Genomic DNA, 144,179 nt, shown 5'->3' on the forward strand with positions numbered 1-144,179 from the left:
ATTTTTTTAAAAGTGTTTTTCTATCGTATACTATGGTTGGTACACTCACTTTTCCAAGCTTCGATCTCTTCTTTGTTCAGAGGTCAGTTTAACTTCCTACAGGTTGATTTTTTCCCCCAATTTTGCAAAGAAAATTCAAAACTCTTCTGGGAGTTTTAGTAAAAAAAAAAAAAACTAAATGATTTTTTCCACACTCTATTTCTCTGGTTTCCCAGTGCTATTCTATCTGGGGTGAAAAGGAGGTAACGGAAGAAAAATTTTAATTTTTATTAAAGTTCTTGCTCATTTTTTTTTTTTTTTACAAAAATGACATTGGTGTGAACAAAATCTAAGTAGGTTTAGATAAGATTGGTCACGGAAATGGGTCATCGGTTTTAAAGTTGAGTGACATGTTCAATTGCAAAACTAAAGAGGCAGGACTTCGCCGTGATAAAAACCACGGAAGTGAAGGGGTGATTTGCAGTACAGAAGGTGCTGATGTGATCCCGGGTTAGGATGGCTAATGTCTGGGCTGGGGATTTGCCTGCAGGGACAAAGAATCCATCATGATCTTTGATCTGTAATAGAAAAAAAATAGAGAGGGATTGTATGTATAGAGAAAATTCCAGTCACCTTGAGAATGCCACTTTCCATAGAATACTAAATTCCATTTAAACTCTGAAATCTCAACTCCGTGTAAAGGAAGTTGTTGCTAGGTTATGTAGTCTGCAATTAACTGGCCTTTACCTTCTTTTGTTAGAAATTATAGATTCTTGCTTAATAGCCAATATGCCAACATTCAAAATCCATCACTTGTACAGAATAAGTGCAATTTAAGCATTTAAGGGGAACAATATCCGCCAAGTGCTGATAACAGATTAAAGCATTTACCCATAAGTAACGTCAGCAGAAATGAAATGTCTTGACTGAGGGGACGAAACCCTGCAGTGACACGAGAATTACCTAAGACACACTCACCTTCAACAACCGTGTGAACTCAAAGGCAAACGTGCCGGGCACTCCTCAGAGGGGTGAAAGCCTTCTTCTCTCATTTATCTACAAATTCTTCTCCCTGTGATTGTCTAAAGATTAAGAAACTTTCTATTTTGGGGAAATACAAGGCATAATTTCAGCACGGTCTACAATTATAAATGTCTTAAAGGTGAACAATCCTGAGATAAATCCTACTTGCGTTGATCTTTTATTGTAATTCTGGAATTAATTTGCAAATATTTAATTGGATGATTTTTGCTTCTGAGTTTCTAAGTTAGATAGCTCGTAATGAATTGGGAAAATTGGCTCTTTCTTTAAACATGTTACGGACTGAATGTTTGTGTCTCCCTAGAATTCATATGTTGGAGCCCTAATGCCCCAGTGAGGCTGCATTTGGAGGTGGGTCCCTTATGGAAGTAATGGAGGGTCACAGATGTCATAAAGGTGGTGCCTTCAACCAATAGGATTAGTGTCCTGCCTCTGTTTCTCTCTCCGTGTGTGTGTGTGTGTGTGTGTGTGTGCATTCACAAGCATTTAGTTTCGAAAGGCCACGTGAGAACATAATGAAAAGCCAGGAAGAACAACTTTACCAGAAATCAAATCAGCTGGCAGGCACCTTGACCTCCAACTTCCCAGCCTCCATAACTCTGAGAAAATAACCTTCTGTTGTTTCAACCACCCAGTCCATGGTATTTGTCACGGCAGCCAGAGCAGAGCAAATTACTAATGATATTGAATATTTAGGTAACGTAGGAATTATTTTTTTCCTGAAAGGTTTGGCAGACCTGCAAGGAAAAGAAAAAGACTTTGTCATGCTTTTAAGGGAAATTTGTAAAAATTAAAAATTATGTTTTAAATTTATTTTATGAAAATTGGTCTAATCGAGTTTTCCAACTTAAAGCAATTTTTGTAATGTATACTCTTCTAGAAAACCATCAACCTTCTTTGGAATTTTTTAATGAAGGGTTTTTTTTTCTTTAAAAAACTCCTCTGCATTTTCAGTTCTGGTTTCTTTTCATCCTTTTTATTTTTGTTCTTGCCTTCCTCTAATCAGAATTAACAAATCTTAATTGTTGGCTTCAAAGACCAGTTTTCAATAAACAGTGATGTTTCCAAAATTGCCATTATTTTATATCATAATCTTTCCTAACTCCACCCTTCTTTATAACTGATTATTTTTGGTTCTTTTAATAAAAGAAATCCAGGAATAAATGCCTGACAATATTACTTTCAATGTTTCTTGTTTTCAGATAAAATCAAGCTCAAAGTTATAAATCTTCTAAATCCTGCTCTGAATGCAGAACGTAAATTTTGTCATCATTGTTATTTATTTCTAAATAGATGGATATTTCCATTTTGATTTTAATTCAAGAATTATTTCAAAAGGTGTTTTAAAATTTCATCTCTATTCCACATAGCAATCACAGAATATGAACTATGAATATGATTGATTTAATTTCTACTATTTGGAATTTAATAATTTTTTCATGCCATGAATATTTGAAATTTCATGAATATTTGAAAACCATGGGCGCTTTCAGTTTAGCGTGGATAGTTTTGTGAATGTATTTACTAAAGCAAGGTAGTTTATTCAAGCCTTTATGTTTTTCCCTATTGTTTCTAGTTGCAATTTTCTAGTTGAGGAGTGTTTGTTACAATTTTGCATTGTTAAGTATGAATTATATTTATATAGCTATATATATAGCTATACATAACTATATAGGTATATATATATATATATAACTATATATAACTATATGTAACTATATATATAACTATATAACTATAACTATATATATAACTATATACTTCTAACTTCTATGTATATATATAAACATATATATAATTACTTCTAACATTTTGTGCTACATTTTCCTTATTAGGAAAATTAGTCTGTACCCAGACTAATACATCTCCTTTAACTAAAAAAGTATTTATTTGCTGTACATAAAAAGCCCAGTGGAAATCTAGCTTTTGGGGTGAGCACGTTGCTACCCCAGAATCAAATCTGCGCGTCTGAGGAAGAAGGAAAATGAATATTAGCAGTCTCTGCCACGCTTTTTTGTTTGTCTGTGGGTGTGTGCGCTTGTGTGTATTTATCACCTTGACAGTTTTCTTCTTTTATTTAAATTAATTATATTATTTAAATATTTATTAAGTATATTATGCATAATTAACATACTTATTATAAGTAACAAAGATTTTATTTTACACTGTGTTTTATATTTTCTATTGCTATGCATTTCTTGCTCCTTTCTCTCCACCCCCTTCTCTCTAATTTTATTAAATCATGTTGGGTTTCTTCTTTTGTTCCCCTGTTACCAACCATCAGCTCCCCTCCCCTTAGCTTTAACGTAAAGCTTCATTAGACTCCTACATACTTGGGTGACAGTTTGGCTGAGAGCTAAAACTGTGGGCTTTAAAATTTTTTGTTGCTCATGGCGATTGTAATTCCCTTATTATGGAAAAACGCTCTATTTATGGGATTACGCTTCTCATACTTGGTGAGCTTTTACTCTGTTCCCATTCACTGTATACATAAGTTAGGGGTGCTTTTGTCTTCAAGTAAGAGAAAACTTAACTAGAGGGTTTTAATCAAACATGAGCTTATTTCTTACTGAAGTTAATCTACTGGTAGTGGTTAAATAATAGCTCAATGATGCCAGATTGAACATCTCTGTGATTGTGTTGGTCTTTCCTTATGACTGCAAGATGGCTGCTGCATATCTACCATCACATTCTCATTCCAGTAGGAAGAAATTCACTCAGGGCGTTCCTCAGTTCATATATTTCAGGGCAAATCATATAGCTTCACAAACAAATCAGGGATATATTATTAGACAAAAATCGGCAGTGGATCTTAGGTTTGTATTTTGCCATAAGCATCATACTTGATATCTTCAGGCATTAAATCCTATGCTGCAAGATTTCCAGTGCTATTATATATTTATTTGAATTTTTATATTTTTTTGCCATGGTGTCAGGATTAGGGAGGGCAGAACTGTTTCCATTTGGCTTAAAAATCTGTGTGTTTTTTAAATTTCTTAGAGTCCATCTTTTTCCCACTCCAGTTCCATTTTCTTAATTGCTCTTGAATTGCTTTTCTTTCTTTTTGAATTTCAGATAAACTCAGTTCTATGTATTATCCTTTTCTTTGAGTGGAGCTGACACTCAATGCTACGTCAGTTTCAGGTGCACAGCCTAGTGATTCGACGTCTCTGTCTGTTACGCTGTGCTCACTACAGTGCGACTCCTCTCCGCCACCGTAAATCTCTGTGACAGTATTATCGACGGCATTCCCTATGCTGTGCCCTTTATCCTTGTGACCTGGCCATCCCGTGACTGGAAGCCTGTGCCTCCCGCTCCCCATCACTCATTTTGCTCCTTTCCCCACCCCCTTTCCCACTGGCCACCATCAATTTGTTCTCTGTATTTATAGGTCTGATTCTATTTTTTACTTGTTTGTTTGGAACCTGTTTTCTCAATAAGAAATTTGAGGCAGTTAAGTCTCTTTGGCCTCTTCATCTGCCCTTGTCTCCGTTGCTTTCTAGGCTGGGATCCCGCTTCTCTCAGAGGGCCGTGCTTATCTCCACTCTCACCCTTTCCTGATATCGGGTTCCTGAATAGAGCACATCTCTTCTCACCTCCCTGAAAAACTCCTATTCATTGTTCAAGAACCAACTCAAGGTCCTTTTCCTATGAACCTTAAGTTCTTCAGATGTCCTGGGTCACTGCTTCTTGGGCGGTTACATTCCCCCCACCCCCAGTTATCCTCAATGGGGCTCATCTCTCTGCTCCCCAGTTGGCACTGATGGATCAGAATAGTTTGTGCATATTTTCATCCCTGGGACTTAGCAAAGTGTATATAACTGGTAAGAACTCAAATGTACTAAATGAATAAACAAATGAGCAAAGAAAAGCTCATCAAGAAAAGTACTTTTTCTAGATTACTAAAGAATGATTTTTTTTTTTGAAAACACGAAATATATCTTTTTAAATAAGACAATAATATTCTGGAAAAATCGTGCCAGCACTACCTACTTTAAGAACTAATCTGTAAGCAGAGTTTTGGGATCATTTGTGAAAGTCCATCTAATCTCTTTCTCTGGCTCCATCTCTGACTCTCTCTCTGTCTCTGTCTCTCTCTCTCTCTCACACACACACACACACACTCACACACACACACACACCCCATACACACAGACAAACTCAGGCAAAACCATGCCTGAACTCTTAAACCTATATATGTTGATTCTAAGTTTCTATTTTTCTAATAATTTATTTAAAATTATTTATTAGTCTTAAAGTGTTATTTTATTTATCTCTGATGTAGAATTCAAGAAATAAAAAAAAAACCCTTTAGTTGCTACTTTTGAAAGATGTGGGTTCTTAAATATGTTTTTAAGATAAAAATGCAAAGAAATGTGGGCAGTGACATGTCAGTGGGTGTAAACTGTGGTGTGCCAGAGAGTTTAAAGGCTTATTAAAAATGTGAAGAAAAGCTTGATTCCAAAATTCAGTTTTTATTTTCTCTGCTGTTTTATTTTGTATTTTTTTTTTGACTTGAAGATATTTCCTATTTAAAATGACAGGAGCCTCCTGATCCAATATTTCCAATCTGAGAAGAAATTCCATGAAATGTTGACAGACTCCCCTTTGTATTCCCCTCACTCATGGTAACAGAATGGCCTTAACAAACCTGACCGAATAATTTGACTGTCAGAGAACTGGGTTTTATTTTGGGCAACACATCTGCCTGAAATGTCAGCCTTTACCTGATTCTCAGACTTCCTTTAAGGTGGAGGGAGAAAATAGATGTGACTGTATTAATAATAGCTAAATGTTAATACGCCACTGGGATTAGAGCATAACAGCGTGTACTGTATAGCTGTCACTGAACAACAGCTCTCCCATAGGTGCATAATAAGGGAAAAAACTCGGTCAGATAATCTAGCCCATGATGGAAAGAAAAGAAAGATAAAGCGAGAAATTGCATTTCTTACATCAAAAACTTTAGTCTAAATACGACCAACTGTCTTTATTCACAGTGTGTCACTTCTTGCTTTTTAGCTGTTTTCATGGTGGAGCAGACATTAGACAGAGTTAAAGCCTTTAATTGGCCCTCCGCACTCCCACTTGTTTCTTCTTCCTTCCTCGTGTCTTCAGATCGGTTGAAGTCTTTGGAATTCCATTGCTAACAACCTGTCAGATCAGAAGGCAGATGAGCTTAGAGAATTATTCCAAGAGGTAACACTGTCTATGTTCAGCATGGATTACAGGATGTAACGATCAACCTGTGTCTATAATTCATGGCATCAGAAGAGTCTTAGTCAAATAAACTGTCCTACTCCTTTCTGGGCCCCATACCTCACTGGTTGTGAACATGCATGCTCTGTTTCTGTTTCTGCAATCACACCATGCCAACTGATGGTGGATTAACAATACCTCCCCCGTGAAACATAAAACAAAAATGATCTAGCTTCCTGTAATTCCTGTAAACAAGAAGAAATGAATGATGCATGTTATTTTATTTTACTCCAACATTCTCACTATGGTCACTTATCTTCAGCCGGTTCCCCTGGTTTTCTAGAAGATCAAGGAATAATCAGGGCTAATGAATGATGAAGGACCTCTAGTCTATGAGAGACATTAGCTCTTGCCCCTGTACACTCCCCATTCTTCCTTTTACATATGTCAGCTTCCTTCCGGCTTTGACTCATGAGGGCTACCTAGTCTCTCCTTTTATTTGATTGGAACCAAACTTCGTATGTGACCTAAAATATTTGTCTGGTTCTTGCTTTTCATCTTTCCTTCTCCCTCCTCTCTTTCTCTTCTTATTTTCCTTCTTCTCTTCTACTCCTAAAATATTCCTGGGCACTGTGTACCAGGAACAGTGTGCTGGGATGTGAGAAAAACACATGCATTCCTGATAGTCCAATAGGAGAGACAAACACGTAATCACACAGATGGGAGATAATAAGAGAAAGAATAAAGGAAGGATCTCGTTGAAATAATCCATGTTATAAAGGACAACTGTTGAGGAGGAAAACTTGAGCTGAGAGCTGCAGCTTACACAGGAGTGAGCCAGGCAAGCAGAGAGAAGAGACTCTCTGGCAGAAGGGTCAGGTGTATAAAGGCTCTGAGGTGGTAAATATAAGGGTACAGACCCATGTGGACAAACAATAGTGGGGATGGTGGCTATTTCTGTGAGATGAGGCTGGGAAGGTGGTGTTGGCAGAGATGCAGGATGATGCGGGGTGAGTAACTGATTTGGGATTTTATACTTACTGGAAAGCCAAGTATGTTTGTTTCCCATCTAGCAGAGGAGCAACATGGTTTGATTAGAACGAGACAAGTCAGGAAGGCCATTCAGAAAGGTTTTCATGAAACTGTAGCTTCCAGAGAATTGCAGGAGGAGTAGGGTGGTAGCTGTAGAAATGGACGAAATGGATGGGTAATGATATGTTTTGAAATTCAGATAGATAATATCTGAATTGACTGGGAAGGGAAGGAGATAAGGAAGTCAAGGGTAACTATGAGCTTTTTAGCATTTACCAACAGGATGGAATTCAAATGGACAGAGATACAGAAGATGGGGAGAGAATCAGTTGTGAGAAAAGATACCAAGGGCACACGTATTATTTGAGACCCTTGTGAGCACTCCCAAGGGAGATGTCACTAGGTCATTGGATAAGTGGGTCTAGAGTTCCAGGGACACACACATTTAGGGTCATCAGCATTTGGGCGGAATAGAAAGCTGCTGCAGTGCATGGAATCTTATGGGGACAAGAGGGGCTTTAAAAAGCTACCAGTACCACATTCTAATGAACTTTGACATTTTGGAGGTTGTGCACAGAGTAGCATATTGAGGAGGAGTGGACAGTGAGATAAGAGAGCACGGTTTCATGGAAAAAAGATGAATTTCAAAAAAGAAGGAGCAGTTAGCAATGTTGAATGCTACTGGCAAGAAAGGGATTGAAACATATCCATTGGATAGAGCAAAGTGGGCATCTCTGATACCTTCCTTTGAGCAGTCTGGTTTCATATTTTATTCTCTAACATGAGGTGACCTCCCAGGACTTCTCAGTTACCTCATATCAAATGGATTTGCCTTTTTCAGCTGCTCCCAGAGTCACTTTCTGTACATTTATTCCTTCTACTAGTCTCCTGCTTCCAACCACTTCCCTCCCCCGTGACTGTTCTCAATGCCCTCTTCTCAGAAGACATAGAAAAGAACAGCATAAACTCCCTCCCCTCCCCTCCTCTCTCTCTGCGAGCTTCTGGATTCCTGTATGATGTACATTTATGTATTCCTCATGCATTCCCTTGTTCTCATCTTGACCCTTCTTCTCGGGGACATCACTTCAGCAATCACTGCCCTTTCTTTTATGCATGCAGGTTCTTGTCCTTTACTTACTTCTCTGTCTGGAACTATGCTGAGCTACTCCACCCCCAAGGTTCTTCTTGAATCTCCTGATTCTTAGGAGGCCACCCTCACTTTCCTTTCAGTGACTGACAAAATTCTAAGGGAATAAGTATCATACGCCACTGGGATTGGAGTGCAACAGCATGTACTGTATACAACAGCTCTCCCATAGGTGCATAATAAGGAAAAAAAAATATGGCGGAATTCAGTCCAAGATGGGAAGAAAAGAAGGATGAAGTGAGAAATTGCATGTTTTATCTTATATTAAAAACTTTATGGGGCTCCTGTGTGTCTCAGCCGGTTAAGCATCCAACTTCGGTTCAGGTCATCATCTCATGGTTTATGGGTTTGAGCCCCGCATCAGGCTCTGTGCTGACAGCTCAGAGCCTGGAGCCTATTTGGAATCTGTGTCTCCCTCTTTCTCTGCCCCTCCCCTGATCACACCCTGTCTCTTTTTCTCTCTCTCAATATTAACATAAACATTAAAAACATAAAAATTTTAGATTAAATATATATATCATATATTTCTTACATAAATATATATTTATATATATTTCTTAAATCTCCCATATAAACAGCTCTCTTCTCTGAGTTCTGTGACACTTGGATTCTATCACAGCTGTGGTGTTACTCACTCAGTGTCTGTCATGCGGCTAAATTCTGTTCCCTGAGGGCAAGTGGCCACATCTTATTCATCTCTGCATGCCATTCACCAGGCCGTGCATGACATAGGGAAGTCGCTCAATAATTACACGCTGAATGAATAAGTGATGCCTTAGAACGTTATTATAACTTGGAAAATGCTATTCTTTTTTAAACAAATTTTAAATGTTTTATTTATTCTTGAGAGAGAGAAAGAGCATGAGTGAGGGAGGGACACAGAATCCGAAGCAGGCTCCAGGCTTCTGAGCTGTCAGCACAGAGCCCGATGTGGGGCTGGAACTCAGAAGTGCAAGATCATGACCTGAGCCAAAGTCAGACAGTCAACCGACTGAGCCACCCAGGCGCCCCAGGAAAATATTATTATTAATATAAAATACTGACTTTAATAACATCCTGAGGATTATATGCCTCCACTATATCCCCATTTCCATTGGTGGACTTATTTGAACATAGACTCTACATGCTAAACCTACGACAAAATCCCTTAGAGAAAGTGCATACATACCCTTGCTTCCATGTTAAGCCAATGTGTTCAAAATACCAGAAGACCTTGGCTGATCCCACAGTGAGAGCCGACCTACCAATATATACACTGTTAACTTTCTAGACCCTGTCTTTGAGGAGCTGTTGCAAATTCAGGTTTTGCCAAGTAGACAGCATTCTGCGTGTCTCATCCCCTGGGATGTTTTAAAACCAGCCGTTTCAACGACAGTTTAAATGAAGCTGAGTGTATTTGAAGTTGTTGTTTTTACATAATTCTTCATGCATGAAGGCTTATTCGGTGTTTATTTTTCAAAACTCATGTCACATCTCTCTTGCACACCGTATTTCTGATGACACCTTTTTCTAAATCTTAAATCTAAATATTTAGGCGCATTCAGTGTTGTTCCCTGCTCACTTGCTCAGAAGATCAACAGAATTCTGTAGAAAAGGAGGACCCTCTATCTGCGTCCATAGGTGACACCTTGTGGCTTAGTTAAAAGGAAGACTCTTGTGGGAAAAGAGATGATCTGGCCATAAATCTGCTCTTTCCCGGTGGCCCTGGGTTGAGTGCTAAGTGTCAGAGTTAGCAGAGGGTGATAGAAATAAGAGTAATCAATCTGGTTGCTGCATTTCTACAGGAAATGGGATGATGTTACCGGGTTTCGATGTTTGCTCATATAGTCAGCTATTTTGCAACACCTTGTGGCGGAAACAGATTGATACGTTATGCTGAAAAAAAAAAAAGGAAGTGTTTTCTCTGGTTTAAAATGAGATTTTTTAAAAACAGTGATCAGCTCTGAAACTGGAAGTTATATAAGGCTAAATAAAAAGAAAGTCACAACGTTCCTTTTTTTATGTTATTTGATTATCAGACATTATACTGATTTTTTCCATGGATCTATCTAAAGAAAATATCAAACGCCATTTTGAACATATACATATCTTATTTATATATATATGCACAAAATGTATGCAAAGGAGGGAAGCTGTGTTTCTTTCCCCTACATCAAAACAGAGGTTTACAAAAGTACCATATGATTTACATTGGGTTTGTTGTTAGCATTAAAACATCACACATGTTTTTTCCTAAATAATAACAATTTTCTAACAGAACTTGGAAGGCACACCCACCAGAGCTGATTGTCATTTGGAATAAAACATAACTTCCCCCACTTACGAGAAAGTTCTTCTGTTACATGTGGGCCCAGATCACCTCATTCTGTGTCTTGGGGAGGGTATTGAACAAGGGTGGGGATTTGTACTGGTGTATTAGTAACATTTCTGCCACTAAATGGTTTTGGCAAATTACTTCTTTTTCAGTCTCAGTTTCTTCAGCTCTAACACAAAGACGTTGACTAAAAAACAGCATCCTCTTCCTTTGGTAAAGAAATACTAGTCAACGAGTGTAGAGTTTCCGACACACAAGAGGAGAAAGCTCGGGAGTTGTGCAGGGCAACGCCGTGTCCACGGTCAACGGTCCACAATACCGTGTTGCACACGGAAACATTTAGTAAGAGGGCAGATCTCATGTCACGGTCTTTCCACAAGAGAATACGAGTTTTAAAAAGAGAACTTGAGAGGTACGTGTGGCAAGAATGCCCTGAGTGAATTTCACCTTGACTTTGGCACGTGCCCCTTTCCACGGTCAGTGGGAGCTGCCTACCACCTGGCGTTTCTTCCCTACGAACCCACCGGCTTTACTCTGCGCCTTGGCCGTTCACGCCCTGGCCCCTGACCATCTGCACTGTGGGGGCCCAGCCAAACCCAAAGCAACAACCACCTATACGGTGATACCCTGTTTACAGAAAGGACCCTTGAGCCAACCTAAGACTCACTTGCTTCTTGTACCGAAGAGTGTGCTAAGGTTCAGCGATGACTTGAATCAAGTCGCCAATAAGGTCGTTTCAGGGAAAGAACCACAACTTGTATGTATCATTCAGGAAGTGATGGAGTAACGTGTGTCTTTTGTGAACACAAACAGAGCACATCCTGGGAGCGGTCGGGGTGGCGGCTGTACATCAAGATACCCGAAGTCCTGTCACGTGTTTGCAACCGCTTTTCAGGCTCTGGGCAAATGCCTGCCTCCGTCGTGTAATAAATAAGCGTGTTGATAATATCTGCACACCGCACATGCTTCTCCTATATGCTTGAACCCCCGGAGGTTAAGACAACAAAACACCGACAAGAACTCAGTGGGCACGATTATTCAGGAAGAGTTGGAGGAATTTTCGTCTACTTGTGGATACATCTCACAGAGAAAAAAAGTTTAAAAGCACCCTTGTGGTGGCATGAATCATTGAAGTATTGGAATGATACCCAGGGACTTTCTTTTATTATTATTATCTTTTATTTTTAAGTTGACTGATTGATAGAGTGAGACAGTGAGCAGAGGCGTGGCAGAGAGAGAGAGAGAAGGAGAGAGAGAATCCCAAGCAGGCTCCACACCGTCAGCGCAGAGCCCCATGTGGGGCTCCAACTCAGCAACCTGGTGAGCTCATGACCTGAGCAGAAATCAAGAGTCACAAGCTCAAGGGACAGAGCCCCCCAGGTGGCCCTACCTGGGGACTTTCTGATCCACATCCCTGGCAGGGACAGCAGTGAAAGCTGTGATGTGCCCAGCAGGTGCCCGACTGAGGTGCTAATAAAGAGGGAAGGCAGCAGGGGCTGCAGAGAAAAGCGCAGAGAAACTGTTAAGGAAACGGGAGACAGAACCACGAACACGTTTTAGTTCCCAAATGCCTCACGGTCGGAGCAGCACAGCTAGTTTGGGATGTGCGGGCGAAGGAAGACTCGAAACGACAGCGGGTCAGGGTGAGGTCTGGGTATTGGGGACGCAGCAGGGGCACCCGACATGCGTCACAGTTCAGCTTTCCTGGCGGAGCAAGAGCTGGGCCACTCATTTAGCGAAACCCAAGCTACCCAGACCGGTGGTGTTCCCGGCTGGGGGAAACGGACGCAGAGTAATTGGAGTGAAGAGGAGAATAGTCAACTACTGTCGGGCCCACAGCAATGGTTTCCTTTAGAGTAGCAATTTGAGTTTTACACGTATTTTTAGTTAATTACTGGAAGGTGTTGCTAAGCGTCTGACAGTCAATGCACTTGAGTCTTGCACACAAAGAAACACTGGTCGCAGAGATGAAGCGATGAGGTGTTGTCCGCTGGGAGGGCACCGTAGCTGCTGACTCGATGGGTCATTAGGTCCCACTCAATTGTGTGTGTGCGTGTGTGTCTGTGTGTGATTCCCTTCATTCTCCAGTTATTGGTCCACAGAGGAGTTACTAATCGTAACGCGACTTTAATTAAAGATGTATTTCCTTCTCATTCCTGTGGGGCCCCTTGTGGCACCAACACCCTGACTTCTGTCTCCACCGGCTTGAGTATAGTGAGCTGATGGTAATGGGCATTATTTATGATATAAGGATGTTTCACCACATTTTTTTTTTGGACCCAGAATGATACAAACCACTTTTAGCATCATCACAGAATATTGGCCTCTGAAATAGCAGTTCTCTTTTCGAACTAATGTTAATGCACTTTGTGAATCAGATACCTCCACGACTCATCAAGAGGCTTTCCTTAACCGTAAATAAAATATGCTTAACAAGAGACAACTATTTTAGCAGACAAATTCCATTGCTAAAAACAAGACACACAGATCTGACATGCAAGCATCAGTTAGCTATTCGCCAAATAAACTGAACTGTCTAAAAATGCACGAATTCAAACACGATATTTTTTTCCTTTTAAAAGAAGAGAAATCAATGTGACAAGTAGGTGGTTTAAATTCTAATAATCCTTGGTAGCAGCCTCCTTTTTAGACTCCAGACAAATGACTTGATATCAGAGAATCTCTTTTCTTTTTCAGTGAACAGTGACAAAGCCCTTTGGCAACAGACTTGGTAAAGACGACACAGTCCTTCTCCCCATTTGGGCCGGGTGCCTACTGTGTGAGACAATTATTGTAGGGAGATCAGCACTGGACTTTATACTGTGAACGCCACAGTAACCCTGGGAAGATCGTGTATGGAATTCCTGCCAGGGAACAGGTGAGCCCAGAAACGTGCACACAAGACTTGTGGTGATTTAGACATAGATGTGATTTTGATATCAAATTTGTGCTAGCATATTAGAGGATGTAAAATTGGTTCAGTCAAAAAATTTGCGATTTTTGCCACGACACAATAAAGCTTCATTGTTCTGGGTACTGAGAAATTGAAGAACTTTGTCTTCCTAGCACATAGTTATCACCTGTTACAATAATGTTTTCGGTCAGACCATGTGTTTTCATTATCTTCAATCCATGCAAGTTTTCAGGGCAAAGCTTCTTAATGCAATAATAATATTGCAACATGGTAATATACAAAGAATAGTTTTAAAAATAGTACAGTGTTCGAGAAACTCAAGAAATGAAGAATTTATAAGGCTTACTACTTATTTATATATTTGTAAGTTAGGAGACAGATAGTTAAACATGAAAACTATAAGAATATTCATTATGCAGTATTCCATGATTAGCACAAGGCATGTTGGGGAATAATACTCAAGCTTTCTGACTTCAAGTCAAATGAGCTTGAGAATAGATCTATAATCGACCTCTAGTATCCAAAATTATTTCAAAAAATATCACAAATAATTGATCCTTTTATGCATATGTAAAATTTTATGTGCATGTAATATTTCTGTAGGGCTTTATGTATGTGTGTATTTGAGAATATTTTTATAAACATAACCTCATTTTATCTTCACAAAAATTTTGTGGCTTGGGTGCCATTGTTATTCTCACATAAACATAAGCAAACCAAGGCCCAGTGACTTGCCAAACTCATGCAACCTTTTAGAAGCCCAGATGCAGAAAAATAATTATACAATGCAGCTGAGAGGCATAGACATTAATCTTCATGAGACGTACAGACATTAACCTATTGTAACAGCCACATTTTTATAATTCTGCATTGTTTAAATTGTCTGTGCAACTGATCCTAAATTTAGTTTTTCTAATTAGACTGATGCCATAAATATATTTTTATTTTAATTAAAAATATTTTTTTAATGTTTATTTATTTTTGACAGAGAGAGAGAGAGAGAGAGAGAGACAGAGCATGAGCGGGGGAGGGACAGAGAGAGAGGGAGACACAGAATCCGAAGCAGGCTCCAGGCTCTGAACTGTCAGCACAGAGCCCGAAGTGGGGCTCGAACCCACAAACCACAAGATCATGACCTGAGCTGAAGTCGGGTCAGAAATACATTTTTAATTTGTAAGTTCTTTCCAACTTCAACTTGAAAACCTATGGTTTCACATCACAGTCCAAAACTATTTCCATTTTGGCTGAGGCAGGGATCCAATGGGCTAGAAATCTTAGGTACCTCAGTAATGTCTCTCAATGAACTTTTTAAAAATAAGTATTGTCTTTAAAAGCTATACGTGGGATTTAAGTATTTTCTAATGCACATGAAAAGGAAGTAATTATTTTCAAAACCTCTTCCAATGGAAAGCAGCCAAAGCTGAACATGATCTTGGATTGTTTTATATGCTCAATGATGGCTCTCTATCATTTGAAAATGGCCCCTTACTTACCCATGGGATATCTTTAACCAATATTTGTAAATGGACCACAGAGCGGTTGGAATCTCCAGAAAGGTCAGCTGCTTGTGTTTATGATGAATCTTGTTTGGGTGGTTTCTCACATTACAGTCACCCTGGTTAGACCCCAGTCAGGACACCTTTCTTCACCTTGCTTGAAAAGTACTCTATTCCACTTTTAGGACTTCTGGTAGAAAAAATGGCAATAGAAACACATCTAGTGTTTTACAAACAAACATGCTGTGCAGGGACCACGCAGTAGTTTTTTCAAGGAAAAATCTTCTCAGGGTGGGATCTTCTGATGATTTGCACTAGAATTTTCTAACAGTAGGTCAGGAACGTTTAGTTTCAGCACTCCCCTTTGTCACACAAAAATGTGACAGTCATTGGTACAGGACAGCGCCTCTAAACATTATTATATGTTCCTTTTGATGTTTAGCAACGATTTGCATGTAGGGCTATAAAAATATGTTTAAAAAAAGCACTTGCAAACATTTAACATTAAGGTTCACACAATTTTGTTAACATTGCTGAAACAATTGTAGAGGTTTGTCTTTATGGTCCATGCGCTGATTGCGTGGCTCATGCAATCATAAAGTGAGGATACCTCATGGCATAATATACACACAGGGCTCTATCACTGCTAATCATCTTGCATGTAAACCCATGTTTCTAGAGGGATAATCATTTTTTGATGGGTTTGTATCGGGTCATAGATTGTCCCTTAGTTTAATCTTGCCGTGGAACTGATGAAGGTTCTCGTGAAACGTGGCGCATCAGGCTTTGCCTTTTTCGTGCTATATCATCTCTAATAATCAGTCGCCCAATGCCCAACTTTTTGGAGTGGATGCCAGACGAGTGCAAAAATTGTGTGTTTTTCTGTGAAGCCTCAGCTTTCCCATTTAGCCTTTTCTTCCGTGGCTTCTTTTCAAGAATCTTCCGTAACTAAACATTGCTTTGTAGGGATCGGTTCAGTTACAATCAGGTCACACAACCTCTTCAACCTTCCTAGGGGATTGTACCTAAAACTGTAAACTTTAAGAAAAGCCAATGGTCAGCCCCCCCTCCCCCACCCGTCCTGGGTGCTCACGTTCTTCCCTTGGCACAACTTGCGTCCTGAGTGTAGGACCCCAGCCCGGGCTTCAACCAGGGAATGTGCCGGTGCCTACCTGTGCGTCGTGCAGTAGCAAAGCCCAATGTATGTCTCCTTTTTCAGACGACACCATACCAGTAGAGGCTCCCCATTTCCCTCCTGTCCCTCCGTGGGTCACTCTGGGCTCTCCCTGAACTTCTACACATAACCTCTACACTGTGGAGACCACCATGCTTTGGAGACAGGAAAACTGTATCAGTCAAACCAATTTTTAATTTAGGTATGTCTCAAATGCTGTACATACTTTACATTAAGTGGGCAAAAGCTATTTTCAAAAGAACAGGACAGATGCTTTCTTAGAGCTGCAGACAATCCCACAAATGCTGGCTGCTCCAATCGCTGTTATCTAGATGCTCAAACAATGAGCAGATCCTGGAATATAATATCCCCATAAGAATAGCGTCGTAAGTTATATTTAAGTTTCCCTCTGGTGACAAAGACACAAAAAATAGTAAGAAAGAGTGTCTTAATGGTTAAGGTGAAATAAATAACCATCTGACCGCCTTTACGGTATTTAGTGTGTATCTGTTGATAACACAGCAGGGAAAGAGATATGCTTCCTTTGTAAAGGATAATTTATAAAGTACAAACCAATCTTTTGGGTAGATAAGCTGTTTTAAAATTGTGCAATACAGACGCATGCCTCTCTGCACTCAAATGGGATGTTTAAATAGGTAACACATTTATCAACTGGTGATACATCTAAATCCTGGTATAAAATATATTCCCATCTCCGTGCATGGCAATTTTCATGCTAATTAGTTTTTTTTGCCTTTCCACAATAGGCATAAATTAGCATGAATATCTGACTATATGTCTAGGCTGGATATGAAAATGCTTTGAAAGCAAAGAATAACTTGCAGAGTTTAGGGTGAGGTAAGAAAGACTGTTTAATATTAGTAAATATATCATTTCCATAATAAAACTTTATTATATAAATAATGGGTGTTCAATAAACTTTGCACTGCAGTTATTTGCAAATTATTAATGGTGTTTATTAACAATGCCGAGAAGCCGATCGCAAAATAAAACTGGAAAATCTCCACAATTTTGGCTCTTGTGTGAAATCATACGCTGGGCATGCCTCTAGAATTCTGGTCCCATGTAAGACAACCTAACGAACCCAGACCTTCCCATTTGCTTTTCTATGCAAAATTTCTAGATTTGAAAATGAGTGCAAGATGTTTGACATACTCGTTGACACCCTGTCTGGGCATACAGAGCGGGCTGTCAAGGAAAGCAGCTTTGCATTATTCCGACTTGAGGGGCACCTGCTTCCTGAGGGCTTGGTGTTTGCTCTGAAGAGCTCATCTTCAACACAGGGGCTCGTGTATTTTTCATAAGGAGATACCTAAGGAATCCTTGAGATGCGGCAGGAAGTAACTGTAAGAACACAAATCAGCAGCATTGATCTATCAGGTGGTCTAGAACCTTCTGCTTGTTCTGTGGGACTTTTGTACCTCTCTCCCTGTCGTCTTGTGTTGCTCAAAGGGAAGATGAGATCAGTTTGCCCAATTCCCATGGTGGCTTGACCAGTTCTGGGAACATCAAACTGTAGCTATCCCAGCTGACGCTCCTGAGCTATTGTTAACCTAAAAAAATTTTCTTATTATAACATTTTTATGTTTCCTGTGACACTGCTACAAACGTGCAATCTATATTACGCCATGGATTTTTATGTTTACACGTTTGTTTTTCACGTATGCACATTTTATATACTTTTATGTTATGTTACATATTCATTTTATAAATTTTACGTATTTTTCACCTTCTTACTTCATCTTTGAAGGTTGTACTTATAATGGACTGCACAGAGAGGGCTTCCAGTATTCAGCACTGCCAATGAACAGCTGGGCCAGGAAAGGCGACTACTGTTTGCCGTGGGTGATACAATGCCAGCACATTCTATAGACCTCATCGTCAGATCTCCTTTTAACTCTTGGAAGTATGTATATTTATCTTCATTTTTGCAGACGAGGGGGCAGAGATATTAAGTTGCAAACCTAGAAGAAGCAAGCTCTCAGAGCCAGCAAATGGTAATGCTGGAGTTGAAGCTAGACTAACCTCAAAGCCTGTTCATTACACCAGCTTATTCCCTTTAACATATCTGCTTTGAAAGTATTTGGTTCATTTTAAAGATAATTTTACCACAACCCGGATGTTTTTTTTTTTTCCTAAGCCTATTGCTTGTAGCTATACAGTTCTGATACCTGAGTTCCTAAGTTTCGAGTCTAAACTAAGGGATGCTGCTTACACATTAGGAGGATGAATCACTGGTAAATTCCAGGTTATTGCTGTTGCTGCTGTTGCTGGTGGTGGTGCTGTGTGTGTGTGTGTGTGTGTGTGTAATTATTGGTTTGGTCAAGTTTCATTTAAGATCACAAACAGGGGCGCCTGGGTGGCTCAGTCGGTTGAGCCTCCGACTTCAGCTCAGGTCACGATCTCACGGTCCGTGAGTTCGAGCCCCGCGTCGGGCTCTGGGCTGATGGCTCAGAGCCTGGAGCCTGCTTCCGATTCTGTGTCTCCCTCTCTCTCTCTGCCCCTCCCCCGTTCATGCTCTGTCTCTCTCTGTCTCAAAAATAAATAAACGTTAAAAAAAAAAATTAAGATCCCAAACAGTCTTCTGGATGTTTGAAACATTTTACAAACACTTTCGCACTGATATTGTGAAATATATCATAGTAGTTATCTACATCGATGGGACAGACTACTCCAAAACCTGACTTAAAACCACCATCATTTTGTCAATCATGACCCTGAGCGGACAAACGTGGTCTGGGGTCAGCGGGGTGTGTTTCCTGCTCCCTGTGGCGTTGAGCAGACCCATGCATGCATTTGCAGTCAGTTAGGGTATAACGCTGGTCTCAGAGGATGTTATGGGGGCCTAACGTTGTTGACATGTGGGGTGGCCGGGGCTGCTGGACCTCTCTCCTGGAAGGTCTTTCTCTCCACTTGGTGCGTCATCCTCACTGAGACCAGCCCAGACTTGCTACAGAGGGGCAGGCAGGGTTACAAGAGGGTGAGAACGTAAGCTGAGGCCAATGCCTGAACTCACACAACGTCACTGGTGCCACGTGCTCTTCCTCAAAGCATATCACGGGGCCAGCCCCCATCCAAGGGATAGAGGAAGAGACAGACCTCACTTCTTCGCAGGAGGAGATGAAAAGAATTTGTTGTCATTTTTAATCCACCACGAACATGGGAATTTAGAACGCAGTTATCTTCAGGAAGCTTTCAATCCCAAACAACCCCAAGGAATCAAAGTATTCTCTGAAATAAAAATGGGCCCTGCATTTTCCCCTTCCAGATACAATATGTACATGTTTACTAGTTCTAGCACTTATTTATTTGTTCAGATAACCTCTTCTAATATAAACATTCAGTGATATGACTTATCTGATATTGAGTGTTCAGCTGGAGGCAGAACAGATCAAGTTCTGACATTGACTGTTGAAAGCAGTCTACTTGATTTCCTCTCCGCGTGTGAATAAAGACATGGATGTGTCAGCTGGAGTCCTGGAGTCCTGGCACCTTTTCAGCCTAGCCTGCTACCTGATAAATAAGAAGGGGCTCACGAAAAAGAAATATTATTTATTCACACGAATCCAGAATGCATGAATCCTAGCAAGGGTTATTTTCACTTAAATCAGATACAGGATGATGTCTGATTCTAGGTACAATTCTACCATGAACATTCAGATACTTCCAAGCAGATTATGACGATACTGTCAGCACCTAATGCAACACGTGAAGCCTGCAGTTGAAGAACTAGAAAAAAAAAAATGACATCGAGAAATCAATATTCTTTTTGCAATACAGACTGTCCAGAGCAGAGTACTGAATTAGGTTATAAGTGCTTCATAGGCTTTTCCTATATGTTTATTTTTTTAAAAAGTTACCCTTGTCACTTGATAAGCCTCTTCAAATTTTAATATTTTGTTAATAATTGGCTTCTAGATCAGAAATTTGCTATGGTGAAGCTGCTAATTATCTTACCGGTAAGTAACTGAGAGACCTACCAGTGAGACTCTGACCATGTGATACAGAAGGTGATGTCGTATTCGGATGGAAAGAATCCATTAGCTGGACATCCCATTCCTCAGCCCTGCTAGGTTCACAAAGATGTTACCAAACTAAAAGCGTTTTATAAACACGAACATGAAGTAGATGACTTTCAAAATTGTTTAGGTAGGCTCGGATGGGGCTGTAGACAAAAGAACGCCAGGTTGGAAAAAGTCGGTAAATTTGAAAATATCACTGTAACTGACACCGATTCAATTTGATAATCACATCACTGTCCATTCAGTAATGAAGCAATAGCTCCTATAAGCAAAATCGGTCCTTTACTGCAATTATTATATTGGCAGCAAAGCTTCTATCAGCAATTTCTCAAACAATCCAATCTCCAGGTCTTTCCACCGCTGTGCGTTTTTTGGAGGATTGACCCCGGAGGTGACATTTTAACCTTTATTTGCTTTGGCCACAGTTTTAGATCACTTACCTTATTACACTGATTGTATTGGTTTCAGAGTTTCGCTAAGGATCATAACATTTTAAACACGATCTGGACTCTTAGAACTTTTAACCTTTTTCCTATTTTAATTAACGGAAGGTGTAAGAGTAGAGCAGTTTGAGTTGATTGAAAATGTACAGCACACCAATGCTGTCAGTTCAAGAAGCCCCTTCACATAGTACACACTTGTTATTCTCTTGTTCACTTGTTCTCTTGTTCACTTGTTCACTTGTTCACTTGTTATTCTCTTTTCAGTGCCACAAAGCTGTGTGAGCATCATCATTTATTTTGAAAAATTCTCATATATATTCCCAGCTGTGGTTTTATAACTTTTCCCCTTTATTGGACTGCTAAATTAATTTTTTAATTTTTTAAAATGTTTATTTATTTTTGAGAGACAGAGAGAGAGAGAGAGAGAGAGAGACAGAGAGAGAGACTGAGTATGAGTGGGGGAGGGGCCACTGGGAGGGAGAGGGAGACACAGAATCTGAAACAGGCTCCAGGCTCAGAGCTGTCAGCACAGAGGCTGACGTGGGCTCCAACTCACGAACCGCGAGATCATGACCCAAGCTGAGGTCACATGCTTAACCGACTGAGCCACCCAGGTGCCCCTGAATTAACTTTAATTGGAATTCTGAAAGGGATACACAGTTTCTGAGATTGCAAATGTTACCTTTTATCTCTTACTCTCATTAAACTTTTATGTTTGATTTAACATGTTACTAAAAAGCCCTATATTCAGCATCAACATATTGCCCTTTATACCCCCGACATAGGATTATTGATTTTACCAACTTATATAATCTATACATTGCATTTGACCAAAAGGATAGAACAAAGAGAAATAATACTCCATAAGTTAATTGAAAGCCAATTTTCATCCAAAGCATAGACTTCTTTTTATTTACTTTGTGTTTGCTTCCTGACTGTAACTTCATATAAAAGAGAAGTAAAGTACATTTACATACACACATCTATAAAAAGAATAAAGACAAATGTGCAAATCATCATTTTTGTATCAGTCTACGTAGATACTTAGTACGGAGGATTTTTTTCTACATCCTTCCCCTTCTATTTAACTTCTCATATTTGGTGGTGTAATACAGATTTCATTTACATTTAATAATAGATTTTGCAATCCAAGAAAGACAATGTACAACTCATTCAAAGTGGCTGAAGAAAATGCTTCCAAATTATTTGCACCTAATTATTTATAGTAATCTCTCTGTGTCTTAAAACAATATTAATCGTTGTAATTACTATACCAAATATGAAATAGGGATATTTGAATTTCAACTAGAAAAGTATTAAGGTAAAAAAAAAAGAACACTTTCTCTTCTCAAGGATACTGATGATAATAGCTCATCACATTTAGTCAGTTAACACACATTTATCAAGTAACCAGTGAATGCTGGTATGTTGAAATCCTAGACCCCAGGACTCAGACTGGGATCTTATTTAGAAATAGAGATGACGTAGGTATAGTTAGCCAAGATGAGGCCATATTGAAAGAGTGTGGCCCCTTATATTCGATTAGGATTGGGGAAGGCCCCTCATCAGACATGATTGGTGTTCTCGTAAGAAGACGGCCCTGTGAAGGCAGGGGGCCCATGGAGACAAGGCTGTGTGACCAGTCAGACACTGGAGTGGTCCACCCACAAGTCAAGAAATGCCTGGAATTGCCAGGACCCAGGAGAAACCGGAAGAGGCAAGGAAGGAGGCTCCCCTAGAGCATTTGGAGAGAGAGCTTGGCCCTGCCACACCTCGATTTGGACTTCTAACCTCCAAAATTGTGAGACAATAGATTTCTGTTGTTTTTCGGTCACCTATTTGGTGGCACTTTATTACAACAGTCCCAGAAAACCAATATCCTGAGCAATAACCAGGGAAGTGCATCAGCCACTGAGCTAAGGGCACGGGCTGGCCTCCGCTGCCTTGAATACCCTTTAAATGGTGAGGCTACTATAGTCCTCACCTGAGCTTTGATCTTTGTCATTAAGGTCACTCCTGTGGCGGATTGAAGCCTGAAGGTCTGTGCATCAGAGAGGGGAGGAGATGGGGGTCTAACGAATGCGTTGAGTTCTGCACAAACTGGGGCAACATCTTTGTTCTCCATTGTGGCGTCACCTTTCTGTTCAGCACCTAGGCCAGTGCCCGAAATACACGGAGAGCTCGATACATGTCTTTCTTTGAATGAGAACTCCGGGAGGACCCCCAAGGTACGGTTCCTGGACTGCCAAGGAAAAGCGCATTCCCTGTCTCCATGCCTTACAAGATCACACATCCCAGCAGTCATGGTCCTCAAGGGCAACTTAGACTTGCTGAAAATTCAGCGGAGCTCTGAGCCCAGATTTACTTCTCTTTCTTCATAACTCAGTTCACGGTCCAGGGAGCATGCAGAGTTCTCTTTCCAGGACCCCCTCTGTCATCACACTCCCTTCCTTCTGTGTTTCTTTAAAACCCATCCCCCCTCAGCATGGCTTCTCAACTCTAAACCAGAGTTTTTCCACCTTCAGCAGGATGCTTAGTGGGAATTCTTTGAACCTCTATTTCCTCATCTATAAAATAAATACATTGACACCAACCACACAGCGGTGCTGTGAGAAACAAATGTTCATGTATATTAAATGAATTCAGAGGTAACTGGTTACTCAAAAAAATAGTGCAGATATGGCTATTTTTTTTTAATTTTCACACCCTATTCATGCATCACTTATTTTGTGTTTCCTGTTTCCTCCTCTTCTGTATACTTAATGTTCTGTCTATATAGCTTTTACTTTTCTTATCCCATTGTTTTGTCGTTGTTTATTGTCTGCCTTTCTTCTTATGTCAGGGGCTGCAGCAAAAACAATTCCCCACAGGAAACAGGTCTCAAGGTTGGAATTTCGAATGGGTTTAAGGTTGAGAATCTTGTGACGATCCAAAGGCAACAGAGAGATCCAGATATTTGTATGAGTGAAAAAGGTATGAATTTCTGGAGGGTCAGTGCTGAAAAGGATGGGATTCTGAAAACAGTAAAGAAATCAAAACCAAAATTGGCCGTCTTGATTTTGCCTGGGGCCAGCCCTCCTATTAAACACTTCTGTCGTCAGCCAAAATTTACACGATGATTCCTCGGTTTGCTGTAGATTTTAGATATTCTGAACGCTTCAGCTTGCCATCTGGTTTTAGCACAGGAAAAGAAGAAATTGCAATCTAACATTCCTTTAACTAGAATATGAGCATTTTAAGTCATTCTGCTTAGTCATTGCTTTCCTCTCCTTCCTTCAGGCGATTAAACATGTTGCGCGTCATGCTGCAAAAGCATTTTCCAGATCAAAAGGGCTTTTTGATGTTCAGAGTGAGCCTCATGTCTCTCTTGGGGTGATTCCATAATGGTTGATACAGAGGGTAGGGCTCTGGGTGGCTGGAGGAAAGAGAACAAAGGTCCGGACACACCTGTTGCTGGTTCTGCAGAAGACATAATTTAGACACTTCCCAGTCTTTTATAGAGGATGCAAATCTTCAGGGTACCACAGAAGAGAACAAAAATGTCTTATGAGAAATGAAGTGTAATTCCCCCACTTCCAATAAAATTGAGAAATGATCGATTTCAAGGGTTTAACTCTGTGTATCTGGATGGCTTAGGTAATGTTCCCAACTGTTAGGAAGAACTCATAAATAATAATACGATTCTGAGGAATATCTTTTTCTGGATATTAATTTTCTTATTGTTTTAAAGCTTGCCATTTTTCCTCTGCGCTCAGTGGGGAATTGAGAGCACAAATTGACCAGCAACAATAAATACCCTGCTTTCTGTTATCCCTTTGCCCCATCTGAAATTTAGAGCTATAACTTCCATCTGAAAAGCTTGATGAGGGAGGTCAAGTGGCTTTTTTGTTTTCTTTTCTTTTGTTTTCCATTTATTGTCATCATTGAGAAATGAGAACATCGACTGATTGTCTTACATCAAATAAGAAAATGACATGCTCTGTTATAGCACGGTTTATAAGCATTCACTGCCTATGGAAGTTTGGTTAGTAGCCTAAATCATGTGCTTGTTTTTTTACATTTGTTCCTCCAGATCCATTGTTCAGTCTTCTTGCCTGCTCTATGGCCTGAGATGGCGTCATCTTGTTTATACCATTGAGACCCTTTATCATCTGGCTCCAAGTTGTGTTTGGCCAATGGCAAGTAGGAGAAGAATTTGAGAAGGTGGAAAGAGAAAGATTTAAGAGTATTCATTCTTCCCACTTATTCCCTCCTTGTGGCCACAGATCGTTTTGGATCATGGCTATAATTTTCTTTGGGTTCTTCAGAAATAATGGTTTCCTATTGTTGGTAGTCCCTAAATAATTCATTATTTCTCCTCCATTCCTTTAATCCTTTTACAACTCTGCAAATAATCTCTTGTTTAGTTAACTGCCCCTCCCCAAGTTAGCCATTTATTTTTTCTTTTCTTTTCTTTTTTCTTCTTTCTTTCTTTCTTTCTTTCTTTCTTTCTTTCTTTCTTTCTTTCCTTCTTTCCCAAATATGATGCAGAATTAGATGCCAAGAGAGGACCTAGGAAACCGGGTTCCAGAATGAGATTCTGGGATTACGTTGCTCACATGTGTGATGAGTTCACAGAATAATATCCAGATTACTTAAATTTCTGTGGATGCTGACATGGGATGGAAGGAAGGATGAGACATTTCAGTGATCAATATACTGTGGTACTTGGTCACCATAGAGGTGTATTAGTTGTCCATTGTTGCATAACAAATAATCCCAAAAATGTAGTGGCTTAAAACAAGAGACACCAACTATTTCACAATTTCTGTGGGTCAGGAAATCAGTGCAGTCTTAGCTAGGTGGTTCTAATAACTCAGAAACCATAAGGAGATAGCCATCAAGATATCTATTGGAGTTGCTGAGGCTAGGGAATCTGCATGTAAGATACCTCACTTAGATGAGTTTTGGTAAGAGACCTCTTGTTCTTGCTGGTTATTGGTAGGAAGGCTTAATTCTTTATCACACAGGCCTTTTCATACTGATTGTCTGAATGATGGCATGTAAATGGCTCCTCCCTGAGTGAGTGATGCAAGAGAGAGGGCAAAGAGGGAGCCATATGCCTTTTTGTGGAATTGTGTGGTGTGAAAGCTACAAACCATCGCTCCTACCTAATTCTATCCATTAGAAATCACTAAGTTCAGCCTACACACAACAAGAAGGAAATTAGATCCTACCTTTTAAAGACAATGTGAAAAACATGTGTGGATATATTTTAAACCATCACAGGTAGCAATAGTGATAACAATGCTTTTGAAATAGCTGGCCTTTCCTGATTGTTCATGAAAATCTACATGTTTCAATGGGCAATGAACCAATGAAGACAAATTGACAACCTGGAGCTCCTGCCTCAATGCCTGGGTGATGAATCATAAAGCCTCTTTGATGACTAGTAGAATGTGTTATTTCCTGTAATCACAGGTCCTACAAGGCTGAGGAATAAATCTGAGGACAGTTTTTTGAGTGTCAAAGGGTTGCAAGGCAAAAATGTACTCAACCCCATCAGATCTCTTGTGCACTGGTTGGAAAGGGATGGCAGCTGAGTCATGAGATGAGAGCCTTGGAGAGACAGAGAAATCCCCAGCCCATAAGTCTTTCTTGTTTCTATCCAAGAAACCACATTTCTTTTGCAATATATATGGAGATATAAACTTAATAGTCATTAGCATCTGGGATGATTAGGTGTCAGATTTTCTGGAAGTGTCTGATATAAAGTGAGAGAAGGAATGGGTTGAAGACAGAGTCTACCTGGTGGAGAGTCCATGGAGAGAAGTGCTGTAGGAGACAGGAGACAGCCACTGGAATAGAACAACCCCAAAGCACAGGGAGAGGAGGGTATTACAAGGAAGAGGAGATTAATAATGTTAACACTCCAGGAAAGCCCATTGGCTTTGATAATATACTATTCATTCCACCTCCTAATTCTCTCAACTCTTGGACACTTCTCTGCAGTCCCTTTGACACTCTCATGTGCATACCATCATTGTTCCTGTGGTCAGGCCTCATAACTGGTTTTCCCATGTCCAGGCTGGGTCTGCACTCTAATGTGTTCTCTGTAAGCTATAGTGATGTGTGCTCTAAAATGAACTGTGCTGATGATTGCACAATCTGTCAGTATATTAAAAATATAGTTGTACACTTTAATTGGGTGAAGCATAGTTTGTAAACTACAATTCAATAAAGCTGTTACAAAAAAATAAATAAGGGTCATATGCCAGATATTAATGAGATTATTTCAAATGGAAAGGGGAGGTGCGAAGATTGGTTTTTGAGTGACAAGAGAACAGAACGTGAGTTCAGTCGTGTCAGGGACTTGTGTCAGTCCCACAGGGTTGCAGACACTCTTCTGTGTTAAAACAGTGACTGGAACAGAGAAGGTGCTCAGTAGACACTTCTTGAATGACTGGACGAATGAAAAAGCAAGAGATAAAAGGAAGTGAGGGGTAAGGGAGGACTTTTTGTTTTGGGGTGAGGTTGAGTGTGTTTTTAGACTGAAAAGTGATAGCTGGGAAGGAATAGCTGAAAAGAAAGGAGAGAAAAAAAAATCACTTCTTGGGACTAACTTCCCTGGTAGAAACTGGAATTGATCTATCTCTGTATTTGTACCTGCATATTTAGAAGTGGACAAAGGAACACTTTTTCCAATGAGGTTTTGTGAAAAATGAGCACCGGTAATTTATTGTGATGAGGTGGTGGTTATTTTCAGTGCCTCCCTACTGAGAAATTTTATGTTCTCATTTGATTGTCTTTCTTCCTACAGACTATTCGCTATTGAATAAGATGCTTTCTTGTTTATTGTAGCTTTGTGATTAACTTATTGGTCTCTATTGTATTTATTTCTTCTGACAGCAAGTAAAACAGTGGACAAGAGGGTTTTTTGGGCTTTTTTTTTTTAGAAAATTTTTTGTTTGTTTATTTATTTATTTATTGAGAGAGAGAGAGAGAGAGAGAGAGCGCAAGCCAGGAGGGGCAAAGAGAGAAAGGGAGAGAGAGAATCCCAAGCAGCCTTTGCACTGTATGTGCAGACCCCAGTGCAGGGCTCAAACTCACAAACCCTGAGATCATGACCTGAGCTGAAACCAAGAGTCAGATGCTCAACTGACTGAGCCACCCAGGTACCCCAGAGTTTTTTTTTAGTTGAGAAAGAGATAACAGGGGAGGGGGGAAGAGGGAGAGAGAGAAAGAAACCCAAGGAGGCTCCATGCTCAGTATGGACCCTGATATGCTCCATGCTCAGTATGGACCCTGGGATCATGACCTGAGCCAAAATCCAGATTTTGATGCTCAACCGACTGAACCACCCAGGCGCCCCATGGACAAGAGGTTTATGCAGAGTTGTGAGAGTTGCACCCCACATGCTATAGGTTAACTACTGCTATTTCTAATACAAATCATTAATATGCCCCGATCACAATCGTTCTCCGAGAAGGAATATATAATTGCAACTTCTCAACTACTAACCTTGAGTTTTCATTTGTGTTTATTCTCGTTAAGTGTTTCATGTGAAATTATATTTTTCAAGAAATATTATTTCTAAGAGAGGTCTGGCATTTGGCAATTATTGACATGTATTGTATCTCCGAGGTTACAAAAAACAGTGCAGTAATGAGAAAGGAAGTAAGGAGAAAGCCCTACAGGGAGCCTTAAACACCATCTCATTATTCCCTAGAAAACTGAAGAAAGACCATGTCTTATCTCTTTTTTTAATTTGTTTATTCATCTATTTTGTTTCTTAAGTTCCATATCAGTGAAATCACGGTATTTCTCTTTCTCTGTCTGATTTATTTCACTTAGCACCATGCTGTCTAGGTCCTTCCATGTTGTTGCAAATGGAAAGATTTCATTCTTTTTTATGCCTGAGTAGCATATTAACTATGCTTAAAAAAACATGGCTGACATTGTGATCACATAAGGATCAAGAGTATATTGTTCTACAGGCTTGTTCTGTGGGTAGATTTTTGTGAAGGAACTCATCATGAAAAATAATCCAGCATAAAAGGGAGGGGATGAGGAAAAGTAGAAGAGGTTGAAGAAAGTGGGAGTGAGGAAGGAGGGGAAGGATGAAGGACAGAAGCACCCCAGGAAGAAGAGGGTAAAGAGAGAAGAAGGACTTGGAGTCAGAAGAGAAGGAAGAGAGCAGTTGGGGCCCTAAGATATGCAATGCAAATTCGGTAAGAGGAATGCACACAGAACTTTCAGGAAGCTGCCTTAAAGTCAGTCAGGGCTGACACAACAAAGTGCACCAGGAACTGGAAGGCTTGAACAACAAGCGTTCATTTTCTCACAGTTCTGGAGGCTGGAAGTCAGAGTTCAGGGTGCCATCATGGTGGGGTCCTGGGGAGAGCTCTTTTTCTGGTTGCAGATGGTGTCTTTATGTTGTGTGTTCAAATGGTAGAGGGCAGAGTGGGAAGAATGGGGGGGGAGGCAGGGAGGAAGGGGAGAGAGAGGGAGGGGGAGGTAGGAGGAAGTGAGAGGGGAGAGAAGGGAGGAGGAGGGGGGAAAGGGGAGGTGAAGAGAGAGGGCAGGGAGAGGGGGTAGGGAGAGGTGGTGAGAGAGGGGAGGGGGAGCAGGAGACAGAGGCTGAGGGAGAGGGGACTGGGACGGGGAGGGGAGGGGAGTGGAAGGGAGTAGGGGGAAGGCGAGGAAAGGTAGGGCGAGAGGGAAAGGGATGGAAGGGAAGGGAAGAGGGAGGGGGTAAGGGGGAAGTGAGAGAGAGGGAGAGGGAGGAGCAGAAAGGGGGAGGCAGGGAGGGCGTTAGGAATAACTCTCCAGACACTTACAAGGGCACTAATCCTGTTCGTAGAGGCTCCAGTTGACCCCGTCTAATCCTAATCACCTCCCCCAAACCCCACCTCCTAAAATGATCACCTTGGAGGTTAGGTTTCAACGTGTAAACCTAGGGGGACACAAGAACGGAGTCCATAGCAGAAGACTTCTGAATTGTGTAAGGATGATGATAGTAATCTGAATGTACAAGTTATTATAGTGTGTCAGGAACAGCTTTTAAAGTCAGGGTTACTAAGGTATAATTTATGTGCAGTAAAGCCACGGCTTTGTGTGCACCGTTCCACGCATTCTGACCAAAGTGTAGTCTCCCCAGTACAATCCACATGCCAGGGCAGTTTCGACCTCACTCACTTAGCACAGTGAGTGACGAGGCAGGACCCTTTGTGATCCCCGCTGTACAGTCAGGAAACTACCGCACAGGGAGTTAGGTGCGCCAGTGACAGAGCAGGGTAAGACCTTGGAGAGTTTGATTTCAGAGGCTGTGTTTTGATGAATGCAGACCCTTGCTTCGCATTTCGTTGACAAACTTTAACAAGTTAAGTTTGTTTTCTAAACTTTTTAGACCTGGGTTTGTGTTTTTCTCGCACAAAACAATACACTGAGAATGACCAAAGAAGCAGTTTTATTATGAAGACAAATGGATAAATAGAAAATAGACATAGGTATTCATGAAGGTATAGAGATATAGGCACTGATATTCTGCTCTTTAGTTATTCCCTCTGCAATATACACTTACTTGGAATAAGCAACCCTTCCTTAATACAGGTCTCAATGTGAAATTTGGAAAGAGATGAAGGCTTCTGAGGATCTGTTTCTATAATTAAATGTACCGTAATTTGGTATGACCTTCTTAAATGTAAATGCATGTCAACAGCCACGTGATATTAGCACTGTCCAATCCCATCAGAAATTCTGGCAATAATATGACAGACAACGAGGAAGATATACCCTTGTCTCTAACACTCAGTTGCTTAAAATACACACACACACACCCAAACACACACATATGCACGCGCGCGCGCACACACACACACACACACAGGACAAAGGTTGAGTTCCAAGAGATTAGTGACAGTGTGAGTCAGTAGCACGGATTAGAAACCAAGAGACGGAAATGTCGGTATCTCACATTGATGCTGATGCTCTTAGCAGCACGGCCAGTGTGTGAGGGCTGGACCAGACCCTTCCTGCCTGCCCCACACCAGGGCCTTAGGATCCCATCATCCAAACAGGTGCTAAAGACCTGGGTCTGTCGACTGCACCCTGTGACGTCCTGTCCTACACACAAGGGTGTTCCTAGTGCAAGCCTAGTTCTCCATGAAATAGACAAAGATGAGCTTCCGATCCATTGCGAATGTAGGGCGGTTTTGGATGTGTTCTCATGCGTGGTAACCCGTTCCACAGTGTGCATCAGAGAACAGGAACCCTGGTCTCTCAAGTGTGTGACATCGTTGGGTGTGTTCTGCAATTTGGAGGAGATTTATGGATTGCAGGGATTATCTATAATCCCAAGGATATTTACTCTACGTCTATATATTTACATTTACATTTTATAGAAGTGAATGTATTATATATGTATGTATTTATGTTTGTATATTTTAAATAGGTGTGTGTGTGTGTGTGTGTGTGTGCTGTTTATTCTTTTCTTGCATTTTCTCCTGTTGAGTCGAACATTTATGATATAATTAATGAGTTAAGACTGTATCTTTATTAAACAGGTGTATGTACAAATAATCTTAAAATTATCATTTACGGAATGCCTAATGTATGGCAGACATGCCTAAAATTTTTGTCAGGTAGGCCTTATTGCTATCCCAATTGGACTAAAAGTCACTTGAGTTCAAAGGAGTTGATTTTCACAGCGCTCCAGCTAGGGAATTATGGGGTTTGAATCCAAACAATCTGACGCTTCGTATTGTGACATTGAAGTTACAGTCCACATACTCATACCACCCCCCCCCCCACTCCACACATACCACACAGTCACACACACGCACAGCGCAAGCACCAAACTAAGGAGTCGTTCTTGTCTACAGGAGTGATATCTTAAAAAGAATCCATTCCCATTATTACTTTCTAACCTTTTGTTCAATGTACTGCATTAGGCTGTAGCAGGGATACAGAAACCCTTTTCATAGCTGGCTTTGATATGTGTCCTCTCACAATTATTAGTTCTTATTTATAAATATTTAGCTCAACGCGGCATGCTTGGTTTCTAGTCATTGCTGCTCGGGAGGCATTGAAAGTTAATCAGAAGGTGTGAAAAATGTAACTTCATTTTCTTCCTGTCATCCAAGGGCTTTGCTCGGGCTGCAGCTATTTTTAAGCCACAAAGGGCACACATATATTATTTTTTCCTTTGACCAGCCGTGTGTCTTAATAACAAGTACCTATGGCTTAGCTTTCTAAAGAGCCTGAAATAATAGCTTGTGTATGTTTTATCTTGCGACTCAGAAGATTAACTGATCGATTAGTCTCAGGACGATTTCACTCGATGAAGCATTTTTTTCTTTTCGTCGACAAGTCACACTTTTCATTTATATTAATATCAGTGTTTTCCCTTCACTTACAAACTTGGTTATTTTCACTGCACCCTGGATTCCTCTAGGGATTCATGGCTCTAGGGAACAGCCAGCTCGCTAATCTAGCGGTAAATGAGACTCTCTCCCTCCCTCTTTTCTCCCTTCTCCTCCTCCCCTCCTCCCTTCCTGGCCTTCCTCCCCCTCCTCCTCCACTCTCCCTCCATTCCCTGCTTTATTGTCCTGCCTGTCACCATCTGGTTGCATGACACCACCTCCCCACTGTCATAGTTACAGTTGCTTGAATTAGTTTTCTACTCCAGGCCAGTGGTGAGAACTTTGCACCCACTGTATTGTTTAGTCTCCAGAATAATCCTGAGAATTCAGAATAATTCTAAGGGATAAGTATCGCCATCACATTTTCACAGAGGAGCGGTCCATGATTCAGGAGCCATGGGATTCCGCACTTTGAGTTTCTGATTACAGCCAACCTGAAAATTGGGAATAAATATATGTGAGCGGTGTTAAGGAAAAATAGAAATGTATTGGAGAGCTTGAAATTCATGAAGTGATTTTTAAGTCTATGTACACACATCTAACTTACGATGCAAATTGTATTCTGCCTTCGAAAACATGGCTCTTCTTTATGTAAACTATGTGCATGTGGACATCATTGCTGAAAAGGACATTACCTAATGAGCAAATAATTACATTCCGGAAGTCGTTGTGTAGAATATAACTTAAGGCTTTTTGATTAACTTTTCAGTCCTACCTATGAGTCGCCACTCAATACAATTTAGTCATGAGAAAGTCATTGTGCAAGAAATTATGGGTTTCATTTAACCTAAGTTAAAAAAAACAACTTTCAGAATCTTTTTCATTATCGTATTTTATTTCACACAAATGTGATAATTCCCATACATCTGTCTTAATTCAGTCAGTTTATTTTTGCTTTGTCTTATTCCTATTGCTAAGTACTTTGTATTTGGGCATATTTTAGCTTGGAAGTTCAGGTTTATATTTTTACCCTCTTCTGTATTTTTTAACATATATTTATGGATTCAGAAAACTTAATCAAACATAATTTCTTTATGACAGAATGTGGGATTGAATTTTAAGTGTGGAGAGATTTGGATAATGAGGCATCTGTGGTGTAAAACCTTGAAGAGATGTATTTTTAGAAAAAATATACCTGAAAATATATGTTTTGAAATGATTGCACGCAGGGATCATTAATTATAATATATCTAAACTAAAGAGAATCTGAGAGATCATTTTACTTCCATCTTCTTGTTTTATAGCTAAAGAATGACCTTTTGAATTTAAATGAACTTCCCAATTACACTAACGCCTGCTCCTTTTCTCCTAGAAGTTGATATTGAAAACCTACTTTCACAGGCAAACTAATGAAAAAATAAAGCACCAATTCCTTTAATCTTCAGTCTTCAACAAGACTTAATAACCAAGCCAATATAGGAAGCAAGAGGAAGGAAAGACTTGAGCTTGGTCCCTGGCCTCCTGACTTGGGTGACTACTCACCAAGATGAAGCTTTGGGAGGGGTGTTGATGGGGCTATTGAACTAACATTGGGATACAGTGGATTGGAGGTGGAGGTCTCAGGAGGTAGGTGTTTATGCAGGCCTTGGAAGTCAGGAGACAGGTTTAACGATGGCTTTCTCCAACGGGACACATCCCCTTTGGTGTTTGATGGGAGAAGGTGAGTCCCCTGGGCTGATGTGGGGCCTCATGCTGAGAGGTTGCTAGGAGGGCACTGAAGGTGCACCATGGCAGCCCTGGGGGCACAATGACAGGAACCCCAGAGAAAGGGATTTGGAGACAGGCAAAGAGGTAGTCTTGACAAAGTCAAACGAGAGATGTAATGGGAGCGATTTTGAGGATTCATAATTTATGCAAGTGCAGTATAATGGGGCTAAATATTCCTGAAGTGGGACTCTTGAGAGATGAAAAAGAAGCACATGTTGGCCCTGGGAGGGGTTCCTGAGGCAGTGGAGGCAGGCCAGGCTTGGATGATGTTAGGTGACCTATCATCTCCCTTGCATCCCTACTGTTCCTGTTTTAGTGCCAGCTGTTCCGTCCCTTTTCTGGATCATTCACTAGTGTCCCAGTTTCTTTCCTTTCCCTCCCATCCTTCTGTTTCAATTCGTGTGTTACACTGTGGCTGGAGAGATTCTGCCAACCTACAAAGTTCCAGGCTCACTCCATCACCCTCGGAGGGCTTTCCCCTCTTTGGTTAGATTTCATCTATTTCAGACATTCCATTACATATTTCAGATGCCATCCACTGTTAGCCTCGGGTTCTTTCACCCTCTAGAAACAACCTTTTCACTTAGTAGCCTCACTGACTCACTATAACCACGCCCTTCAACCCAGCCATCCTCCCTCAGGCCACGCCCACAACCACAGCCACGCCCCTCAAGCCACACCTTCAACTAAGGCCACGCCTCTTACCACAGCTGCACCCTAACTTCAGTCATGCCCTCACCTCAGCCAAGCCCCCTCATCACCACCCTGCCCTTCATCACGCGACTCCTTTGACTACTATGACACCCCGTGGCCACAGCCACGCCCCTCGCCACAACCACGCCCCAGACTATGGCCACGCCCCTTAACACGGCCACGCCCTCTCACCACAGCCTAACACACCTGTCGGAGCTGCCTTTAAGCACCATGCCCCTTCTTGCGTCCTCCTCCTTATTCATGCTAATTTCCTCACCAGATGTATCCTCCTTCCTGCAGCAATCTGCTCAACCTCCACAAATCTATGCATCCACGTTTGGTGTCACCTCTTCTTGGAAGCATAGCTAAGTTTCCAGAAGCTGAGTTAAGCTTCTCTATTTATATATCACCCTGAAGATGTTGTTATAACATGTAAACTGCATTTAATACATGTTCTCATTTATCCTTTTCATTCACACTAGAGATCTTCCACAGGAATGCAGGAACCGTGCATTCGATTTCACCCTCTCCACTTGTCACCGTGCTTAGCATCCAAGTGGATACCCAGTAAATGTTTGCTAACTCAAAGAACGACCTGATCGTAGGAAATAGTCAGAGGCCTCCTCAAATTCAGTATTCTTTCGCAACCACAGAGCTTCTCAGTAAGCTATTGAGCTGTAGGGGTTTTTGCTAAACGTTCTGCTCTAATTGTCCTGGGCCCATTATGATGAACTGCCCGGGGGAGCAAGGAGAAGCTACTTTTAAATATTGCCATTATTTCCTCGTTGTCTAGAACATGAGGGCTTAAGGAGACACGTCTGAATCCATCTGATGACTTTGATTTTTGTTCTTTTTTTTTTTTTTAATTTTTTTTTCAACGTTTTTTATTTATTTTTGGGACAGAGAGAGACAGAGCATGAACGGGGGAGGGGCAGAGAGAGAGGGAGACACAGAATCGGAAACAGGCTCCAGGCTCCGAGCCATCAGCCCAGAGCCTGACGCGGGGCTCGAACTCACGGACCGCGAGATCGTGACCTGGCTGAAGTCGGACGCTTAACCGACTGCGCCACCCAGGCGCCCCGATTTTTGTTCTTTAACAATCTTATGAAATGAGTGATGTGCTCTTTCTTCCTTTCAACGTTTGACCAATTTTCTAATTCATTTCCCCCTAAATTTCTCTTCACGGGTTATTTTCCACTCAAATTCTATGTGTGATACATTCTATTAGTATTCTCTCCATCTAAACCTACAGAGCACGTATCGCTCCACTGATCATCTGGAAGGAGAAGTCGCTTGAAAACAGAGCTAAATTATTTCGCAGGTGCAAGGTACAGCATGATAAGGGATTTCCCCTTTGGCAGGGCTCGTGCCCATTTCATCATATTTTGTTGAAAAATTCATAGTCCGGGTCACTAAAATTGTGCATGTATAATGTATCTCTGGGCTTTGAAAACAGTTCTTTTAGGAAAATACAGAGCATTCTTCAAGCAGAGCAGCTTGGCCACAGGCACGCTGCACTTGGTGTCTTGGTGGCACCTGCAGGAGATTGTAGCACAGCTCTGGGAAATCTCTATTTATTCAGCCATGCATTCAGTTTTACCTACTGCACACACCGGGACTGTCAAGTATTCCTCACGCGGATAATAAATCTGTTTACTTGGCCGTCACATTTCGTACACCATGTGCCTAATAACCTACTGTTGAGTCTACAAAATTTGAGATGACATAAATTCCGACTTCGAGAAATTGTAATTGGCATCGATAGTGTTACAACTAGAGCGGGATCGTCTGTGTAGGTAGATTCACGATGCCTCTTGTTTGGCGAGCTTCATGGTAAAACCTGGGGTTGCAAAGATGACTGAGTATCTTCTCCCTCGAGGGGTTCACTATCCAGTTTATCCTCTTGAATGGCTGCATGTCCTGCCAAATCGAGTCATGGGAGCTCTGCCTCTTATTGTCTGTTTGCATCCATGCCCAGATAACGTTCTCTGCCCCTGACTGTCCTGCTCTGTGCCTCCAGAGGCTGACTGCTACATTAACTCTTTGATGGTTCCTCCAGAAATGCACATTGTCCCTATGTCTCCAGTCTTAGGGGTGGCATGGTTTCTCTGTTGCCAGTGTGTCACGGGCCCTTGCTCATTCTCCTAATCTTAACTTCCTTCAGTTAAACCCTTTGAGTGTGCCATTCATTTTTTTTTCTTTGCTGGGGCCCACTGGCGAGCCGAGAGTCTAGGGCTAAGAGGCCATCAAAAATCTAGTGTAACTTCTATTAAGTTTCCTGGGTATACCATAATTAAGAATCCCAAGTTTGGTGACTTAAAACAACATATATTTATTCTTTCCTAGTTCTGGAAATCAGAAGTCCACAATCAAGGTGGTGGCAGGCCATCCTTCCTCTGAAGGATCTAGGGGGAAACGCCCCCTGGCTTCTTCCAGCTTCTGGTGGCTCCTTAGCTCATGGCAGCATCCTTCCAATCTTTGCCTCTCTCTTCACATGGCCTTTCTTTCCAGTGTATCTGTGTGGGTACATCTCCTTCTCCTTTCTCTAAGAAGGACATTAGTCTTTGGATTTAGTACCTGCCCTAAATCCAGGTTGATTTCATTGTGAGATCTTTAACTAATTATACTTGCAAATACCCTATTTCCAAATAACGTTACATTCTGAGGTTCTGAGTGGACGTGAATTTGGGGGAACACTATTCAACCCACTATATATCCACTCTTCTTTTTAATGTTTATTTACTTTTGAGAGAGAGAGAGAGAGAGAGAGAGAGACAGAGTGTGAGTGCAGGAGGGGCAGAGAGAGAGAGGGAGACAGAATCTGAAGTGGGCTCCAGGCTCTGAGCTGTCAGCACAGAGTATGACGCGGGACTTGAACTCACAGATGGGGAGATCAAACCTGAGCCGAAGTCGGATGCCCAACCGAATGAGCCACCCAGGTGCCCCCACTATATATCCACTCTTAAGAAAAATCCTCCAATTCCTGTCTTCACAGAAGATAATCAGGGTATATTTAATAGAAAGAGAAAGTAGTCATATAAGGTTGACAAACAATTTACCATCAACCCTGTTTTTAGAAGCTGTAATGATAAGCCAAAGGGCAAAGATCTATATTTAAAGCACTGATGGTGTGCATTTATATTCAGGATGTACATTTCTCTGAATATGATGGAGACCACAAATAACTATTTTGAAGAGAAAGAAAGATGGTTATTTCTCAAGCTGGTGTGGTGGCTCAGCTCTACGAAGCTGTCAGGAGTTGGGAGTCTAAGCTGTTTGCCTCTTGCTGTTCCACCCTCGTGTGTCACTCTTATCCACATGACTCAGGATGGCTCATCACATGCCCCCATTCCAGTTTTCATCGAGAAAAAAAGGGTACTGACAAAGCCACACTTCCAAGAATTCCTACACATCACTTTCCTCATAACATCCCATCAGTCAGAACTGCATCATGTGGCCCTGTACATAGAGCTGCAAAGGGAGCTAGAAAATAGAGGGTTTATTTTGAAGTCCTGTGTTCAGCTAAACATCAGGACTCACTCCCTAAGAGAGAGAAATAAAGAACAGATTTTGTGGAATAATTAGCATTCGAAATCACCCTCTGCAAAACCTTAGCTACCAAGCGCTTAAGCATATCTATCTTACACACTGGCAATGTCTGCGTAATTTTCTGTAGAACTTTCGATTAATTCCTATGAGAGATTTTTAACAGATATTTTCTGTGCTTCCATAACCTCATCCAAAAAAGACTTACCATTTATTGTGTGCCTATCATGTGCCAAACATTCCTGTGGTCAACACACATTTATTGGGCACCTACTGCGTGTCGGGCGTTGGAAATTTAGTGGTGATAAAGATCGATGAAGTCCTTGTCCTTCTGGAGAAAAATGATCTCTAGTGGGGTGGAGGGATAATCATTTAATGAGACAAATAATTGAATTCAGTAAAATCATATGTGATGAATATGATTGAGAAAATAGAGTGTTATATAGAGTGTCTTGTGATGAGTTTTTTAAGGAAGAGAGGTATGCTGCCTTGAATCTTTTCAGCAATTGTGAAGGAAAGATGGTATTTTCCCTATTTACATTTTTGAAGTAACAATGGAGTTTATCGTCCTCTCATTTTCTACATGAGCAAATTGCCCAAGGTCATACACCTGGTAAATTCAGTGTCTGAATTTAAAAGGCTGAGTCCGGACCCAGTTCTCTTCCTTCGCCACTAGCCAACGTTTCCTCAACTAATTCTCTAGAGTATTTCCATTTCAACTTATGAAATACATAGTTATGCAATAGCATTTTAAGATGAAGTGGTAAGCTAATGATTTTATCCAGCTCTGTAATTTTCACATTGCATCGAGCTGTACTTCAAAGTTGATTTACAAAGCATAGACATGAGCAGCGACAGACTAACTCAGATTAGGTCTCAGGACCATGCCACTTGAGGATCCGTTGGAAGACCATGGGTGCTGTGCTTGCAGAAGAAAAGACTCGGTGGGGTGGGGGGGGCGGGGAGCGGGTTACATGACAGCAGTCTCCAAACATGAAGGGAGGTCACACAAAAGAGGTGAGATTGTCCTTCATGCTACCACTGTACCAGAACCTCAGTCAGGGGGTAGAGGCTAAAACCTTATAGCAATTACTATACGGCAGGGACCCTATGTACATTAACTACATTGATTCTCATGACAGTAGTACAAGCAGATATTATTATTATCCAGAGTTTACCAGGGAGGTGACTGTGCATAGGTAGGTTATCTTCCCAAGATGAAAAGGTAGAGTTGGAGTTCCCACTTGTCATCTGGCATTATCATCCATATCCTGCTCTGGGTTGAAAGATTAGCTCCTTCGACAAATGTGGCTCTGATTAATTCAAGATGGGGTAGGTTATGATAAAAAAAAATCTTGCCATCCTAAGATGGGAGGGTGGAGCGTGTTAGTATGGGGTGAAAAGGTTGATTCATTTCTTTCCTATTCTCTTTAGGCAGATTACAAATCCACTCAAACTGAAGCCATGGTCAACTAAAAAGTAAAATGTGAAAATATCAGTGTGTTGGCTGCAGCTTACATCACTTAGTAAGGTGTTATTAATGACAGACAAAATCCAATCCAATATGCCGAATAAATTGTTAATCAATTAAGGGAATTTTGCCTATTCTCCCGAACATGAGGGTCCTTGGGCAATTTGGTTATGTACAATCATGCATCTTGTTTATCTGCAGAATATGGATTTTCTGGAGCCCTCCATTCTTAAAACAAAATTTGCTTTAAAATTAGGAAATATAAGAATCCAAGACATGGAACAAATGTTATTAGCAGTAACTAGAGAAATCTTGGGGCCATTGCCTCCACACCATAGGTGTCACTATACTCCTCTTGCTAGAAAACCTGACCATGTCTAACATTGTTTCCATTCATTTCCTGAGACCAAGGTTTTCAAGTGGAAAGCAAGAAGAAAGGAAGAATTTGCTAGGAAGCCAGCCCCATAGCTAGGACTGTGCTCCAAGAATGTTTTAATAAGACTTCTTTCATTAGTGGTAATACTTAAAGTCCTCACAGATGCTGTTAACAAACAGCCAAACTAAGGAGTTGTTTTCTCAGAAAATCTTCAAGGCTCTGGAACAACGTCCCCTGATTTCTTGGACCCTACTGGAGGCCCTATTGCCAAGTAGCTTCTTCCAAAAGAAACAGACAAAGGTGTGATCATACTGCCTCTCCTAAGGGTCACTCTGAATGTAACTGAACATGAAAAATCTTTCTCAAGTTTACCACCTGGAGTCGGTGGATTGGATAACCAAGACATCAAGGAAGTTAGTCAATAAATAAATGTGCATGAGATTAGCTTGTTTAGCACAGAACCCAATATACTATGATCTGGAAAACAATATATGGTGCTTTCCTTTCCCCCTTTCTTTATGTTGGAAATTTTATTACATTTATACCACTTTCCTCCTACCATTATTTACCATGTGTGTTTGAAGTGGTTACAGCATCATTTATTCTACAGAGTATAAGAACATAAAGAATCTCACCTCAATGGAGATACACCTGGGGATTTTGAAGTTATATTCCCTGCAAATAAACCAATCAAATATGCTTTTGTATTGCCTCTCTTTGAAGCTATGAGTGTGTTTGGGTAATAATTATATGGAAGCAATATTTGGGACAAAGTGTATGTGTGTGTGTGTGTGTGTGTGTGTGTGTGAGAGAGAGAGAGAGAGAGAGAGAGAATGTAGGGGGAAAATGGGGTTTTCTGATAACAGTTTCCCCAAGATCCAGATTTTTGGGGAACTTTCCCACCCTTCATTTACATGGTCTCAGAGGTATATTACTATAATAGTAAGATCTCCTTTCTATATTGGATTGGGTCTATGAGCAGATTGGATCAATGCTGGGCCAGTTAGAAATACCTCCCTGGATATTTAGAACCAGTTAGAAATACCTCCCTGGAATACATCTCTCCAGGAACTTGGACTTGCAATATGTAAATTCAGGAGGGCTAGGGAGCCATCCTTCCCACCATGGAAGCTAGATACATGAGGGCAGCCAGCATAAGTGGGTAGAGGGACAATGTGGAGATGAGATGAGGAACTGAGAATCTGTTTCTGGCTTCTTCCTGAATCCCAGCAGCTTTCCTGCCTTGGGGTTCAGTGAAACGCTTCTTCTATCTTCTTGCAATACCCCCTTTGATTTGGTGTCCATTTTAGCTTCAGCTATATTCTGTCGCAAGTAACTAAAGCAATCCTAACTGGAAGATGTTAACCTACAGATTTCTTACGATGTTAGCTCTTTGTTGGTAATGACTGTCGCATAAACCTATTAGGAAAGAGAACTCCCATGCACTTCTTTTAATGAAAACATTTGTAATTCCTCTCTTAGAAGAGTACAAGACTTTGTTTGAGGGATGGGTGTGCTGGTAAGTTGGGAACAGATCTCTTTTGCTACGTTTGAAACGTCTCTATTGCTTGGTCATAGACTCTTGTGTTTTGAAATTTATTTATTTCTTTTGGGGCATGGAGATTCGAATAACTTTTCCTTCTGTACGGGAACATATCCCTGGTCCTGTTGCCTTCCTCTCTGTTTTCCTTCTTAATAACGGAAGCAGTGCTCAGTTTCCACTGCTGACAACATTCTGATGGCCACTTCTTCTGAGCCTGTATTTTGATTACTGTTAAGTTCCATTTTTTTCTGCCTCTTGTTCTTGTACTTGTTCTGTCAGGGCATTCTAGAGCTTACCCTGTTGTTCCTTCATTTCTAGGTAATTGAGGCAAGGTCGGGTACATATTTTTACATGTCTTTTGGGGCTCACCCTGAGAATGTAACACAAAAATGAGAACATAATCAGCATTCAATGTACCTACTTGTGAGAGATTTCACTTAGAAATCAGTCTAATAAACTTACCCTGATAGAAAACTGCCAATGGACAAGGAGTTTTAAATGCAGCCAGACCCTATTAGCAGCAAATACAAAGATATAATTTAAATACAAAGGTAAAAAGATGATTCCATTTTTTTTTTTCAACGTTTTTTATTTATTTTTGGGACAGAGAGAGACAGAGCATGAACGGGGGAGGGGCAGAGAGAGAGGGAGACACAGAATCGGAAACAGGCTTCAGGCTCGGAGCCATCAGCCCAGAGCCTGACGCGGGGCTCGAACTCACGGACCGCGAGATCGTGACCTGGCTGAAGTCGGACGCTCAACCGACTGCGCCACCCAGGCACCCCAATGATTCCATTTTTTAAGTTAAAATGATAGAAAGAAATTCAAGCAAAGCCAGATATGAACACCGTTGCAACATCCAACGTGAAACTGAAGACACGTTTCCAAAGAGTAGGCAAAATAAGTCAGTTATTTAAATGTATTTGACTCAGCAAAAGAGAAACAACCTTTCATCTTTAGAAACAGCATTGGACGCTTCAAAAAACAATACCCAGACTCGGAAGACAGGTATGCTTTGAATGTCACCCTGTAGCATACTTTTTCAGCTGCTAATGGGGAGAGGTTTCAGAACTAACTCAACCCCTTCCGGTGCGATACTGACATTAAGTGCTCTACTTCCAGGGCCAGGTTGTTCAAACCACAGCAGGTCGGAATCACTGGCTAATGCGCTTGTCAAATATACAGATTCCTGAGCCCCTCTCTGGAGGTGGGACCTACGTTGAAAAAAGACCCGTGATCATTCTCGTGCACATTAAGTTTGGAGGAACGCTGTTCTACCAAAGACTACTGACATCAGCCAGGTTAGTCCACGCACAGTAGCAGAACGGCTAGAAGATATAAGAGAATCTTGTACAATTTCCTCAACTGTTTTTGGCCCCAGCCTCCTCAGATGCCAATGAGCACTGAAGGACCAAGGGGAGATGTATGGTGCCTCCATGATTCTAGATGCTCAGGGTGCAAATGTGGGGCCACACATCTGCAGAAACTCCAAAGGACTGGTGACCACCGGTTTCACTCCTGTGCAGAGAAAGCTACGCTGAGTTGTTAAAGTTATGACTGGTATACGTCTTAGTACTGTCCAATAGAGCTTAAAAATTTAATGAGAGTAAATCTCCCTAATGACTGTTCTAGCGTTTTTATGTGTGTGTTCCACTCATTTATCAGTCTGTTTCCTTAAAGAAAAAAGTGGTTTAATTACCCATAACAACACTACATCGCTTCAGAAAGTTTCGAATGTATTTCTTTCTTTATATTTTAGTATGTGCTTATGAAACTTTGGGGTTTTTTTTTCTTGTATATTAGGAAAACAAGTGGGCAAAGACGGGGAAAATGGATTGCAAGCTGTTAATTTAATCTCAAGATACTGATAATGTCATAAACACCATCACGATGTACAGATTGAATTACAACTTTGCAATCAGTCTCTCTCCCTATCTATTATCCACCACAGAACAAATGATGGTTGGGAATCTAAACCAAAGAATGCATCCAGCAACAAGACCGACAAGTGCATGTAAAGTACTTCGGGAACTTCCCGAAATGAAAGCACCACTTACTGGCAAAAATAAATGAATGTAGAACTTTTCATATTACAGTTGGGGCTAAACCCATCAGTTTTCTTTATGAAGACAAAGTAAGAACTTCAGAACGGGCCCTCCTAGAACTTCTACTTTAATGAAATAATGTCTAAACTTGACATTCTGTGAAGCTTTAAAACTAATGCTCAGTACTTTGCTTAAAGAGGGCTACACAATCTGGCCTTCTCTGCTGTCACATAAGCCTAAACCACATTAACAATAAATGTTTTGTTGTTTTATAGAGTGATTCAAAATAATATATTATCCTCGAATCATGATTTATATGCTGTTGAATGTCTTTATGGGCTTTTGCTCCTCACAAGATTTTTGAAAATATTAATTTGCAAATATTAGTACAGGCATGTTATATATCAGAATGTGGGAAGGAAGAGAATAAACTCCTATGTATAAGGACAGGTACATAGATACATGAGATCCAGGTCTAAATGTCAGTTTCTGAAGGTACCCAGGACTTTTTCTAGTGCATCATTTCTTAGTTTATAATCTCTGTAGAATTATTCCTTGAAGAACCTCTTTGCATTGTAGATTTCTAATCATAAATGTGTGCCCTTTAAAGGACATGGTCATTTCTTAAGATGCAAGTATACTTCTCAGTACTGAATAACTGGAATTGTATGCAGTTTTAAAATGACTCTGGAGGACTTTGGTGAGATGAAGTAAAATTAGACAATTGTTGAAAGCAATTACCTCTGAAGTCAACAAACCAAACCAACCAAAACTAAAAAGTGGGAAGAGAGTGTGGGATTCACATTGATTACTTTGTGCCCAAATGGCATTATGGACCAGTAAACTACTTGCGGGAAGATACAAGTACTCTTACAGAGGGTTTATCTTCTAGATGTGTATTCTTCTCCCACGAACTGGAGCATCATTTCTTTTTCTTTTTTTTTTTTTTTTAACTTACTAGACAGTATGGATCAAACATTATATAATAATCCCTGGAAATCTGCTATGTTAGGTAAATGTATTCGAATAGAGAAAAAGGTAGTTCAAAGGTCCCTACCAAGCAAATCTCATAATAAATGCTCATAATATCTAGCTACGGAGTTGTAGTGTTTTCCATGTGCCAGGCACTATGTGAAGGGCTTTATATTTGAACTCATTTAACATAACGACCACATGAAATGAGTTCTCAGGTTATCCCATTTTATAGAAGAGAATGAGGTGCAGGTAAATCAGGAAACTTGTTCAGGGTCACACAGGCGATATGTCAGAGATGTGATCTGAATGCATAAATATGTCTGTAGAGCTCGTGCCATCCGCCATGATATTCTGTGTCTCGTGAGCTGAGATTAATATCACTTCTTATATACAGATTCACACATCAAATGCATACATACCCCAGGGCCGCGGTGTTTGCTTGATACTTTCTGATCATTCCCAAAAACATGCTTTGAGACTTGAACTGTTTCTAATTTAAGGGTTGTGTTATCAGGGTTTCCCCTGCAAAACGGAGCCAAAAGATTTTTTCTTTACCATTTTTTCTAAATCTTTGGTTCTTAGTTTTTATTGATTTATTTGTGTGGGGTTTATCCTCCTTGAGCAGGTCTCTGAGCTAGTTTGGATTTGTGGCTTGACATTTTTCATTATATTTGAAATTTCTGTGCCATTGTCTTTTCAATATGTTTCCTGTACATTCTCTTTCTCTTCTCCTTCTGGGACGTAAATTTACTTATATGTTAGACCTTTTGATATTTTTGCAACACTCTTGGTTTCTCTGGTGTTTGTTGTGCTATTTTTTCCCCCTCTTTGGGTCTTGGTTTGGGTATTTTTCTTGATTTAGTTTTTTTTTTTTTTAATTTTTTTTTTCAACATTTTTTATTTATTTTTGGGACAGAGAGAGACAGAGCATGAACGGGGGAGGGGCAGAGAGAGAGGGAGACACAGAATCGGAAACAGGCTCCAGGCTCCGAGCCATCAGCCCAGAGCCTGACGCGGGGCTCGAACTCACGGACCGCGAGATCGTGACCTGGCTGAAGTCGGACGCTTAACCGACTGCGCCACCCAGGCGCCCCTTCAACGTTTTTTATTTATTTTTGGGACAGAGAGAGACAGAGCATGAACGGGGAAGGGGCAGAGAGAGAGGGAGACACACAGAATTGGAAACAGGCTCCAGGCTCCTAGCCATCAGCCCAGAGCCTGACGCAGGGCTCGAACTCATGGACCGCGAGATCGTGACCTGGCTGAAGTCGGACGCTTAACCGCCACCCAGGCGCCCCTTGATTTAGTTTTAAGTTTACTGATTCTTTTTTCAGCTGGGTCAAGTCTACCGACGAAACTGTCAAGGAAACTCTTCATCTCTGGCATTTCATTCCACATTTTCTTATAATTTCGACTTCGCTGCTGATATCCTTCATCGGTTCCTATATGTTGTCCCTCTGGTTCCACTAGATTATTTAATACACTTACAATATTCATACTTCCCAGTCTGAGACTTTCAACATCTAGGGTCATTTCCACAGCTGGGTCTGTTCACTGTTTTGTTTTGACAATCGCTTGTTTTTCCTTGCCTTTTTTTTTTTTTTTTTTTTTTTTTTGTGTATGTCTCATAATTTTTGACTGAATATTGAAAGTCACGTAAAGAACATCAGGGACTAAAGTAAACAGAAATGCCCAGAAGTGAGCGTGCTTCTTCATTTTCAAGGCTGGGGCTTTAAGGCGGTCAGGATCTGGGCTAGACATGGGGTTTAACGCCGCTGTGGTTGTGCGTGTCCAGGTTCTGCAACACTGGGCTCACACTGCGCGGTGCCGAGGGTACTGGCTGTGGCCCTGAGGGCGTTTCTAAGTGTTTCCATCACAACTGTCAGCATTTCCTGCGCATCTGCACTCCTGGGGGGTTTCTTTCCTCCGTGTTCCTACACACTGCGGCTTCTCCTCCCCTTGGGTTGCCTCGGTGGGTTCCTGCTCAGGGCCGTCCCTCCCCCCACCGCATTGCTGTGGAATCCTGGGCCCCGGAGTGTTTCTGATCCTCTTGCGAGTAGGAGGTTGGAGGGTTTTTCCCCCTTAAGTCCCACAATGGCTCAGGATCCTTTCCTGCTTCTCCCCAGGTGTAGAGAAACGCGTTCTTCATCCAGCCAGACCGTTTTACTAGTGATCTCTGGTCAAGAGGCTTTCTCTCTTTCTTTGATACAAGAGCAGTTTAGGAAGTTGGCTGGGCACTACTCCCTCCTGCTGCTAAACTTGGAACCCTGGGATTTGATCCCCGCCCCCCAGCATCTTGACTCTTTTGCTTCCTAAGAGGGGAAAGAATAGCCAGGGAAAGCAGCCATGTGCCTTTCCCACGGTGAAGCCAATTCCTGCCCCTTTCATTTTGGCTGCCCTGCCCACAGCGATTCCCCCGAGTGTCCGTGGACAGCAGGTGGGATTCCCCCAGGGTCTGGAGTTTCCATGTTTCCGAAGGTGTTTCTCTAGTTCACACTCAGCCTATAGCAGTTCTTCCAAAATTTAGGTGCGTTCTTTCCCACTCGTGTGGTGACCACTGCTTCCTCCCAAGCACTGACCTTTGCGTGAACCACTGAAAGGATCCTATCTGTCTTCACGGGGATCTGTCTTCTCTTGAATTCCAGGCTACTTGGTTTCTCTACCTCAACCTTCTAATAGGAACAAGAACGATTAAGATTTCTTATCATCAGGGTAAGAGAGATGCTCCCCCTGTCTTCGTGTGTCTTTAGCAGAAAGACAATCTCAAGGCTTTGTATTTGAAAGAGCCAAACATCAGGCAAATATTGTCAAACTCTGTCATTTTCCAAGCTTTTCCCAATCCATGGATTTTTTTTTTCAACGTTTTTTATTTATTTTTGGGACAGAGAGAGACAGAGCATGAACGGGGAAGGGGCAGAGAGAGAGGGAGACACAGAATCGGAAGCAGGCTCCAGGCTCTGAGCCATCAGCCCAGAGCCCGACGCGGGGCTCGAACTCACGGACCACGAGATCGTGACCTGGCTGAAGTCGGACGCTTAACCGACTGCGCCACCCAGGCGCCCCATCCCAATCCATGGATCTTAAGAATGGAGTTGACAAACTTTAGATTGAGAATTTTGTGTGCTATGTTAATGAGAATAAATGGAAAACACTAAGATAGATGGGTGACATAGACAAAATCCTTCTTAAAACTAAAGTGTACTTTTACTTTAAAAAAAACAAATATGTTTATCCATACACCCCAAGTTTATTGGCTCTCCATCGCATGTTTCGTCCACAGACCCGCCTAAGTGATAACCAAACAATGTGGCAATAAATCACCCAGGTCTGAGCTTAAAATATTTACTCCTAAGATTTGTGTCTCACAGTAGAAATAAATTTTGACCTGGTTAGCTGAGGAAGATAGATACATTATTATATTAAAATTTGTGTCTTCTTATTTTTGACCTTTAAATATCTTTATCTGTTTTATATGCCCATTTCTTCTTAAGTATCTACAAGATACAAAATACATTTCACACTTCATTAAACTGTACATTAGGATTTATGAAGTTCAGAATTAAGGTGACACAGGGGCGCCTGGGTGGCTCAGTCAGTTAAGCGTCTGACTTCAGCTCAGGTCATGATCTTGCAGTCCGTGAGTTCGAGCCCCGCATCGGGCTCTGTGCTGACAGCTCAGAGCCTGGATCCTGTTTCAGATTCTGTGCCTCCCTCTCTCTCTGACCCTCCCCCATTCATGCTCTGTCTCTTTCTGTCTCAAAAATAGATACCCGTTAAAAAAATTTAAAAAAAGGAATTAAGGTGACATCATTATGAACAAAAAGATGGAAGCATGATTACGGCATAATCACCACCTATTAAAACACAACCCTAACAGCTATGTAAATAAACATAACTATCGTTTCCCATTTCTGTTGAAGAGTAGCTTCATGAATATATTTTTTCTTTCAAAGAACTATTCTTTCCAGGTTTTACCTCGGTTTTATTGGAAAAATGATGATGACAATTTTAACCTTGTGGTAAGTACACATTGTAACTATAATCTGGGGATAAGAGAAAGTTTACATAAGTGATGATGTTTTATGGCATTAACGACGGGCTCCTTCATGTCTCCTCCTAATGGCTAACTCATTCTTCCCTTCTCCCCTCTTTACAAAATTAGCGAGCAACTATGGGGCCCATAGCAGGAAAGAATGGCTGTTCCTGCTCAAAACTGCTAATTTCATTCTAATCGAATCCAATATGTCCTCCGACCTTTACATTAGTAATGCCCAATTAGCAGGGCCTAGAGTAGAAAGTGGAAGAAAAATTGGCAATTCCAAGCCACTCACAGTAAAATCATTTAATCTCATTTCTTAACAGTTTTACTAACTTACACCAAAAGCAATAAATTGGAAGCTATTATGGGGGAAATAAGTGAGTCTGGGGGCCACAGTTTCTGAAGCCAGGGATGTTACTTAAGGACATATAAACTCCTTGCTGCCAAGGACAGTGCTTTGTCTGACCTCCCAAAGCAGAGCCTTGTACAAAGTTGGAATTCAACCCAAGTTCATCCAGCGAATGCATTAATAAGATGACGCCCTGAATTTTTCACGCAAAACTTAAGGGTGTTAATCTTTTGTCATATTTGTTAAGCTGCCCATTCATCATTTATAGATGTTGTCTATTGTGTGACAACGTGTAAGGTGCTGAAAAACCCTAATTAATTCTGAGTTTGATGCATATTTGTATAAAACTGCATTTCTCAATCACAGCCTCCGCCCAGGCATCTAAGGCAGCATTACCATCATGAGGAAAAGTTAGTTCTACTCTCTTATGTCCTATTTTGAGATGCCATATCCTCAGGGAGTGTGGTGGGGCACACGAAACCCTAGCTCAACAGAAAGCCGACGGTTGATTTCATTGAAAGGTGGCATATCACGCATAAATAACTTTCTCAAATTTAAAACAACAACGAAAAAGTTCTTGAAAAAAGTGAAAAAAGGAAGGAAAAAAAAAGGAAGCAGTCAAGAGGTTACCATACTACACTTCTGAATGGATTTTTTTGCTGTGAAGTTTATTGCAAACTGCTACCACGGTATATAGTTAAATCCTTTCCATTGACATGAGTCGTCAGTTGCCATGTAATCTACTAAAGCAGAGCCCTTTTCTGTGGAAATAAGAAAAAAATAAAAAAAGAAATAGTTTTTATTTAATCCTACTAACCAAGGCTGTGATAAGCTGATAAAAAAGGGGAAGAAATTGAACTTCTCCGAAAGAATCTAGTAATAAATTGGTCACAATGCGACGGGAAAGGGGAAAAAAAGACAATACCACTCTTCTTTAAAAATGGGAAGCAGACAGAAATCCAGCAGGAATTGTTGCTAATCAAAAGGTCCCCACTTTCCAGCCTTGCTGCAAATTTCAGTTTGCAATGAGTTCAAATATTGAAATTGATGCTCTGAATGAAAAGGATGAGTTCAGACAAAATTTACTAGCTGTGTTATTTCTCATGGAAAGGGACAAAATCCTTCAACTGCAATGCCGACTCCCCCATTGGATAGGAAGTGATGTCCCCTATTTATATGAGATTTTAAAAATCATACTTCCTAGTAAAGAATATTCGCCTTTCATTAGCTAGCTGTTTTTAAGACATAAAGAACATCTTTTTTCATAAAAGAATAACTAATTGAATGTATGCTACAGGTATTTTTCCATAAATATGCTGCTAAGTATTTTCTACCTCATACAATATGCATTCAAGTTATTTTGTAGACACAATTTATTTTAAAGCGGAATTCCCAGTTGGAATTCATAATTGTTTGCCAGTAAAATGAAAAGTTGTATGTCGCTAAAAATTTACCTAAGCAGTTACTTCAAAAGTCAAAGGAATAATTATCCAAAGATTAAATAGCTCATAAGTATCTCACTGTGAACGCAGGAGTGCATGAAGTGTCCTGTCCTCTGTGGTTCTACAGTTTAATTAGAATAAATAAGATGACAACAGATTATGTATTATATGCATAATATATAATATATGTATATACCAGTGTAACAAGATATAGTTTCATACTTAGTAATACATTTATGACAAAGTGCTGTCATCCCAACATTTAATGTTATTGAATTTATTTAAATTCAGATTGCACTTTAAAAATCAGTACATTTATTTTTTCCAGCTTTATTGAAATGTAATTGACAAAAATTACATATATTTAAGTTGTATAACATAATGTTTTGAAACATATATGCATTTGAAATGATAACCATCATCATCAAGCTAATTAACATATCCATCACTTCACACAACTTTTATTTTCTCCCTCCTCTCTTTCTTTCCTTCCTTCCTTCCTTTTTCTTCCTTCCTTCCTTTTTCTTCCTTCCTTCCTTCCTTTTCCTTCCTTCCTTCCTTTTCCTTCCTTCCTTCCTTCCTTCCTTCTTTCCTTCCTTCCTTCCTTCCTTCCAGGATGAGGACACTTCAGATCTACCCACTTAGCAAATTTCAAATATATAATACAGTATCATTAACTTGTTGCCAGGGTAGATTTTAGCCCTCCAGAATTCATTTATGTTGCGTAACTGAAATGTTGTACCCCTTAATCAACACCTCCCTATTTCCCCCACTCCCCTGCTCCTGGCAACCACCATTCTACTCTCTACTTCCCTGAATTTGACTACTTTAGATCCACATACAAGTGAGATTGTACATCATTTATCTCTCTGACTTATCACTTGGCTCATATTCTCTAGGTTCATCTGTTACCAATGGCAGGATTTCCTCTTTTTTCAAAGGTTGAAGAATATTCCACTATATATACATTTTCTTTATCCAGCCATCTACCTATGGACATTTAGGTTGTTTCCATATATATTCCATAGTGAATAACACTGCAATGAACAAGACAGTGCAGATATCTCATCAAGATCTTGATTTCATTTCCTTTGGATATATACCCAGGAGTAGGATTGCTGGCTTGTATGGTAGTTCTGTTTTTAATTTTTTGAGAAACTTATGTACTGTTTTCTGTAGAGGCTGCACCAATTTGTACTCCCACCAACAATGCACAAGGGTTCCTTTCTCCATATTCTTGTTATCTTTTGTCTTTCTGGTCCTAGCCATTCTAACAGGTGTGAGATGATATCTCACTTTGGTTTTGATTTGCATTTTCTAGATGATTAGTAATGTTGAGAACTTTTTAATATACCTGTTGACTATCTATATCTTCTTTGGTGAAATGCCTATTCATTTTATTTAATAAAAGTCCCAATATATTTGCTTGCAATTCAAAAAATGCTCTCATACTTTACCCTAGTGCCTGTCAGAGGATGTTAACACTGACTATCAATGGTGAAAAACTAATAAATGACTTTGTGACCAAATGACTATTTCTGTTTAACCTTTTTTTCTACCCTCAATTATATTTGTGGCAATTAATTTCCACGCTCTTTGACAATAATGATGCCGGTATTAAGACGCTCAAAACAAGAAAACTTGTACATAGAAAATACATATGTCAATATGTTTTCTCCAAATTCATATGTAGATGAATATTGGTTAGAAAACATTCTGAAAACTCATCTTAAAGATTGAGACGTAAAAATTGTGTTCATTATTGTAACTGTAAAACACCACATTTTAGGTTCTTATGCTAGATTCTTCAGGCTTTAGGAAAACAAAATTAACATGCCCCTGCTTTTCCTTTCTTCTCTAGTTCTGGCTACTTTGCCTGTCTGAGTGGGATCCTTTGATGTTGCAGGAATGGAACTTTCAGATGTGACTCTGATATGTACTTGGGACCTCTATCTTCAAGAATTCCATTAACACACACACACACACACACACACACACAAACACACACACGCACTTCAGAAACTGAAAATATTTTTAAAAAAGGAATCACAATATTGTATTTACCTCTCAGAAAGAATATTAAAGGTGATCCATTTTATAACCCACACCTTCATTTTGTAAAGTATTTTCTTTTCCTAATTTTTGTCTATGAAAGCTCCTCAGCAGGCTCATGTACAACAAATCCTGCAAACTCTGCTAGATGTCCAGCCCCAGGATCATGTAAAGTTCTGGTAAAACTGAATGAAATGTTAGGTTGCCCTAGACTGACATAATGGCACAGGTTTGCCCCGCTAACATGGTTTCAGAACTCAAGACCCTTGCCTTGGCTAGACCGAAGTGAACCTCTTGATTTATTTCTGGCTTCAAATGGGTTATTTTAGGGGTGCCTGCATGGCTCAGGCCATTAAGCATCTGACTTCAGCTTAAGTCATGATGTCATAGCTCATGAGTTCGAGCCTTACATCAGGCTCTGTGCTGACAGCTGGGAGCCTGGAGCTTTTGAATTCTGTGTCTCCCTCTCTCTGCTCCTTCCCCTGCTCTATCTCTCTCTCTCTCAAAAATAAATAAATATTAAAAATGGGTTATTTTAGGTCTCTTACAGAATAAAATTGTGCTATGAAGTCACTTTGCTATCTATACACACAGATCAATAGTCACAGAAAGACTGGGCTGGGTAGAAATCAAAAGATAATCCAAGCTCATTTTTCTCATGTCTCACCTGTCTGTCAGCCCCTCCTTTTGCCTAAGATTTCAGTAAAATTATGACTTCTTCCAGGACTGACTGAAACACCTTCTGGGCTTTTCCTCCTCTAAGATGTAGACTACTTCAAGAGTTATCAGGTTACCTACTTCCATTCTCAAAAGGACCAAAGCTGTTACAGCCAATAAATGTTCTAATGGAACATATTTAAATACAATTTAACAATAGAGACATATATTTTGGAATCACCAGGGCATCTCAGTCCTCACCAAAATGCAAAGAAGTGTAACAATAATTTGCATCATACCAATTTTCTTTGGGTAATTTTATGGTAACAACAAACACAAAATGATACCATTATTATTATTTTTATTCCCACATTAAAGACCTAACAGACCAAGACAGTTTATGTAAGTGGTCTGTATTATCTGTATAGTCAGTGGTGGAACACAGGATATAAAGCTTAAATGTCTGACTGCAATGTGCTCTCCTAAAACTGTGCTCATACGTGTCCATGTATACTTAATTTTACGTATGATTTTGCTTCCTTCTCGTGTGATCATTTGATCCAGTCTTCCAAATGTTCCTCCTTCAATGGTCTATCTGTTTCTTCGTAGAACTTCTAAGAACAAAGGAGGCCCAGTTAACTCTCAATTTCAGAATTACATACGAATCATTTTTTGGTAGAACTATGATCCTCACAATATTTTGTCACACTTCTGTGAAAAATTAACCTGCAATTCTAATGAACTAGATGTCACATGCTTGTATTTGCCCCATCTGGCCACCTTACCTGAGACACGCCAAATTCTGGAGTCCTCAGTTGTAAGTCCAACCAGTTCTTACCCTACATTCAGCCTTGTGTGGGTATGTGACATTGGTGGCAAAATGTTGTATTGCCCTGACGCGACTGCTGTGGGTACATTGGGAATTCTGTCTTTCTATGATTGTTTTCCCTAAACTGCAGCAGGGACTCTATCTTTCCCCCTTCTCAACAACAAGGAGAACCAAGTAATTGGCGAAGAGGATAGCAAAATAGAAGTCTCCGTGTAAACATCATGAGCCGCGCTGTGCACATTTCCTGGAAGCTTTGTGTTGCATCCTCCCATGGTGCCACATTCAATGCCTCTTCCTACAGCCTGTGGTGAATGGGTATGTTTGCCACCCATTACTTCTGATGGTTTTACCGCGCTTGATCAAATATTTAATACAAAGGACATTTGATTGTACATATTTTTCATCAAGCTTGTAATGTGTTTCTCTCTACTGAATGTGAGGGCAAATGGGTACGTGATAGGTGATTTTCACCAACAGGCTAATATCCCTACGGGCCTGATTCATGTAAAAAATCTGCATGGATCAGGGGCGCCTGGGTGGCTCAGCGGGTTGAGCGCGGGACTTCGGCTCTGGTCATGATCTCACAGTTGGTGGATTCCAGCCCCACAACGGGCTCTGTGCTGATGGCTCAGAACCTGGAGACTGCTTCAGATTCCGTGTCTTCCCCTTCCCCTCTCATGCTCTGTCTCTCTCTGTCTCTCAAAAATAAATAAATGTGAACCTTTTTTTTTTGAAAACATCTGCATAGATCCAAACACAAGAAGAGGTCCTCAAACTTTCTTTTGGTGTGAATAGTTTTATTTACCAGCCCAGAAATAGGAAATATAACCAAGAAATTGACATCATGCGTCATATTTATTTGTCCCCTTGTAGCCTCTAATGAATCTTCACCTGTTTCATTGAGTCCATAAACACATCGTAGTGAGGTGGGGAAGTGTCACTCCACGTACAGCAGAGTTCATTTTATTCCTTAAATTAAGAAGTTCATACCCTCGTAGGTCTGCTCAAATTCTGTGGGGGGCACTCGCTTGGAAAAGGCAAGCGTTGCTGGGCAAATAACAAGATGAGGAAAGCACCCAGTAGAGTTAAACTTGTCAGCAGCAGGACAGCTCCAGCATGTAAAGCACATATTGACTTTTACTGCCTGTTAGTACATTACAAGGAACGTGACACAGTGTTTCTTGCCTCACATTTACCTTCATTCAGGGTTTCGTGAAATTAGTCGTGGAATGTTAGAGAGTAACAGGGCGAAATTACGTGAAGACTGCATTTTTCAAGGCTTTCGTTTTTTTAGAGCAGTTTCAGGGTTTACAGAACAATCGAGAGGAAGGTATAGAGACGTCCCATATACCTCCTGTCCCAACACATGCACAGCCTCCCCATGATCAACATCCTTCACCAGATGGGAAATGTTCTATAATGGATCTTTTCGAGAATGTCATTCGGCTGAGATGACACATTATGTAGCCTTTACAAAGTGGCTTCTCGCCCTTACAAATACGCATTTAAAGATTCTTACATGTATCTAATGGCTTAACAGCTCATTTCTTTTTAGCACTGAATAATATTCCATCGTCAATACGTATGATAGTTTATTTAGCCATTCACCTATTGCTGGCTGTCCTTGTTGTTCTCTATTTTGGTGTCAACATCTACGTGCAGGTTTTAATGTGGAGGTAAATTTTCAACTCCTTAGGTAAATACCACGAAGCCTGACTGGTAGGTCATAAAAGAGTATGCTTAGTTTTGTAAGAAACCATCAAACTGCCTTCCAAAGTGGCCACACCATTTTGCATCCCCTACCAGCAACGAATGAGAATTTCTGCTGCTACTCACCAGGATTTGATGTTGTCAGTGTTCCGGATTTCGAACATTCTAATAGGTGTGTGGTAGTATGTGGTTGTTGTTTCAATCTGCATTTCTCTAAGGCCATATTATGTGGAGCATCTTTTCATAGGCTGTTTGCCATCTGTCTATCTTCCTTGGTGTGATGCTTAATTTTTGGCTCATTTTTCAGTCAGGTTGTTTATCTTCTTATTGTTGAGTTTTAAGAGTTCTTTGTATATTCCGGATAACAGTTCTTAGTAAGCTGTGTCTTTTGCAAATACTCGCTCCTCGTCTATGGCTTATGTTCTCATTCTCTTGATATCGTCTTTCCTGGTTCAGAGACAGCCATCTTCTCCACATAAACTCATATGGCAGAAGGAACAAGCTATGTCTCTGGGGTTGCTGTTATAAGGGTATGAATCCCGTTCATGATGGCTCTTCCTTTATCACCTAATCACTTCCCAAAGGATCCACCTCCCGATACCGTCACATTAAGCATTAGGATTTGAAATACCTGCAGAATGGCATGAGTATTGTCCTTCTTTCTTAAAAGGTGTTATGCACCCCAGTCTGTCATTCTCCAGTCAAACCAGCCAAAGTTCTAAAACTGGCTCTCCCGGTGTCTGCCGATAGCCGCCTTGCATTTTTTTCATTTTATGCTCAGTGTAAGTCTCTTTCTCTGTGACTGTTGCCTGGAAGGCTTTGGAATATCCTGGCAACTCAAGAAAAAATTCAGTACTGGTCATTACAGTGTGGTGGACCTGAGACCGATGGCCAGCTTAACTAGAAAAGTCCTCCCGCCCAGAGGGAAGCCAGCAACAACCAGGGCATAATTTGGGTGGCAGTCTTTAAACTCTTTTGGCACTATTTAAACTGTGAGGATCTCCTCGATTTCTCCTAATAGTGAATACACTGAAAGACCGTTTATTGCCAGGTTGGCCATCCACTTTGATCAACATGCTTCCATTGATACCAATGACCTTCCTACAAATCCCATTAATCAGCTTACAGTCACCTCAACCTGTCTTTTCCAGAAAGCTGTGTCTTTGTCACCATCCTTTCCAACGTTAGTTACGCTAGGCTAATTTGCAATTTAAATGAATTCTGTAGTAAAATTTTGCTAAAACCATCTTCCTAACCTCCCGCTCCTTTGAGAACACCTGTTTTTGTTTTTGTTTTTGCCTGTGTCAGGGCTACAAAAACTTGAAACGTATCTGTAGATCTTCTTAAAGATCATCTCCCGGGGCGCCTGAGTGGCACAGTCGGTTAAGCGTCCGACTTCAGCCAGGTCACGATCTCACGGTCCATGAGTTCGAGCCCCGCGTCAGGCTCTGGGCTGATGGCTCGGAGCCTGGAGCCTGTTTCCGATTCTGTGTCTCCCTCTCTCTCTGCCCCTCCCCCGTTCATGCTCTGTCTCTCTCTGTCCCAAAAATAAATAAAAAACGTTGAAAAAAAAATCATCTCCCTGAGTTGAAAGAATATGTTTCAAAACTTTGAGAATTGTGTCACATGAAGCACACCTTATCACATTGGCTTCTTAAAAAGAAAATGGTATAAAACTCTTGGTCTCGCCGTATGTCTGAAAAGTGAGGTACATTTGGAGCCATTATCAATATTCTCATAAGTGATGTGTTGTTCTTAACAGAACGGGTGAATATGATGACTGTTGAGGTGTCGTCCTGCGGCCAAATCAATGTCCTATTTTGTAGGTGCTGACTGCTGAAAAGAACATTGGTGAGCTCTTTCCTCAGAGTGGGGACACTTTATCAAAGATGACACAGAACAATATGAGGTGCCGAGAAGTGTTAGGAGAGGATAGAAATGCAATTTTCGACTCATGATTCGGCCACTGCTTCTTTGGGATGGAATCTGCTTCCCCCTCTTCAGCTTGCTTTGCTACGGGAGACTTGGAGTAAACTCAGGGTCTTTCAGGGTGGGGCTCATCCAAAATGAGTCAGTGCTGTTCTCTTGAAGTGGTTGTGTGCGTGAGGAAAAAGTCCAGGAACAAGATGTTCTGAAGATCATTTCCTTTCGTTGTCTTTGGCTCAGTTTGCTGTAATTCTCTGCGATTGACAGATGATTGTAGATCTGTTCTAAACGTCCGTGCTTCAGTTAAATGTGAGCTCGTGGTTCAGCGTCTCTTTTGTGAAATCACGGTGTGATCTGTGTGCCCCTCACCCCAGCTCATAACAGTCAAGAGGAGAGGGTAATAGGAACTGCCTATGTTTTCCATTTATTTTGTGAAGTTGTGTTCAAGTGAGACGTGAGACTGGCTAAAGATCTCCTTTCTGTCTTCTGTATGAACATATCGCCATTTGAAATCAAAAGGGACTGAATTATAAATATGATGCTCTAAGAATACTGACGAGTCAAGGCAGCTAGCCATCTTCACAGACAGGAAATAGCATTATCATTGTTTTGTTGGTTTCTAAAAGTGTAGTCCACCTGCAAAAAGCAGTCTGCAGCAATAGAAAAGTATGAATTCTGTTTATATCAGAAGCAAGATTGGGTGGGCTGGACATTGTAATCCTCCCCGGACCTTTTCAAACTGTGAAACCACCTATGTCGAAGGTCCCATTATTTGTGCTTGTAGCTGTGACCCACTGCTATAGATGAGGCGTATGGTTAATACATCAAATATGTTATATTTGGAAACTTTGAAGTCCTTTGTGAAGAATGTATAATTTGCACTGGGGGTTCTCAAATTGCCAGTTTGGTGGTGGGGCTGAGGGTCAGCGAGCCCATGTCAGAATCACCTGGGGATGTCTTTAAAAAATTACAAATGCCCCGTCTTGACTACAGACCTTCTGAACCAGAATACCTGAAGGTGAGCCTGGTCGTGTTTATTTTCAGATCATACCTCTCAACAGTGATTTGTGAAAGTTGAGACAAACCATGAAAATTACCTCAGAAAGTCATGTGTTGGTCATGTGTTAGAAGCTGGTTCAGCCAAGGGTGAGCTGGGAAAAATGAGAACAAATATAACTCTAGATGAAATGTATCGACCTTCTCAAAATTCCTATAAGCTGATAAGACAGGGAGGAAGCACCAAAAAAAAAAAATGTGAATAAGATGAGAGCCACAGAGTAGAATGAGAACTCAAAGCAATTTTGCTGTGTGGCATTGGCCTGTGAGTGAAGGGTTTTGGTGGCTTCATTGGCTAAAGGTGGTGAGTGAAATCTCAGGTCCAACCCAAGAGGAAAAGCTGATAAACAGCACTCCCTCTTCCATCTGACACCCAATGGTACACACTTTGGGTAAGGGCCAACTGGATTAAACCACACCCTTTTACGGGTTGTTGAGCATTATTTTGTGTGCCTTGAAAAATCTTGGAAAACCTCAAATCTTGAACAGGGCTTGGGCTTGTCCTGAAATAAAATCCCCAGGAACCAATAGTAACAAACTCATAATACAAAGTACTGTACTTTCATTGTGAGCCTTACATTGTTTGTACAAATATGTCTCTTGTGATTTTGTCCAACACAGAGTTCAAAATAGGCACATAAGCAACCTTTGAATAAAAATCTGCAAAACTAAAGAAATAGATTTTCAAAGAGTGTGTTAAGAGAAGTGAAAAGTGAGTTCAGATACATATAAAAGTGAAAATTGTAGAAGGAGATAATGCAGATTAAATACATTTCAAATCAAATTGTGACAAGTAATGCAAACCTGTAACGAAAACTCCTTATAGGTGTTTCAAAACTTACTAGACATGGTTGAAAATAGAATTCATGACTCATAAGCTAGATCAGAAGGAACTTCCAAGGGAGCAAAGGAAAAGGCAAAATAATGAAAAATTAAGGAAGTGAGAAGGGGGACACACAGACAGGAGAATATCTAATATCACTTTCATAAAAGTCCAAGGGTGAATAAAAGAGAAGGTGGGAGTTTGCTCTGAAGCCAATACAAAAGGGTCTACTTTCGACTGACAAAATTAGATTTGGTAGTATCTCTGGGTGAAAAAACAAAAAATTAAGAAGGTGGCAAACAGATAGGTAACTCTCAGTTAATTTTACCGCATGAAATAACATTTTGTGATATTTAACAAATATTGAATTAAAATACACACCACCAGGGGTGCCTGGGTGGCTCAGTCAGTTCAGTGTCCGCCTCTTGGTTTTGGCTCAGGTCATGGTCTTGTGGTTCATGAGTTCAAGTCCTGCGTGGGGCTTTGCACTAACGGTGTGCAGCCTGCTTCGGATTCTCTCTCTCCCTCTCTCTACTTATCCCCTGCTTGCATATTCTCTTTCAAAATACGTAAAGAAACTTAAAAACAATACACACCACCAGTAGTATCTAAGTTAGAAGGAGATAAATGGAATGAGTGTTCTCAGTTTCTCGTGTTGTCCTGGGAGAGTGTACAGATCTTGATTAATTTTAAATGTTGAGGAGTCAAACAGCAGTCTATTGTTTATGTAAAAGAAATGAGAATGTATAACTTTCAAACAAGAAAGTGAATAAGCGCAAATATAATAACTTTTCAAAAAGGTGTAAAAGAAGGCAAGAGAGGAGAGAAACAAGATATACATAATAAATAGTATATACTGGCTTTAAAAATCTTACTATAAATTATTTATAAGTGATTTGTCTAAAACACAAGGATACAGAGAGGCCAAAAGTAAAACAGTGAAGCAAGACATGCCAAGAAAATGCCAAGCGAGAGAGCTAGTGTAGACGGATTCCTATCTGATAAAATTGGCTTTAAGGCAAAAAGATTACTGGACATAAAAAATATGTCGCTACATAATGAAAAAGGATTCATCTTCACCAGAAATATAAAGCAGGTTTAATACTGTATTCTTCTAATCATATAGTCTCAAAATAGATAAAGTAAAAATTTAGAGAACAACAAGGGGAAAATAAACCACTCCTAAGTCATGATTGGAGATATTAACACACTTTCAAACCGAGGACACTGGTGAAGAGAAGCATTCAACGAGAACACAGGCGTTTGAAACAATAAAGTTAGCAAACATCCATGGAAAACGTGTGTGTTTCTCCAAGGCACATGAAATATGTGTAAATATCCACGCTATATGAAGTCCTGCATGACAGTACATTATTGGCTGACCCTCATAACAAGGTTGCATCTCAGGTGATAGAGAAGAGAAAGAATAATTACCGCGTGTTAAGCTTTTGCAGTGGGGCCATCACAGATGAATTGTTTAGTATCAAAACATTTGTTGTCTTGGGGAAGTCGGATATGATTATAACCTCGTTATAATCTTGAGTCGGTATGACCTGTATCTGAAGCACCCTTAGTCACTGTGTTGCTGGGGATCTTCTGGTTATCCTCTTAGCATGGAAAATTTACGCATGCGTACATGCGTGTACATACACAAATATACGTCCTCACTTGTAAACATCGCATATTATAATCTGATCTTCTTATCTCAGAGAACTGTTAAGAGAGAGCTTTTCACTAGTTTTCTCTTAACACGGTTTTAATGATTACAACATTTGATGGCTTTCTCAGGTCACTAATCAGCTAAAGAAAGATCTTGCATAATGGAGCTCTTTGCAAACAGACTCTCGACACATTTTATATTTAAATAATGCCTACTGATAATGATGCCTTTATAGCACTTCCAATGGTGTTTCTCATTTGAAACTCTGATAGCGTCTGGCCCGTGTACAAATCCTGTGTAGAAGTCAGTAAGGGCCTGCCAAAGAGGTTAGGGTGCGAATTGTGTTGACAGATGGTTGGGAGCGCATTTTCAATTACAGAAAGCAAGGAACTAATGAAGAGAGAAGGTATAAATAAAAGGTTACTGGAAACAGGTATCTTATTCAGAAACTAGTTTCTAGTCATGGAGTAAATACACGAATATGAATAACATAGAAAGATAATAATTCAAGCAAAACCCTTTTTTTTCTTTGAAACCTAGTCTCATTTGGAATTTGAAAGAGACATTTCCTCTAGGAAATTTTGAAAGAGTTGGAAGTATTTCCCTCCTGAGAGAGATTTCTTCCTTAGCACTAAGATTTTTTTTTTTTTTTTTTTTTTTTTTTCTGTTCTAGGAAATACTGGTGGTAGTTACTACTTTGAGTTAAATCTGTTTAGGCCAGTACTCTCTTCCTTCTTCCCTCCTTCTCTCCCTCTTTTTTCTTCTTCTTTCATTATGTGTCAAACTTAACCATTATAAACTTTGTAGCCACTTGATTCATATTTCCGGTTTGATCTAAATATTCCTATACTCAAGACTAACCCGTTCTTTCTATGCATTGAAACCATACTTCCGTAAAGGTAGAGAAAAGGAAAGCTGGGGAGTGAGTAACCTCTGGGTTTCAAACCTCTGTTTGAAACAGTCGGGGGAGGGAGGGATTTTCAAGGATAATGTCATGGAAAGATTCTTCCATTTGTCTCCAAGGAAATGCTTCTAGGAAGCTGACCAAGCGAGCCAATTTCTCTGAGTCAGTAATAGTCTCTTATTTTGCAAGCTTTTTATTTTCCAAGGTTTTTAAGAAACTTTACAGGTTGAGGATTTATAAAAAGGTGCCTTGGGAGAGGCCAGGGGCTAAGGAAAGAGCAGAGGTTCTATATCCGAACATCAGGGTTTGAGTTCTGGCTTCTAGATTTTATAGGTTTGGGATAACCACTAACCTCAATGCACCTCAGTTTTTAAGTCTGTAAAAATAGTGATAACCTACAGGAGCACAAATCTAAGATCGTGTATGCAGAGGCACTCTATAAAAGGTCATTGGAAGGGCCCCTGGGTGGCTCAGTGGGTTAAGTGACTTTTGCTCAGGTCATGATCTTGCAGTCCGGTGAGTTTGAGCCCCGCATCGGGCCTGCTGCTCTTAGCACATAGCTCACTTAGGATCTTCTGTCTCCCTCTCTCTCTGCTGCTCCCTCGCTCATGCCCTGTGTCTCAAAAATAAATAAAACATTAAAAAAAATAAAACATTTAAAAAAATGGTCAGTGGAAATTTTTATGAGCATGTTGTTGGTGATACATTTTTCCCCCATCCGTCAATCTTTCTTTGGTGCTCACTGCTGTCGTTGTTTGTACATACATCGAATGTGATAAAAACAGGGATAATGATATCTATCACAAGGGGCCTCTGTGATGATTAAATGGGGGAAAAAAAGGAAAGTTCTTCCCCATGAGCCGGGCACGAGGCCAGTGACCAGCAGGTTCTAGGAACGGCCACTGCTGCTGCTTCTAACAGCCCCATTATGGTCATGTTTTGGTTATTTACACGTTTCCGTTTGCGTGTCTTGCCCTTGGCAAACAAGCACTATGTGTCATTCAAATGTGACGCTTATTTTGAGCCACTGAACAAATCTCAACTCTTAACGTTATGGCTTATGGATTATTGTGTCCTAAGCAAGAATAACCTTTCCTAGGAGAAGTCAGAATCGCTGGGACGGAATGCAGAGGATATAATAATTGGCAGGTCCCAGATCTGCTGACTGCATCCGAGCCACATGGCACATCTCCAGGCACCATGCGGTTCAAGATGTTCAATATTTGAGCCACGCAGTAGAAGCTGGTGGTGGGATGATAGAGCCCAGTGCTTGATTGTTTTTGCCCTCTCATTTGAATGCAGGCTGAGTTTTCAAGGTAGACATCCTTTTATATCAACAAAGGGCAGATTTCATGGACAAAAATGAATGCCAGAACCACCACCTTAGAGAACCGTTACAGTGCTGATGTTTCCTTGATGCTTGATTCTGTTTTGGATCAGCTGTGGAACACTTACAAAAGCAAGGGGGGCATGATATAATGTTCTGGCAGAATGTTACCTGTCATCTTCTCCAGGGACGAGATGCCAGTGAACACAGTAGATTTTACTTTAAGCTACATACAGAGGCCAAATCAGTCAGACTGCTTTTTGAGGCAAGTTTTACCGAGAGTGTTCTTATTAAATGTTGATACACAGAAAGCATATAATCACAGAGATATTTCAGTGTGACTATAAATTACTCGTGTGAAGCCAACCTGACCTACAATTCTAAGATTTTACATAGCAGGCAAAGAAAAAATTAATAAAATGCTTTAATAGCAAATGTAATAAGCATATCAGTGTTAAATTTTAAGGTAGGATTATATATTTGCTTGTGTTATGAACAGAAGCTCATATGTTAGCTCACACATGCAGACGCACATCTTCATTTTTATATTACGCCAGAATGATTCCTTTTGCTACAAAAGAATTAATCTAATGATTAGAAAAAAGGAAGAAAGAAAAGAAAGAAGGAAGAGAAAAAGGAAAAAAAAATTGCTTACAGAGTAAAATCAGAAAATAGGAGATACTACTCAGGATTTAACATTATAGAGTTTTATTGTTTAATTTTTAAATGTTTATTTATTTATTTTGAGAGAGAATGAGAGGGCGAGAGGGATAATCCCAAGCAGGCCTCCCACTCAGTGTGGAGCCCAAGGTGAGGCTTGATCCCACAACCGAGATCATGACTTGATCCAAAGTCAAGAGTCAGGTGCCCAACCAACTAAGTCATCCACAGACCCCGACATTATAGAGTTTTAAATAAAGGTTATTTTTTTTAAGCTAACGTATGTACATGCCGCAGAGAGATATTCAGAAATATGCATATATCCGATAATACATAAATTGATCAAAGTATCAAGTCTCAGGTAACAGTAATTCTGTTTTGCTCCCAATGTTAAAATGTTTTCTTTTTTGTTAAGGATGAATGAACTGCTTTAGGATTATTTTAACTCTGAATAATAATGTAAAACAACTTAACATGGGCCATCATGCCCGACTGCAATAAGCAGCTGAGATCTGTTATTAAGTATTGAACAATTTCAAATCACCGAGGCGACATTGTTTGGTCATACCTAATTCTAATTGATGTATTTACTGAGGACAACAATACAATAGCTATGAGCTATTGACATGCTTTGGTAATCATGGCCCCCCAAGCCCCCCAAATGTGCCTGTGTTTTTTAAAATAAAATTTCTCTTTTCCCAATTGTCCTTAAAGATTTGCTCTAGCAGAATGGCTGTGGGACTTGTAACACACATTTTTAAAAAGCTAACAAGGTGATTATGGCCATCAACCCCAGTTGAAGGAATCATAGTTCAAATACAATGAAAATTGTTTTTTAAGTGCACCTTACATTTCTGTTAACATTGAAGTTTTATGTGGTCCCTCTGGGAACAAGAGTTCTCCAGTCACTTAGTGGAACTGGGTGTTATCCAAACCCTTTCTAAATTTCTGCAAGCTTTACCTAGAGAAAAAAATAACAACAAAGCACAGCTGATCCTCATTTCATAGATTCTGTATTTGTGAAATCACTTCCTCGAGAAAATTTCTTTGTAGGCCCCCAATCATTACTGGCGGTGCTTTTATGATCATTCTGCGGCACGTGTGGGGTGGGAAAAACGTTGAATCACCCAACGCTCACCCAACATTCGCAGCTGTGCGTACACAAAAGTCCAGCCCACTCTCCTGTTTCAGCTCTTACACTGTAAACACGTGTTCTGTTCTTTGTCTACTTAGTCTTACTTTTTCTCATTTTTGTCCTTTTGGTTGGTGATATGCACTTAAAATGGCACCCAAATGTTCTGCAGAAGTGCTGTTTAGTGTCCCTAAGGTCAAGAAGGCTGGCATTAATGAATCAATAAAATCTATTAAAAAGGCATCTTTAAGCAGAAACATATGTAAAACAAGTTTATATATTGATCTATAGAGAAAATGTGAGCAGAAGCTCACAGGAACCTAGCCCTACATTTCCCTTGGGGGTGATGATTCACTGGTCACTAATTTGGCATTCATAATGACTTGAATGAGAACTGATGGTATATATCAAATAAATTTACCTCACATCTTAAATTAACTTAAGTATAATTTAATGCCTTGTTGGTGATTCTTAAACACTCTTCAGGATTTAAAAAATCACAGTCCAATGAGAAGTTGATGTAAAACTATAATCTGCATTGAATAAATGTGTATTTTCATCTATAACAATTGTGCATATATTACTTTAAATTCATCTTATTTATGCAAGAATGGTATTTTATATGTATACATAGAGTAATAGTAGTCATTATCATGGAGTGGTAACAATGTTTCTTGAAAATTGGTAGGGTTGGGGATAGTTTATAACAGTGTAATAGATGTTTCCATTTAATCTTTGCAACAATTGTGGGCATTTTTATTAACTCCATTATACAAGTGAACACATTAAGACAAAGAGGTTTGGAGTCTTGGCTCAGGGACACTGCTAGTGAAAGACAGATCTAGAATTATATATGTGTTATTTATAAATATGCACATATACTAAGGCAAGTAGATTAAACCCAGGGCACCCAGATGGCTCAGTTGATTAAGTGACCAACTCTGGATTTTGGCCCAGGTCATGACTCATGGTTTGTGGGATTGAGCCCTGTGTTGGGCTCGATGCCGACAGTGTGGAGCCTGCTTGGGATTCTCTCTCTCCCTCTGTCTCTGCCCCTCCTCTGCTCATGGTTTCCCTCTCTCTCTCCCATTCTCTCTCTTTCTCCCTCTTTCTCAAAATAAATAAATGAACTTAAGTAAAACACACACTTTGGAATAGTTGGAATACTGACTTGTTTGATGCCTGTCACCTTAGTAGAACGGAAACCAAATGAAAGGGGATCTCTAATTTTCATCCTTATGTTGGCTTCCTTGGGACCTTGTATAAAGCCTGCCAGATGAGCACTCAGTATAGAGTCAAACTCATACTTGGGTGTTGCATGGAAAGCAGAGTTTGAGCCCATAAGTGCTCAATATTACTCCACGTTGTCACAAAGATAAACAAATGCTAGGAGTATCATACAACGAGAAAAGTATTTAATCCTCTCTCTGGCAAGAAATAATATTGTCAATGCTGGAATCAATCATTGAATCAATCAGTGATGTATTTGATCATTAAAATGGGAAACTGTTATCTGCCCCTTACCTTATCTGTATCTTATCTGTACTACTCAGGATACACTATGAAAATCAAATGACATGCTGGTTGTGAAACCAATTTCAAAGGCTTAGAAGCATGGATTTTCCTCTTCCTCTTCTTCCTCTTCCTCTTCCTCTTCACCCTTCTTGTCCTCCGTCTCCTCCAACAATGTCTGTTATTTTGTCATTACTTTGTTCAACATGTCTACCATTTTGTCATTGCTTTGTTGAACATTTAGAGTTTAATTATTCCAACACTTAGAGTTTAATGATTCCTGGGGGCACCTGGGTGGCTGGGTCGGTTGAGCGTCTGACTCTTGATTTTGGCTCAGGTCATGGTCTTGTGGTTTGTGAGTTTCAGCCCCACATTGGGCTCTGTGTTGACAGCATGGAGCCTCCTTGAGATTCTCTCCCTCCCTCTCCCCCTGTCCCTCCCCTGATCCTGCTCTCTCTCTGTCTCTCTGTCTCTCTCTCAAGAAAATAAACTAATAAAAACATTTAAAAAACTAGAGTTTAATGATTCCTTTATTGCATTAAGTTCAAATGTAATTCAGTATATGTCGGGTTTTTCTAGGGGTCTTGCCTGAATTTATAGGAGTTGAACCATTCTGAAGAAATATCATTAAAATTTAAAAAAGAGGACTTTCAGCAATTTTATTTTATATGTTTTCTCTGAGTTAATTTTAGCCTAATTTCTCATGTCGTTTCTGATTACTTATCACTCAAAGCACATCTGAATTTAGCACTAATTACCTCTTTGATCAACCATCTCAGGAAGAGATTGAGATTTTCTTAACAGAGGACCTTCCTGCATCAGAATGAAATAAATTAGCAAAGAAAAGCAGTGATATTTTATTGTTCTGTAAGTACCAATCAATGAAATAAAAATTTAAAAGAGAATTAAAATGTTTTCTTTACAAATTCAACTTGGGTTCATTAGATGACTCTTAAAATTCTGGCTTCATACTCCCCCAAAGCAGATAGTTTAGCCTTTCAAATGGCTGGTAGGAAAATTTAAGAGCTACATTTTAGATTAGAGCAATTTATTTCATTTTTATGACGTGATGCATTTTAATGCTTGATAAGCTCAATGAGAAAAGAGTCTTCTGTGAAGCATTTACTCGATAAATATTGATGTGTGTTGATTTACAACACTGTGCCCTGTCAGCTCTTTATGTTTTGGGTAAACAAATTTAAAATGCTAAAGAATTAAAGAAAACTAAGGAATTTTACCTCTAGGGGTATGCTTGTTTCAGTCCATAGACTGAGTGGCTTATAAACAACAGAAATTTATTTCTCACAGTTCTAGAGGCTAGAAGTCCAAGATCAAGGAGCCAGCAGCTCTGGTGTCTGCTGAGAGCCCAATTCCAGGTTTATATGCCTCCTTTTCTCCATGTGTCCTCAAATGGCAGAAGGAGCGAGGGAGCTCTCTGGGGTCTCTTTTAAAAGGACACGGACTCCCTCATGACCTAATCACTTCTCAAAGGCCTCACCTCCTAATATCATCACACCGGGGGTTAGTCTTGGGCACATGAATTTCGGAGGGATATAAATACTCAGTCCATAGCAACACAGGATACTTAATTGTGCTTTTAATTTTTCCGTCAGTTTGTAGATAACACCTTTCTCATTCATTATCATCATCCTGATCCTCACGTTGCTTTTCCTGTGACCAGTGAGAAGTTTACTGGGTTTGCCAATATTTTCCTGTCCCAGCCAAAAAGTCCTCATTCTTCATTATGTCACTGTTCAAACACAAATTCTAAAATGGGAATATGTAGGGGCGGGTGGAGGATGCAAATGTTCTATGCACTGGCTGGGGTGGTGATGGTGGTATTCCATCTCACAACATTGTCTTCTTACATCTAATATGAGACTTCACAGAGGTACTCACTGATTTAATTGCATATTTCCTCTTAGACCATGGCTCATCCAGTCTTCCCATTCACTGATGTGAATGTGAACCACCTGGTTGCACCTCCATTTAGCCTATCTTTTGGGGACTATCCACATTTCTGGTCACTTCTCTTCATGTAGCAGTGATGCTGTGCCTGGATCACTATAGTGTTCTCAAGCAGCACAAAGATATTCTTCCATCTAACCTTGTAGAATTCAGTGTTGACCAATTTCAATCGAGTTTGTTTGCTGAATCCATTCCCTCTATAAATTAATTCTACGAGGTAGTGACAGGTTAAGAAAACACAGTCCATGCCTTCCTTTAACTCACACTCTGTTCATTTCCTGGGTCTTGTCATCATCCAACACTCCACCTGTTATATAATATAGAACTAAAATATATGGCCTTCCAACTCCACTCTCCCATTTTTCTCATTCTCCCACTTTACTTTTGTAAGTATTAAAAAAAAAGTCATCGAGGGACACCTGGGTGGCTCACTAGTTTGATCGTCCAACTCTTGATTTCAGCTCAGGCCATGATCCTAGGTTCATGGGATCGAGCCCTGCATCTGGCTCTGTGCTGAGTGTGTAGCCTGCTTGAGATTCTCTCTCCCTCTCTCTCTCTCTCTCTTTCTCTAAAAAAAATAAAAATAGAAATCATTGAGAAACTCAAATCCTCCGTTTTCTCCTAGTCCATAACCCTTCTTATGGATGGTTAGAGAAGAACAGGGAGCCATAGCATGAAAAGTAAGTAATTTCTCTTATTGTAGAGAATACTAGTGACAAAACCAACTTGTTCAGAGAAAGGTGTACAGAGTAGAGGCGTGCATACTGATGGGGTGCACACTCTTCCGCCTGTGCTGCTGCTTTTATTTCTTTTCTTCTGCTTTTGCTTTGAGCACTTCTATTAGCTAGGTAGCATTTATTGAGGACTTACTATGAGCCTGGGATTTATCTTAGAACTAATAGGTACCTTCACATTTAATTCTCTAGAATGATCATTATCAAAGTTGTTCCCAGACCAGCCAGCCACAACACCACTTGGGAACTTATTAGAAATGCAGATTTTTGGTCCCCAACCCAGCCCCACTGTTGAAGAAACTCCAAGAGTGAGGTCCAACAGTATGCGTTTTCTCATCACTAAGGGGATTCAGAGGCACACAGTGAACCTTGAGAACCACTGGATTAAAAGATTGTTAAATTCCACTCCAATTCTGAGATACTTTGGTTCATTGCAGATGTAAATGATGGAGAGCTTAATATTTTAGTGAAGTTTCTTGAATGTTATCTCTACAATTTTCTTCATATCTCTGGAATAGCTCTTAATTACATCATAGAATGTGCAATCCCGGTGAACTCCAGCAAGAAACAGCCTCATTTTGCTTTCAGAGCTTTTGAAAACACTTAGCCTGATTGTATTTTTACTTTCGTGCAGCTGAGGTTTCATAAATACTCATGGTGCTGACCTTAAGTTGCATAACAAGGAGAGTACATACTTTATTTTAAACTCTAATATGGTCTCTTAGATTTCAGTTCAAGTTGTACTTTCGGGCCAGTGGTTTTAAGTAACTGAAAGAACTTCTCAGGTGTTTAATTAGGTTTTTAAACATGGCATCTAGTTAAGGTAATTCAAAAGGAAAATGGCCTCTAATTAAATTTTAGAATGCCCGGTTAAAATAATTTTTTGACGTGTATCTTACTTAAAGTACAGAAATTCAATCTTGACTGATCTCATTAAGATATAAAAATAAAATCTGTCTTCCTAATTTAAGAAAAAAAAATCCCAAAGTATTTTTATAAACAGATTTTTCAACCAGAATTTTACATAGGGACGTGAGTGGATTAGAAAAGATAATAAAACTTCTTGTTGTTAGACATCTTGTTTATCTATCTATCTATCTATTTATTTATTTATTTTGAGAGAGAGAGGGAGGGAGGGCATGCTTGTGTGAGAACATGGGAGGGCCAGAGAAAGAGGGAAAGAGAGAGTCCCAAGCAAGCTGTGTGCTGTAAGCACAGAGCCCTACTCGAGATTCAGTCTCATGAACCCCGTGAGATCGGGACATGAGCCAAAATCAAGAGTCAGACACTTAACCGACTGACCCACGCAGGTACCCTGTTAGACATTTTAGACTTCGAATTAAGTTTTGTTACACTCATTTTTCTGACTTTGGTCGTACCTAAAACTAAGTGAGATACGATTAGAAACATAAAGGCTATTTCCCCCCAAACCCCCCACCTTTGTCTCGGTTAGGACTGGGAAATGCTGAAAACGGGAAAAAAGTATTTTCTGAACAAAATACCAGAGCATGTAGCAACCAGTAGAAAATGTGCTGCTTATAGTTACTCTTACAATAACTGAGATCATCTCACTTTTAATAATCGGAAACATGGTAAAGAAAACAATTCCAGGAGTTTAGAAAAAACTAATTTCAACTTAAATGCATTAGCTAACTCGAATTAGTGATAATGATTTAACTAATACCTCTTAGTTATGTTGGCAGATATCTAAGAAAATATATTATGGCTTATTACAAAACTAGTAACATATCAGAAGTTTGACAAATATATAGAGTTAAAATATCCTCATGAAATAATTAGTATAAAGGTAGCATATTTTCACTTATATTTTAAGAGAACATTTAGAGACTTGGAAAAACAATGTCGCAAAGCTTGGACATCCAAATGAAGCCACATACGACTTCACAGCGAGCTGTATCTTCCTAAGATTTCATGCAGAGCTGTAAGTGGCCATGACCAATTTGAAATCTGATTAGAGCCTTTGGCAATGACACTTATCTGGTATCTCACTGGCCCTTAGCCATTTGGACTTCAGGACTTTGCCCACTCCTGAAGCTTTGTTCCATTTTGAGTGCAATTTTTGTATGTTACTCGGCCCAGGTGCAAACACTTTATCTCACCAAGCGGTAAATTGAGACCCTCAAACCTGACCTGCTCATCTCCAGTGGGTCATGATGTGGAAAAAGTTTAAGAATTCCCATTGTCTAAAGAGGACAGCACAGGACTTGAGGCCATGCCATTTCCCCCCCAAGATCTCAGCCATCTTCATGAACAGTTCACTGTCCACACAGTGGGGACTGAGAAGTCCCAACCTCTTACCCGGAAAGACACCCGACAGCTGGCAATATGGCCTCTCTCACTGATGAGACAACCTGCCATGCCCAGTGGTTCCTCTTACATTGCTACAGTCATGTGTTATAACAAGGATGCAGTTCTGAAGGCCTGTGACCTTGGCTTCCCCATCACAGGGCTTTCACCCACAGATTTACGAGAGGACATCTTTACATACAGAGGCTATTGGGTAAGATCCTTGGGGCTTTATTGTGACTTTGATTTCCTGTGGAGGTTTTTCCATTCCTTCATTTGTTTTAAGAGAATTCATGATTGTTGGTTGCAGCATTTTAGTGATGACTGCTTGAAAACCCGTGTCAGTGACTCTAACATCTGATGTCTTTCTGATGTTGGCATGAGTTCTCTTGTTTATGTTGTGCTTTTCCTGGTCTGAGTATGGCATTTGCTTTTCTATTGTATTCTGGGCATTCTGGATGCAATGTTAGGAGAATTGTGATCTGTCTAAATCTGTGATTTTAGTGCCAGTCACTCTATTCAGGGTTGGCTTATAGCTCTTGGGGTACTTTTTAGGGCTGAAATCCATCATGGATTTAGCTTTTCAAAGGCCTTGAAATATTACTCTGTTATACATCATTCCTCTGGTGCCCCTGAGACTCCCATGTCAATTTCTTTAGGTGCATTGGGTGGGTTCAAGAAAGTTGATTCTGGTTTGCTTTCTAGTGCTAGGCGCAGGTCAAGGAGATGCTGGCCTCGCATTATTTTCTTACTATTGGGTGGAGGGCCTGGGGATATTATGGTAGCTGGTGATGAGGGTGCTAGAAGATGGACCACCATGCCACTGAGTGTGGAGCCAGTAGTTATGGACGCCCGTCCAGGTCATGCTGATGTTGACCCTGCTGGTGGAGCCAGCCACCACTGGCCTAGGTGGAGTGGTACCTACCCAGTGCTGCCATGGCTGCTAGAACCTACTTGTGCCCTGGTGGAGATCAGACATTGATCACTCCACTGGATCTCTGCTGGTGTCTTTTTTCCTGGTACTTTGTCTGGGACAAAAGCCAGATGCAAATAATACGAAGTTCTAGAAATAATAAGTTCTAGTAATAGAAAACAAGAACAGTCATTGCCTTGGGGTGAGGGACTGGGGATGCTGGCTGATGAGATAAGGATTAACTATAAAGAGACATAAGGGAACTTTCTGGAATGATGGAAATGTTTTATTTCTTTTTTAAACTTTTTTTAAGTTTTATTTATTTATTTATTTTTGAGAGAGAGACAGAGAGAGTGAATGGGGGAGAGGCAGAGAGAGAGGGGGAGAGCGAGTGAGAGAGAGAATCCCAGACAGGCTCTGCACTGTCAGCACAGATCCCCAATGTGGGGCTCGAACTCACACACCGTGAGATCATGACCTGAGCTGAAACTAAGAGTCAGACTCTTAACCAACCCAGCCACCCAGGCACCCCTTATTTCTTTTTTTTTAAATTAATGTTTATTTATTTTTGATAGACAGAGAGAGACAGAGCATGAGCAAGGGAGGGGTAGAGAAAGAGGGGGAGACACAGAATCCGAAGCAGGCTCCAGACTCTGAGCTGTCAGCACAGAACCCAACATGGGGCTTGAACTCACAAACCATGAGATCATGACCTGAGTTGAAGTCAGATGCTTAACTGACTAAGCCATCCAGAGACCTCTAGGGAATGTTCTATTTCTTCATTAGGATGGTTATATGAGGATATCATTCGCAAAGACTCATAGAAATAGATCTAAAATGTGTATTTTATTTTATGTCAACTATATCATAAGTAAATAGTGATAAAAGTTTAAATAAAAGTGTACTGAAAAATTGGCCACAGTCAGACCTTGAATGGCTTAATAAATGGGTGAATAAGCCAGGTTGTTCAGATTTTGTCCTTGTGTTGGAGATGCACTGGAGTATGTGAAGCTGAGTTGTGCTCCAGTAAATTATACATTTCGGGAGGTAACTCCAGTGGAAACATGGAGAACAATTACTGAGCTCCTAGCAACACCCACAAGAGAAATGGTGAGAACCTTAGGGAAAAGAGTGACCCTGTGGCTTGCAAAGTGCAAGGTGTTTGGATGCTGTTGAATGGGCTTGGTAATTCATTGGATATTTAAGATGGAGGAAAGAAGGAGTTTGGATGGCTCCAAAGTTGCCTCCTTGGGTCAGTTGGTAGATGCTATACCACTGTAGTTGAGCGATAAGACATAGAAGACAGGGCAAGAACTTGGGTGATGAGTAAGAAATAGCATCGAGGGGCATCAAAAACTCAGTAATCAAGATAAAGGCAGGATCAGAAGGGGGTGTGTTTGTGTGTGAAGATCATGAGTTTACTATGGCTATCTTGATTTTCAAGTGTGAAGGATCAAGTCCAATGGCACAGAGAGATTTGGCTTTAAAATTCCGAACAGCATTTAATTCTTACAGATAGACAGAAGGACGGTATTTAACATTATGGGTTGACGTTATATACAAAATTTTTCTAAAGTAGTTTTTATTAGAGTCTCAAGGTGGATCATGATTCAACAGGTTAAGAATTACTAGACCATATATTAGTGAAGCAGAGAGAGGGTGAAATAAATTACATGTGAAGATTATATTTTAATAAAATAGGAAGCAAGGTCGTTTGAAAGTAAACCAGTGAAGTGCCTTAGGGAGGCAGAAGAAAATGGAAAGAGTTTAGAACAGCTACTGTGAATAAGAGAGAGAGTCAACTCAAGATAATTAAAGAGATTGGTGAGTATCACTGAGGGTTCAGTTGAGTAATTCCAAAAGCAAAAAGCAAAAAAAAATTAAGAAAAGTTTTCGTGTAGTGACACCATGATTGAGGAAGTATGCCTCTTCTTGATGTGACCTCTGTGAGGTAAATAAGTCTCATTTGTACATGCAAGTTGTTTTGTTCCCCAAAATTGAAGTCATATAATTTTATAGCCATGACTTGTATTAGAATGATAAACCCAAATGATGACTTTCTGTTAGAGTATTTTTAGTAGCCTTGAAAATGTTGACATTAGAAGTCCTTAAACACTTGATAAAGCAAACAATTTCTTTTAACTGAACGCTTCACCAATCCTACAAATGTCACTGATCAAAGCCAGCACTGTTAGGGATTTAAACTAAAAGTAAGTAGCACACTAAAGCAAGGAAGATTCAGGAGCCATAAAACCATAATCCTCTCTTAAAATATGGGACCCCATTGCTTTGTTAAGAGTTGTGAGGTATAGTTTTGCTAAGAAGTAGATAAAGGCATCAGAAGGAAGGTGACAAAGGACAACAAGTCAGGGCATTTTTCATAAGTAGAAATAAGGAATGCTCCGCTTGGTCCTAGACACTCCATCATCCAAGGAGGTTGTAAGGTAGTAAAGTAACTATATTCCACCTTCATCAAATGCAAGTGATCTTACTATCTTTTCAAATGTCAAATGATCTCCTATGAAAGTAATATATATGTTGCTAATATTTTGCAACTATTTATTGAGCCTTGGTTCTTCGTTATGTACAGTTCTATGTGATTTCCTCTTCAATTATAGCATTTATAGCATTTTGCTCTGGATTACTGATAAGTGTTCAATTCTTCACAACAACACGGAAAGCAAAGAAACGGGGCTCTCTCTTTTTCATCTGTCTTCCAATATAGAATATAATATAGTATCCAGGCTCATTGTCAATATCACACACAGAGGCTTGATAGTGGTGAAAACAGATGCTACACCATTCTCTCTTCTCTAGGCTCATTTAACTAACCCAAGGACCAAAAACCACAATCAGCAACCATATTCTCTTCCTCTTTTCCACCTCCTCTGCCTCCTTAGCTGTGTTTGGGAGAGTTGATGTCTTCTACTCTTTGAGAGACGTGTGTAAAATTACGTTAGGAAACTCCTATTTTCATCCTTTAAGTAATACACTAAATTAAAGACAGTAAACATTGGGAGCAAACAATTCCACCTCCCAAACCTTGTATAAATATGTCTTCTGGCCAGTTTGATCCCATCCCATACAATCTATCTAAGCCTCGGCTCTCCCAAGGGAAACATGTAGACATGTGGTGAGTTTAAATGAGATAATTAAGCATTTAATTCACTGGCTGCTTTCAAGTTAAACATGTAATAAATTTAGTTATTTTTACTTGTATTGTTATTCAATAATCTATGTACTCATTTTAAGGGAAACAGTGACATTGACATCCAGTGTAGCAATATTTTCGGACTACCAAATTAATTAAATGTGTTAATATAAAAAGAGAAAACTTACAGTTATACAATTATAAAACGGAATACATTTACAGAAAAAGTAAAACCAAAAAAATTAAATTAACAAAATGTATTTAATATAAGAGATGCTGAAATAAATTTTCACTTCAAAAAATGAATCCGGGCACACTGCCATGTTCTCTGTGTGATGACTGAATTCTGTGCCTTATCTCTCCACGAACTTCAGAGAAATAGGCATCCACACCCCATGCCATGACATTACTTGACTTTCAGTTGGCTTAAATCAATCATGGTACAGTTCTCTTTTCCTTACAAGATGATCCAAAGAATATTTAAGCCCAAGTGGAATCAAGACAATAACAACATCTGATAAAATATGAATGGAGAATAGTCATTCAGATGATCTAAATAGTATTATGTTCATTGTTCTTATTTGATAATTTGCTTTTTCACTAATCAATACATTGTTGAGATATATTATGTTGTTATATTACAGATTTAATTCATTTATTCCAATATGCACACATTTTTATTAATTGTTCCTTACTAATGAAAGTTTAAGTGATTCCAAAACCCTTTCCATTTAAAACGGTTCAGTGCTTGTGTATGTTTCCTTGTGTTAACAACTAGGTGTAGAACATCCCATACTTATATCCAGGCTCATAGTCATATTCTCTTTATCTCTCTTATTTATCTGTCTTTCTCTATTTCTGTCTCTAACTCTCTCTCATTACTTCTAGTTTACCCCATATGTAGTGCATATATATGCATGTACACACAACAAATGTTATTAGCCCCTTTATTTATAAGATAAAAGTCATATTATATGCACTTCTCTGCATCATATTATACTTTTATGCACTTTTTTTTTGTTATTTGTTTTGTTTTAATTTCAAATTTTGGCAACAACGCATTACAAAATGTACCACCCTAACCATTTTTAGGTGTTCAGCTTGGTAGTGTTCAGTACATTCACAGTGTTATGCAACAGATCTCCACAAAATTCTTCACCTTGCAAAAATAAAACTCATGCTCATTAAACAATAACTACTTATATCCTCCTTCTTCCAGCCCCTGGCAACCACTCTTCCACTTTCTGATTCTATAATTTTGACTACTTTAGATAGCTCATGTAATGGAACCATATAGAAAGTTGACAAATACATCCTTACTTATATGGTAAGTATGATCTTCAATAAGGATGTCAAGGCCATTCAATGGGAAAAGAACAGTCTCTTCAACAAATGGTCCTGTGAAAACTGGATATCCTCATGCAAAACAGTAAGGTTGTACCCAAGCCTTACACCATAAAAAACCTAACTAAATCAAAGACCTAAACCTAAGACCTAGATCCGTGAAACTCTTAGAAGAAACCACAGGGAAAAACTTCACGACACTGGCTTAATAATGATTTCTTGGATAGGACATCAAAAGCACAAGTAACAAAAGCAAAAATAGATGAATAAGACATCACTTAGATACTTATATGTACAAAAGGACACACTCAACAGAATGAAAAGGCAACCTACAGAATGGGAGGAAATATTTGAAAATCACATATCTGATTAAAGGTCAACATTCCAAATATATGAAGAATTACAATTCAACAACAAAAATTCCAAATAAACCTGTTCAAGAATGGGCAAAGAACTTTAACAGATATTTCTCTAAAGATGAAATACAAACGCGTCAATGATAATATGAAAAGATGTCCAACATCACTAATTATTAGGAAATGCAAATGAAAACTACAATGAGGTATCGCCTCACACTATTAGAGTGGCTACTATCTAGAAAAAGAAGCATGGGTGAAGATATGGACAACTTGGAACATTTGTGCACTGTTGGGGGGAATGTAAAATGGTACAGCTGAGATGAAAAACAATATGTTATTTCCTCAGAAAACCAAAGAGAGTATTACCATATGATTTAGCAACTCCACCTCTGGGTATATGTGAAAAATAATTGAAAACATAATCTTGGAGAGATATTTGCACATCAATGGTCACTGCAGCATCATTCACAATAGCCGAGCTGTGGAAGCAACCAAAGTGTTGATCAACAGATGAATGGATAAACCAAATGTGGTATATACATACGAGGAGTATTATTCAGCCTTAAAAAGTAAGGAAATCTTGTCACATGCTACCACATAGATAAAATTGGGGGACATTCTCAGTTTAATGTTGATGGATTGATTGATTCATTCATTCATTCATTTAGAGAGCAGAGCGGGGGACAGAGACAGAGAGAAGAGAGAGAATCCCAAGCAGGCTCCACACTGCCAGTGCAGATCCCAATGTGGGGCTCCATCCCACGAACTGTGAGATCATGACCTGAGCCAAAATCAAGAGTCGGACACTTAACCGACCGAGCCACCCAGGCACCCCTGCAGTTTAATTTTTAACTCAACAACAAATTGAGGCAATCTTTTCAAATTGGTTAATATCCATCTCACTTACTATTTTCTATAGCTGGATATTTTTATCTTTTTCATGATCTGGCTATCGCTTAGTCGATTCAAACATTTCTTAATTGATAAAGATTCATTTGTTTCCAGTTCAGTGGGAAAACCTTGCCATGAACATTCTTTTACATATATCATTATATGTTTGTCACATTTTGTTATTGATTTCTATATGTACAGAGTTGTAAGATACAGCATATAGCCAATATTGTTTTTATGGTTTAGTGTGGGGTTTATCTGGGGTGGTGTAAATGTATAAATAGTTTTCTAATTGTTCTAATTGTTCTAGTCGTGTTGTATTCTTTATTTTTTTTTTCAATGAAAATTCTCTATTTTAGGGATCCTTTACTTCATCTATTCTGTACTCTTTTTGTGTCTAATAGAGTGGATTGAGATATATTGAAATATCCCAGGATAATTGTATTTTTTCAACTTTTCTTTGAATTCTTAGTAATTTGTTTTTTTTAAATGTCATTTGCCTTCATAGTGTTTTTAATCCTGAACTAATACTCATCTTACACTTCCGCCATTTATCTCCCCCTTTTTGTTCTAGCAAGTAATTGATCATCCCTACATATTCTACTTTGTAAAATACATTTTAGTATGGTTCTTATAATAGCATTTAGCCCATCCCCATTCACAAAGTCCTGACATATTCTATTCCTCCTATCTTATGTTTGTTCACTATTTATTTGTCATTTCCTCCTTCACCTCTGCATTGTAGTTTCTGAATTTATCAAAAGTCACTCTGTTTTCTCTTGTGAGTCTTTTTGAATGACAATTATATAGATGTTTATGTGGATATACACATCTATACATACATATTTCCACAAGTTGTGAAATGCTTGAAAATAGTAATAACAAATGATAAATGATTTAAGGTAATATTGCTTTAAAAAAATAAAAAGTATGGGGTGCCTGGGTGGCTTAGTTGGTAGACAGTCTGACTTTGCCTGAGGCCATGATCTTATGTTTTCTGAGTTCAAGCTCCATGTTGGGCTTGCTGCTATCAGCATGGAGCCTGCTTTGGATTCTCTGTTCCCATCGCTCTGCCCTTCCTCCTCCCTCCTTCTCTAAAAAACTAAAAACATTGAAACATTAAAATAAAGAAAGTATGACAAGAAAATAATGAAAATTATGTGTACCTGAAAACACACTCGGCTGGTATTTGGATAAACAAGAAGCAATTTTTCATTGTTGAGATTTAGTATCGTCTGAGCTACGTCTAGTGAATGTGATATTGACAGTAGCTTGACTGTGCAATAATAGACTATTTTGGTGTCCTTTGTAAACTTTCATCAGAGACTTGTCTTTGCTGTGAATAAGCACTTGGATGGAAAGTAAGTCACTTGACGAAAGTGCCCTTTAATGAACTGTGTTTGCAATTTTCTAAATGATAGCCATGAGGCCAGAACATAATTACAACTCCTCCCTAAATGATGGGAATATTTTCGTTAATTAGGCCTGGATGCTATTATGTATTAATGGTATTACTAAGAAAAGTTTAAAATAGTGTGATTAAAAGTTAAGTGTGTTTGAAGATAGGAAGACCATCACTGAATCCAGCCATTTGTCATTCTTTGTGATCAACTTTCTTTACATTAAAAGGCAAGAGCAATGTGCTCAGATCAGAGAAATACGTTGCCAGGCACTCAGGGACGAAAAGCAGCTGCTTCCTCTTCCACATGCTACAAATATATTTTTGCAAAATCACTAAAAGTCGTAGCCCTTCAGGTCCATTTGATTATAGATTGTATACTCTAAATCAGTTATGTTGGCTGAGCCTTGCAGGCCAAGCTGACAAGTTATCACTGCTTCAACAAGATAAAGAAAATTATAAAAGTTATAGCTTTTAAAGATAGAGAGCTGTGATCAAGGATTAGACAAATTTAAATTCCAAAGGGTGAGCAGTCATTCTTAGGTGAGTGGACACCACTGACTATTTTCTCAGCTGAGGAGATTTCCTGTGTCAGGAACCTTGGCAGAATATTTTACTTGCCATAATTAGAAGGAATCCAGCAAAAGAAAATTGGCAACAGCAAAACAGTAGAGAATTTAATAGCCACATGGGCTGCCATGACAGAATCCAGAGGAACAGGGTTAAAATCAAACTGTCCTTCTTGTCAGTAACCATGCAAGCCAAAAGAGAGGATAGTGAAATATTTAACGTGTTAAAAGAAAATACAAACACCAACCTAGAATTCTATGTCCAGCGAAATTATTCTTCAGAAGGAAGGAACAATAAAGACTTTCTCTAACTTATCTGAAGGAATTCATCACCAGCAAAAATGCTCTCTAGGAAACATAAAGTTCTTCTGGATGAAGGAAGGTGATACAGGGCAGAAACTTAGGCCTACAGAAAGGAATAGTATTGGAGAAGGGGTAAATTAAGGTAAAATATACATTTTATTTTCTTGTTTTTAATGAATCTAATAACTAAGAGTGATGATATACTGGGTACTTAACACTATATGGTCAAGTGGAATGAATGAGAGTAGCATTGTAAGATATGGAAGAATTAGAATTACTCCATTATATCTGTGCTTTTTATAAATTATCATTCAAAAGTTGATTTAGATTAGTTTGATTATTTGGCTCACTGTAGTGCAACTGCTAAATATTTTCCTTAAAAAGAAATATAATTGATACACTATGAGAAGAGAGAAATGAAATCATATGAAATGTTCAACCAGGGCCAAAGGAGGCAGAACAAGAGGAGAAAAAAGAAATAAAGAACAATTACAAGAAATAGAGAACATTTACAAGCAAAGTAGATACTAATCCAACTATATTAATAATCACTTGAGATTTTTAAAAAAATGTTTATTTTCTTATTTGGAGGGAGCCAGCACAAGCAGGAAGGGCAAAGAGAGGGGATAGAAAGAGAGAATCCCAAGTAGGCTCTGCACTGTCAGTGAAGACAAGGGGCTTGACTGCACGAAATGTGAGATCATGACCTACCTGAGCCAAAACCAAGAGTCAGACACTTAACCGACTGAGCCACCCAGGTGCCCCTTAATAATCACTTTAAGTATAAATGGCTTAAACACACCAATTAAATGACTGAGATTGTCAGAATGGTTAAGAAAAATACTGAACCCCATGTTGTCTACAAGAAAGTAACTTTGCATATAAAGATACAAACAGATTAAAAGTAAAGGGATGGAGAACGAAACACTATGCCACAATTAATTGGAAGAAAGTTAAGTGGCTACATTAATTTCAACAAAGTAGATTTCAGAACAAGGAAAATATTAGGGATGAAGAAAGCATTACACAATGACCAAGGGGTCAAAACATCAAGAAGAAAAAATATTCCTTAATATGAATGTACCTAACAGTAGAGTGCCAACGTGTGCGAGGCAAAAATGGTGATTACTGAAAGGATAAACAGAAAATCCACTGATATTGTTGGAGATTTCAACATCTCTTCAGTGATTGATAGATCATGCAGGCAGAAAAAACACGGAGGAATGTTAACACATATTGTTTTCTGGAAAAAAAAAAGCCAGTTTGAAAAGGCTTCCTACTGCATGATTCCAATTATATGATTTCGCGGAAATGGCAAAACTCTAGAGACAGTAAAAAACATCAGTGGTTTCCAGAGGCTTTGGTGGGGGTGGGGGATGTGGTGGAACAGAACAGATGGGTGAGGGAAAAACAGAGATAGGGAATTTTAGGACAGTGAAACCGTTCTGTGTGGTACTATATTTTTGGACAAATGAAATTATGCATTTGTCCAAGACCAAAATTTACTTTGGAGACACAAAACTAATGTGAATGGGTTATAATGGTTGCCTTCCAAACGGGGGAAACGTAGAGGCTCTTCTGTGCAGTTGGAAGTGAAGCAAACCACGTTTCCCTCTGAGTGTTCAGTCATGACAGTGATATCAGAGTAGACGTATACAGAATTACTTTCAAAAGAGAGAACAGTTCCCAGGCTATGGAAATATCTAGAGATCAGAAAGGAAGCATTAACAAAAAGAGGAAACATTTGCCCACAGTTCAGCCTCAGAAGCCTAAGAAAACCAGGCAAGGCACTAAGAAAAGGATGGCATCTTTTGGGAGGGGAAAAAAAAGCTATCAGCAAAGACTGAGTCTTGACCGATTATTTTGAAATTTACAGTCCCACTGAAAAGACTAATTATGTGTAAATGTGTACATCTATCCTTCTTGGCATAGTGCCTTTAAATGGTGCTCTGTTAAGAATGGGATTCTGAAGTAGAGTTGTTCTTCATTCTTTCTCTTCACTAGCATTAAAATTAATTATTTAAATTCAAATTATAGGAAGCGCTGCCTTTCATTTAAAAAGGTAAGTGCATTATTAGCACTTAAATGACTTATTGATATGCATTAATTAATTAAATTTATATACTTATATATAATATTCAACTTTTTAAAATACATCTATATTTAGGGCACCTGGGTGGCTCAGTGGGTTAAGCCTCTGACTTCGGCTCAGGTCACAATCTCGCAGTTTGTGCGTTCGAGCCCCAGGTCAGGCTCTGTGCTGACAGCTCTGAGCCTGGAGCCTGCTTTGGACTCTGTGTCTCCCTCTCTCTCTGCCCCTCCCCCATTCTGTCTGTCTGTCTGTCTCTCTCTCTCTCTCACACACACACACACACACACACAAAAGAATAAATAAACATTAAAACATTTTTAAATATATCTATATTTTCCAATAAAATGAAATAAGAATTTGTGGCCTGTAAGCAGTAGTGTGCTAAAATGTTTAACAACTTCCCCCTCCGAGTAGCTCCTACATGTAACATTTGCCAATTGTCTGATGTAAGTACTCTCACCACACGTGGTTTCTGTGATGTGCACATTCTGATCTGGAGAACAGGTGCTACCTGGTGTCAGCCCGCCCCTAGACATGGCTACTTTGAATTTGTTATTTTCATTGCTTGTTATTAGTTGCCCCTGAACTTCAGTGAAATGACTCTTGAGGAGCCAGTTTTTCTATGGCAAGAAAGCAATGAGTATCTGGAGACTCTTAGTACATCTGGGATTCCTAAGAAAATCAGTGGTGAGTGAATGTTTAATTTTGTTGAAACAAGTGAAGGGCCCCATCCATTTCCCTAGAGGTAGTAGAGGTGAGAGCAAGGAGGGGGAAGTTTCTGTTTTTCTGCCCATCATTAGCTTGTGAAGTATCATAGCTGTGGATTTGAGAACCTTATCCAGATACTTCCCTTTGGATCAAAACATTAATATGTATCTAATTTCTTTCTTTCTTTCTCTTCTTTCTTTCTTTCTTTCTTTCTTTCTTTCTTTCTTTCTTTCTTTCTTTCTTTCTTTCTTTCTTTCTTTCCTCTCCCTCCCCCTCTCCATCTCCCCTTTTCCCCTCTCCCTGTTCCTCCCTCTTCCTCCTTATCTCTCTCCCCTTCCCTTCTTTCCTTCCTTCCTTCCTCCCTTCCTTTTTACCTCCCTCCCTCTCTTCCTTTCTATAATCTATTTATGTATGCATGCATCTAAAATTACATTGGAATTTTCTCCACTCTTCAAATAGTCTGTCCTAACAGCTATTTTGTGTATATTTTGTGTATCGATTTGGATCTCCATTTTCTAATGTTTTGGTACTATTTAGTTTCGGTCACTTGGAGATATCTTACACATTTGATTTGTTTCACTTATTGATATTGTATTTGTTGTTTTTATCTAACTGATTTATCAGATGTCTTTATTGGGGGGTTTATCTATTTTACTTATTCTCATTACAAATGTATTTGAATTTATTTTTGTCATCTTATATATTCCTCTTTTATTCCTCTTTATTATTTATTTATTTTTTTTCAATATATGAAGTTTATTGTCAAATTGGTTTCCATACAATATTACTCTTTATTATTATTCCTCTTTATTATTTATCATGTGTCCTGTTAGTTTTTACTTTTTCTCTTTTTTAAGCTTCAGATGGATTGATAGAGTGCTTCTATGTTTTATTTTAAATTTTTTAGCTCTTGTCATTAATTTTTTCCAGTGGTTTAGAAATTACACATTCTAATATTATTTTTGTGGTCACTCAAATATTTAATACATATTTACAATTTGAATTTTTGTGGCAAGTGCTAAAACAAACTGTCATCTCTAACCTCTTTCCAAATAAGACCAAAGTCTTACTTTTTAGCCTTCCTGGATATTTCATCTTTCACCTCCTAATATAGTTTTGTATAGAAACTTAATTCAGTTTTTTTCTAAATATATATTGATACGTAGGGTTATAGATGTGCAGACAGATCATAGATAGATAGATAGATAGATAGATATGATAGGTAGATAAATGACGGATGATAGATGAATAGATAGATGATAGATGATAGATAGAAGGACAGATAGGTAGATAGATACATAGATAGATAGATAGATAGGTAGATAGATAGATAGGTAGATACATACATACATACATACATACATATATACATAGATAAATAGAGAGAGAGATACATAGATACATAGATAGGAGATACAGATAGATAGTTAAACACAGACATCTTCAATTCTGGTGTTGCATACAAGAATTCTGATATCCATCTCACTCCAATTTCTTGCTGGTCAGCCTGCTTTTTCTGTCTAGTTGATGTAAATATTTTCTCTATCTCCTTCTTTAGATTCATTGTACCTGCTGTTATTTTTACTGTCACTATAAATCAGCATGTATGCTTGATGATTTTTCCAAAATGAAGATTTGTGACTTTCTGCTCTGAGAAACTGAGCCATTATCTCTTCAAACATTGCCTCCCCAGCCTTCTACTAGGTGTATGTTAGAGCTGGCAGATCTAGCTTCCAGAGCTTGAACTTGCTCTTGAAAACTTTTCATCTCTGGTGTGTGCTCTTTTCTTTCTTAGTTGCATTCTCAGTGAAATCTTCCTGTTAGCAGTTCACGTTTCAGTTGTGCTCGGTTCTGTATTCAACATATACTGTTGGTCTCTTTTGCCTAAGAAATATTTTTATTCCTAAGAACTGAATCATTTTCTTTTCTTAGTTTTCTTTTTTAATTCTTAACCTCTGCTCCTTGCGTTCATGCTTGGGAACCCGGTATCTTGTTTTATGGGCACTCTTGCTTCTGTTTCTCATGGAAGGTGTTAACCACACTTCCTTTAAAAGCCTATCGAATGGCCCTATTCCCTCTTTTCCTTCCTTGCGGGTCCCCAGTTTGTGGAACATGCTGCTCAGCCTTTCCCTGAGATTACTAAGAGCAAAGGGTTTTGGTGTGATTGTTCTGCAGTGGAACCCAAGAGTGAGCCTCTCTGTGGTCACTGCCCTGGCTTGCCTGGCAGAATAGCTGAGCTTCTCACAGGGCGGTGCATGGCTCCCAAACTCCAGCGTTCCAGGAGCCATGGGACACGAACAGTCAGTCCCCATTAAGGAGAGCTTGGCGCGGGCACGATGTCCCTTCTTCCCACATTTGAGTCATTCACCCAAGTAACAGGCAAGCTCAGATTCTATGTGCAAGGACGGTCCCAGTGTGTGAAAAGTGGAGGTCTTTGAAGGGATTCTTCAGAGTTCAGCTACTGAACTCTGAGTTAACTTGTCCCCGCTTGTTGGAATGCAGGTAACTGTCCCACCTACTTTATTGCAATGTCAGTTCTTGTTTCTTCAGTGAGGTCCAATGATTGTTTAAACATACTAATATACAAAAATCTGTGGCTTCGAACTTCCAAGTAGAAATAATTAATACCTGGATAACTCTCATCATGGAGAAAGAATTTTTATAATATATCTCTGAAAAGAAAAATCATGTTATTTTATATCACTTGTATTTTTACTCAAAGACAAAAGTCGAACCATGTATTTGGATCTGTGATTACAGAAATCAAAGAGGGAGGAAAGAACACCATTCTCGAAGTTAAAAAAAAATGTGGGACAGATGTCCCAGATGTGATATTATTTAGACAACTTAATCTTTGGCTTTTCACTTTTTTCCAATCATGAAATGAAGATATCAGACTTTGTTCGCTCCAAACATTTCCTTCATTGCTACTACCCCATTCAGAGGATTATTTATCTAACTGATAAATGCAAACATTTAATTAAAATATTGTATACATTTTCGTGATCATAATGCTCAAGATACTGATAGGCTTAGGAAGAAAACAAACCATATTTTTCTTTTCTCATTTGTAATAACTTCTTTAAAACCTCAATCTTTCTACAGTCTCCTGGCATAAATCCAATTACACACACACACACACACACACACACACACACACACACGCCAGGAGTTGTCAAAAGAGGTCACACCCTCACATTGTTCTTTCTTTTAACGTTCTAACTAAACATTATTTAGAATAAGCTTATATATCACTCCAGGCTTTGGCTTTGTGGTGAACATAAATTCCACCATGGACACGGTTTTCTCGTTAGAGCCTTTTAAGTTGGAAAAGTATTTGTTTGTAAATCTGGAGCATACCATGGTAAAATGATAAAACTAAAAGCTGCTATATTCAGGAAGTAAGAATGATAATATTTGACTCAGGAGATGACCCAGATTTCTTTCTTTCTGCACGAGAAGGACCTTTGTCTAAACCGTACTCAACCTATTAGCGGTGGGTTCCCTCCCGCCCTAGCACTGCATAACCATTTCTGTTGTCATTGTTGACCTCAGGAAGATAGAACATTTGGAGATGCGGCAACTGAATGGAGTGACTGAATTAGAAGCATTGGCATGTTGCCAGTACATGCTATGATAAAACCAAGAAGACATTAAATAAGAAAATTGACCATATCTGTGCAAATGGGAAAGTAGAACACTAGAAACACAGGTCAGGGAGGCTTTGAACTTAAAAATATGAAATTTGAATAATAATGGAGAAATTCAGGATTTTGCACAATGCGTGCCAACAGTCCCGGTATGTGAAAAAGATCAATTCAATACAGATGGTGCACGACACAAATAGCATCAGTCACTGAAAAGGGATCGTAATGGTATAAAGAGGAGGATGTCTTAAAACAGCTCAGCTCAGAGACTTCTCTTTTGGTTTTGTCTGGCAGGTAATCTCACTGAGTTCTTGGTTAAGAGAGAGGCTGGGTATTAAGTCAGAATAACACTAAATCCTCTCTTTAGATTACTCCATGTATAATTTTGATTCAACCTCTAAAAAGCTGCATTTGGTTCTCCTCTGTAGTGGTCATTTTATATTAGTAGGTTTATTTTTATAAAAAGGATCATTAAGGGTTGGAACCTGAGATAGCGTACCACTAATCTACAATGGATGTCAATGTTTATTCCCAGAATGAATGAGCTAGAATCCACCTGATTGTATCACATGTGACGTTCAGCTGAATGTTTCTAGACTTCTAAATGATTCACGGTGTTTCTAACCATATAACTTTGCTTATAGGTCATTGTTTCTCAAAGTGCATCTCCTGGAGTTTTTATGGCAAATACAGATGAGTCAACCAAGCTTCAGAATTTCTAGATGCAAACTAAAGATTGAAAAATAACATTGTGTGAGTTTCTTGTCATATTCATAGAGTAAGGATGTCATGAAGGTTATAAACTACCCATGTTTCTTTCATTGAAATCTTTTTTATATATCCTGTGGATGTTTAGTGAATATCACTGTTTACTGGGAATTATGCTAGACATAGCAAATGAGAGGATACGGTATCTCTCAGTTTTCTCTGCTAAACCAGTACAGTGAAAAATAAGTTACAGATTATTGGCATTATGTGACAGTAAGAGCCTCCTCATCTGCTTGAGTGTTCTCTATTTTGCCATCAATAATATTGTCAGCTCAATTTTGATTCAAAAATGGGTGACAGCGATTGTTAAAAATAATCTACACACATTGATTTCCAAACAATGGGACAGGTGAAAACATTTAGCATTAGTGTTGACTTTGGACAATGCTATGTCAGCACAGCAATTTGATGAGAATGCACTGAAGGAAAAATGACTACAGAGCTTACCATAAACTTGAAAAATGATTTATCTAGAAATCACAGTATTTTTAGAGACCTGCTTGATTTTAAGTATGAAGTTGAGAGTTGATCTTTGAATTGTAAAAAAACCTATTTTGTCAAATCAATTATTGGTTATTCAGATTTTTCTCTACTCAGTACTATGTTTCAAAATAATAGTTCTGAGACAAAATTTTGAAAATATGACAGTCTTTGATATTTTAATAGAAAAAAAACACAGGTGAAATATTAGCAATTTATAAGCTACAAAGATCTTGGACTTCCTAGGCGAGCTACAGAAAGTCCTTGGCCAGCAATGGCAATTTAAAAGAGATCTCAGAGTCCCTTCTCGTGATCAGTTTGGGTGCTGGTACATAGGGCAAAATGCTGGGGTTGGGATACGATGTAAAGGAAAATGCTATACACTTCCCTATTAGAGATGGGAACATATGATTATGTTTATATTCATCGAAGAAGGAGGTAATCTATGACAAAGTCCATGGTACATATCTAAAACTTAAAAAACGGTCACTGAATTGCTGGGTGTTAAGAGTTATTGCTAAGTTTGAACATAGAGTTTTTTATAAATAACTGCGCATAGGACTGAAAATAATTACAAAATGTTCTAAAAACTCGGGAGAAATTGCTCAAAACCAACGTACTCATAAAAAGAGAGACTTTTTGACTCTAAAATAGTTTTTTTTCTTTTTAGTTCCCAGCTAATTGTTTAGAATAGCCATGTTTCTTTTTGCCTTTTTTAAAAATTAGATCCAGGTTAAAGGACCCTGGTCAACAAGGTTATAACAAGCTTATAGATGTGAGAAAGGACGACTGTGTATTCCTCTCAATATGGTACATATCTAGATTAGTGGGATTATGTAAGATTTAGGGGTTTGTACTCAGCTGCCAATGAGTTTGGAAATGGCTAACCTGGACTGTAAAAAAATAAGAAGGAGGTCATCAGAGACATACGAATAGAATTACCTAAGGGAAAAAGGTGAAAATTGAGAAGAAAGTAGTTTTCTTTGTTTTTCTCATTCACTCCCACTCCCTCCATCTCTAATACACCCTCATAGGTATACTTTTATGCAGAGATAAGGGAAGGTGTTAGGATGGGGGAATTATTGGGGAAATTATAAGAATTTTAGATTTTATTACTCTTTTTGTGACAGCCTATATCTCTCAGAGAGATTTAGTCCAGTACTTAATTGACTCCAGTGTCGCAGGGTCGGTCACAAAGTCAATAAACTCTACAAATATTTTGTAACCAATTTCCATTTTCATTTATATTTCCCTAAACACTGGGGCCAATGTTCGAGAGAAAGTAGAGGTTGACCCAAGAACCTTAAGGGTGTGTGCTGCCTTTGGATGGACGTGTGTGGAGGAAGATAGGTTGTGCTAAGCAAAGCCCTACTGGATGGGTGTACTATTTTCTTAAATGCACCTTTACTCTCCCATGGTTCCCTATTTTATCACAGAATCCCTTGTTTAAGCTCTGTCCACGTTATTCTTGTTCGTCCATTAATTCTTTCACTCATCTGTCTATTCATTTAACAAATAACCATTTCCTTCTCACTCACCATCAAGCACCATGCTCAAAGGAGAGGAGAGATAAAGTGAGATATGATCTCTGCCCTCAAATAGATTGCATTCTAGCAGATCATGTAACCAGCAGAAAGGACATAAAGCCAGATAACTAGATGACAGAGCATGGTGTGTTCGAGTAAAAGAATGTACATGTATCCCTTTTTGATAGAGATATATTTTTATTGCTACCCCAAACCTACTTCCCATCTTTCCTGGTGACATGACTCCAAATTTCCTTCAGTAACCAACCCTCCCCACACCTGTTCATGTCATTTGGGAGAATTCTGACTCAAAACAAGCAGAATATCTTGTTTTCATGGGATTGCAATTAGTTCTACAATGGTCTTGTCAGTAAGATCACTGCGAGGCTCCAAAGAGCCTGCACCCTTCAGGAAAAGCCTGGGGCAGTGAAGGCCATTTAAATCCCCAGGGTGAACTGTGTGCAAGGAAACCAAGTCATGACAGGAATTTTGAGGGTGTCTGAGTACTGGATCAAATTGCACTTGAAAACATTGCCACCTTTCCAGTTAAGGAAAGAATAAATGACCTTTAGGTTTTAAATGAGTTTTTCTTTGGCATTTCTGCCACATGCAAATGAATGATTTCCAAACACAATTGTAGATAATTTGCTATTTTACTGTAATCAGGCTTGCCCCAAGATGTGCAGCTGCACAAGTAATAAGTACTGCCCTGGGTCAAAAAGAGTGAAGCAAGAAGTTATTTGATTTTCATACTCAATCAGCTCACCTGGGGATATTTTTCTGAATGCCATTCAAAGTCTTAAAGTCTCCCAGAACAGTTTATAGAAGCAACGTCCAGTTGCTACGTATACAATTTTAAGAGGTGCTTAGAAATATTGCAGGATTGACTCGGATCTCTTGATTTGATCTGAATAAAGAAATGCCACGCCTCCAAAAGCTTTGTTTACTCAGAGTCTATTCGAGATTTCCTCAATGGCAGGAATTCAGTGAAAGATTATGGAATGATTAGCGGGAAGTAGAAAGGACTCCAGAGGAAGTCCTAGAGAATCCGAGAAAAGCAAATGTAGAAGGAACATTTGCCCTTTATTTTTCTTCTATTCTCTACAGATTAACCCCTGACATGTGTTTTGTTAATGTAGACATAGGCACAGAGAGTTAACACATAAACCAGAAGAAAGATGGAATGTTATTAACATTTTTTTTTTTGAGAGAAGCAGAATTATCTATCTGACTGTCCTTCCATGCTGTGAATTTACTGGTCAGTAGACAACTAACATCAATTTCATTTCCTATTTTTAATATTTTAGTGACTTACAGTAAGGTCTGATTTGGATGTTTGATGCAATTTGAACAGAAACGAAATGAGTTTTGCAGCTCTCCAAGTGTATTCAATAACTTAACTTGACACATGAAATGTGTTGGAAGGTTCCATGCTCATGAGTATATTTGCCAAAATGTCCTGCTCATTGTCTGCAAAAGAGGAAGTTGTGCATGTCCGTTCACTCTTTCAGTCTGCGTCCCTCTCTTACGTGCGACACGAATACATCATATGCCACAGTGACATCACATGTTACTCATGATCTCCTTACATGCCAGGTAAATCTTTTATCAACCTACAGAATCTTTACTTTCAACACTATGAAACAACATAAAATAGGAGAAAAAAGCACCACATTATTTTTCTATGTAGATTAACATTCTATTTTTTTCCTAATATGAATTCGGTTAATTATGCAGGAAGTCCAAGATAAATTAGCCATAAGAGGCTCATTGGAAGCTGACATTCCCCTTTGGACTGACTTGCTAATTAGTTAAGAGGCAGGCTGTGTTGACAACGCACCTATTTCATGGGTCTACCCTCTTTGGTTCTCCTTTTTCACATGACCATGAGTTTGACTAATAAATATCTTATCCGACTATTTTTTCTTTCTTTTTTTTTTTTTTTTTTTTTTTTTTTAAATTTTTTTTTTCAACATTTTTTATTTATTTTTGGGACAGAGAGAGACAGAGCATGAACGGGGGAGGGGCAGAGAGAGAGGGAGACACAGAATCGGAAACAGGCTCCAGGCTCCGAGCCATCAGCCCAGAGCCTGACGCGGGGCTCGAACTCACGGACCGCGAGATCGTGACCTGGCTGAAGTCGGACGCTTAACCGACTGCGCCACCCAGGCGCCCCTATTTTTTCTTTCAAGTACAATATAACAGTGTTGTATAATTTTGATTAAATTCCTGCCAAACTCCATTTAAGAAAAGTAGTAGCTTTATTTTTGTATCAACAAATCCCACTTTTATCATTACCTTCATTGCTACTATTACCCTAAGACAAAGTAAAGGCTACGTCCAGTTGTATGCTGACTGATTTGTTCTTTTGACTAAGATGTCATTGTTCTTCCTCATTTATGGATTTGTCCTTATTATATCTGTCATATTATTTAAAAAACACAGTAATAAACATTCTAGCTTATATATGCTACTTAAGCCACCAACTTTTTAAAAAGATGTACCTTTGTCCAAACAGTTTGAAATGACCTATGCAAAGAAAGTGTTGAAGATGATAAATATCATGTGCATTGACAGTGATGGCCACTATGTCATTCAGGAGGTCCATTATGAATGACATCTGAGCATAATATGAACAGGAAGGAAGGAAGGAAGGAAGGAAGGAAGGAAGGCAGGAAGGGAGGAAGGGAGGGAGGGAGGAGAGTAGGTTTATTTTCCAACAACCATAAACTTCATATTTATTACCTTAACTTTGGGCAATTAAAAAGTTCTACAAGAGAGGGGTGGCTGGGTGGCTCAGTAAGTTGAGCATCCAACTTCAGCTCAGGTCATAATCTCGTGGTTTGTGGGTTTGAGCCCTACATTGGGCTTTCTGCTGTCATTGTAGAGCCCACTTTGGATCCTCTGTCCCCCTCTCTCTCTTCCCCTCCCTTGCTCTCACTTTCTCTCTCAGAAATAAATAAAAAAAATTGAAAAAATGTTCTACAAGAGAGACTAAAGGAAAACCAAAACCAATATGAACTCAGTACGCACAAATGTTGAGATGGGGGCTTTGGCCTTGTAGCCGGCTGGTAGAACCAGGAATAATCTCTGAGGGAAAACGTTCCAAATGCCATTGTGGGGGATACAAACACCAAGGCTAGAAATAGGTCTAGTTACAGTGTGCATGCAGCTTATAATACCAACTCCTGCCTCAGAGAACAAACGTTTGGCTCTACAGAAAATGTTTTAGATACACTTGAGACTACATCATGGACATGTTGCTTGAAGACTCTTTAAACATCTACAGGTGATTAAGCTGCACACAGATTTAAAGATCCTAAAAAGTAAATAATTATTGGGGTGCCTGGGTGGCTCGGTCGGTTGAACACCCAACTTCAGCTCAGGACATGACCTCACACTCATGAGTCTGAGCCTCACATCAGGCTCTGTGCTGACAGCTCAGAGCCTGGAGCCTGCTTCAGATTCTGTGTCTCTCTCTTTCTCTCTCTGCCCCTTGGCTGCTCTCTCTGTCTCTCTCTCAAAAACAGATAAACATTAAAAAATTAAAAAAAAAACTAAATAATTATCTTATGTGAACCCATTACGAAGAACTGTAATGTCTCGTCACATTTGGAAGGTGTCCTAAGCCTCCACTGCCTATTCCTTAGCGGGTCTAGGAATGCCATGGCAATCCCAAGATGGCCGAACAAAATATATTGGAAAAGTAACATTTTCTACAGAATGACAGAGCAGACTCTACAGCATGACTCGGCTGGAGGCAGATGGAAAAGGCAAGAGGAGAAAGTTAACTTTCGAGCATGACGGCTCAGCCAGAGCAGAAGTTGCTCTTACGTTGCCAAGTTTCACATAAAACCCTGGTCCAGCTCTACAGAACTGTAGGAGCTCCCGGGAAATTCTTGTGCACCAAGCTACTGTCATACATCTTTCCCTGTGTTTACAACCATTGTGACTTTTCTTCTCTCTGAACCCTAGCTTATTTGGGTCAATTACAGCTAAAAATCGGCAGAAATGAAGCCAATCTTTACACTGTGGTCAGTCAATCAACAAAATGCTATCAAATCGAATGCTATCAATTGCCAAGCAATGTGAGCTCACCAGAAGCAAAATATCTCTAGAAGGGGCCGTGGCCTTGTCCAATTTTGACCCAGGGAACGTATCGTTTAAACATTTGTTGACATCGCTTGTCTTCCAATTTTCCAGAATTTATGACCTGTTCTGAAGCTCCAAGGAGTTTGAATTACTTGAATGTGTGCTTTAGTGTTGCTTATGTGGTGGATAAGTTCGAAAGTGTAACCTTCGAACAGCGAGTTAGAGTAATTAAGGAACTGCTACAAAATTCTGCTTACGGAATTGTGCGCCAAAGGCACTTAATGTACACTAACGACATTTAAATTTCATTCAGTGCCCACAGTTGTGCATTTTCTCTGCTATTCCTACATTCACAATGCCACGGAGAGTTTAACAGGATTCACAATTTTTTTTTCACCCTTTTAACAATCTCAGGAAAACTTAGCACGTGCTTTTCTTTCCTTGTTTCTATCTGCCTAGATGCTTTGGGATACACCAAATGAAATTGCCCTTCGGTAATACTACAATATCAGTGCATCCAAGCCAGTTCAGTAAAACATATGTTACAACAAATTTGTCTGGTGACCTCATTTCTAGAACAGCCTTGATTCCGTAGGTCCACGATCCAAGTCATTGGCCTTTGTGTGTGTGTGTGTGTGTGTGTGTGTGTGTGTGTTTAATTCTCATAGCATATTAACATTTGTAAGTGAAAATAAGAGACATTCTTGTTTTTTGTCATACGAGTAGAAATTTCTTTGCCACTCTGGGTTTGAGGTAGCCTGGTGTTAAGAACGAAGTCATCTTGTTTAATATCCACAGTATGTGTGCCTCTGCGCATATGTTGGGACTTCAGTCTCACAGCTCTGCAGTGGTGACAGTCTCCAAATGTGGAAATGTGAATCGTAAATGGTATTCACCTTTCTCTCTATCACAGTTAAAGTGCCAGGAGAAATGCTCACTTAAAAATTATTTTGTGTTCGGGGAAACTGGGGGGCTCAGTTGGTTGAGTGTCTGGCTTCGGCTCAGGTCATGATCTCCTGGCTAGTGAGTTCAAGTCCCGCATCAGGCTCTGTGTTGACGGCTCAGAGCCTCTGTGTTGACGGCTCCCTCTCTCTCTCTACCCCTCCCCTACTCTCTCGCTCTCCATCTCCCTCAAAAATAAGTAAATATTAAAAATGTTTTTTTAAATGATTTTGTGTTAGTGCCAGCTTCTTATGTTTTCCAATCTGCTCCTTTATGCAAATAGATATATTTTCATTGAACAAAAATTCAATGATTGAGGGTTCATTCAATGATGGAGAAAATGAGCCTCAGTCATCTACCCCAGTCTCAGTCTTTGCCCGGGAAAGAGCCACCATCAACATATTGAATTATAACCTTGCAAATCTTTTCAAATACATGCAGACACAATGACGTAAATTTCTGTATCTACATATCAATCATCTATCTATCTACCTATGTAATTTGTCATATTTTAATTTTCAAAGAGAAATGGTATTGTGTTGCTTCTTGCTTACTTTCACTTAATGAATGATGTTTGCAGAGATCTTTCCTATTTCTATGTATAGAATCTCATATATTTTAGATACGTCTCCCCCTCTCTTGGTAGAGATTCAGGCAATTCACGCCTCTTTCTGCCTCAAACAATCATGCAATGTACATCATTATAAACACCTTTTGTATCTGTGCAAGTATTTTTTTCGTAAATGAATATAAAATTTTGCAATTTCAGATCTTTCAATGGTATGTGAATAATGGTTGGCTTTGAGAAATGTTTAACAGTCTAGGAAAAACTTCCCACTAAAAGATATGTAGCATTTAAAAAGTTCATCAGCATTTATCACATCTCCACAACAAATTTTGATCTTCAAGCTTCATAATGTTTCCAACCTGGTAGTTGAGAAAAATTATGTCCCATTGTTTACTTTGCATTTTACTGATTATTACTTAGACTGAGCATTTTTTTCTAGGTTTCTTAGCCATGTGTTAGTGAATCAAGTATTCAATTCTTTTGCCTATTTCTTTTACTTCATTGCTTTTGCATACAGATCTACAGGGCTTGGAAAGTATTTTGCATATGAATTCTTTGATATATATGTGTAGATAATTTCTCCCAATCTGTCATTTTACTTTTAAATTTATTTATAATATTTTTATATGCAATTTTAAAATTTAAAACCATAAACTTTTTTTCTTTTGTGGATTTTATGTTTATGTTTTGTTTTAGATCTGTTTAGCCTCAACTTATGAACATGGCAATATTTTCCCCCTATAATTTCATATTTTTGTTTTGTGATTCTTCAAATCCATCTGGAATGTTTGTGTTTTTTTTAAACATGCGTTTTCTCTAAGTTTTTTTTTTTAAGCTTATGTATTTATTTTTGAGAGAGAGGGAGAGTGGAGGAGGGGCAGAGAAAGAGGGAGAGAGTCCCAAGCAGACCCCTTGCTGTCAGTGATTTTGGGCTCCATCCTACAAACCATGAGACCATGACCTGAGCTGAAATAAAGAGTCCAAGGCTTGGGGCGCCTGGGTGGCGCAGTCGGTTAAGCGTCCGACTTCAGCCAGGTCACGATCTCGCGGTCTATGAGTTCGAGCCCCGCGTCAGGCTCTGGGCTGATGGCTCGGAGCCTGGAGCCTGTTTCCGATTCTGTGTCTCCCTCTCTCTCTGCCCCTCCCCCGTTCATGCTCTGTCTCTCTCTGTCCCAAAAGTAAATAAAAAAAAAAAACGTTGAAAAAAAAAATTTAAAAAAAGAGTCCAAGGCTTTACTGACTGGGCCACGCAGGTGCCCCCATCTGGAATGTTCTTAAATGGAGTGATGGGTGACTCTAACCTTATAGATTTAAATATGAGTAGATGACTCTGTCAATACCATAATTTCTATATCCCCCCCCATTAATTTGAATACCACACTTTGTTTTTGCCAGAGGGCTGGCCACACAAAAGCTGACCGCAATCTCCTTCGCACTTTGCTTCATTTTCTGTAGATGTTGGAAGGCTTACACACTCACTTACCTGGATTCCTCTGCTGCTAGCTGGTCACATGATTCAGTTCTTGCCAAGGAGATGTTTGCAGAAGTGACTGGAAGGGGTTTTCCACAAAAGGTTTTCTAGGGATCAAACTAGCGTGCCCCCTTGGGCTTTTGTTCCTCCAAGATCTTCCTGCTTAAAATATGAATGTGAGTTTGAAGGCGCAGACATCTCGAAGCCATGTGTGACAAAGACAAACAAGGACTAACAGTGGAACAGAAGTAAAAGAGCCTAGTCTCTGGTGGCATCACGAAACCACTGTTTTCAGTGCTGAAATATTAACCATAATCCATTTACTCTTGGGTTAGCTGGGGTTTCTGTCGAATGCAATTTCAATGATTAGAAACATAAAGCAAATTCCAACATATTTATGTAACTCTGTTTTTAGCCTGCTTTCTTTCCTATTGTGTATTCCCGTATCAACACCACAACAATTTAATTAGTATTGAATTCACTCAAATTTAAGTGTACGTAACTTTTAGTATTTGGAAAGGCATAAATTCATCTTTTGTTCTTTATTCAAATATTCATAAACTTTTATTCTTTCGTCCACTTTTAAAATTTGTTATTGTGTCATATTTCCTAAATAATCCTTCTTAGATGATCCAAATTAAATATTTTTTCATGGTTTGCTTGTTTTGTTTTTGGACCTAAAGTGACCATGGTTTTTACTGTTATCAATGTAAGAAATTACAATAACAGGTTGTCTGACTTGAACCGTCTTGGATTGCAGAGCTAAATCCTAGTTGATCACGGAATGTTTTTATTTGAGTACTTTGTATGTGTTTTGGTAAAAGATTATGTATGATGGTACATCTATGCTTATTACCAATACTGAATTGTAGTTTTCTTCCTTTTGCTGTCATTTTCTGGCACAACACCATGGTTATTTAAGTCTCAGGAAATGATTTGGGTATTTTTCCATTGTTTGCTCTCGAATACTTTGTGTAAGATGGGAATTATCTGTTCTTTGAACATTTGGCAGAACTTGTCCATACACTATTTAGGTGTTATGTTTAGGCTTTTCTTCAGCTTCAGTGGTGGAACTTTTATTTAGACTGCATCCTTCAAATACCTTATATAATAATAAAGATTTCAAAATGGTCAAATTGCTGATCCGACCATTTATGCTTTGTAATTCCCAGATAAACAGAGAAATAACATGATTAGATACACGTGAATTTTATGGATTAATAACATTCGTAAAAGGCATAGATAACACTATTTGAGTTTTTGAGTTGAACTACCAAACAGAGTCCCTTATCACCAAGTGACATTTATTGTAAGAAACTAGTCTTAGAATATGCCACTTTAATTAGGAACTTATAATTAAAAAGCAGAATCAGACCTATACATACAGAGAATAAGCAGATGGTTGCCAGAGGGGAGGGGGTTGAGAGATGGGAAAAATGGGAAAAGAAGGTGGGAGATACAGGTTTTCAGTTATGGACTGAGTAAGTCACAGGAATAGAGGCAGAGCATCGGGAATACAGTGAATGATACTGTGATAGTGATATAAGGGGCCAGATGGCAGCTATACTTGTGGTGAACACAGCATCACGGGTAAACTTGGCAAATCACTAAGTCATCCACCTGAAACTAATGTAACCTTGGGTATCAACTACACTTAAATAAAAAAGTACAGATGCTAAATATTATTTATGACAATAGCACTGATATTAAAAACAAGACTGGCTTAATGGGAATATAATTGCGAATGCCCAACAAGAGCCTTGACAAAGAAAGAAAAATGTAAAATTCTAGAGAGTGTCATATAATATCTTATAAAGCTGTTTTTTGTGATCACAGACATTTTCTATAAATGCCTTTTTGAATCAATAATACACGAAGGCAGAAGGGTCTAAGAGAAGCTACTACCATTTTTTTTGGTAAGACATAGTATTATTTGACTTTTAGAATTATGTACATATATTACTTTGATGCAAATTTAAAATGAAAGTATAAAAAAGAAAAAAGTAGGAGTACGTATGGGAGGAATTTCACTAAATGTTTGAAAAGCCTTGGAAAATGATTTTGAAAAGCTTTTCTTTAGTTTTCTGTATGTTTTTAGATTTGTTTTTATTTCACTATAGGTGACACCCAATGTTACATTAGTTTCGGGTGGACAACTTAGTGATTTGCCAAGTTTATCCACGATGCTAATGTTCCCCACAAGTGTAGCTCCCCTCTGTCCCGTTACATCACTACCGCAATATCACTGACCGTGTTCCTTCTTCTCTGCTTACTTATTATGCTCTGCTTACTGTATTCCGTATTCCCATGACGTACTCATTCCCTAACTGGAAGTCTGTGTCTCCCTCTCCTTTCCATCCATTTTGCCTATCCCCCCCCCCCCCCACCATCCTCCCCTCTGGCAACCACCAGTTTGTTTTCTATATTTATAGTTCTATTTTTTTTCTTTAGTTCTAATTTTTTTTAACGTTTTTTAACATTTATTCATTTTTTTTTTTTTGAGAGACGGAGAGAGACAGGGCATGAGCAGGGGAGGGGCAGCGAGAGAGAGGGAGACACAGAATCCAAAGCAGGTTCCAGGCTCTGAATTGTCAGCACAGAGCCCGACATGGGGCTCAAACTCATGAACTGTGAGATTATGACCTAAGCAGAAGCCGGGCGCTCAACCGACTGAGCCACCAAGATGCCCCTCTATATTTATAGTCCTGATTCTACTTTTTGTTTGTTTATTAATTTTTTAGATTCCATTTATGAGTGGAATCATATGGTATTTGTCTTCCTCAGTCTGACTAATTTTATGAAGGCAACCTACTGACTGGGAGAAGATATTTGCAAACGATATAGTGGTTAAAAGCTGAAATAGATAAACAACTTACACAACTCAACCAAAAAAAACCCCACAATCTTATTAAAAATGGGCAGAAGACATTTTTCTAAAAATAAATACAGAAAAAAAACCCTATACAGACAGTCAACAGATATGTGAAAAGATGCATGGTGCGACTCATCTTCAGGGAAATGCAAATCAAAATCACAATGAGATATCACTTTACATCTGTCAGAATAGCTAAAATCAAAAACACAAGAACTAGCAGGTATTGGCAAGAAGGTAGGAAAAAAGGAACACTCAGGCATTTTTGGATGGAATATAAATTGGTACAGCCACTGTGGACAACAGTACAGAGGTTCCTTAAAAATTAACATAAAATTACCACATGATCTAATAATTCTACTGCTGGGTATTTACCCAAAGAAAAGTAACACACTAATCTGAAAAGATATCTGCACCCCTATGTTTACTGCAGTGTTATCACAATAGCCAAAATATGGCAGCAACCCAAGTGTCATTGATAGAAGAATAGACAAAGAGAATGTGGTCTACACACACACACACACACACACACACACACACACACACACAAAATGGAATGGAATAATACACAGCCATAAAAAAAGATGAGATCTTGCCACTTGCAAACACATAGATGGACCTCGAGGGTATTATGCTAAGTGAAACAGGCTAAACTGAGAAAGGAAAATATTTTTTTTTTTGCATGGGGAATCATTTTTGAAATCATTTTTCATTTTAAACATTAAGAAGGTAAAAATATTCAAAGCACTCAGGACTGTGTGGGGAAAGTATGATAAATTGCTACAGACCTAAACAATTTCGACAGAAAAGCATTATATTTCTGGACAATAACAGCATAGCACAGATTTTGGCTAAAATAAAATGTATAATTAAAGAAAATGGACAAGGGACCTATCACTTTCTAAAAAAGTAAGCACCTATTTCTTTTTTTGAAAAATACTGAGCACAAAAACATATTTTATATTCAAGTAACAGACACATTATGGTCCCAAGGTTCAACCTGTTATAAACTTTATTAATATGATCCTTAATAGCTTTTAAATTAAGACATTTCCCATTTTGCATATACTTCATGGTAATATCTCATGTAACCTGACCCTTATGTGGGAATTATAAACCATACATTTAGACAGAATCAGCATTCATTTACCCGGGGGATGTTTTCAAATAGTAAGTCAATAGATTGCTATGGACTGAATTGTGTCCACTAAAATTCACATGTTGAAGCCTTACCCTCACAATGTGGTGGTATTTAGAGATGGAGCCTTCTGGGCGATGCTTAGGTCATGGGGGTAGGGTGCTCACCAGGGCTTCAGCTTCAGCTCTGGCCGAAGAAAATTCTTGAGCCACGATCTCTCTCTGCCCGGTGAGCACACGACAAGAAGGTGGCCACCTGCAGACCAGGAAGGGGACTCTCCCGACACAGATTCTGATCTGCCAGCACCTTGATCTTGGATTTCCCAGCCTTCAGAACTGTGAGAAATAGAGGGCACACAGTCTTTAGTATTTCGTTGTAGCAGCCTAAGCTGAAGAAGACAAAAATATCCTCACAAAATGAACCTCCCACACCTGCCAACACATACACACACACACACACACACACACCCCCCACAGTGCATGAGTGGAAAGTACCTCAAACTTAATATAAATTTAAATTAGATAAAGTTTACAGGTTATCACTCTGTTTCCATGTCTGACAAACAACTGATCTAAATAAAATTATAATCACGATTGGCAATATTTTAGGAAAGCTAATTCCAAATCTATATTTAATTTTATAATCATCTAAAATTTAAAAGTCTCAATTTTTTAAGCGTCCATACAGAAATTCAGCCAGTAATCACATAAATCACCTTCATGTCTTTAAATTGCCTAGTATGTATCCTAATCTGCATATATAACATATACATTTATAATAAATGAGATACATCATATATAAACAACAGGAGTCAACGACCTCATAAGTTTGTCCTCAAACTTTGTTTCAAGTTTGTTTGAAAATGTTTAAAAAATACCCAGTATTGTTTAAAAAGATAGCAATAGCTTCTCATACTGAAAATATTTTAGACCTTTAAAGTTAAATAGAGAGAATAAAGAGAGAAATATTTTCTTTCTTTTCAGTCTCCTGAAAAGAAAGTCTTGTTTTGTTTTTAAACTGCAGGACTACCTCCATAATACCTGAAAAAAATTAAGGACACAGAAAAATCAAGTGGTTTCATTGAACTTTCCAAGGTACCCGCCCTCACATTTTGTTACATGATCACTGACTTACTTAACCATAGATAATTAAAGGGTCCCTGGGTGGCTCAGTCAGTTAAGCATCTCACTTCGGCTCAGGTCATGATCTCGCGGTTTGTGAGTTCAAGCCCCACGTCAGGTTCTGTGCTGACAGCTCAGACATTTACCACACTTCATATTCTAGCAGATTGTCCCGCTTGAGCTCACAGCTTTGAGGTGGATATTCTTTTTCTCAGACTTATTTTAAAATGGGGAAACACGAGGCTCAGAGAGTCTTATGATTATTTATTTATTTATTTTTTAATTTTTTTTAAACGTTTTTATTTATTTTTGAGACAGAGAGAGACCGAGCATGAACGGGGGAGGGTCACAGAGAGAGGGAGACACAGAATCTGAAACAGGCTCCAGGCTCTGAGCTGTCAGCACAGAGCCCGACGCGGGGCTCGAACTCACGGACCGTGAGATCATGACCTGAGCCAAAGTCGGACACTCAACCGACCAAGCCACCCAGGCGCCCCATGATTATTTAAATAATAGATCTGAGTTTTCTAAATTAAAGCCTTATTTTAAAGTCGGATTTTTTTTTTTTTTTTAAGCACCAAATCTACAAGCATTCTCAGAAAGACTTATTACCTGCTTCAGGTCCCTGAACTGGAGGTTCCTGACACAGGGGAAGCATTTTGGGCATATTTCCTTCAGAGTTACCCATATAGAAAATTTGGCTACACAGACTCTTTTGAGAACCTTCACATGTAGGATGCTACTTAAATGAATTGGAAGGGTTTAGGCTTACACACTGAAAGAAATGTAAATTTAAATAGTTTTTTTTAAATGTAAATTTTTTTAATGTAAATTTAAAATAGTTTTTTTAGTCCATCAAAGTCTTTTGTTCCTTTGTTTTGGTTTGTTTTAAGTTTATTTGTTTATTTTGAGAGAGAGAGAGAGCGAGAGAGAGAGCACGAGCGAGCAGGGGAGGGGCAGAGAGGGAAAGAGAGAGAATCCCAAGCAGGTTACGTTCTGTCTGCACAGAATCAGACCTGGGGTTCGAACTCACACGATCTCTGGTCATGAGATCATGACCTGAGCTGAAATCAAGAGTCGGACGTTCAACGTACTGAGCCATCTAGGCGCCACATGTTTTGTTTAATTTTTTAAATTTCAGGACTAAACGCATATTGCCTGGAAAAAAATGAGAGAGTAGTAAAAAGAGATGCAGTGAGAGACAGATGGAGAGACAGACAGACACAAAGACACAGAGAGAGGGAGACTGAGACCCAGAGGGAGCTGAGTCCCTTTCAAGGTCTTTTGTGAGATTCTTATCAACTGCGTATCTGAGTCTCCAATTCCCACGCCCGCCGTTTGGATGAAACCAGACTGTGCGGTGTGAAAAGCACAACTGTATTTTTGGGAATAACAGCTAAATGTGCGAGAGCTTAGCTCCTCCACGCCGGGAAAGCAGCAGCAGAACTTTATTGCAATTTCGATAATTTGGTTGTTTCAAAGTCATATTATTTTGATTCCTGGTAAGTTTGAAGAGGGTTTCTTTCATGAATTTGCTTTTCCTTCTTTGCATTTTTCTTAAGTGTGGTTTTAGTGGTTCTGACTTATTCAAGCCGCAAAAGCCATTAATTCTTATTATTTGTCCCTTGCTGTGCCCAGTTTTGCCTGTTATGTCCTCCGGTGGAGGGGGGCAGATGCTGAGATGAGGCGGTTTGCAAGCAGCCTGTGGGTTTACTGGGGATCAGGAGGGATGCCGCAAAGCAATAAACGTGGGAGGAGGGCAACAGTAGCACAACCTTCAGATTGGTTAGGATGCTGATCTAACATCTAACGTGCCTGTGAGGGGATGCGGGGGGAACAGGATTGGTCAGGGAGGGACCCACCCCCCCCAGGAACCTGAGCTGAATCCTTGGCCAGCCCAGCAAGGAGCCCCCGGGCACAGGCTGGTAGTTGTGCTGCCCTGGGCAGAAACGGCCCATCCTGGGGTCACCACCACACTCAACCACTGGTTAAGAGTTTCCAGAGAAGGTGGATCCCAGGACCGTTGCTGAAGTGTCTGCTCTCTGCACTCACTACAGGGAGAGCTGAAGCCCTTTCTCGAAGGGAGTGTCACGTGTAGCTTCCATGCTGCCACAGAGGGGCAGGGAAGAGGGTAGGAAACAGGGAGACATAATCCTTGCAAAAGGGAGAAGGCAGCAAGGAGTGAAGGAGAACATAAACAAGATGCTTCTGGAAGTTTAGGTGCCGTAAAGGAAACAACATGTATTCCTTTGGATAGAGTGGCAGGGGAGTAAAAACCTGAGACAGTGCGTAAGGCCGCTCTGAACCACTAATGAGCCCCAAACAGTATCCCAACAGAACATCACGCTCCGTCCTGCAGAGCTCCTAACTGCTGGGACTTCTGTCTGATAGGTAGACAGGAGTCAGTCACACACCGAAATGGCTCTTGAGGGATGTCCCTAATTGAGGCACAGAGGTCCTCCTCTGAGGTCCTCCTACACCCATTTGGACCAGCCATTGGGGGTGGGCTTCCCTCACCTCAAGGATCTAACCTTGAGTAAGGCAGCTCCCATTGGCCAAGGGCGAATTCCAGAGAAGAAATCAGACATGAATCTTCAGCAGCCAAAACTCCTGACAAGTGGAAGAAGAATGACTACCTCAGTTCTGAAAAAGAATCCGCATATACGCCACAGCACCCACTGCATTGTCGAAAGTATTAAAGTGCCTGGAATTTAAAATAAATTGTAATGTGAGGCATTGTAAAAAATGTCATCCATGGAGGTAATGTATTTGGAGAGGAATTAACGAACTAATAAGTTCCTAAAGAAAAAAGAAAGAAAAAATAAGGTCGCCATCAGATGCAAGCTAGGTGCCTGTCCCAGGGAGGAAGAGGGACCTCAGGATGGAGGGAGGGATGTGGCTTCTCCACCACAGCACCTGTCAGAGCGCTCTGAGGGGGGAGGTGGAAAGAACCGGGTTATGCATCTGAAGGACGGGAAAGACCAAGCATGGTTTCTGCATTGTGCACTGGAGAGACTAATGAGTGCATGATGGGTTTCTTTATTGATCTTATAACCTCTCTTTGCCAGAATTTGTCAATTATACTTGTACAAACTGCATTTCTCCACTTTCTCTGTCCTTTTACAATATTTGGATCATTTTGATATGAAAAAGTTTAAAAAATGGTCGTCTATTTATCTTTTAAGAATTCTTGCATTGACTGATGCTTAGAAAGCCATTCCCCATCAATCGAGAATGTCTTCTGCCGTTGTTATCCTATAAACATTATTCTTTAATTTGTAGCTTTTGAATTTAGCAGAGATGTATCCTGTGGTATGACAGAAGCCTGAGTAGTCTTAGAACTGAGTTCATTCAGGACCGTGTAATCCCGGGCCCAGCAGCAAGCTGTAAGGTGGAGAGTTCTAGAGAGCTCTCTGGCTGCATCTCATGCATCATGAGCAAAGTATAGAAGGAAAAGCGGAAAGAAGAGAGGGGGGTTTCTTCCATTTTCGCTGCTCTTCAGGCAGGAAGCAGTTTTCCTTCTCCGATCTTTCATTCCCTTTTGCTGCTGTGGAGCTTCAATCAGTCCCATCATCACCACCTCACCCCATCACACGCCGGATCCTCAGCCCCGGTACCTGGTGCAGCTCCATATTCTCAGGCAGCACTGTGGTTGTGTCTCCAACCCACATGTTCTTCTGAGTCACAATAATGATTTGGTTGATTATGGTTTGAGAAGACCTGCCCATGGTCCCCTTTGATGGGGTAATGGAGACTCAGTGGAGGAATAAAAGTCAATTGCAATGGAATAATAGAGATTTCCTAAGAGCAACGTTGAAAACATAAATGCACTTAAATTTCTAAATTGTCTTTGAATGCTGGAAGGGCCTAAAACTCTCGGTAGAAGACAGATCATGAAGTATTTTGGTTTCTAATTCTTTCACACAAAGCTGAAGTTACATGTTACGTTAGTCTTTATGACGGTCAAATTCATATCCATTCACCCATTCGTTGTTTCATCTACTTGTTGTTTTTCCCAGCAGAATTTAACTAAGCCGTTACTAAGTGTCAAATTAGCATTTAGGTATCTGGGATTGGAAGATGATTGACATTCACCTTCTGCTATTAAGCATCTCTAAGCTTGGTGAAAGGCGCAGGTGTACGGAGAGATTACTTTATTGTGATCCTATGGTAAAGGTAGTGATAGAGACGTGGCTAGTTTGTCATGTGTATCTGGAGGGTCAGCTTCCCCAAATCAATGGATGTGGTCAAAAGGCTTCTTCAAAGAGATTATTATAGAGTCGGTTGGTGTGCTTACTTTATACAAGGGGAATAGAGAAGTAGCAACATGAAGGCAGAGGCCAGGATGATCTAATTCTGCGTGTCTTTAAATTCTGCACATGACACATGCCCTGAGTGTATTAGGAGTGCTCCCAAATAATGAACTCTGGTCAATGAATCAGAACCTCGTAGCTTTGCACCCCCATGTCCAGCTTCATATCAGGACTCAGTCCAAACTGTCAAGTGATGCTCACTAGCTTTTGCAGTCGGTTAAATAGAGCCACAGCTCATTCAAAGGTAAAAAGATTACTGCTCCGGGTGCCCGGGTGGCTCAATCGGTTAAATGGCTGACTCTTGATTCCACCTCAGGTCATGACCTCTCGGTTCATGAGATCGAGCCGGGTATCGGGCTCTGTGCTGGCAGTGCTGAGCCCGCTTGGGATTCTCTCACTCCCTCTCTCTTTGCCGCTCCCCCGTTCATGCTCGCTCTCCCAAAAATAAATAAATACACATCATAAAAAAGATTACTGCTCATTTTGGCTAATATATTTGTGAAAATACAAAATGTGACAAGATATTTTAAAGGTGTGTAGGCACTATACACAAATTTGCGTATTTGTATAAAAAACAGAAAACTTACTTTTCTGTAGTTACACGCAAGTTTTCCTTGCCAGAATATGAATATTTTCTCTCATTCTGAAGAAATATTTCTAGACACAATTATCATCTTTCTACCTTGAGGTTTATAATACTAATGATGGAATATTTTAATTTTTTTATGTTTTATTTTTTTATATTTGAGAGAGAAAGAGACAGAGAGTGCGAGCGAGGGAGGGGCAGAGAGAGAGGGAGGCACAGAATCCGAAGCAGGCTCCAGGCTCTGAGCTGTCAGCACAGAGCCCGACACGGGGCTCAAACCCATGAGCAGTGAGATCATGACCTGTGCCGAAGTCGGACGCTCAACGGACTGAGCCACCCAGGTGTCCCTAACGACAGAATAATTTTAAGTTAAATACTACTTAAGAGATTGGATGACATTTGAAAAAAATTTTTAAATCAGTTCACAGTTTGCTAGAAAAGAAAGCTGGTATTTTTCCTTTGGTAAATCTGGCCAATTGAGTTGTTTCTTTGTGAATTTCAGATGATTATGACACCGTGTCAAATTACTTGCAAAATGTTTAATTATTTTTATTACATTTAACCTCTTACCAGTGCACATACTAGTGCTTGGGGGATAGAAAAAAGAGGCATAAGCTCTTAGAAGAAAATTATATTCTCTGATGTTTCTAAGATTGAATATAGCCTTGTTATACTGGCTGGGAAATGACCTTTTCCATGTCCTTTCTAGCTTCAAGAGACATTTGATTCTCTAAAATTGAACAAAAGGAAGCATCAACATCTCGTTGCACTCTCTCTCCCTGGTGTCTTTCTTTGAGTTTCGTTGACTTCTTCTCAAACATGTTCTGCACGCTATTCAAATTGAAGTCAAATTACAGTCTGGCATCCCGTACAATCAGAGAGCTAAAAGTCTTCAAAGGTCCGATGGGCAGTTAGACTTTTAGTTAGACAATCTAGAAAAGTCTCATTTCTAACCTGGTTCCCTTAAAGTACACATTGAAAAGTCCCATTTTATTATAACTTTAAGATGCATCTCTATGTGTGCGTTTCAGAGAGAGAGAGAAAGAGAGAGAGAGACATAGTCTTTATAAACTCAGAACTGGTCACACAGAATTCTAGCACTTTGCCTAACAAACTTAGTTTTATTTTTTAGCATCCTTTCTACCCCCTCTCCCCTATTTCCTGAGTAAGCTTTGCCCGGATCCCTAGTTGCTCGTGGAGGTTTTCGTACTTGTGCTGACACAGCAGGGCGTCCGTTCCACCGGTAGCAGAGTGGAAATCAGAACTGGATGAAAAGCAGGAAACCTGCCTGCATGCTGGTCCCAGCTTTGTCAGAAATAGCCATGTCCTTAGGCGAAGCATTTAACTTGGGCTCATGTGCCCAGGTCATCGCATTAGCTATGAAGGTTATTTTGTTTAACTTCGCATTCAAACATGAATCAGCTTGTTCCTGTTTTTCTCATCTGCGACGTAGCTAGAATAATTGTATTTACGGAACGAGGGTGCTGCGCGGCTGGAATGACATACTGTATGCAGAGCTCTCAGAAATGCCTGGCACCTAAAAAGTGTCCCAAAAATATTAGATACTGTGTTGTGGTGAGATGGAGACGCCTGGGTGCAGGTGACCACGCCCAGGCTGTGGATGTAGGAGGGATCACCCTGGGAGACAGTGTTGAATGAGGATAGACGCCAGCCTGCCAAGGTCTGATACAGTAGCCAGAAGCCACATGTGGCTATTTCAATTTAAAGTTAATGAAGGGGTGCCTGGGTGGCTCAGGTGGGTAAACGTCAGACTCGTGATTGTGGTTCAGGTCACGATCCCACGGTTCGCGAGATCGAGCCCCGTGTGGGGCTCTGAGCTGACAATGTGAAGCCTGCTTGGAATTCTCTCTCTTCCTCTCTCTCTGCCCCTCCCCTGCTTGCCCCCACTCTCTCTAAATGAATAAGTAAATAAATAGCATTTTAAATTAATCAAATAAAAACTTTAGTTCATCAGTCACACTGGTCATGTTTCACGTGTTCAATTGCCATGGATCCAGCGGCCATTGTATTGGACAGTGTAGATACAGAGCGTTTTCAGAATCACAGAAAGTCCTATGGGAAGCAGTTACGGAGAACAAAACCCCAGGGAACATATTCCAATTAAGGAATCGTGGGAATCGTGGCTAATTCAGTGAGTATTTACCTCGTCATGTACGGTGCTAAAAACCTTAATAAGTTATTTCCACACTTTCCTCAAAAGCTCTACAAAATACTCATCGTTGTTATTTGCATTTTACGTTGGAGGAAACCAAGAAGGATGATTCAAGGATGGCTCTAGGTGACTTATCAAGAGTGAGGATCAGGGAATGCCAGGACCCAAATCTAGGCTCGACTCCAAAATGGCAGTTCCAGACCAATCTTTCAGCCAGCTGCCGTTAGCTCCGTCAGCACACGGGGGTGATCCTGAAATTTCTATAAGCAGCATCATTATATTGAGAATATGCTCCTTCTTTATGTGTAGGCTCGCGTTTCATTTTTGAAATTGCTCCATCTCCCACGGTCACAAAGAATGGTGACAATAACAAGACCAATATTTTCAAAATACTTCTGACTCTTCTAACTCCTAGGCCAAAAGGCATAAAACGCTATGATGATTTACCCGATGGTGCCTTTTCCCCGGTTTTATTGGGGTATGATTGACAGACAAAATTGTATTTACTTGTGGTGCACAACAGGAAGCTTTGATATGTGTACCCACTGTGAAATGATTAGCACAGTCAAGTTCATTAGACTTCCATAACCTCACAGAGCTGCCTTCTTTGACGGTGAGGACCTGAAGATCTCCTCTGTGAACAAATTTTGAGTATACAATACATATTATTAACTATAATCACCATGCTGTACATTAGATCCCCAGAACTTACTCATCTGATAACTGGAAGTTTCTACCCTTTGACCAACATCTCTTTTTCCCCACCCTCCAGCCCACAGTAACTACCATTATACTCTCTTTTTCTGTGGGTTCTACATTTTTAGATTCCACCTAAGCGGAAGATCATACGGTACTTGTCCTTCTATGTCTAACTTTCTCACAGCATAACATCCTTCAGATTTATTGATACTGTCACAAATTGTAGGATTTCCTTCTTTTATATGGCTGAGTAATATTCCATTATATGTACCACATTTTCTTCCATTTTTTAAGATATCATTTATTGTAAAATTGGCTAACATACAGTGTATACAGTGTGCTGTTGGCTCCGGGGGCAGATTCCATGATTCATTGCTTACTTACAACACCCAGTGCTCATCCCAACAAGTGCCCTCCTCAAAGCCCACCACCCATTTTCCGCTCTCCCCTGCCCCCCTATCAGCCCTCAGTTTGCTGTCTGTATCTAAGAGTCTTTTATAGTTTGCCTCCCTCTCTCTCTGAAACTATTTTTTCCCGTCCAGAATTCATCATCGACGGACATTTAGGATGCCTCCGTATCTCGGCTCTCGGGAATAATCCAATGATGCAAATTCTTACCATCTGGCTTGGGACACTTTGGGTGAAGACCGGAAACTACAACCAGTTCTCAGATTTTAAATCTGATACTCTTCCCACCTGTTCTCTGCTTCCCTGGTGCCTCCCTGTAGGGCACTAAGTGCACTCCCGATGCATAAGTCGCTGCTTTTCCTGTTTCTACCTGAACAGGAAGGCTCGAGGCAGCAGCGTGATGCCCCTGGCCTTTGTTTTTGCTTCGTTCTATTTTGCATTTCTCCAGTAGTCAAACTTGTTTAACTATTTTGCTTGCTGAGGTTTTGACAATGCTGTGGATCTATCATCCATCACGTTAGACGATAAAATTAACGCAATCAAACCCTATTGTAGTCACTCTGAAGTACAAAATTGCTTTTCAGGGATAATAATAGCTTTTCTCCAAGACTCTGCTTCCCCTCCAATTCTACCACTGGCTGTTGATGATTGGCAGGTGACATTCTCTTTCACTTGACATATCTCTGCATTTACGTTTTCGTAAGTGACAGTTTGGTGGTATGTGACTCATGTGATGCTAAGAATACTTTTCACATTCATCTCATGTTTACCTTTCTATACTTACATAAGCAGAAAATTACCGCATTTGTATAAAAACAGTTCTGCAGAATTATCTGTCAACTTAGAGAATTACGGCTTCATTTGATGCTGAAAATGTTATCATTCGATTATTTCTGCCATCCTGACAATCACAATCTGAGATGTTATTTCAGGGTAAGAGGGAAAAATGATGTTCTCAAAAACAAAAACAAAAACACAAAACCAAAAACAGAGCACTTGTACCTCAAGGAAACCACGGCGCTCATCCCATGTATTAAGGCTATCTAATTACAGAAGACGGATGCTATTTATTCTCACGGGGAAGCATATGTCGAGAAAATTATTGTTGAAACTATTAAAATGATGTACAACATTCTTTTCTCTACTATAGATGTTCAATAAGTGCTTTTTGATGAACCAACAAATGTCGGTTTTCATGCAGAAGTGCTTTTTTGGAGGGTGTATTTTAAGAAGTGTAAATATATGAAAATTATAGAAAACCATCTCTGTAATCTTGCTACTGTGATACATCTTATGTTCACAAGTTTTTCTGATGTCCTGCAACTGAATATGAAATTTGAAACAGAATATAACTTTCCTTTGAGATTTTACGTTGTTGAAAACAAAACGACTTTTCTAAAGCCATTCCATTTTGTGAAGTAGAATTTTTAAACATATACGCAAGATCAGATTGACCTGGTAACTTAATTAGGACATTTACGTTTATGTACCACCCTGTGCCTCCCCCTATGCAGGCATTGTAAGAAAGAAACAAAATGGAAGCCCTGATCTGTGTATTCAAAGATTTTGCATTCAAACAATACATAATATTTCAGAACAAAAAAAGGTAAAAAATAAAACATGCTTCAAAATAAATAAAATAATGTTTTAAACTATGTAAACAGGTACGCTTACTATTTTTAACATCTGTTAGTGTTGTTATGGAGGAAATGGTGGTTAATATGGACCCTAAAGAAATTGTAAGATTTGGATGAAAGTCTACAAAATGTGACAAAATAAGCTACAAATGTTGACTAGAGACAAATAATTCGTTTATGTAGAACACCTAATCACCAAACATCATGGGCCATCACCGATTGCATACTGCAAGCAAATTTATGGTTGCAAGAGTTCTTTACTGCAAACAAGCAATGGAAAATTAATTTGATTTTGACAGTGTTAATTCCAACTGAAGTAAGTTCATGCAATTCACAATGATAAAATGGCTACCACTAAAAGAAACTGTCTGGGATGAATTTATTTAGATCCCTTTGTTTATTTTACTTTGTCATAACATTTTTTCATTCATAACATAATATGAACACAAATTATTTCTATGGCATCCAATTTGCCTATGTGAAAAGTATTCTTTGCCACACTTGAATCCTTTTGAGTTCTTGTCATATTATGATCTTTTGCCAATGTCCTTGTTAAGACTAGAAATACCTGGGGAAGAAAGATTTTAGTAGAGTTCTATGCTGATACTCTCATGCAATTGTCTGTTACAACAGGGACACAGTGAAACAGAAACCAATGTAACTTTCAGGGACATCCTCACGTTGACTGACACCAGAGACAGAATTAGCTGACTTTACGGTGATTAATAAAAATTAAATAATAATAATAATAATAATAATAATAAGGGAGGACAAGTCAGAGAAGACATAACTATTTCTAATACTGGGATGAATTATTAACAACGGCAAAAGGGTATAAGAGGAAAATGTGATTGATAATAAATGAAATCAATTCTAAAAAGAACTTTGTGTTAAATGCTAAAAACTAGTAAGTGAATGTATATTTACTCTCTGAGAAGCTGTACGTGCTAAAAATATAAACAGGCGGTTTCTGCTGAGATGAGAAGAAAATGCAATCTGAGGGTGACTCCCCATTAACGCAACCCTGGGGAGGCTGCAAAAGGAAGCCGAGTTAATGGGTTCTGAAGGCTGACCCAAGAATTATGAGAAATTGCTGGGGAGAGAAGGCTGAGTCATGGTGGAGGGCAATTTGGTTCTCAAGGGCTGCCAAAACAAAGTACCACAAACAAGGCGGTTTAAACAATAGTTTATTTTCTGGCTGTTCTGGAGGCTAGAAATCCAAGATCAAGGTGGCCTCAGGGTTGATTCCTTCTAAGGTTTTTAAGACAGAATCTGCCACGACTCTCTCCTGGCTTCTGGTGGCTTGCCTGCAATCCTTGACTTGTAGACTCATCACCGTACCTCAATGCTTTCAGGTTCACATCGAGGCCTTATGTGTGTGCCTGTGTCCAGATTTCCCTTTTATAAGGACACTAGCCGTATTGGATTAGGGCCCACCTGACTCCAGGGTGACCTCATCTTAACCAATGATGTCTACAATGATCCTGTTTCCAAATAAAGTCAAACCTTGAGGTCCTAGAGTTTAGGACTTCAAGTTCTGAACATTGGAGGGCACAATTTACTGCATGACAGACGGAAACGGAAGACTAGATCCAAAAGAGGCCAGACTGCATGAAGGGGAGAATAGAATCAAGGAGAGACTCCTCGGTGTGTGGTTTTTCATTTTGCACATCACCCTGAGCCCGTCACAGCGCATCCCCAGACACTGATAGAGAACCTGTAGCACAAGGTTCCAATAAAGGAGGCAAGATATAGTCATTTATTATTGTTGCTGTAAGGAATTTCCACAAATTTTGTGGCTTAAAACAGTATACATTTGTGATTTTATGTTTGTGGAAGTCAACAGTCTTGATGGCATTTTTTGGTATTTTATATTTGCAATTTTTTTTTTCTGATTCTCTGAAATAAATATGAAATTTGAGAAGAATGTTAAAGCTCTCCTTTGGAACCTTCCAGTTCAAAACTGGAACAATTATTCTAAAGCAATTCCATTTTGTGAAGTAGCTACTTAAAAAAAAATGTCGGGGCGCCTGGGTGGCTCAGTCGGTTAAGCGGCCGACTTCGGCTCAGGTCATGATCTCGCGGTCCGTGAGTTCGAGCCCCGCGTCGGGCTCTGTGCTGACGGCTCAGAGCCTGGAGCCTGTTTCAGATTCTGTGTCTCCCTCTCTCTCTGAACCTCCCCTGTTCATGCTCTCTCTCTGTCTCAAAAATAAATAAATGTTAAAAAAAAAAATTAAAAAAAAGTCTATCTATCTAGAATAAGATTTATATGTTAAATTAATTAAGAAATTTTTATTTAAGTCTCATTAAAAGAAGAAAGATTAAATATAAAATGTGTAAGGAAATAATTTACAACCCCCCTGAAGAGATACCATTACTCTTTTCCAAGATTTGTTCAAGTCTTTTGAGAAGGGCTTCTGGAAAAGTTGGTGCTTGAGATGGGCCCTGAAGGTTTGGTAAGATTTGGTGAAAGTCTTCTAAACATGTGTGGAATGTCCAACCAAAAATGATGCCTAGAGGCAAGTACTTAGTTATTTTAGACACCTAAAAACTAAAAATTTTGTTAAAATTCAGGGTCAGCTGGGTTAGTTACTTCTGGAAGTTCTCAGGGAAAATCCACTTCTTTGCTTTTTCCAGCTTCTAGAAGCAAGTGCATTCCCTGGCTTCTGGCCCCTTCCTTCATCTTCAAAGCCAGCCATCACCTCGCTTTCACCTTTGCTTCTGTTGTCAGAATTCCTTATCTTACCCTCTTTCCCCCTTGTGAATAATTTGGACCCACCCGTGTCCTCCAAGATAATCTCCCTGGCTCAAGATCCTAGATTTAACCATATCTGCAGAATCCCTTTGGCCAGGTCAAGTAACAAGTTACTCTGGGGATTAGGACCAAGACTTACTTCCTGTGGGGGTTCGTTATTTGAGGTAGTGTCAGAGTGTTGCCAGGTACCAGCTGAGGGAGGGAGTAGATGGCACTGGCTCACTGACCAGCTAGGAGTCTTGAACATTTTCTTATGTCCACAGTGAGCTCCCCAACACACCCTTTCACACACTTCTAGAAAGGTCAATGGTTTCATATTGCATTATCCCAGCACTCTGTGCGGTGGACATTACTGGTGTTAACTAATACTTATATTCCCTTTCCTTCCTGTGACCCAGGTATTCTTGCCAAGGAGCTAAGATTGAAATTGATCTTTACTCTTCCAGATCACGACAATGAAAAACCCTAGATGTTTCTGCAGTTTCCCCTTTCCTCTGCTGATGGGGTGGACTGTAAAGGTAATAAAAGATACTATCAAAACGAGTCCCCGAGGAACAAGGTGGGGCAGAGACTTCCCACTTTCACCCTATCTTTATCTCATATATGTTTTAATACATTGTGTATGTGTAAAAAATAACCTTTTCTGGAGGATAAAGTCACTGCTATTTTGGGGTTATTTGTCCATATCATCTGGTATCCATTTTTATTTTTTTATTACATTTTTTTTTGAGAGAGAGAAAGAGAGAGAGGAAAAGGGGGAGGGGCAGAGGGGGACGCTTAAGCAGGGTCCAGGCCCAGTGTGGAGCCAAATCTAGGGCTCAATCTCAGGATCATGAGCTCACGACCTGAGCCAAAATCAGGAGTCGGATGCTTAACTGACTGAGCCACCCAGGTGTCCCCTATATCAGCTGGTATTCAGTGGAACCACAGTACGTGCATTTTTTTACTATATATGTTTTTCTTTCTGTGAGATGGTGAGCTTTGGAGAGAGAGAACAATAATTCTTTTAATTATATTCTTGGTGATAAAAGATATTCAGCTTAATGATGGTATTTCAAAGAGTAAAATAACTAATAAAAAAGTTCTTGCTTTTGTAGTGTCCTCCCGTGTTCTGTTTCTCAACTTTCTCTGCCCTCATCATAGAGGAAGTTTGAGTATATTTTGCAACCTATATTTGCAATAACTCTATACACTTCCACAATCAAATTTTATCCATGCATACTGACTATAAAACCATATTATTTCATAAAAGGGCATTTAACAAAAACAAAAGTGAACTTGTTACCGTCCTCAGCACCTTTCAAACTGCAAACCCACTGATTAGAAAAAGAAGACTTGACAGCTAATTTTCATATCACAAATGTTGTCTGAGTACTTGTGTGAAGATGAGCGGGAGAGGGAGAGAGGAGGTACAAATGTACGCTCTCCTGCTTCTGTGCTCTTAAAAGGAAATATTACATTGATGGTCTTTTGTGTGTTATAGCAAGGACAGCACTCAACTTAATTCAATGTCTAACTTGGGATAAGGTCCCATAATGTGTCAGCAGAAAAATCCAGTGAAACCCATTTTTTCAAGGGTGAATTTCTCATGTACAGGGATTCTGGACAGTTAAGTAGATAGGTAACCAAACTAGCATACATCTCTTTGAGATATAACTTTACAGAAAGCATCTTACATTGATGGACTGGGAGAAGCTATCAAACCTTCATAGCATTGATGATTTTGCTCATTTTGTTTCAAGCTCAAAGGTCTTTTCAGGGGGCACGGGGGTGGCTCAATCGGCTGAGTGGCTGACTCCTGATTTCAGCTCCGACCATGATCTCCTGATTTGTGATATTGAGCCCCACATCGGGCCCCATGCTGGTAGCTCAGGGCCTGCCTGGGATTCTCTCTCCCGCTCTCTCTGCCCCTCCTCCACTCATGATCTCTCTCTTTTTCTCAAAACAATAAATAAACTTAATATCAGTACATATATATATATATATATATATATATATATATGGTTGTGTAGTTATAAATATATAGTTTATATATAAATAGTTCTGTCCGATATAGGGGCGTGTGAGTGGCTCAGTCACTTAAGCATCCAACTCTTGATTTTGGCTCAAGTCGTGATCACATGATCATGAATACGTTAATAAATAAACTCAAAGTTGTCCTGTCTTTTCAGGACAAATGAACATGAATATTCTGGAGGATTAAAGTAAATTTACATTTAGGTTTATTCTGTATCTGTATGCCTTCTCCTGGACACAGTCATGGGATAAAAGTTTGAGGCACTGCTCTGTTCTCTGAGTCTCTAGTATAGAGTATCTCACAGTCAAGTACATGGTGGGACTGAGTTCTGGCATAGAGGTAGCAGTTTATACCTCAGTCACATCTGTTTTTACTAGCCGTGTTTTCACTGATGGTAAAAGAGCCAACATTGTTAAGGTAAGAGATTTAGGGATTAAATGATAATGGAATTCACTGCTTGTTCAAGAGATTTGGACTTTAATCAATATCTTGGACTTTAATCCATACTTAATTATTCTATACTTTCCAGTTTTCAAAAGGAATATCAGCATATACGTTGGAAATTAAAGGTCTAGAATTATAGAAAACAATATCAGGATAAAGGTTTGCTAAAGCTATCATTATAGTGGGAGCAGAGCTAAAGAGAAAGGAGGTGTTTTTTGTTTGTTTGTTGTTCCTCTTGGTAATTGTTTGGACCTTGCCTCCTATTAGTTTCACTGACGTGGGTAAGTGTATCCTACACCATTGGGTGGGCTCATAAATGTGTTTATTGTTCTTAGCATCAGATCTTCTCTTGGCCAAGAATGTCCAAATTTGCTAAGAGAGAGCAAGGGTGTGCTTTAAAGTTTGCATCTTAGCGAAGGGAACCAGTGTGAGAGCCAGTATATGCTGTTAGTGATAACCCGGAAATTAGATTTTCTGTAAGGCTCCAATGAGCTCATCAAATATTTAGAGAGCCCTATGCTAATAATCCTATCAAGGGATATGCTGCATTCAGCATTATGGGTTGTGGTACAAGTAAATGAAACCAACGAATAGCTCTTTCGTTCACCTCCGGTATTTCTTTTCGTGCTTTCATTGTGGAAACGATATTTATCAAACAGCTATTGCGTCTTTATCATCATAGCCAGTGAAAATCAAGGGCTGGTAGTTCTCCACATTTTGGACTCCTGTCTCCTAGAACATACTGCATCGAGAGCAAGGCTGCGTCTTCTGGCCACTGCGATGGACTCTTAGAGCCAGAATGCCCTTTCCCCGTCCTGAGGGAAGGATTGTTATGGCAACAAGTAAACCCCTTCTTTATTTTTTTCCTTCTCTGCAACAAGACCCCCGATTCCGACCTTTACCCCAGGAAGGAAGGACGTGAAAGTGGTTCAGAATAAACCAGCCTAAAACAGGCACTTTGGCGCAAGGATTATTTTGAGATGAAGGCAACAGAGGAAAAGCAGAGGAAGGAGGAAGTCCCTGGCCTCCCCTGTTTGCCTAAATTACTGTTGTGATGCCCCCAGCCCACACAGTACCAGGAAGGGAATTCTAACCCTGTCACTGGATACAACACTGCACTAAGAAGATTATACATCCAGTCCTTCATTTTTTTTTTAGCTTTAAATATTTATTTTGAGAGAGAGAGAGAGAGAGAGAGACAGAGTGAGATTAAATGGGGGAGGGGCAGAGAAAGAATCCCAAGCAGGATCTACATTGTGTGGAGCTTGACGTGAGGCTCAAACCCATAACTCTGAGACCATGACCTGAGCCAAAGTCAGATGTTTAGCTGACTGAGCCACCCAGGTGCCCCATCCTCTAACCTTTCTAGAAAGCCCTTATCTTCCACTGGTTTCTCTGGCATTTACTTTCCCCAGTTTATACCTGTAAAACTAATCTCCTCTCCCCTTGTCCTGTCGCTTCTCTCCTGATTGATTGCTCTTGAGTTCTAACCACCCCTTTGAGTTACTTACTCCTCACTGGGGTTCTTCCTCCTGCATGGGAGGGTGCAGGTAGGGGGGTGGGAGGGAGTGTGGGTGGGAATTAATCAACTCTGTTTTTCTCTCGTTAGTCCACCTTTGGTTGGTCTAATTTCCAAGTCCTCACGCATAGAACCCAGAGGAGGAGAGGAGAAAGTTATTTTCCCTTCCCCTATAGAAGGACCAGGGATGTGGTGGAATAGAATTAAAATATTTTCTTGGATCGATGAGTAGGAGACCGCGGAAATAAGGTGAATTTTGAAGGGAACTGGTGCTTCCTCATGTCTATAAATAAGGCTTGGGAAGCTAGCGCGATGCTGAGTTACAAAGCAGCAGGACTATTCTACGTTAATGGTGCAAAACGTCCCATGAGGAATGCTTAAGAGTGTTCTGTGACTGGAACCTCAGACTATAGGAATCCGGTGCTATTGAATCCCCTAGATAGAGATCAACTGTCCAGCTTTCTAAAAGCAACAACTGTACCAATTCATCTCCCTGTCAGGTCCTCCTCAGAGCTGGGGATGTAGCTCAGCGGTAGAGCGTGTGCTTTGCACGTATAAGGCCCCAGGTTCGATCCCTGGCATCTCCATGGCCTTTTTTTTCCCTCAACTGTACACAGCTGTTTTTTAGACTCATCCCTTCAATATCACAGCACCCTCACACCCGAACACGTCATTGGCACGACACATCGGTGTAAACGACAAGTGACATCTTACTGTAGTAAATGAACTACATGCAGACTTGTGCTGTGATAATGAGATTTTCTTTCAGTATTAACAGCATCCTTTTATCAATCCCAGATAAAAACCCAGCCTTTCCAACAAATCTTTCCTTCCCTACTTGATTCACTTATTTTACTGAAAACCTCCTCTTTCTTTTCGTAACACCGTGCCACGGGCACGACCCACTTAAGGAATAAAAACGCAACAAACGTATTGATGACATTCCTCATTTTCAAAGTATTTTCACGTGTAATAGCCCGTTCGCAGCCACAGCAAAGTGACAGAAGATAATGATAATGTCTCATTGACTTCACACACTTGGAAGCGAGGTCCTCTCTTCCAGGCCAGTTGTGCAATTTAGAGCCTCTGTATAATCCGTGGAGTGAAAGACGAGTCATTGAGATCAAGCGTTTTTTAATTATCTTTGCCATGGAGTTTCAACCTCCACGTAAAGACGCACAGGGCGAAAAGTCTGAATAGCTGCCGTCTGCCCTCGGTGGCCGGGAGTGGACTGAAACCGCACAAGCGTCATGTCACTCGCACGCGGGAAGCCTGGTGACCGCGGGCATTGCTGGCGCAGGGACCCGACGGGTCAGTGTTCTGCCCGCAGAGGAGGGCACCGCCGGTCATCTCCCGGACGCACGCATTTAGCTTGTCTTCTCTACGACGTAGTATTACTCTATTTTGAAGAGTGTTACATCTTTTTCTGGGGAAACGTTAGAGCCGTGGATTCAAGTCCGTGGGATGTGATGACAAAACAAAGCGGTGTCTTTGCTGAGTCCCCCGTCTTCTGCGTTATGGATCCGTTTGAGTCTTTGGCTGTGTACTTTGACCCTGACATCTAAGCCGTCACACCCGTTCTCAGATGAACAGAGTTCGGGTTCACTCTCATGGTACCAATCAGCCTCCCTTCTCAGATGACAGGTGAGGATATGTGACAGTCCTCCCTCCGGGTCGCGCACCACCCCTAAAGTGGGCATTGCTTTGCCTTTACTTGTTTGCATTATGAATAAAACCTAGAGATCCGATGTTCAACACTTAATTTGCTAGGATAAATCTAAGACCTTCAGATCGAAGACATTTTTAATTATGTAATACAAGGTTGTACGTGGATTCATATTTCAGAGGAATATTAAAAACTCCCTTAACTTATTCACAGCCTTTGAGAAGCCATTAAACCTGAGAAGACAACGAAGCAGTTTCTCTAATTACTAACATATATTACACATTTTACTGCTTCCTCTGAAATAGGATCTCCTCTCTGTGTGCTCTCAAGGTCAGCGTCCCCTCTCTCTGTGCACGAAGATGTTTGGAACGAGGGAGAGGCTCTCGAACTGAAGTCGAATCCTGTTTCATTTTTTATATTCTGGGTATGGAGAGAACCGTCCTCGAAGTACAACCAGAAACTGTAAAACAAATCCACGAACGTTGGGTGTTTTCCATGCCCCAGAGGACGGAAAAGAGAAAATGAGAAGTCCTCTGACAGCTAGGTTTAGCGGTGGGAGTCAAGATAGCAACAGAGCAATGCTTTTAAAGCCTCCCCTGATATGTCGTTCAGCCCTTACAACAACCTTAGGAGATAGGTTCTCCTTTCAGCCCCATTTCACAGTCGGGCAAACTCATGAACGGGGGGGGGGGGGGGGGGGGGTTTGCACAGTTGCTTTAGGTCCTGTGTCCCGGCAAAGCAGTCTAGGCCTGAGAATCAGTCTGGCCCAGACAGTACATAGCTGTGTGATGTTGAGGAATGAATTTGCCCCTCTCCATCTCCGTTCCTTCGATTGCACACAGGAGGTAGCAGGCGAGAGAAGAAACGGTCGGGGTTGTGTGGCTGGTTGGACTCCCCACTCAGGATTCTGGTTAGACCACATGTCTGGGTGGGCTGTACAGCCACGGTGGGTGGGGCCAGTAGTTTTACCTTCACAGAAAACGGAGATAACGACATTTATCCCATAGGCATTTTCAGGGCATTTGAAAAGTTGACATATTTTACATGCCTTAATTCCTGATACACTAGCAATCAATAAATAGGAGTTCCAATTTTTTCTCTCTATCAAATAACAGGAAGATGATGTTCAAGGAGTCTTATCATGCTAAAACCCTGATTCCAAGACAAGCCCATTATTTCGAGAATTGAGGAATCTAACTGATGAAAAAATATATAAATACACGGAAATATAAACAATTCCAAAGTTATGTGCAATAATTTTGTGGAAGATAATAGTAGAACTCTTCAAATTAGATTCAGAGTATGGTAAAAAAAAAATGCTTTGAGTTTGAAGAAGGGAGGAAAGTCATAAACTGTTAGTAAAGTTTGGGAATCTTCCAGCAGTAGGGGTACAGGGCAGGTTCGAAGGCTGCATAGCCTTTTCAAGAGGCAAAAAAAGTGCTCACCATCCCCAAAGCGGTGATATGTGCAGATGAGGCCAGACAGCACAAGGCTCAGGAGATCAATGTATCCACGTTTGATAGGAGGTGAGAGTTAATAATAGGGCAGAGTTCAGGGAGTGGGATATGTAGCAGGAAAGGAAACTTGCAATCAGATTGGGACGGGAGTCCTCTTGGTGCTGGTGATAAAGAGAATTAACTGCTCGAGGTTAGACTTCATTGCTTCTTGCATTTTTTCATTTCCTCTTTACATCTTGATTCCTGTAATCCTCAGTTCAGAATCACTCCCTCCTCCAAGATTCCTCAGGTCTGCTAGCCACTGTTGGGTTCGCCTCCACTGAAAGATCGATGCCCTCTGCTTCCTTTTATCACAAAACCTATCATGCTCAAACTGTAACGTACCGGGGTGCTTACCTCATCTTCGGACTGCGAGTTCCTCAAGAACAGAGATCGTCTGTTACTCATGTTTGTGTGTTTTTTTTTTTTCATGTTTGTGTTTTTTTAATGATAAACTTGACATTACAGAGTTGCAGATTTACAGAAAAATTGAGAAGATAGTACATAGTCTCCATGTACCTCTGCACGCAGTGTCCCTATTGACATCATTTATCAGTATGATGCATTTATCAAAATGAATGAAGCAATACCAGTACATAATTAACTAAAGTCCTTAGTTTATTCAGATTTTCTTAGGTTTACGTAATGTCGTATTTCCGTTCCACGATCCCCTCCAGATGCAACATTACAGTTAGTCGAGTCCCTCCTTATTTTTTTTTTTTCTTACGTGTGACTGTTTAAGACTTTCTTTGTTTCTTTCTTTCTTTTTGATGACCTTGACAGTTCTGAGGTCAGGTATACAGCAGTACTGGTCAAATATATTGGGAGATTCCCCACTATTGGAATTAGTCTGATATTTATCTCATAAGTAGATTTCTATTATGGGTTTTTGGAAAGAAAAGCACAGAGGTAAAATGCTATTTTCATTACATAATATCAAGGCTATATACTATCAAATACCTTATCATTGTTCATATTGACTTGATCACCTGGCTGAGGTTTTTCAGGTTTTTCTACTGTATAATACCCCCCCCCCCCGCCACACACACACACACACACACACACACACACACACACACACACTTTCTACCCTTTCTATTTTGTAGTCTTTTCTTTGGAAGGAAATCAATATGCACAGTCTGCACTTAATGAGTAGAAACTTAGGCTGTCCTTTCTGTAGGGTGGAGAACCCATACATTATTCCGAATTATTTGGTACAAGAATTCTCTACCCTTTATTAATTTATCCAATTCTTTAGCTATCAATAAGTACTCATGGATATTTATTTTGTACTTTGGGTTATAATCCAATACACCTTTATTTATTCTCTTGGTCCAATAGTTCCTGTTCTGGCTCTCGGGAGCTCTCTCTCAGTGTCCCTGTGACGCGCTCCCATCCGTGTGCCTTTGTGGGTGTGGTTAGCACTTCCCTACCTTCTGACACCCCAAGGTATTGTAGGCTCATCTTGCATATTTTCGGTCTCAATCCCAGAATAGGCCATTTCTCCAAAGAGCTCTGATTTTGTTTTGTTTGTTTTGTTTTTGTTTTAGAGAATGGTATTAGAGGCCAAGATTTAGGAGCTGTGCATGCCGATTGCTACCGAAGCTTTGTTGTTTTGTTTTGTTTTGTTTTTTTTGAGATCATCTCACCTGACTAAGCAAGGAAATATATGTGTGTATACTAACCTATAAATATCTGCAAATACTTCTATGTGTAATTATCTGTATCGTATTGAGTGAAACGTGAGTTCCCACTGATGTCTCCACCTCTAGTGTGTTACCATGTGGATGATTCTAGCCTCCTCACCCTGCTTATCTTTAAGTCTTCTCCCAATATTGAGAAATCTATCTGTTTACATGTTCAACAGCAATATGCACGTATCGGAATTGCTAACCTGTATGCCCCCTTGAAAAACAACTTTATCAACTAGAAGGAAGTGCTTATATGCAGTTCATTTTGCCTCTGGTCTTACAGATCCCACCCATTTCCAGAGTTACTCAGATGAGCACCTTCCCCCCCTTCCCCTCGGGTGAGGTCGTTGTGTACATTTGTAACAGAATCTCTTGTCAGAGTGTCAAATTCCTTCCTGGGATGCCCCAACTTCCTAACGATTTTCTAATTTGCCTTCTTTTTTGTCATTCGGTTCTAGAGTTTTTGACAAATGAACTATGTCCTATATCCACCATCATAGTATTGTACAGACTAGTATAAATTCCCTAAATCACCTGTGCTTCACATATTCATCTTCCCATCTCCCCACAAGCCCCTGGCAACCACTGATCTTTCCATTGTCTCTATAATTTCTAGGATGTCATATAATTGGAACCATACAGTATGTCTTTCTCAGACTCTCCTATTTAATATATCTATGTACACATAAGATTCCTCTGTGTTTGCCAAGGCATCATCGCACATGAATAATTGAAATGAGTGACAAATGTAGTATATTTATGTATAGATGGAGTATATTTGTATCTACAGTGTTTATCGTGAGAACACGAGGCACCAGGAGGTAGTTGGGGTTTTATTGTTATTATTTCCAGTTTTGGGATTTGCTTTGATTTTTGTTAGAGCAGATGTGTAGTACTGGGTCCCTGGGCATCTCTGATATACGGGCATGGATTAGGGAGTCACCAAGTCTCCTGGAAGACCACGTAGAATAGACACATCCACATACAGACGTGAATGGGAGCTGTGTCTTTATTTTAAGTTATCTTTCTCTAATATCCATATTTATGCTGATATCACACTCAAGCTATACTTGGTAGTTGTGATAACAACTTAACTGTCTCACACGATGAAAAATCTAGTGTTGGAGTAAGAATTGCTCGTAGTGATCTCTAGAACAAATAGCCACCGCTGCTTGTAGTGATTTTGATCTCTTGTTGCTTTAACTTGATAGTAAGAAAACTTGAGTCTATCCCATAAATGCTGAAATGCACTTATATAAATAAGTGTATCTTGAGTAATGACATGGAGAAGTCGCCCATAAGCATCTTTAGTAAACTGCAAATTATTGTCTATTACAATGTCCAGAAATGTAAGCTTCAGAGAGCGGCAATTCTCCTGGAAATTGGATCCTTGAAGGGTGATTCAGCTGAGTCCAAGCTTTGATCTCAGGGTGGTGAATGGTGTGCGAGATAGCAATTATAAGTGAGGAAGTAGGTCAGACTGCCACTCTGAGAATAGGATTTTTCCACTAACTTCAAATTCCTGGTGGGTGAAAAAACTATTCTGCACCAACCTGCTTATCCTAACCTTCAGGGTAATTCCTCTTCTTTTATGGAAACACCAAACTCTGTTAATTAACTATGTATCTCGCTACCAGGAAGCCCAAGGGTCATGCACGTCTATGCTCAGGTGCAGGGCTCTCTGCCGAGGACGTTGTTTGAGAACTGCAGGGGCTGCGTCCCACCAAATGCTCCAGACACCTTCCGGGAACTTGAGGCCACTGTCAATGCAATTATGGCTTCCTCCACGGGCTCTCACTTTGCAGCCCTTCCTGGACACCGCACTTCTCAAATCTGCCTGCTCTCTCTAGCCCTGGTATAAATCTCTCTTATTCTGTAACTTTGCAGTGACTTTTCTTCCTGACTACATTCAGATTGATGTCCTGGGATAAACATTTTTCTTCAAAATCGTTGAGGATTTATTTACGCATTTGAGATTGTTAAATGTGTATATGTATTTACCGAAGAACAGAAAAAAGCAAAGCTCTGGTTACAGACTGATGGATTATTTTTCATAGAATATGCACCCTTAGTTGAAAAAAAACCTTTAAAATGCCATAGATTTTACCATGGTTCATATCAATGTAAAAACTTTATGTGTAAGGAAAAATGACTGAGCACAATTAAATATTCTTCTCTGAGGAGCACCTGGGTAGCTCAGCCAGTTGAGTGTCCGAGAGTGTCCAACTTTGGCTCAGGTCATGATGTCACTGTCTGTGAGCTAGGGCCCCACATCGGGCTCTGTGCTGTCAGCGCAGAACCCCTTTTGGATCCTCTGTCCCCTTCTCTCTCTGCCCCTCCCCTGCTCATTCTCTCTCTCTCTCTCTCCCTCTCAAACAAACATTTTTAAAAATTCAAAAAAGGATTCTTATTAGGTACAAAGTAAACACCCCAGAAGATCGTGTTTATGGTAAATACAAAGTACGTAAAACCATACATGGTATATAAATATATGTTTTACTAATAGCTGACAACATACAGCCAATTGCATACATGTACTGCAACCTGTTTGCAAGTTAGACAGTTGAAACAATCATTTTTCACCTTCCCTCAGACATGCTCTGGAAGAAACATGATAACCATGATTAATCCTCACTTTGTCTTGAAATCTCCTTCATCTACGCAAACAACGCTCAAAATCAAAATTTCAAAATATGTGTTTTGATGGCTCAATTGGTACATTCAAGAAACAGTAACTGAGGTTGCTTTTTTGATTGCTGCTTAGTAAATCTTGCGATCCGAGACAGAAATGGAGAATGTCAGCCCCATCTACACATCAAGAAATAGATTTAATTTTCAGCTACCAACGCTGCAGTAGATTCTGTAATGCAGGGCTTGTACTGAACATGCCCTTCGTCTGTGATTTTGCTGTTTTATGGTAGCTGTCTTTTTTGAGGCTGCCATTCATAATCATGTCAAGTAGAGCTCCTCATTCTTGCTATTATCGCTCACAGCCCACGTCATAAACAACACTGGATAGGCTGGAAGGTGAAAAAAAAATGCTTTGTCCAAGGGAGGCTTGGGCATTATTATCTATTTCTTCGGACCGCAGACATGCCCTTTTCCTTTACGTGTATGTCAAGCTGGGAAAGAGCTGTCCCATGTCAATGGTTGTATGCATGGGATGTCCTCTCTGCGACTCCTGAGATGGCCCTCAATACGTGTGGAGGATAACACATTAAACTTTGTGATGTCCCTGTGTTTAAACATCACGTTAGTGCCTCATTCAGGGATAATATTCTGGACGATGCAATTTGGAGCTTAGTGAATGTGGGAACGTCCAGTAATGAGATATCATTCGACTCTACATTATTGAGTCCAAAAGATTCTCTGAATCTCTATGATGCAAGAGTCACTAAAACCAAGGAAGTTTTTGGGAAGTGGATCTTCTCTATTAAAGATACATGTTTAAATTTGCGGGTGTGTGATATTAATTTTAACTCCCTGCAGACAGCAGTTCTATTATGATGGTGTTTCTGATAGCTCTAAGCCTTCCTTAGAGATATCCAGGGCATCCCAAAATTACAGACTCTTTACATTCTTCAGAAAATGCTATTTACTAGTGTTGAAACTGGGAGCTAACTTGTTTTAGTGTAATATCGGCACTTATGAGTAGTTTAGTTCTTAAGATTTATGTTGGAAACAAATTGATTCTTCAGTAGCGGTGACAGAACTTTAAGTAGACTGTCATGTGGAAAATTAAACATCAATATATCCTTTTTCCATATATTATTAGTCAATTCCCAGGGTAAATAACTCAATTCCCAGTGGGCTGAGAAGACTTTGTATGTCTCACTTAAGTAAATAGATTTACATGATTGACATTGTTTCCCCTCCCTTGAAATAAAAATAACAGCAAACTACTTAAAATCCTAAGGCAGTAGAATATTTCCCTTTAAAAAAATCTTACTTGTGAAGTGGAGCAAAACGTAAGGTGTCCAGGATAATATGAATAACAAATGCAGAGAATATCAAAACCCTTAGTCAGTTTCCTCGTGTATTTTGCCTAGAAGTAAACATCAGCGACTACCGTCTCTGAGAGAAAACCCAGTTCATATAATGGCATGTGCTTTCAAATTTATCAATTACATCATTGCTGTTCATTTTATATTCTTACAATATTTTAATCAAATATTGCTTTGTTGAGGGTAACAACTTCTAACATCTAAGCATCACTACTAAGTTTTTAATTAGATATTTTCCATACACCTATGAACACCAATCGAAAAAGCGAAGCAATGAAATAGTCATAGATTTTCAGTGGATTACTAACGTGGTTGCTTTCTTTGGAAGTGAGTGAGTTGTGATGGGTATCACCTATATCCTAATTTCTCACAAGCTTGCTTGCTTGATTTATTTATTTATTTATTTGTTTGTTTATTTATTTATTTTAGTTAGTTCACATAGAGTGCAATATTGGTTTCAGAAGTAGAATTCAGTGATTCATCACTTAGGTATAACACCCAGTGTTCATCACAAGTCCCGTCCTTAATACCTATCACCCACTTAGCCCATCTCCCACCTACTCCCTTCAGCAACCCTCAACTTGTTCTCTATCATTAATCTGTAAGAAAAATGACTAACTTTTGAAAAAAAATAATTTGAGGTATGGTTACAATTTTATACATCTAAAGCACACATCAGAGCTTGCACACCACGAGGCAGATACATATGTTAAAGCATTGCTGTATGTAGTATCTCTCTTCGGACTCTTTATACCCTAATAATGCTTCGGGGTCTAGGACAGACCTCACTCTATGACAAGGACAATTGGAAAATTTATTGAGTAACACAATATAGTGTTCGAGCACATGAGCTCTAGGGCCAGAATCTTGGCTCCTTCATTCATAGATGTGACCTTAAGCTACTTATCTTTTGTGTATCTCGGTTATGAAAAGGGGGAATGATGATATTGATAAAGAGCTGTTGTGACAATGCTGTGAGTTAATAAATAAACCATTTTGAAAGTGTGACATACGGTGTTTTATGATTGCTAAATACCGTTATCTCATTTTATTTTATCAAAACCCTATTAGTAATTTCACTTTTTCTTTTTTTGTGATAAAAATCTCCTGATATTTAGCCACTTTAATTCACTTGCCTGAGGTCACATACCTTGAAAGAATCGCAGCCTGGATTATTAACTAGATTATATGATCAAAGTCCATGGGTTTTATTTCTATGCTATAATCTCTCAATCCATATGAATCTTTCCTCCTGATATTTCCATCTTTTATTATCCTTGGATTTCATCTGATAACGTTATGGCACCATTCTGAATTTACCTATGTACTTCGTTATAGACACTATTTTCCATATGTTTTATTTTCTTTATCCAGATAGATTAGAATCTCATCAAAGGAATGGATTGTGCCTTAACAGAGCTCTTCCAGAGTCTGTGCTATTGTCCTGAGGGGGTAGTATTTGCTTAATACAGGAGGCTTTTTTGGAACAATGCTAGAAAGATATGGTTTAAAGTACGCAAATTTAATTACAAATTTCCGTAGATATTTTCTGAAATGTTGGCAAACATATTCAGCACAATTATGTTTTTCCTCCATCAGCCATCATGGTGCCTTCCTGAAAGTTTTTGATGCATAGATTAAATGACTAGAAGATTCTTGCACAGTAGTAACAAGAGAAAAAAGTCCATTACTCAAAAGAAAAAAAAAAAAAAGGAAATAGATAATTCCACCTGGCCGAAAGGCATGTGCAATAATTTAGCTGCACAGTACAAATGGGATTCGAAATCTGTGTTCTCTTTAGCTGCCAAGTCTAAACTTGCTTCATAAAATTAGAGTTACTTGGAGGGATTCTGAATTATAAAATGGTAGTCTGCAAAGAACATCTGTGCTTTAACCTCTAGTATAATAAATGTGGGGTATATTTATTCAGGGTAACCCAGACTAAATTATGCTTCCTCGAATTAGCAAACCATAGATTGCACATAAAGGGACAGACAGATGAATAGCTTGTCTCAGGCGACTGAATCCTTATTATATCGCATTTTGCATTAAAGAGGCAATAAATCAAAGACCACAGTGAGTCTAAGAGTCATGTGTAAAAGGGTTCAGAGCAGTAACCTATAACTTGACCTGTTTCCTTAACTTCTGGTAGGTATCTCTGTTCAGCAGCAGTTATAAAGGACAGTGTGTACTTACAGTAACAGAAATTAAAAACTGTAACTTGAACATAGATATTCCTAATAGCACACGCTCGATCTTTCTTATGAGAAAGCATTTAATAAAGCCACGCAGAAATGTAATTGAGATGAAATACAATCATTAATGCCCGTGGTTGTGCCACATTAATTTACATACAAGTATTAAACATGTCCTGTTTCTCAAGGCTCCCTTTTGAAGTTAGATTAGATGCTAAAGTTTTAAGCAAACAACGTCATTTACGTTTCAGCTTGAAAATAAAGGACATTTTTAAAAGGTCTGATCTGAATTATAGTGTGTGTTCACTCACTACAATATGTAAAGCTCTTACCTGATAAAATGCTTTTTCTCCGTCCATAAGAAAGTTCAATATTATAGAAATAAGAGTGTTTCTAATGCCGAACTGCCTCTTACAAAAGAAACAGTAAATCTCACTGAACAAAATTTTGAAACGCACAATTCATCCACTGTTTTATGGGCTAGTAAAATGCCCCAAATGGACTCTACTAGCCAAACATGATCCACAGGGAGAAACGCCTTTCTTATTTAAAGTTTCGCACTTCTACCTTGCAACAATGATTGTTTATTACATAATCACCTTTTAATAGCACTCTGGTTCATGACATAGCCACTTACGACATACTGTGATATACTTTTCTTCTCACAATTTTGAGGATGTTATATTCATTTAAATAATTTAGTGACTAGAGTTAATAGTACATGGTTGCTTGACAAGATCAAGGTTTAGCTTAAAATTTTGAATAAATATGAATTGCAAGAAACTGACTCTTAACTCTGGAGAACAAACTGATGGTTCACAGAGGGAAGGTGGGTTGGAGGGTGGGGAAGGTAGGCAAGGGGGATTAAGGACTTTCATCATGATGACCACTAATGTAGAGAATCGTTGAATCACTATACCATACACCTGCAACTCATATCACACTGTATGTTAACTATGCAGGAATTAAAATTTAAAACTTAATAAAAATTTAAAAAATACGAATTGCAATTTCATTTAAGATGACTCACGCATTTGTCGGTGTCTTGAATACTTCAAAAGGATTGACGGTGGCAAATGACAAAGAAAAAGTAGCAAAATAGGAATTTTATATAAAGCAACGGTAAATAAGAGGAAAGCTTGGGAAAACTTCTGAGTTTTGAAAAGGGTAAGATTAATATGGTATTTGGCCAAGGGGATAAAGAAATACCCAAATCAATACTAGCCTTTTTTTATATGAACTTTCTTACATCGAGTTTACATCACACATGAACTCTACTATCCTCACCTAGCGTGAAATCACTGGTTCTTATGTTCATCGCATCGTTCAAGATGCTATGTAGTGTCATAGCACTTCCTACTCAAGCTGTGTGCTGCCCATCACTGCCCTTCCCTCGCAGCATGAAACAAATGACCTTCCCTCACAGGGTGGGATCTCTACCAATGCCCGCTCAGCTTCTGAACCTCCCCCGCTGGCCAATTTCTCACCATCTTCTGTATCCTCAATCCTTTCTAAAAGGTCCTTCCACGTCCCACCTCAACTGAAACCTCTCTTTTTGCATAGATAATAAATTCCTCCTACCACTCGCCAATCTCATTATTGTACCTCCCATGTTCCTAAGGGTCACTATCCTTTCCTGCTTGCTTTTGAGTCCATACGATTATTTTTCCACCACGTTACAAAAAGCTGTAATGATCCTTACAACTGGGTATGAATTACTTTTCCATTGCTACCATCTCCAGTCATCGTAAGTCTATCGGCTCAAGGTAACACCCACTTAGTATCTCATAATTCTGTCGGTCAGGAGCATCAGCTGCGTGGTGACTCAACTGGGTACGCTGTTTAGCATTTCATAAGCGCCAAACTCAGGTGTGCATCAGTCTGTGCACTTATTTGGAGGGTCTTGGGGGCGGGGCATCTGTTTCCAGCATAATTCAGCGTGCTGATAGAATATAGTCCCTCGCTCACATAGTTATAAGGTCCTCATTTACTCGCTGGCTACCAGAGGGGGCCAACCTCAAATCGTAAAGGTTACGTTCCTTTGCATATAGTCCCCTTCCTCATCAAAGCTAGCGGTGGTATGCTAAATCTCCCTTGAACCTTGAGTCTCTCACACCCCTTCCTTTTGTTTTTAAGTGCTCATGTGATTACTAGGACTCACCTGCAAAATCCTGACAGCCTTCTGGCTGGTAACCCTAACCACACGTGCACAGTTCCTTTTGCCTTGTAAGGTAAACTATTCATAATTTTAGGGATGAAGTGTGGCATTGCCATACTCCTGGGCTATTCTCATTCATTAACTTCTTCATCATTTTCACTCATTAATTGAAGATTAGGGTACCCATTTCGCACTCAACTTTACCATCCCTAGTCTGGGCGATTTCAAGCTCCCGAATAATGACACGGCCAGTGTTTGGCTTCTTCATCTCCCCTAAGCTTCTCAGTGGTGCTTGAGTCTGCAGGTGTCCCGTAACAATTCTGCACTCACCAATCCTTGTAAAATTACACGTAAGGTTCTTTTCTGGCCCTAACATTTTGCATTTCATGGCTCTAACTGCTCTACATCTCCTTAAGATCCTTGCAAACCCCAGGGCCTTGAAACTTCCGCTTTCAGCTGAAATCATTCCCTTTCTTGGAGGTCTCCTTATTTCAACTATTCTTCTACCCATATTGTAACCTTTTGTCCCATTGTTCCTCAACATACTCTTTTTCCTAAGACTAAAACTTGAATCCAGTTAAATGCCTTCTTCATGACTGCACCCAGGTTCTCAGTACTATTTAAAAAGTGTATATGCAATACAGGTTGATGCCAATATTGAGCGAGAAAGAACGCCAGATTTCAGCTGTGCCCTCGATACCACCAGTAATTCCTCTACATCTCCTAGTGAACTTTCTCTTCTGTTCTCCCATATGATGATTGAAATGTTCTCTCTTATCTTCAGATCTCTGACTCCACAACTGTCTCTTTCACCTGAGAAAATTGTAGACAAATATCTCACATACATAGATGCAAAGATCTTCAGCAAAATATTAGCAAATCAAACCCAACAACGTATAAGAATAGATACACATGACAACCCAGGTTCAACATTCAAAATCAATTACTATAATCCAGGGCACCCGGGTAGCTCAGTTGGTTAAGCGTCCAACTCTTGATTTCAGTTCAGGTCATGATCTCACAGTCCTGAGATAGATCCCCAAGTTGAGCTCCATGCTGAGTGTGGAGCCTGCTTGGGATTCTCTCTCTCTCCCTCTCTTTCTGCCCCTTCCCCCCTCAAAATAAATAAATAAACATTTAAAAAATCAGTTAATGTAATCCGTAAACAGCCTAAAAAGAATCACATGATCATATCGGTAGATGCAGAAAAAGCATTTGACAAAATCCAACACTCATTCATAATAAAAACTCTCAGTAAACCAGGACCAGAGGAAAACTTCTTCAATTTGATATAGAATATGTACAAAAAGAACCTACAGTGAACATCATACTTAGTGGTTATAAACTCAAATTTTCCCCACTAAGATAAAGAATTAGGAAGGATATCCTTTCTTCATCAATCCTTATTAACATTGTATTCAAAGGAATGCTTAAAGGAATAAGACAAAAAAAAAAAGGAAATGAAAAGCCTGCAGACTGGGAAGGGAGAAAGAAAACTGTCTTTGTTTGCAAAGTTTATGTGGAAAATCTGAAAGAATCAACAGAAAGCTCTGGAGCTTGTAATTGATTATAGAAAGGTTGTAGGATACAAGGTTATTAGATAATAGTTGACTTTTTTTTCTATACACCAACAATGAGCAAGTCAATTTTGAAATTAAAAACACAATACCACTTACATTAGCACCTGCAAAAATGAAACATTTAAGTACAAATCTAACAAAGTATGCATATGATCCATATGAAGAAAAGTATAAAACTAAGATGAATAAAATGGAAAAAAATAATTAAATTAATGGAGATATATCCTATGTTCATGGATAAAAAGTCCCAATAATGTCAAGATGTCAGTTCTTCTCAACTTAATCTGTAGATTTAACGCAGTCCCAATCAAAATCCCAATAAATTATTTTATGGATGTTGGTAAACTGATTTATATGGAGAAACAAAATACCCAGAGAAGCACAATATTGAAGGAAAACAAAGTTGAATGGATAACCTGGTACATCCAGACAACGGAATATCTGCTAAAAAGAAATGAGCTATCAAACCAATGAATAGATGCAGGGAAACTTAAATGCGTATTATGAATTGAAAGAAGGCCAATCTGAAAATGCTAGATAATATATAATTCCACCTATGTGACAACTTGGAAAAGGCAAAACTGTGTTTATAGTAAAAAGATTAGTGGTTTCCAGGGATTGAGTAGTGGGGAGCGGGGAAAGAAAAAGGTCGAGCACAGAAGATTTTTCGGGCAGTGAAAATAATTAGTATGTCACTATGATGGTGGATACCTACCCTTTTATGTTTTTACCAAGAGAGAACCATAAGGTAAACTATGGACTGCGTGACTATGATATGTCAATGTAAGTTCATCAATTGTAACAGATGTACCACTTTGGTCAGGGATGTTGGTAATGCAGAATGCTGTAAATTTTTTATGGGAAATCTCTGTACCTTCCTCTTAATTTTGTTGTGAACTTAAGGCTTATCTAAATAATTAGATTTTTATTAAAATATGATTAATTAAGAGGAGCAAAATGTCTAGGCCCATCTGTAGACAGGACTGTGATTACAAATGATACCCGAAGTTTGGTTTTGTTTTGTTTTCTTGGCTTGCCTTAATGATATTCACTTAAAAATAGAAAAAGTCTACATGAACTTAAGATTAAGCCATACATTCAAAATGAGAAATAAGTTTAGAAGATTATGGCATAAAACTGAATGGGGTAAGAGGGAAAAACAACCTTGACCAAGGTATCAGAAAATATGAAACCAAAAAACAAAACAAAAAACCTGTCTTGAGAGGTAATTAAGGACCTTCAGTTCAGCTTGGTCATGGATGTCCAGAAAATCTCTTGCTCATTTATCTTCAAGGTCCTGGGCTGATGGGATAAATAATTTTCATAGCTGGATAATAGCTGGAAACAGCAGCATGATAAGAGATTTGAAAATGCCTATAGGCTGTACATAATCCTGTCTCCTTGAGTTGCAACTGTATCATTGAATAAGGAGGAATACAAATCTGAGTATCTTTCACCAATATAGCGTGAGAGAATAATGACATTAGTTAAATATTTCCATCTCATCCCTCCTTTTGTAAAATGTTTGAGGAATGAGCATGTGTTTCAGAATTCTCACTTTAGAACTGTTCACTCACAGGGTTTTAGTTAAAATTACATTTGGATCCATCTGGCATTGCAGAAGTAAAAGATCTTCTCTTCAGTTGAAAAAGAAAACACATTGATCATATGCTTTTATCCTGCTGGAAAGCTGAATGTTTTCCATTTTTTATTAAGTAGGAACATAATGAACAGCATGATCAGAGCACAACTTATGGTCACGAACCACAGGACTTGGCAAGTGCAAACCCTCACGGATTTTGGAGCACTTACGCTCCCACTACTCGCTTGGATAAATGTACACGGAAAACCATCTAACTTTCCAATTGGTGCACCAAATACCCATGAAATGATATCCCAAGGGTGGTTGTGCCTTAAGGCCCATATGCCCTAGCATCTGTTTTATTCAACTCATCTTCCAACCTCCAGGGTGAACGTAGCAACTTTGTTACTGGGGTCACATAAATGAGTTGTTAAACTTTCTCTCTGCCCTAGTGTTTCACATAACTACCGAGACAAAACAGACAATAGAGAAAATGAAAATATCTAAAGAGAACACTATCATCCCTATCTCCGTATTACTAAATGGTAGGGGGCAGGGGAGGCAGAGGTTATTCCGCTTTGGAAAATAATGGTCTACTTTGCAAGTGAAATTGTTTAATCAACTAATGGTCTTAGTAGCAACCGGTGTGGCTTTAGTTATTTCAGTTAACAAGTAGGAAGATATTTTTATCTTATTAATAAATTAGAAGATGGGAGAAGGGAGAATGTCTGTTGGAGATACCAAGAAAATACATGTTGGGGTGTTTTGCTCTTTCTTCTAGGTGTTTTCGTGATTAGACAGCTCATAACAATCTTATTCCCTTGTTTTTCCAGAGTGAAGTTGATGTCCCTCCTCTTAGTCTGAAGATAGCACTAATATCAGATTTCGTTGACGCCCCTCCATGATAAGCCAGTTTATGAAAGGTCTTTGTTTCCTCTCCCTGGTAATAGAGTAGGAACGATTTAGCGTATAGTCCGTGTACTCATGGCACGTAGCCTTCTCGGAGCACACATCTTGGAATGTACAAGGGAAGAAGAGTTAATGGCCTCCAAACACTGGCTCTGACGCTGAAGACAGAACAGCGATCTTCAGCGTATCTACAACGGTTGTGAGAATGTGTCTGCCAGATGCTATAGCTCTGGTGGCCAGCTGCTTCCACTTGCCAGGCGTCGAGCATCTATTTTTATTGCTGGAATTCGGCACTTTCCTCCTGTCTTGGGTAGTGCTCTTTCCGATGCAATTTCTGCCACAATGGGCTCCTCTGACCCCCTGTGTCCCTTTCCGAGGCTCCTTTCTGTCTCTTTTACTTTATCCTCCCCTTCTTCCCAGTGAGCAGATGTTGACGTTCAGGATGAATGCTGACCCCACTTTTGGTCCCTTAGATTCTTTCATTCATTCAAATCTGCACCTCAGCCTGTCTTAAGCGCTCCATGTCTGACATGACTGAAATGGAACTCACTCTTTGTTTCTGTCCTTCCCCATCCGACGCACATACTCCTCCTAGGTGGTATTTCTTGGGACTGATGGTGGCCCCTTCATCAAGAACCATTTAAATGGAAAACCGTGACATCATCGTAGATGCTCCCTCTTCACTTGCCTGCCTTGGATTGATTATCACAAAGTTCTGTTGTGTCTGCCTTCTATCTATGTCTGAGATCCTTTTCCTACACTCCAACTTCACTGCTCTTTGCTAAGACTGATCCTTCTCCCATTAGACTTCTCTATCTGATACTCCCGCCTCCAATACCATACGCCTATAATCATTTACATTTAGGTCATTTTTGTTATAATTCAAATTCCTCATCCAGCCACTCTTTCTGAAATGTTTATTATATCCCATTGTTTTTTAGTTGTTTTCAGAGTTTTCAGTGTGATCTGTATACATGCGGTCATTATTACCTGCCCCTATCCGATGGTAATAGTTACCTATTACTGCAGAAAATAGCTATACCAAAGTTTGACAGGTTAAAACAATGGACATGCACCTTCTCATAGTTTCTGTGGCAAGAATCCAGGCCACAGCTAAGCTGGTGCCTCTGGCTCGGGGTCCTTCCATAAGTTACACTCAATTTGTCCACCAGCCTGTCGTCATCTTAGTTTAACTGGTTTTGGGGTTTTAGCAGAGCGTAAATCCTCCCAAGCTGTTGACGAGATACCATTAGATTCTTGCCACTCGGGCCTCATTAAGGTTAATCACAAAAAGACAGCTTTTTCCCTGTAAGACTCTAAGGGAGAGTGAGAAAAGGCAAGCAAGATGGAAATCACAGTATTTTTGTGCCCTTATCTCAAGGATGACATCCTATCACTCTTGACATATTCTCCTGGTTAGAAGAGGGCCACTGGGTCCAACCGCAATAAAGAGGAAAGGATAAAAAGGCATTAATACTTGCAAGGGGGATATTGGGGAGTCATTGTAGAGATGCCTATCACATTCAGAACCTGGCATGATTGCCTGTGACTCCCTCCATTCCCTGGCTCTTGTGTTTAAATATTCAAACATACTGTGTTGTTTTTCTTGAATCTGCTTTTACACATGTTGTTGCTTTGTCTGAAACACTTTTTCCCCCCTAGACATAATTGAGCAATGTATATGAACACTTCACGTTCTGCTTCAGGTACAAACTCCTCTAGAAGACCTTCCTCGAACCCCGTTTGAGTGTCTTCTGTTCCTTTTGTGTCCTCTATTATTGTGTGTGTTATACTGTACTCTATTTGTGTATGAATTTTCCATTAGACTGTGAGCTCCTTGAAAGTGTGAGCCCTGTTACTTGCAGGGCTCCTTGGACAAATATCAGTGAATTATAAAATGAGCTGAAATTATTTTTAATTTACCGCATTAACTACAGTATCATTTTCATAGTTTGTTATATCCATTTTATGATGTATCATTGTAAGACTGCCAGTTATGATAAGACATATACAAGTAAAAAGGTAAATTTAGCAAATCATTGACTATTTTCTATTTATTGCATTGATCATTAGGGAAAAAAAATACTGTGTAAATTGTAGCCTCTTCAAGGAGCTCATAATTTAACGGTGGCAGTATGCACCAAAGATAAACCTTAGCTCTTTCATCGTTAGCTATGTTTCCTTGGTGAGTCTCTTGATGGTTTTTAGCCTTATAATAACAATATTGATATCTACTTTCAGAGGGTTGCTATGGTATTCATTTTAATTTCTTTTTAATTTGATATACTTTGGTGTAATTTCAGATAATCAATCATTGTACTGTGAAGTGTACTCTAGATCTTCTTCAGCCAGTCTTTTGAAAATCATTTTATTTTATTTTATTTTATTAATTTATTTTATTTTATCATGATAAGCGTACTCTTTAATCCTGATCCCCGTTTCCACTGTCTTCCTACCCACCTGCCCTCTGGTAACCATCAGTTTGCTCTTTACGGTTAAGAATCTGTTTTTTGTTTTGTACCTCTCTCTCTCTCTCTCTCTCTCTCTCTCTCTCTCTCTCTCTCTGTTTTTGACTTTGCTTATTTGTTTCCTTTCTTAAATTCCACATATGAGTGAAATCATATGGTATTTATCTTTCTCTGACCTACTTAATTTCACTTAGCATTATACTCTCTAACTTCATCCAAGTCATTGCAAATGGCAAGATTTCATCCTTTTTATGGCTAAAGAATATTCTATTGTATATACATACCACATCTTTATCCACTTAGCTATTAATGGACACTTGCTCTGTTTCCATAGTCTGCCCGTTGTAAATAATTTTGCGATACACATATGTGGTACATGTATCCCTTTGAATTAGTATTTTTGTATATTTTGGGTAAATATCCAGTAGTGTGATTTCTGGATCATAGGGTAGTTCTATTTTTAATTTTTTGAGGAGTCTCCATACTGCTTTCCACAACGGCTGCACCAATTTACATTCCTGACAACAGTGCTTTTTCTCCACATCCTCACCAACCCTTGTTTCTTGTCTTTTTGATTTTAGCAGATCTGACAAGTGTGAGGTGATATCTCATTTTCACTTTGATTTGCGTTTCTCTGATGATGAGTGATGTTGAGCATCTTTTCATGTGTCTGTTGGCCACTGTCTGTTCATGTCTTCTGCCCATTATGGATTGGGTTATTTGTTTCGGGGGTATTGAGTTGTATCAGTTCTGGATACTAACCCGTTATTGGATGTGTCATTTGCAAATATCTTCTCCCACTTAGTAGGCTGCCTTTTAGTTTTGCTTGTTTCCTTTGTTAGGCAGAAATTTTACATTCTGATGTAGTCTGAGTAGTTTATGTTTGCTTTTATTCCCCTTGCCTCAGGACACATATTAGAAAACTGTTGCTATAACTGAGGTCAGAGAAATCAAACTACCCATTCTGTCTTCAAGGAGTTTCATGTTTTCAGGTCTCACATTTAGGTCTTCAATCCATTTTGAGTTGGTTTTTGTGTATGGTGCAAAAAAGTGGTCCTGTTCTATTCTTGTACCTGCTCATGTCCAGTTTTCCCAACACCATTTGTTAAAAAGACTCTCTTTTCCCCATTGGATATTCTTTCCTGCTTTGTGAAAGATTAATCGATCATATAATTGTGGATTTATTTTTTGGGTTCTGTTTCATTCCATTAATTTATGTGTCTATTTTTATGCCAAAACCTTACTGATTTAATTACTAACACTTTGTAATATAACTTGAAATCTGGAATTGTGATGCCTCCAGTTTTGCTTTTCTTTTTCAAGATTACTTTGGCTCTTTGAGGTTATTTTGGTTCCATACAAATTTTAGGATTGTTTGTTCTAGTTCTGTGAAAAATACTTTGGGTATTTTTACAGGGATTGCATGAAATACGTGATTGGTTTGAGTTGCATGGATATTTTAACAGTATTTGTTTTTCTAACCAGTCTTACTCTCTTCTGTGGAAAGCAAAATTAAATGTGGTATTATTTTGAGCAATTAAAGAGGAATAAAACAATAATATTGTCTTCCCTGCAATAACAGATTTATTTATGTGACATAGTAGTGATAAAAATTTTTATAAAAATAAAATAATGTAACATAATAAAATAATTGAAAAATGTAATAATAATGTAATTTTAGCTTACCACTTAGCTCAGGAAAATGACAAATGTTTTCTCAGTAATTTCTTTAATTTTTTTAATGTTTATTTATTTTTGAGAGAGAGAGAGAGACAGAGAGACAGAGCATGAGTGGGGGAGGGGCAGAGAGAGAAGGAGACACAGAATCTGAAACAGGCTCCAGGCTCTGAGCTGTCAGCACAGAGCCTGATGCAGGGCTTGAACTCAAGAACTGTGAGATCATGACTTGAGCTAAAGTTGGCCACTTAACTGAGTGAGCCACCCAGGTGCCTCATCTTTTTTTTTTTTTAAGTGCATTCATTTATTTTGAGAGAGACAGGGACAACGTGAGTAGGGGAGGGAGACAGATACTCCCCAGCAAGCTCCACACTGACAATGCAGAGCCTGACATGGGACTCAAAGTCACAAAACTGTGAGATCACGACCTGAGCCAAAACCAAGAGCCTGAAACTTAACTGACTGAGCCACCCAGACAACCCAGTAATTTCTGTTTATAATGATTTAAGAGGATGTAGACATTTCAGAGGAATAATTGAGCATATAATTATTTATTTAATGATTTATTTATAAAGAATAAAAATGACATCAATGACCTGGACATTGAAACAGACAATAAAATTGTTAAGAGGAAAATGTCGAGATGTTGTTAAAGGTAGTAGTGAGACATGATATTTTTATTTTACATGGTGGGGAGACAAGAAATAACTAAAACTGGTGAGAGAGGACATTGGAGGTTAAGCATATTACTTAACAACCAATAATAGGTGAGGGTAAAATCATATAGCATCAGGTTGGGAGAAAAGAATTAAGGAGGTAGAGAGTAATTTAAATCAGCTGGAATGCTCATGACTTAATGACAACCATCAATAGGTAATGTTCAAAGTTGATAAATCAGTGGTTCTGCAAGCATCTGTAAGTCATGGCGGTGACTACCAGAATCGCCAACATCCCAAATATTGTACCTGGCGGTATCTGGGGACGGAATTGAGGGGGTAAAAGAATAGAGCAGATGGCAATGCTGCTCATCCTAGATCTTTTAATTTTTATAATGTGCTCTCATAAAATGAATAGGACATGTTGTAGCTTCCCTCACTAAATATCTCCATTATATTTCTTTCCATTTAGTTGCGGTAGAAAAAAGTTGGGCCCTTTCCTCAGAAGATAGAAAAACTCTGATTCTTCCAGTTATCAAAAATCTCCCAACAAATAAGAGTCCAGGACCAGATGGCTTCCCTGGGGAGTTCTACCAGACCTTTAAAGCAGAGATAATACCTATCCTTCTCAAGCTTTTCCAAAAAATTGAAAAGGAAGGAAAACTTCCAGACTCATTCTATGAAGACACCATTACTTTGATTCCTAAATCAGACAGAGACCCAGCAAAAAAAAGAGAACTAGAGGCCAATATCCCTGATGAATATGGATGCAAAAATTCTCAATAAGATACTAGCAAATCGAATTCAACAGCATATAAAAAGAATTATTCACCATGATCAAGTGGGATTCATTCCTGGGCTGCAGGGCTGGTTCAACATTTGCAAATCAATCAACGTGATACATCACATTAATAAAATAAAAGATAAGAACCATATGATCCTGTCAATCGATGCAGAAAAAGCATTTGACAAAATTCAGCATCCTTTCTTAATAGAAACCCTCGAGAAAGTCGGGATAGAAGGAGCATACTTAACATTATAAAAGCCATTTATGAAAATCCATGGCTAATATCATCCTCAATGGGAAAAAACTGAGAGCTTTTCCCCTGAGATCAGGAGCACGACAGGGATGTCCACTCTCACCACTGTTGTTTAACATAGTGTTGGAAGTTCTAGCATCAGCAATCAGACAACAAAAGGAAGTCAAAGGCTTCAAAATTGGCAAAGATGAAGTCAAGCTTTCACTTTTTGCAGATGACATGATATTATACATGGAAAACCCAATAGACTTCACCAAACTTCTGCTAGAACTGATACATGAATTCAGCAAAGTCACAGGATGCAAAATCAATGTACAGAAATCAGTTGCATTCTTATACACTAATAATGAAGCGACAGAAAGACAAATAAAGAAACTGATCCCATTCACAATTGCACCAAGAAGCATGAAATACCTAGGAATAAACCTAACCAAAAATGTAAAAGATCTGTTTGCTGAAAACTATAGAAAGCTTATGAAGGAAATTGAAGAAGATATAAAGAAATGGAAAAACATTCCATGCTCATGGATTGGAAGAATAAATATTGTTAAAATGGCAATACTACCCAAAGCTATCTACACATTCAATGCAATCCCAATCAAAATTGCACCAGCATTCTTCTCGAAGCCAGAACAAGCAATCCTAAAATCTGTATGGAACCACAAAAGAACCAAAATAGCCAAAGTAATTTTGAAGAAGACCAAAGCGGGAGGCATCACAATCCCAGACTTTAGCCTCTACTACAAAGCTGTAATCATCAAGACAGCATGGTATTGGCACAAAAACAGACACATAGACCAATGGAATAGAATAGAAACCCCAGAATTAGACCCACAAAAGTATGGCCAACTAATCTTTGACAAAGCAGGAAAGAATATCCAGTGGAAAAAGGACAGTCTCTTTAACTAATGGTGCTGGGAGAGCTGGACAGCAACATGCAGAAGAATGAAACTAGACCACTTTCTTACACCATTCACAAAAATAAACTCAAAATGGATAAAGGACCTGAATGCGAGACAGGAAACCATCAAAACCCTAGAGACCTCTCTGACCTCAGCCGCAGCAATTTCCTACTTGACACATCTCCAAAGGCAAGGGAATTAAAAGCAAAAATGAACTATTGGGACCTCATGAAGATAAAAAGCTTCTGCACTGCCAAGGAAACAATCAACAACACTAAAAGGCAACCAAAGGAATGGGAAAAGATATTTACAAATGACATATCAGGCAAAGGGCTAGTATCCAAAATCTATAAAGAACTCACCAAACTCCACACCCAAAAAACAAATAAGCCAGTGAAGAAATGGGCAGAAAACATGAATAGACACTTCTCTAAAGAAGACATCCGGATGGCCAACAGGCACATGAAAAGATGCTCAACGTTGCTCCTCATCAGGGAAATACAAATCAAAACCACACTCAGATATCACCTCATGCCGGTCAGAGTGGCCAAAATGAACAAATCAGGAGACTATAGATGCTGGAGAGGATGTGGAGAAACGGGAACCCTCTTGCACCGTTGGTGAGAATGCAAACTGGTGCAGCCACTCTGGAAAACAGTGTGGAGGTTCCTCAAAAAATTAAAAATAGATCTACCCTATGACCCAGCAATAGCACTGCTAGGAACTTACCCAAGGGATACAGGAGTGCTGATGCATAGGGGCACTTGTACCCCAATGTTTATAGCAGCACTTTCAACAATAGCCAAATTATAGAAAGCGCCTAAATGTCCATCCACAGATGAATGGATAAAGAAATTGTGGTTTATATACACCATGTAATACTATGTGACAATGAGAAAGAATGAAATATGATCTTTTGTAGCAACGTGGATGGAACTGGAGAGTGTTATGCTAAGTGAAATAAGTCATACAGAGAAAGACAGATACCATATGTTTTCACTCTTATGTGGACCCTGAGAAACTTAACAGAAGACCATGGGAAGGGGAAGGGGAAAAAAAAAGAGAGGGAGAGAGCCAAAGCATAAGAGACTCTTAAAAAACTGAGAATAAACTGAAGGTTGATGGGGGGTGGGAGGGAGGGGAGGGTGGGTGATGGCCATTGGGGAGGGCACCTGTTGGGATGAGCACTGGGTGTTGTATGGAAACCAATTTGACAATAAATTTTATATTAAAAATAAATAAATAAATAAATAAATAAATAAATATTTAAAAATAAAATTAAAAAACTGAGTCTTCAAGATAAACATTTTTATTTGTGTGTTATAACCTCATTTAAGGAAAAAATCTGAGTGAATTGAAACTGATAAAGATTATGACATTGAGGCAGTGCATTACAGGGCTAGAGCTTATATTTAAAAGACAGGTGGGGTTCTAGACCATATTATTTGCTGATTATATTATATCATTACCAGTTACCTAATCTTTTTGAGCTTGTTTGCATATATAAATTAGAGTTAATGTATACCTCATAAGGTCCTGTAAAGATTCACTGCAATAATCAAAGTGTCATTACATGATAAGTATTCACAAAATACTCGTTTTCTGATATTCCTGCCTGACTGA

General features: G+C 39.5%; 1 non-coding gene across 1 annotated transcript; it reads left to right on the forward strand.

Annotated features, from left to right (window-relative positions):
• Nucleotides 1-119,047: 119,047 nt before the first annotated feature.
• TRNAA-UGC (transfer RNA alanine (anticodon UGC)) lies at nucleotides 119,048-119,119 on the forward strand. Its single transcript has one exon. It is a non-coding gene; the product is annotated as a tRNA-Ala (tRNA).
• Nucleotides 119,120-144,179: the final 25,060 nt, after the last annotated feature.

Source organism: Neofelis nebulosa, chromosome 11 (assembly GCF_028018385.1).
Source record: "Neofelis nebulosa isolate mNeoNeb1 chromosome 11, mNeoNeb1.pri, whole genome shotgun sequence".
NCBI lineage: Eukaryota > Metazoa > Chordata > Mammalia > Carnivora > Felidae > Neofelis > Neofelis nebulosa.